The 128,922-nt window shown below is 50.9% G+C and overlaps 3 protein-coding genes and 1 long non-coding RNA gene across 7 annotated transcripts; 1 reads left to right on the top strand and 3 right to left on the bottom strand.

Moving 5' to 3' along the window:
* Window positions 1-976: 976 nt before the first annotated feature.
* LOC135968640 (large ribosomal subunit protein eL21-like) lies at window positions 977-1,623 on the bottom strand. Its single transcript, XM_065536266.2, has one exon. It carries the CDS (start codon window positions 1,580-1,582, stop codon window positions 1,100-1,102), a length of 483 nt encoding a protein of 160 aa, XP_065392338.1. The 5' UTR covers window positions 1,583-1,623; the 3' UTR covers window positions 977-1,099.
* A 581-nt stretch (window positions 1,624-2,204) lies between these two features.
* On the bottom strand, window positions 2,205-3,132 carry LOC141409203 (uncharacterized). Its single transcript, XR_012428348.1, has 2 exons — window positions 2,981-3,132; window positions 2,205-2,796 (listed from the first exon to the last, which is right to left on the bottom strand). It is a non-coding gene; the product is annotated as an uncharacterized lncRNA (long non-coding RNA).
* A 314-nt stretch (window positions 3,133-3,446) lies between these two features.
* PIN1 (peptidylprolyl cis/trans isomerase, NIMA-interacting 1) lies at window positions 3,447-18,205 on the top strand. The gene is made up of 4 exons (XM_045380855.3): window positions 3,447-3,519; window positions 6,989-7,201; window positions 16,554-16,664; window positions 17,612-18,205. The coding sequence occupies exons 1-4, from the start codon at window positions 3,462-3,464 to the stop codon at window positions 17,719-17,721; spliced, it is 492 nt and encodes a 163-aa protein (XP_045236790.1). The 5' UTR covers window positions 3,447-3,461; the 3' UTR covers window positions 17,722-18,205.
* A 4,009-nt stretch (window positions 18,206-22,214) lies between these two features.
* Window positions 22,215-107,106, bottom strand: OLFM2 (olfactomedin 2). 4 transcript variants are annotated; one of them, XM_074025816.1, is made up of 6 exons: window positions 106,895-107,106; window positions 28,940-29,089; window positions 26,186-26,326; window positions 25,734-25,953; window positions 25,279-25,385; window positions 22,215-23,355 (listed from the first exon to the last, which is right to left on the bottom strand). In XM_074025816.1, the coding sequence occupies exons 1-6, from the start codon at window positions 106,955-106,957 to the stop codon at window positions 22,678-22,680; spliced, it is 1,359 nt and encodes a 452-aa protein (XP_073881917.1). In that variant the 5' UTR covers window positions 106,958-107,106; the 3' UTR covers window positions 22,215-22,677. The 4 variants fall into 4 exon arrangements, with proteins under 4 accessions (XP_073881917.1, XP_005587974.1, XP_015296135.1 ...); XM_005587917.4 differs by having other exon boundaries at window positions 26,186-26,332; XM_015440649.4 differs by lacking the exon at window positions 106,895-107,106 and adding an exon at window positions 85,862-86,211.
* Window positions 107,107-128,922: the final 21,816 nt, after the last annotated feature.

A 128,922-nucleotide genomic window follows, 5' to 3' on the forward strand; every position in this document is an offset into this window, starting at 1 on the left:
GCACTCCAGCCTGGGCAACAGGAGCAAAACTCCGTCTCAAAAAAAAGTGTATTTTTATTATGCTAATACATGCTTGTAAAAAATGTTCTATTAAAACTTACGCTTTTTTTTTTTTGAGACGGAGTCTCGCTCTGTCACCCAGGTTGGAGTGCAGTGGTGCGATCTCGGCTCACTGCAAGCTCCACCTCCTGGGTTCATGTCTTTCTCCTACCTCGGCCTCCCGAGTAGCTGGAATTACAGGCTCCCTCCACCATGCTCAGCTAATTTTTGTATTTTTTGTAGAGACAGGGTTTTACCATGTTGGCCAGGCTGGTCTTGAACTCCTGACCTCAGGTGATCCTCCCGCCTTGGCCTCCCAAAGTGCTGGTGTGAGCCACCACGCCCAGCCTAAAACTTAAATTCTTAATTTCTTCCTTCACCTGCATCTCCAGTGATAGTCATTAACATATTGGAAAGAATCCAGAAGTTTTTAGTGATATAAATCTATAGTTTTTATATAATTGTGATAATTACATATTACTTATTTTTATTTATTTATTTATTTATTTATTTAATTTTTGAGATAGAGTCTCGCTCTGTCGCCCAGGCTGGAGTGCAATGGCATGATCTTAGCTCACTGCAACCTCTGCCTCCCGGGTTAAAGCGATTCTGCCTCAGCCTCCCAAGCAGCTGATGGGACTACAGGCACATGCCACCGCACAGGGCTAATTTTTTGTATTTTTAGTAGAGACGGGGTTTCACCATGTTAGCTAAGATGGTCTCGGTTTCCTGACCTTGTGATCTGCCTGCCTCGGCCTCCCAAAGTGCTGGGATTACAGGCGTGAGCCACTGTGCCTGGCATATTATTTATTTTTTAACAGGTAATTGATAATTATATATAATTTAATACTCATACTGTTCAGCAGCTTGCTTTTTATGCTTTATATCTTTGATATCTTTCTATAAGTGATCTCTTCATAAATTTCCTTTGCTTTGGTTTTGTTGTTCTTTCTTTTTTTTTTTTTCTTTTCTTTTTTTTTTCTTTTTTCTTTTTTTTTTTCTTTTTTTCTTTTTTTTCAGCCCAGAGGTCTTTTATTTATTTATTTTTTTTTAACACCTATTATGCCATGAATTCATAGGGAATAGGTTCCAGCAGCTCAGGCTCCTTCCCATTGGTTCTCACAAAGTGTGCTTCTCTGGGTGGAGCAGGCTGGCGCTTCAGTTGAACCCAGGTACCTTTCTCTTTGGCTTCTTTCTTTTTCTGATCATTTTCCTTCACGCGTTTCAGGAAGCTATCTCTGCTCTTAGAATGCTTAATGTGCTCAATACGTACATTAATTCTCTTGGCAAGAATCTTGCCCTTAACTTGTTTGTTTACAACAATGCCAACAGCATGCTGGGTAACGTTGTAGACTCTCCCAGTTTTGCCATGGTAACACTTGTGGGGCATTCCTTTTTGAACGGTACCCATTCCCTTGATGTCTACGATATCACCTTTCTTATAGATTTGCATATACGTGGCCAAAGGAACAACTCCATGTTTTCTAAAAGGCCTAGAGAACATATATCGGGTGCCTCTCCTCTTTCCCTTTGTGTTCGTCATTTTGGCAAATTACTGGAAGATGGCGGTTCCGGCCGAAAGGCTGTTCTTTCATACATACTATAATTGCTGTACCATATTATGACTTGCTTTTTCACCCGGCAGACAATACCAGTTAACACTACATATCCTAGGTATGGGCCAGGCACTGTTTTTTGTTTTTGGAGGTGGGTTTTTTTTTTTTTCTACATGGGGTCTTGCTCTGTCAACCAGACTGGAGTGCAGTGGCATAATCACAGCCTCACTGCACCCTCGACCTCTGAGGCTCAAGCTATCCTCCCACTTGAGCCTCCTGAGTAGCTGAGATTACAGGTGTGCCACCACACTCGCCTTTTTTTTTTTGAGATGAAATCTCGCTCTGTTGCCCAGGTTGGAGTGCAGTGGCACAATCACGGCTCACTGCAACCTCTGCCTCCCAGGTTCAAGTAATTCTTCTGTCTCAATCTCCCGAGTAGCTGGGATTAAAGGTGCCCGCTACCACGCCTGGCTAATTTTTGCATTTTTAGTAAAGACAGGGTTTCACCATGTTAGCAGGCTGGTCTTGAATTCGACTTCAGGTTGTCTGCCCGCCTCGGCCTCCCAAAATGCTGGGATTACGGGTGTGAGCCACCGAGCCTGGCTTGAGTGCTTTATGTGGATTAATTTATTTAATCTTCACATCAAACAGAAGGATGTATTATTGCTTATTCCCACTTTGCACATTGGGAAACCAAAGTACAGAGTAACATTAAGTAATCAGTTCAAGGTCACATAGCAAGTGGCAGTGCCAGGCTTTAAACCCAAGTCTGGCTCTAGACTTCTCTTAGCCTTCTACTGCATCCTGCATCTAATTTGTTGTGGGCAGTTTTCCCTGAGTTCACTTCACTCAGCCTCATTCTTTTTAGCGTTCACATAGGGTTCTATGCTAGGTGAACTATAGTTGAACTGTTTGCTGTCAGTGTCTTCAACTCCCATATCTACCCACAGTTCCCGAACCCTGGGTCCCAAATACCTCCTCTGTCCCACGGGCTCTGCAGACTCTATTTTAAGTTGGCTAAAACTGAGCTCATCTCCTCCCACCTGCACCTCCTCCATGTTCTTATATGAATGTCAATGTCGGCACCCACTGGTCACCCAGGATGGAGGAAGGAGCCAGACTGCGAAGGAATAAGGGAAGTAAGCAGGTTCCAAAAGACGTGGAAGGCGTTTGGGTCCAGAGCCTAGGGAAAAGTTTGGCCCTGCAAAAAATAAAAGAGGCTGGGTTAGCTTTGGACATCTGGGGAAACAGGTGGAATGAGGGAGGATGGAGGAGCCAAATTTAAGCATCGGGCACTTAGGTGCTCATCTCCAAGGCAACTGCATTGCTATGGCAACAGCAGAGGCAGCACCGCCCCGCCCAAGTACCACCTCGACCGCCGTTACCTCCGCAGCAGCCAGACGCTTCCGCATGAGAGGGCTGGGGGCTTGCGGACCTTCGGGAACGGCTCAGGAAGGCGGGAGTTGCTGCTGCATTAGCCAATCCATAAGCTCTGTCCCGCCTGGGTGGGCTCTGCGGCGAGGCGCGCCAAGAAGGGGTCGGGAGTTTTTTGGCGCTCGCTAAAGGGCGTTGAGAAGGGCGGGGCCGCGTCGCTTCGGACCACTCAGGAGCCGAGGAGAGCGAGTGGGCGGAGCCAGGCTGAGGCTGGCCGGGGGCGGGGCAAAGGGATAACGTGGGAGGGTCCGCCCAACCTCTCTTCTACCCAATAGAAGGCCAGAAAGCCAATCCGGACGGTTGGGGCGTCCAATGGGCGTTGCCGCGAGGCCCCGTTGCAGAGCGCGTCTAGCCAATAGGCAGCGGCGGCGGGCGGGCGCGGGCGACCGGCGGCGCGGCTGAGGCGGAGCAGGCGCTGCGGCAGGAGGGAAGATGGCGGACGAGGAGAAGCTGCCGCCCGGCTGGGAGAAGCGCATGAGCCGCAGCTCAGGTGCCGCGGGGGTCGGGGCTGGGGCGGGACCGCGCGGGCCCGCGTAAGCAGGGCTCGAGCTCACCTCTTGGGCGCGGCGGCAGCGGTGCCTCCCTCCTGTGGGGTCCTGGCTCCTCCGCGTCGTACCCGGGGTAACGGCCCCGGCCCGCCCTGTTGTGGGGACTGCGAGGCTCAGGAGCCGCCGGGAAGCCAAAGGAAGCTGAGGCAGGGGGCTGGGCGGGTGAGGGTCCGGGAAGTCCGGGGCGATGGCCCTGGCCCTGCCGGCCCGGCTGATACCTCTCGGCCTAATGCACCTGACGCCCCCGGGGGACGTCTCTGCACCTTGCTGGGCCCGGGGGCACCCCTGGGAAGGGGACACTCCAGTACCCTGCAAAGGGCATAGGGTGTTGCCCGACCTCGGGTCCACAACCTACCCCTGCTAACACCCCTACCGTGTACACCTAATGCTGAGTCTGCGACACCGCCGGTAACATTCTGCCAGACGATGGCCCCTGTGCTTAGGCCCGATTTAACGGTTAGCCACAATGATAATATTGCCAGTAACAGGGCACGTTTGTCTCTGTGTCAAGCGCTTTAAGTTCTCTCTGAATTGCCACAACTCTGGGAGCCAGATAGTTATTACTTCCTTTCTTACCAGCAAGGAAACTGAGGCCAGAAAACTGAAGGAACTCGTCCAAGATCATTCCAGGGGCTGGGGGTTGGATTAGGACCTAGGCAGTTTGCCTCCAGATCCCCCCGCCGGTGTCACAGCAAACTCCTGAGTAGCAGGCCCAGCATCTGTGGGCAGGTCGCGAGTCACTCTGCTGCCTCCAGAGCCCATAGCAATCGCATTTGCAGTAATAATTCTCCTTGGTTGAGTGCCAGGTTCTGGTGAACGCTTTGGATACATGGACTCTCCTCATTAACCCCGTGAGGTTTGATCTCCTTATTCTCTAGTCCCCATTTTTCAGATGAGAAAACTGAGGTGCAGAGAGATAGAGCCCATTGCCAAGGTTTTAGAGTGAGTCCGTAGCTCAGCTGCATTTGCCCCTGGAGCCCGTGCTCTGGCCCATTCTGCTCTAGCCCTGGCCTGTGGCTGGGACCTCCAGCATAAACCGGATGCTCTGCCCAGCCCTGGGCCCATTTCTGCTGTGTCTGCTCGGTTCAACCCTGATGACTTCCTTTATGGGCGACACTCCATGTCACCCAGGCGAACTGTCAGCCTTTGGAGTGGCACCCAGTAGGGTCTTTACTTCCAGCTTCTTGTTCACAGTATTCACTCCTTCATACCCCTCACTCCCTGGGTAACATCTGGCCACCAGTAATGCTGGTTCCTAGCTCTGCAACACTGTGCACGGTGTAGTAGCTAAGAGCAGAGCTTTCAGGTGTGAAGTACCTGAGTACAGTTCCTCCCTCCCCCTTTATGTGCCTGGAACAGAGTAATGTTACTCATTGCTGCCATTCCCAGAGATGCAGAAGGTGAGGCCTCCATTTTGTCGTCTATACAATGGAGATAATAAAGGCTATCCCACTCTTAATGTGTGCCAGTTTCTGTCCTAGGCATTTTGCAGATGTGTAAGCTTATTTGGTGCTTTCTTCTTCTTTTTTCTGGAGATGGTCTCACTGTGTGGCTCCGGCTGCAGTGCAGCCTCTGCCTCCCAGGCTTAAGCAGTCCTCCCACCTCAGCCTTTCAAGTAGCTGAGACCACAGGCATGTACCACCACCCATGGCTAATTTTTTATTTTTTATTTATTTACTTCTATTTATTTATTTATTTTGAGACAGAGTCTCACTCTGTCGCCCAGGCTGGAGTGCAGTGGCATGATCTTGGCTCACTGAAGCCTCCGCCTCCCGGGTTCAAGTGATTCTCCTGCCTCAGCCTGCTGAGTAGCTGGCATTACAGGTGCCTGCCACCACATCTGCCTAATTTTTGTATTTTTAGTAGAGACGAGGTTTCACCATGTTGGCCAGACTGGTCTTGAACTCCTGACCTCAGGTGATCCACCTGCCTCAGCCTCCCAAAGTACTGAGATTATAGGCCTGAGCCACTGAGCCCAGCCAGCCTGTTTTTTGGTTTGTTTTTGTTTTTTCTGAGACAAGAGTCTCACTCTTGCACCCAGGCTGGAGTGCAGTGGCATGATCTTGGCTCACTGTAGCCTCCGCCTTCCAGATTTAAACAATTCTCCTGCCTTAGCCTCCCGAGTAGCTGGGATTACAGATATATACCACCACACCCGGCTAATGTTTGTTTGTTTGTTTGTTTGAGGTGGAGTTTCGCTTTTGTTGCCCAGGCTGGAGTGCAGTGGCACAATCTCAGCTCACTGCAACCTCCACCTCCCAGATTCAAGTGATTCTCCTGCTTCAGCCTCCCCAGTAGCTGGGATTACAGGTGCCCGCCACCATGCCCGGCTCATTTTTTATATTTTTAGTAGAGATGGGGTTTCACTGTGTTGGCCAGGCTGGTCTCGAACTCCTGACCTCAGGTGATCCTCCCGCCTCAGCCTCCCAAAGTGCTGGTGCAGGCATGAGCCACTGTGCCTGGCCAATGTTTGTTTTTGTTTGTTTGTTTGAGATGGAGTCTTGCTCTGTCGCCTAGGCTGGAGTGCAGTGGCGCGATGTCAGCTCACTGCAACCTCTGCCTCCCGGGTTCAAGCGATTCTCCTGCCTCAGCCTCCCGAGTAGCTGGGACTACAGGTGTGTGCCTCTATGCCTGGCTAGTTTTTTTTATTTTTAGTAGAGATGGGGTTTCACTGTGTTAGCCAGGATGGTCTCGATCTCCTAACCTCATGATCCACCCGCCTCAGCCTCCCAAAGTGCTGGGATTACAAGTGTGAGCCACAGCACCTGGTCCAATGTTTGTATTTTTAGTAGAGATGGGGTTACACCATGTTGACCAGGCTGGTCTCAACCTCCTGACCTCAGGTGATCCACCCCACCTTGGCCTCCCAAAGTGCTGGGATTACAGGAGAGAGCTACGACGCTTAGCCCTTTTTAAATTTTTAAAAAATTATTATTTAGTCCTTTCAATGACCCTAAGGTAGGAACTGTTATCTCCATTTTACAGGTGAGAACGCTGAGGCCCAGGGAAGGTAGATCACATTTGAACGCAGATTCAGATTTGAATTCAGGTGGTCTGCCTGCTGAGTGCATGCTTCGAGTCAACTTCCTGTCCCCCAGCTTCCTCTCTTCCATCACCCTGGGTTATTTTCCTCCTTGAAGTTATCGGGGATTGATGTTATCCTGTGTTTTGTTTGCTTGTTTAGCACCTGTCTGTTCTCACCTAGAATGTTAGCTCTCTAAGGGTAGGGACTGTATCCTGCCACATTGGCTCATGTCTGGAGAGCCTGTGGCACATGGTGAACACGCCATGGATTTGTTGAATGAAGGCACCCCCTGCAAGCCAGGCCCTTACCCTGGCTTCTGGCTGTGGGCTCAGGTGGTGTCATGGGAGCACAACCCTAGCTGAATTCCCACCTGCCCTCCCCTCCAGGCCGAGTATACTACTTCAACCACATCACTAACGCCAGCCAGTGGGAGCGGCCCAGCGGCAACAGCAGCAGTGGTGGCAAAAACGGGCAGGGGGAGCCCGCCAGGGTCCGCTGCTCACACCTGCTGGTGAAGCACAGCCAGTCAAGGCGGCCCTCGTCCTGGCGGCAGGAGAAGATCACCCGGACCAAGGAGGAGGCCCTGGAGCTGATCAACGGTGAGCAGGGCAAGGGCAAAGGCTTGGGAGGGGATCTTCTCCCAGGTGGGCCTTTGTAGAAGTCACACCAGACCCTTCACCCCAGCTTGCTCAGCTACCAGGCGTTGGTGTTGGCCAACACCAAAACACCAGTGCATGACATGACCCTGACCTTCACAGCAGCCATTCTCTTTCCTTTCCATCTGGCATTTCAGGGTGAGCCAGGTAGGGGCAGAGGACCCAGCCCGGGGACTGGCAGACCTGGGTTCAGGTAGTACTGTGCCTCTGTGAACTCTGTGACCTCTGAGAGGGGACTCATGTCACCTCCCCTAGACTCAGCTTTCTCTGTAAAATGGGCATCCTCTGAGGACCATTGTGAAAGTTCAAGGGAATAAGGCAATGCATTTTGCCCAGTGGGCCCTCAGTCTGTGGGAACTGTTGTCAATAGTAATATCATCCAGTAGGGGCCCGAGTCACAAACATAGGTGGGTCCAGAGAGAGTGGTCAGAAAGGTAGTGAGTGCGTGCAGGGTGCGGTGGCTCACACCTGTAATCCCGGCACTTTGGGAGGCCTTGGAGGGCAGATCACCTGAGGTCAGGAGTTCGAGATTAGCCTGGGAAGTATGGTGAAACTTTGTCTCTACTAAAAATACAAAGATTAGGCAGATGTGGTGGTGCGTGCCTGTAATCCCAGCTACTCGGGAGGCTGAGGCAGGAGAATTGCTTGAACCCGGGAGGCGGAGGTTGTAGTGAGCCGAGATCGCACCACTCCACTCCAGCCTGGGCAGCAAAGCAAGGCTCCATCTCAAAAAAAAAAACGAAAGAAAGAAAGGTAGTGAGTGCCAGCAGAGCTAGTGAGTTAATTCTGACCTAAGGGAGGAAGCTATTCCCTGCTCTGTTCTGTGTTTCCTCTGCAGTCTGGCACTGGGGTGGCAAACTTTAAAGGCCAGATGGTAAATATTTTAGGTTTCGTGGGCCATGCAGTCTCCGTCAGCTCTGCTTTGTAACTGGATGGCAGTCATAACCAATATGTAAGCAAGCACATGGTCATGGCTGTGTGCCAAGAAAACTTTATTATTTACAAAATCAGGGAGGATTTGGCCTGCAGGCCATCATTTGCAGAGCCCTGTGTAAAGCTGTCCAGTTTGGCTGCCACTCACCAGATGTACTATTTCCATGTAAATTAATTAAAATTACCATTCAGATGCAGTGGCTTACACCTCTGATCCCAACACTTTGGGAGGCCAAGGCGGGAGGATCACTTAAGCCCGGGAGTTTGAGACCAGCTTGTGCAACATAGCAAAACCCTGTCTCTACAAAAAATACAAAAATTAGCTGGACGTGGTGGTATATGCCTATAGTGCCAGTTACTCAGAGAACTGAGGTGGGAGGATCCATTGAGCCCAGGAGGCAGAGGTTGTAATGAGCCGAGATCATGCTACCGCACTCCAGCCTGGGTGACAGAGCGAGACCCTGTCTCAAAAATAAATAAATAAGATAATATCAAAAATTGGTTTCTCAGTTGCACTGGTCATACTTTAGCTGGTGGCTGCCATCTTCGACAGCGGGAATATAAAACACATTTCCATTCTTGGCCGGGCATGGTGGCTCACACCTGTAATCCCAGCACTTTGGGAGGCCGAGGTGGGTGGATCACGAGGTCAGGAGATTGAGACCATCCTGGCTAACATGGTGAAACCCCGTTTCTACTGAAAATACAAAAAAATTAGCTGGACGTGGTGGCAGACACCTCTAGTCCCAGCTACTTGAGAGGCTGAGGCAGGAGAATGGCATGAACCTGGGAGGTGGAGCTTGCAGTGAGCTGAGATCGCACCACTGCACTCCAGCCTAGGCAACAGAGCGAGACTCCATTTCAAAAAAAAAAGACAATTTCCATTCTTGCAGGAAGTTGTGTCTGACAGCCTTTCTCAGAGTCCCCAGAACCTCTTGGGCTATCCCTACTCCAAACAACCCATCCCTCAACCATGCCCAGACAGCCTGGGTTGCTATGCAGCTCTGCTGCGTCCTGGCTGTGTGATCTTGAGCAAGTTACTTAACATCTCTGGGCCTCAATCTTTTTCTCCTTCTTCTTTTGAGACAGGATCTTGCTGTGTCATAGCTCACTGCAGCCTCAACCTCCTTGGGATCAGGTGATCCTTCCACCTCAGCCTCCCAAGTAGCTGGGACCGCAGGCTCATAACACCACACCTGGCTGATTTTTGTATTTTTAGTAGAGAGAGGACTTCACCATGTTGCCCAGGATGGTCGCAAACTCCTGGGCTTACGTGATCCTTCCACCTCAGCCTCCCAAAGTGCTGGGATGACAAGCATGAACCACCGCTCCCGGTCGTCAAGTCTTTTTCATTTATAAAGTTAGTATTAGAATAATAGGACCCACCTCCCAGGGTAGTTGTGAGGACTCCTGGCTAGTACAGTAAAGTGGGAGTAACAGCTCCTGGCATTGGTAAACGTTCTGTTATTGTTAGTGGCCACTGTCATTGCAGTTGTTGGTTGTGGTAACACAGGGCCCAGCACAGAGTGCACACTCGGTCAGTATTGGCTGTTGTTTTACTCTCTCATCACTTGGTCCAGTACTGGCCTGTAGGATGTTATTACACATGCACACCCCCAACATAACATCTAGCACAGTAAGTGCCCCCGTTAGCCTTATATGTAAGCATGGTAGAGAGAAGCCAAGCTCTTGCACGGAATCTTGAAGGCTGATTAAAGAGCCAGCCTCCTGACCTCTGAGGGCAGGGACTGGATCTCTCTCTTTCCCCTGTATTCCCATCCTGCCACACAAAGCCTGGCCCGGAGTCAGCCCTCACAGCCTTGTTTCATGAGCCAGTAGGAAGCAAGAAGGATTCCTGGCACAGGAACGGGCAGAAGTAAAGGCCTAGGGCTAGGATGTAGCCAGGACTCTGGGGAAGGCTTTGCAGGGAGCTGGGGGGTGGTGAGACCTCTCACGGGCAGGTCCCAGCCAGGTTGAGGATGGTCCTTGTCAGGTGAGGAGTTTGGGTTCTTTCCTGGAGGCAGCAGGACATAATGTGGCCATGTGGGATGAGGAGAGCAACCCAGCAGTGCTCTGCTTTCAGCAAAGATCTGGGAAGCTAGAATGTCAAGGACCAGGGAAACTGGAAGGCGCAGAACCTTCAGAGGTTCTGGTTGCCCCAGAGCAAGAGGAAGAAGTGGAAGGAGAAGCCAGGAGAGAATCACGAGATGACCCCTCGGGTCCTCCCAGCTCTAGTGGTCACTGTTCTGAGGCTTCCGGACCCCATAAGAGTGAGTAGGAGGGCTCAGGCATTTGGGGATGGAGCGGCATGAGGTGGGCTCCTGGGGGTCAGCAGAGCGGCCAGGCGCAGGACAGAGCTGCTTCAGGTGGTCCTGATGAGAGCTGGCAGAAGGCTGAGGCCGATGGGACAGTGAGGAGGGCATGGGCCTGGGTGTGGTGGGCGAGGGTGTTTCCCCCATCTCTGGGTTGGACAGGTGCACCTGGTAAGTAGCCAGGCCTTGGGGCCTCGCCGTAGGTACCTGCAGATTCGGGAATGTCAGCAGGAGCCCCGCCTGCCCACATGATGGAAGCTGTGGGAGGAACTGCAGCGAGAGACAGTGTGACTTGAACTTGGGGGCTGGAAGTGGAGGAAGAAGTGAAAGGGAGCAGACCTGAGAGAGATTCAAGAGGCAGGATAGAAAGGACTGGGTGATGGATTAGGTGGGCAGGGGTGGGATGTCTGGGGGAGGGTCAGGGCAGAATAGCATGGCCCACCCTGGGCTCGTACAGGGCTGAGTTTCAGTGCCGGCTGTGTGGTCTTCATTCCCTGGGCCTCAGTTGCCTCATCTGTAGAATGGGGAGAGGGTGGCTATGAGGATCCAGGAGCGATGGGCTCTGTGGCTGGTGCGTTCTGCATGGTGGAGCCTCAGCCCCAGTCATTCGGGTGTGGACAGTGGGGGAGCTGAGGTCAAGTCAAGGTCTCTGCTCACGGGCAGCCCCTGCTGCCACCCCACAGCCCATAGAAAGAGTTCTGGGTAGGACCACAGGAGGCCTGGTGGGCTCAGCACACAGATGATGACCTTGGCCCACGACCTCCCTCTCCTGGTATACTGCCTGAGACGGTGCTGGGGCAGATCCCCTCAGAGGTCAGTAGGAGGCTGCAGTGAGGTGGCCCTGGCCAGGGTACACTCGGTAACATCCTCATGTGCAGTGTCGGTGTGGGCATTGGGCACCTGGGCCTCATTTTCTCTTCCATGAAGTGGATGTTCTCCCCTCGAGGGTTCATGCCTGGTGATCAGGAGATCATGATTTGGGCAGCTCACTCCCCAGCTGGCGGCGGGCTGAATCTCATCAGTGCCCATTTAGATCTGGTGCTCCGCCCTTGCCCCGAAGGGACAGGCTGCCTGCAGAGAGAGTCGGGGCCTCCACGTTTTCTGCTGAGGCTCCTTTTCCCAGCATTGGCTCCTCTGCAGCTGCTGGGCTGCAGCCAGAGGCTGTCAGGGATCCGAGGGAGTCATTGCCGGTGTCCTTGTCTAAGGAGGATGGGCCGTGGAGAAGCCCTCCCTGCCTACTCTCCACCCCCGGCCCCTCACATGCCCAGGGCCTGGAGGGTCCCAGGGAGGCTGAGACTATGAGCAGCCATCCTATCCACATACCCATCCCAGCATCCAGGTCAGCCCCTTTGCCCCAAGGTCCCCAAGGTCACTGGCACCCTTCCAGCTTGCTGGCCTCGGGCCGGCCTCTAGCCTCTCCTTCTGGATCTTAGTCTTCTCAGACCTGACCCTGTCACCTCTTTCCCCAACCGGGCCCCTTCCCCTCTGGTGCCTGCAGCCTCAAGGAAGTATGCTGGAAGCAGCGTAATGATCCGGCAAGGCAGAGGAGAGAGCACATCTCAAAACCTTTTTGGGGTCAAGGACTACCCCGTTTGTTCCCTCACTCCCACCTAGGTCACTGAGGTGCATTAGCTTGGACTGTTGTAACAAAATACCACAGACTGTGGCTTAAACAACAGTCACCACTTTCCACAGTTCTGGAGGCCAGAAGTCCATGATCCAGGTTCCCTCAGATTCTGTTTCTGGCGAGAACCCATTTCCTGGCTTGTAGATGGCTGCCCTCTCACTGTGTACTCACATGGTATTCCCTAGTCGCATGTGCACGGAGTGAAGGAGCACAAGCTCTCTGGTGTCTCTTCTTATAAGGACACTAATCCTGGCCAGATGCAGTGGCTCATGCGTGTAATCCCAGACCTTTGGGAGACTGAGGCAGGCAAATCACTTGAGGTCAGGAATTCAAGACCCAGCCTGGCCAACATGGTGAATCTCCATCTCTACTAAAAATACTAAAAAAAAAAAGTAATTGGATGTAGTGGCACATGTGTGTGATCCCAGCTACTCAGGAGGCTGAGGCAGGAGGATCGCTTGAACCTTGTAGGCAGAGGTCACAGTGAGCTGAGATCACACCACTGAACTCCAGCCTGGGTGACACAGCCAGACTCTGCCTCAAAAAAAAAAAAAAACCAAAAACAAAAAGGGGACACTAATCCTGTTGGATCAGGGCCCCACCCTTATGACCACATTTAACCCTAGTTACTTCCCTGAAGTCCCCATCTCCAAATGCAGCCACACTGGGGGTTAGGGCTTTAACACATGAATTTGGGGTGACACAAACATTGAGTCCATAACAGATGGATGGGCAGCTTGGATCTGTCAGGGGCCTGCTCTGCAACAGCCGCTGCTTAAGCGGTCACTGATTCACTCCTTGGAGCAGCCTCCAACGTGGGAACAGCTGTTACCCCATTTTACAGGCTAGTTGAGTGAGGCTCCAAGAGGTAAGGTCACCTGCCAGACTCGCATTGTTCAGGAGCAGCAGAGGTAGGATCTGAACCTGATGTAGTCCAGAGTCAGCACCCATAACGTGTCCTCTTGGGCCTTGGGGATATGCTGTGAGCAGGCTGGCTGGGGTCTGCCAGCACAGACAGGTGCCATTCTGTTTTGCATACAATTTCAGGGGGTCCTGAACACCTTGAAGCAGGTGGAGGCCCCTGCTCCAGACTGGGAGCTCCTGGAGAGGCCACCCTGCATCTGTGTGGTTCTAAGCTGGAGCCACATCGAATCAGGATGGGGCTCCAGCACCTGACAGCCCCCATCAAATTTCATGGGTTTGGTGCCATCGAGGCTGACATGTTGTCTTGGAGGAGGCCCAGGAAGTCTGGCCTTAGGATCACAGCCTGAGTTTCAGGTAGACAGGGCATGAGATTCCAGCATTTCTGCTTCAAGCCCCGTGGTAGGTCCCTGTCTGCCTCCTTCCCCATGGCCTATTTCTGTCTCATTTATTCATGAACTTCTTGAACATTCATGAACACCTGTTTTGTGCACAGTGCTGGGTTCTGAGGGTGTAGCAATGAACAAGGCCAACCCAGCAGCCTTCGTTCCCACACTGTGAGGCAGGGAAGCAACCTGCCAATAGGATGGCGGTAAATGCAGCACCCAGGGGGAGGCACCTCACACAGTGGGGGATTAGGGGAGGCTTCTGGGGGAGACCAGAGGATAGCTGGTAAGTTTCAGGCAGGACGAAAGGCTTAAACCAAGGTCTTCGAGGCAGGGGAGCAGGGCGGGAGTAGGAGGATTTCATTGTCGGGGGGTCGGGTGCAGGCTGAGCTAACAAGACACACAGAACCAAACCCCTCAAGGTCAGCCTCACAGAGCAGGAACTCAGGAAGAAAGTGTTTGGTTTTTTCTTTTTGAGATGGAATTTCGCTCTTGTTGCCCGTGCTGGAGTGCAGTGGCACGATCCCAGTTCACTGCACCTTCCACCTCCCAGGTTCAGGAGAAAGCACTTTTTAAAAAAAAATCATTCCAGCTACTTGGGAGGCTGAGGCAAGAGGATTGCTGCAGCCCAGGGGTTCAAGGCCAGCCGGAGAAATATGATGAGACCCCATCTCTACAAACGGAAAACAAAACAGTCGTTGCTGGCTTTCATCAAAGCAGAAGGTTTTCCAAGAGAGCTGGCAGGTCAGAGGCAGATCTGGGTGATATGAGCTATGGGGGCGCCAAAGTGTGGCTTTTATTTGTTTTTAAGTGGTATGGCTTGCCACTGTGTGTGTGAGAGGACAACTTGGACGGGCTGTCCAATTTCAGGGATCCCTGTGGCTGTGCCCCCAGCCCTGGCCGCTGGGGGCTGCAGCAGGATGATGCTTGTTCAGGGCCTGGGGCTGGACCTGGCTCCTCAGAGGCTCAGTGCCTGCAGGCAGTCCTGCTTCCCCAAAGCAGGTGGGTACCCTGGCTGGCTTAGTGGTCCAGACAGAAGCGGGGACAGGGGACTCCAGTGCTCTGTGCCTAAGGCCAAGGAGATACCTAGAAGTTCAGGGAGAGGAAGGGTGGGAGGGGGTCCTAGCAACATCTAATTTAAGTCGGAGTCACTGGTGGATGTGTCTGGCACAGAGGGGGACCCTGTGGCAGCCCTGGAAGCGGGGTGTTCTGATCAAACCAGGGCATCATGGGCAGAAGCCTCTGTAATATGCCATCCCAACAGAAGCTGGGGCCCTGTATGGCATTGATGTCCCTGTCGGACAGGCACCACGCAATGCCCCAGAGTGATGGCCAGATCTGACCAGGACAAGTGGGCCGGGAGGGCCAAGGATGGGGCAGCAGAGCAGTAGAGGCTGCGTCATCCCTGGGATGCAGTCCACACGGAGGGGAAGAATGATGAAAGCAAGGGACATTGGTCAGGGTCCTGCTCGGTGCCGGGCACTGTGCCGCATGTCACAGCCACTGGCACAAGACCGTCAGGTGGAGGGGCAAAGGGATGTCAGGGCAGCAGGTCCTGTTGACATCCAGCTCAGATACCAGGACACTGGTGGCTGCCATGACGTGCAGCCCAACAGGGAGCTATGGCTGTGCTGTCATGGTGGTACCATTTCCATCGTGGTCCCAAGCAGGTCAGAGTGTGAGGCCGAGGAGCCTTGGGGACACTTGGATCAGTTCACTGTGTTCAGCAGGTGCCATGGTTGGGTGTCCAGGCCTCCTAGCACTGGCTAGGTCACCCAGCAGTGTCCCCATGGCTCTCTGACAGGCTGTAGGCGGGTGCGTCAGCTATGTGTGTCCTTGGCAGGTTGGCCGGCAGTCGTGTCATGGCCTCATTTAGGTCAGAAGGAGCAATGGGTAGAAGTGTCAGGGTGACGTTAGGAAACCCCCTACTGAGTGTGTCAGGGTGACCCTCACGTTGGAGAGAAGAACTGGTGTCCCTGGAGCGTGGCTGCTAGGCCATAGGGTACATGGGGTGGGTGCAGTTCACCCAGAGGCCTGCCCTGGCTTGCTGGGGCTGTCACATCACTGGCCTAGGGAGGACACTGGAAGGGACACCCGTTGGTGTCAGAGCAAGAGGAGGATTGGGGTAGAGCAGACTTTGGCTCATGGGCACCTTCCTGGGGGCGGCCTGGACTCAGGAAGGCGGTAAGCCATTCCTTCCCACCTGGCATGTGCACAAGAGTGCATACACAGACTTGCTCACACACATTCACACAACACACACCACGTGCACACACACGCAACCCTCCCCACTTGGCTCCCGAAACATGAGTCACTCAGATGCTACTCTGCTGCTATCCTGCCCCCCTCTGCCAGCAGCCCTGTTCCTCCTTCCTCCAGCAGCCCTGGCCTCCCCCGCCTCCTGGAGAGTCAGAGTCGATGGGCTGGTTTAGGCCACACAGGGTGGGGCCGCCCTAACTTCTGCCAGCATGCAGACCGTAGGTGGGGAGCCAGGAGAAGAGCTGTGTCGCCTGCCTCTGGGACCCTGGGGCTACAGTCCACGAGTGTCCCTTGCAAAGCCCACCGGGGTGCCTTGGAGACCCTTCCCAGTGCCAGGCTGTTCTTCCCAGATGGGACAGCTGAGGCCATCGGCTGCCGTGGCAATGCTGGGCCCTCTCTGGACAGTTCTCCCACCTCTGCCCAGGGGGCCCTGGGGGCCCAGCTCCCTGCCTGGGTCAGCGTCTCCCTGCTTCCTGCACTCCTCTGATCTGTCCAGCTTGGATGTAGATTTTCCCTCAAATGTGTGTGTGTGTGTGCATGTGTGTGTGCTGGAGAGAGTGACAGCGGGAGCAGGGATGTGAGACCCGCAGGGTTGCAGGGCTCATGGGTGACTGGCGGGGTGCACCGAGTGCTCATGCACGTGAAAGTCGCCTCTTCTTGGGTGTGGGTGAGGACAGGTGTGACTGCACCTGCAGGTGTGTGTGAGGAGAGGGGTATGGGGAGCATGTGTGCCTGTAGGGGGAGGCTTTCCGAGTGAAGTGCTGCCTCCCCCGCCGGCCAGCTCTGGAGCCCTCCGTCCTGTCTGGTCAGGTCCCGCCGCCCTGACCTGGCACTCCCATTCCGTTCCATGTCCGCAGGCTACATCCAGAAGATCAAGTCGGGAGAGGAGGACTTTGAGTCTCTGGCCTCACAGTTCAGCGACTGCAGCTCAGCCAAGGCCAGGGGAGACCTGGGTGCCTTCAGCAGAGGTGCGCAAGGAATGGGCCCCACCAGGTCGGGGGACCCCCACTACCCTGAGGGATAGAGGCCGGGAGGGTCTGGGCACTGGGCTCCCGGGTGCCACACCGGCCTTTGGGGTCCAGCAGGTGGCAGCACAGCCCCTTCCTCAGGCTTCAGAGGCTGCTCTGCTGGGCAGGGCCAGGGCCACACAGGGAGGGGGCTGCAGCGCTTTCTTCCTGGAATCATCTCTACCCGGGGGTGGGGGCGCGGCCTCTGTGTGTCTGTGCGCAGATGTCCTCGTCCCAGGCCCACCAAGGCAGGTACGTCCTGTCCTCTGCCTCTTCCTTTTTGTGGTTTAAGGCTGGGGGCCCTGAGAGTCCCAGGGCATGTCCCGCAGAATCCCTCTCAAAGGTGGGGAAACCAGGGGTGAGAGGAGGTGGCCCTGAGTTTAGGCCTGTCTGGCCAGGAGAGTGGAAATCAGGGACAGAGGGGACCAAGCAGCCTCCTCTTCCTCCTCTTCAGTCCTCATGATCTGCAGAACATCAGGGAAAGGCCAGGATGGGTTGCAGGGTATGGTGTGCAGGTGTCTTAGTGGGGCGGGGCGGCAGCATGGGGCAGGAGCTGCCCACCTGCTCCGAGAAGGCTGGCGGGACAGATGACATGGCAGGGCTGGGAACCAGGCCCAGGGAGACGAGTTCACCACCGAAGTGGCCCCTAAACGTGCAGCGGCAGCCGCAGCCCTGCCTGCCATCCTTCATGCTGTCCTCCGGCTTCCCAGGGCCTCCTTAATGGCCCTGCCGCCCCTAGCTGGGCCACCGCTCAGCACCAGCAATAAACGTGGTGACGGATGAATGTGGACGAGTGTGAGGCTCAGCGCAGGCAGGAGCCCCATCTGTCGTGGCTGCTGCCCGCCCTGCCTCATCCTGTCCTCTGCCAGCCCAGCCTTGACGCCCCCACCGCCTCTCCTGGCTCCCAGGTCAGATGCAGAAGCCATTTGAAGACGCCTCGTTTGCGCTGCGGACGGGGGAGATGAGCGGGCCTGTGTTCACGGATTCCGGCATCCACATCATCCTCCGCACTGAGTGAGGGTGGGGAGCCCAGGCCTGGCCTCGGGGCGGGGCAGGGCAGCTGGGCCCGTCAGCTCCCCTCTTGCCCACCAGCCAGTAGCCGAATCCCCCACTCCCTGCTACCGTCACACAGTATTTATTGTTCCCAAAATGGCTGGGAGGGGGCCCTTCCAGATTAGGGGCCCTGGGGTCCCCACTCCCTGTCCATCCCCAGTTGGGGCTGCGACTGCCAGATTCTCCCTTAAGGAATTGACTTCAGCAGGGGTGGGAGGCTCCCAGACCCAGGGCAGTGTGGTGGGAGGGGTGTTCCAAAGAGAAGACCTGGTCAGCAGAGCTGCCCCGTGTTCCCCCAGGTCCTGGAGGTAGACTTGAGGACCGAGTTATTTCTAGTTAGGCCACGCTCCTCTGTTCAGTCGCAAAAGCAAACACTCGTGCGGCCCAGCCATGGGCCCTCTGAGCAACTGTGCAGCACCCTTTCACCCCCAATTAAACCCGGAACCACTGCTCCGCTCTCCTGTGTCTCATTTCTCCCCGGGGACGCATAGGGGGGACGATGTCACGGGGAGGGGATCACAGCTACCCCATCCTAAGAGTCCCAGCTGCACGTTCTTCCCTAAGACTCCCCCTTGCCCTGGGTCGGCACCCTGAGACCTGCACCCTGAGACTTGCTTCCCTGCCATCTCAGGTGCTTCCGGAAGGTTCATGGGTCCAACCCAGCACCTGGCCCAGCACCCACTGCAGTTGCGGTTACCATGACAACAGGGCCCTCCTGGACTGGAGGGGGCTTCTGTGGGGAGGGGGACGGGAGCAGACACGGCTTCTAGTGCTCAATTGAAGGTGCAGAAGAGGGGATCCTGGGGCAGGTGGCGGGGAGATGGGGTCCCCCGCCAGTGTGGGGGCTATGGATGTGGCCTGCCTGACCCCCATCCCCTGTTCAGTTGGGGGGCTGTGGGTCTGATGGAGAAGTGGTTATGCCTGCACGCCCTATTCCCCTTCCACTTGATGGGGACCAGCCCAGATTGTGGGGGTGCCTGGCTGGCAGAGCTTAGGGACCAGAGCAACTAAAGCCTGGCCCCAGGGGACCTCCCCTCCCGCAAGCGCTGAGTTTCTAATAAAGGCCAAGCCTCATAAACAATCACCTGTGCCTGCTCCCATCTGGCTGGCTTCGGGAGCAATCGCTCACTCGCCTGCTGCCTGCCTGCCGGAGCGTTTGTCATTAGGAAGGTTTAATGGGTTTCCTCTCAGCTCCAGAGGGCTGGGGAGAGCCGGCTGCATGGCTACACCGCCAGGCAGAATGTTCTCCCGTCGCCTGGTGGAAGGGGGTTGGGAGTGAGGCAGCCGCGCCACCATTCACACCAGCAGTTGGATGTGGGGTTGGGGAAGTGACCACCCCTCCTGGAACAGTGGAGGCCCTGGTTCTGGAAGGATAGGAAATTAGTGGCTGGGGCCCAGAGGGTTTGCCGAGTTCCACTCCAAGGTGAAGAATGAGTTTTGTGTTCTGTCAGCAGCAGGGCCCAGGGAAGCATGTGCATCATTCTGTGTGGGAGACGCTGCCCCCAACCCGTGTGTGTGTGTGTGTGTGTGTGTGTGTGTGTGTGTGTGTGTGTGTGTATGTGTCTGCATTTGCCCAGTAATGTGTGGGGCCATGTGATTGGTTGTCTCTGTGTCCTGTGCATTTCGGGAGTCCCCTCGTCTAGGTGTGACCACCTGCCCCTCCAGGCACCCCCTTCCCTTGTCTGTCTGTGCAGTGGCCAAAACCCAAATGAGAATGTCGCTGTTAGGTAACCATGCCTCCAGAGCCCACTTCGGGGCCGTGATTCATTATTAAGCAGCTGTGCATTCCCTTACCTCCCACTCACCCCCTCCTGCCTAGAAACGGCATAAATCCCAGGCCTTTAGGATGGTGACAGTGTAGTCTTCCCTAGTGCCACTTTACAGGCACCTCCCAGGCCAGACCTGCCCCAGGGGGTCAATCTCCACATGCCCCTGGCTTCTGTGGCCGTAGGGCAGGGCTGGAGCAGGTCACCTTGGGGTAAACGGGATTACTGCCCCAGGATTGGAGTTGGCTTCGCGGTGCCCATGTCCATGATGAGAGGGGAAATCAGTGAGTTAGCAGTGGACAGCCGAAGACGCACACATGCACACAGATTGATCCTGGCCTGGGAAGTGTTAAGTCTGCCTGCCTATCCTTGTTTGTAACAAAAACCACAAACTCAAAAGCTCTGAGCCTGCGTGTGTGTGTGTGTGTGTGTGTGATCTCTCTCTGAGGACCTGGTACAGATGTGATGGACACACCCACACCCAGCCCCAATCGCGGTTTGAGAATGTGGCTCCCCAGCACTCAGCGTATTGTGGACAAAGATTGTGGACCTCAGCATCCTCAATTCTGCACCTTACTTTGGGAGAATCCAGTGTCTAAGGGCAATAAACTACCCTGTCCTCTCACTGTGGAGACTCTCTGCCTCCAAATAAATGTAAATTGGGGTGGGAGTTGGGGGGATACAGATGTTCTAGGTGTCCCGGCTTTGTGCTGCTTTTCGTTTCATTTTTTCAGCCGGTACAGAGTAAGGTGCCTCTCCCCGTGCTAATCCGGGAATGAATCCTTTTTCCAATGTCAAACATATTTGCTTAAATGGAAATTAATTGCTTTTCTTGAGGATTTCTCTAAAAATTGGTTTTAAATGAGTACATTAGGCAGTCCCATTTATTATTCATTGGTTTCATTCCCAATATGGCCCCAGTATCCGAGTTCCCGGAGATGCCAGCACAGAGCGGAGATGATTTAATCAGGGAAACCATTAATTAGAGATGGGGAGAGCCTCCCCCGGGGGAGTGGGGAGCACCCACTCTGTGGCCTCAGCGGGGTGGGGATCTGGGCCACTGGGGCTCTTTAAATGATGTTTCTGCTCTGGATTCAATAGGGACCAACCACTGGGGTCAACATGGGGCAGGATCACCTGGGCAGCTTCCCCTACCTTCATTCTTGGCCCCTCAGCCCCAAGGGTGACGCTCCTCATCGTTCTTGTACCCCTTCCAACTAGCCTGGCTGCACCCCTTACATCCACCTCACGCAGGCCTTCAGACAGGCCTGGCTCGTATAAAGCCTTCATCTGGTTCTTCCCCGTCTGTGACTTCCCCTCCCCTGCCTTTAGCCAGATCTCTAAGGCTGCTGAGGACTTAGCTTCTCCTTTTTTATTTTTAAAATTGAGACAAGGTCTCACTCTGTGGCCCCGCTGCAATGCAGTGGCGCTCATGGTTCATGGCAGCCTCGAACTCCTGGATTCAAGAGATCCTCCCACCTCAGCCTCCCGAGTAGCTGGGACTGTAGGCGCACACCACCACGCCTGGCTAGTTTTCTCAATTTTTTTTAGAGATGCGGTCTTGTTAGGTTGCCCAGGCTGGTCTTGAACTCCTGGGCTCAAGCGATCCTTCCACCTCAGTTTCCCAAAGTGCTGGGATTACAGGCATAAGCTGCTGTATCCGGCCTTCTCATAGTTCAGTCCCTTCCTGTCTCCCTCATAGTCTTCTTTCCTGCCTCCAGAACGTCTTGTCTTTTCCTCTTCTTCCCCTCCAAGAGTTCTGGTTCCCCATCAAGGGCTATCCCTGCCCAATCCCTCTTCCAGGCAAACAGGCTCCATGTGTGGGGGGTGAGTGTGTTCAGCTGAAGGCACCTGAGTGCCCCTTTAGGCTGTTTCTAGCTTTTTTTGTGATTAGCTAACTCGGCACAAATGTGACTCGTTTAAAAACGATTTTTGAAATTACAAAGCAACAAGAGAAAAAAGAAAAAGGAAAAATTCAGCTGGGCCCTACTCTTTCATACCCAGCTTGTCAGAAACCAGCTCGATTGTTAAAAACCCATTTAAAAAATTGCCAGACTGGCCGGGCTCAGTGGCTCACGCCTGTAATCCCAGCACTTTGGGAGGCCGAGGGGGGCGGATCACTTGAGCCCAGGAGTTCAAGATCACCCTGGACAACATGTCGAAACCCCCATCTCTACTAAAAATACAAAAATTAGCCTGGCGTGGTGGTGCGTGCCTGTAATCCCAGCTACTCGGGAGGCTGAGGCACGCGAATCGTTTGAACCCGGGAGGCGGAGGTTGCAGTGTGCTGAGATCATGCCACTGCACACCAGCCTGGGTGACAGGGCAAGACTGTCTCAAAAAAAATTTTTTTTTTCCAGACCACTTAGTAATGCATCAAGAGTGATCAGAGAGTGGCAATCCAGTGACGGGAGAATACTCATTTGAGACCAGTTTTCATTGTTGTGCTAGAATTCTCGGTTGTTTTGATCAAACTGCTTTTAAATGAATTGCTTTCCATCAAAACAGCTTGGGATTGGGTCTCCTCACCCATCTCTCCAAAGGGCTGGCCCTGGGGAACCCCTTCCCCTCAGTTTGCTTAAGCTCAAGTCATGGAATAAGGGGAACCTCACTGGAGATGGGTCTCCAGGCTTGGACTCTGGGGCCACCTCCACCTCTGCCCCTGTTGGACACACAGAGTCATCAAAGCATCAAATGTCAAAGGTCCCGTTTATTCCGGCAAACCGGAAAGAAAAAGTGTAAATAAAAAAAGAAACAGATCCATGCACTCAACTCCTGGGGGTGGGGGTGGGAGTGAGGGATGAGGAATGGGTGGGAAGCAAGGAGGGAGGGGTGGAAGGACAGAGAGAGTGAGAGAGACAGAGAGAGGCAGAGACAGGGAAAGAACTGGAGAACCAGAGCCATAAAAAGAAAAAGACATCCATAAAAAGGCAGAAAGAAAGAAGTGTATTAAAAGCAGGGATCAATAAAGGAGAAGAGGGGAAATTGAGAAAATAGACAGAAATACACAGGCAGAGAACAAAAGCCCAGCAAAAAGGCGGGGAGAAAGGGCATGACAGAGACAGAGAGATCACCCTTGAGGGACACAGGCAGAATGAAAAGGGCCCCCAGCCCCCGGAGGCCCCCCAGGCAGCAGCCTGAGCCACAGTATTGGCTCAGGGGTCCCCAGAGGTGCTGATGACGTGAAACAGGGTGACATTGTAGAGCACCTGGTGACCGTTGTTCCAGGTATAGAGGGCGCGCTCCCGGGGGTTGTAATCCAGCATCGAGATGTGGGAATACTGGTTGTGGAAGGGCACGTCCGTGTACTCGTAACTGGACGTGTTGGTGAAATAGGCAAAGTAGACCTTGGCCCCAGCCAGGTGGGAGTTGGTCACGTAGAGCACACCGCAGATCATGAAGGCCTCGCCGGCGCTGCGCTTGGGGTAGCCGGTGTCCCAGGACCGCATGACCTCGAGGGTGTGCGGGTCCAGCCGGCTGACCACGATGTTGCCCGCGTTCTGGTTGGTGGTGTACACAGCCCAGAGCCCGCTCTCGTCCACCATGAAGTCCATGTCGGAGAAACCGCCCCAGGAGTAGGGGAAGGTGTTGTTGTAACCGGCGCCCGGGAGGCTCCTCTGCACCAGCACGGAGCGCGAGCGGAAGTGGTATTTGACCACCACGTTGCTCTGGTACTTGTTATAGAACAGGGAGCCGTTGTACACCACGTGGCCCGTGCCCGCCCACGGCTGGGGTAGCAGGTGCTGGATAAAGTTCTGGCCTTTGATGAAATCTCCCAGGGTACGGAACTCCAGGACCCGGCGGCCCTTGTAATAGCCATCCATGTACCAGACCTACGGGAACAGCCGCTGGTCACTGGGTGGGGGACCACCACCAATGACCCAAGGGTCCCAGCACCAGTTACAGCCATTAGAGATCAACGGTCACTAAGTGGTCATTAGTCATGGGAATTCTGTTGACCGTTCATTACCAATTATGGCCCTAGTGTGACCATGATCGTCTCGTGGTGACAGCATTAACCATGGGCAGTGAATTCAAGTGATGTCTTATCACTCAGTGGCTGTCCAGTGACCACTAACCACCCAATATCCAATAATCAGGGAATTCCTGGGCCCAGTGAGTCCCCAGGGGCTGCAGTTTCTTGGGGAACTGCATGGCCCCAGTGGGACCACGATCCCAGTGAGTGCTATTGGTCTTTTTTTTTTTTTTTTTTTTTTTTTTGAGATGGAGTCTCGCTCTGTCGCCCAGGCTGGAGTGCAGTGGCGTGATCTCAGCTCACTGCAACCTCCCGGGTTCAAGCAATTCTCCTGCCTCAGCCTCCCGAGTAGCTGGGATTACAGGTGCGTATCACCATGCCCGGCTAATTTTTGCATTTTTAGTAGAGATGGGGTTTCGCAATGTTGGTCAGGCTGGTCTCAAACTCCCGTCCTTGTGATCCACTGTCTCGGCCTCCCAAAGTGCTGGGATTACAGGCATGAGCCACCATGCCTGGCCTTTTTTTTTTCCTTTTGAAACAAGGTCTCACCATTCTTCCCAGGCTGGAGTGCAGTGGCACAATCACAGCTCACTGCAGCCTTGACCTCCCAGGCTCAAGCGATCCTCCCACCTCAGCCCCCCGGATAGCTGGGACTACAAGCACAAGTCACCATGCCCGGCTAATTTATTGTATCTTTAGTAGAGACAAGGTCTCACAATGTTGCCCAGGCTAGTCTCAAACTGCTGAACTCAAGTGATCTGCCTGCCTTGGCCTCCTAAAGTGCTGGGATTACAGGCGTGAGCCACCGCACCCAGCTGCTATTGATCTTAAAACAGACCTGAAGTGGACAATGCTTCATCCCAAAGGACCCGGGGAACTGCAGCCCCTGGGGACTCACTGGGTCCAAGAATTCCCTGGTCATTGGATACTGGGTGGTTAGTGGTCACTGGACAGCTACTGAATGATAAGACATCACCTGAATTCATTGCCATGGTTAACTAACCCCTGTCACCACGAGGTGACTAGGTGTGTCATTGACATTATCGCTGTCATCATGTTAACTAGCATTTGTTGTTTTTGTTTTGTTTTTAAGACAGAGTTTCATTCTTGTTGCCCAGGCTGGAGTGCAATGATGCAATCTTGGCTCACTGCAACCTCCACCTCCCGGGTTCAAGCGATTCTCTTCCTCAGCCTCCTGAGTAGCTGGGATTATAGGCATGTACCACCATGCGCGGCTAATTTTGTATTTCTAGTAGAGACGGGGTTTCTCCATGTTGGTCAGGCTGGTCTCGAACTCCCAGCCTCAGGTGATCCACCCACCTCGGCCTCCCAAAGTGCTGGGATTACAGGCGTGAGCCACCATGCCTGGCCTCATGGATGGTTCTTGTGTGTCTAAGTGATAGGCAGTCATGACCATGGAAGCTACTAGAAGTCCAAAGGTCACTGAGCAGTGCTTGGTGGAGGAGGTCTCTTGTCCTTGGGAAGGCATTGGTCATTGGGTAGTTACTTGGACGTCAGTAGTCCCTGAGAACTGGTCGGTAGAACTCAGTAACCACTAGCCACTATACAGACACTGGAGGTCAACAGACTGGGATTCACAGGGCTGCAAAGCCCTTGGTCACTTGGGGGTTACTGGACAGGGAGGTCCAATGACCCTGGGGGATCCAGGACACTTTGGGCTACAAGACAGTCACCAGTGTGAACTCCCGGGGCACGTATGGGCAGTCAGAGGCTCTGTCCCTCCCAGGCCCTGACCCCAGGGGTGGGCGCAGTCACTCACCCGGCTATCCGCACTGGGGGCCATCGTGTCAGTCATCCAGGAGCCGAAGCGGGACCCCATGGCCCGAACGGTGATGGGGTTACTGACCCCGGTCAGCTTCCCACAGCCTGGGAGGCAGGAAAGGGGGAATAAGGATGGGGAAGGGAACAGCCCAAGAGAGGCAGGGCAAAGATGAAGTGCTATGATCAAGTTGGGAAAGTTGGGACCAGGGATGAGGGAAGACTCAAAAATCTGGTCCCAATATGTTGTTCAGTTGTGAGTGAGGGGTTAGAAGCCAAGGATCAGGTCCATTTCCAGCTTCTAGACTCAGGTGTAGCCTTAGGTAGGAAGGTCAAGGGTTGAGGTTTAGAAGTTAGAGGTCAAAACTGTGCCCAGCTTCTAGGCACAAACAGGTGATATTGGAGTTGGGTGTGGCAGTCAGAGATCAGGGGTCAGGGTCAAGGGCCAAGGCATACCCAGTTTCTGGGCGCAGGCGTGGAGCCGGGCCTCCAGGGCCATCACCCGCTGCTGCAGATCCTCGTACCCGTAGGCACCCATCTCCTCCTGGATGGTTGCCAGACTGCCGGAGAGATTCCTCACATCCTCCCGCAGGCGTACAATGGTCCGTGTGTCTGCCTTGTACTGCTCCAGGACCGAGCTCAGGGGCAACAGTTCTGTCATCCTGTCCTTCAGCTCCTGTGCATCAAGATGGAACCATGGCCAAGCCTGACCTCTGGCCTTTGACCCAGACATGACCTCAACCTCTGACTCATAACTTCACTCTTTGTCTTTGATGCACACCTGGCCCTTGGCATTTGGCTCAGACTGGACCCTAGATTCTTCCCAGACATGACTCCACTGTAGGAACTAATGGATACCAAATCCCAATCATTCGTTTGACCTCTGGTCTGGACCCAGGAGGACCCACCTGGAAGCTCTTGGCCGAGAGGGACCCATCAGCCGCCCGGAGCCGCGCATCCAGGCTCCGCATGAGGGTCTCCATGCCGCGTACATACTGGAGGTCGCGATACGTCCGCAGCTCAAGGACCTCCATGGACTGGGAGACATTCTGGACCTAGGAATGGGGACAACTGAAGGGACCAGACCTCCTTCCCCAAATCCCAACCCAGAGATGCCACAGACAAGAGCTGGCAGGGCCAGAGGCTGCGCAAACACCAGATCGACAAGGCCACCTTCTCCTCCCCTGAGCTTACCAGCAGCCTCCCAGTCGTGTGCCCAATCCATCCATCCATCCCTCTCTCCCTCCTACCCACTGGCTCCCATCTGGTCCACCCACCACCACCTCTCACCTCCTCCCTAGTCTCCCAGTTCCACCTTCATCCCCTGTAGTCAATTCGCTACACAGCAGACAGAAGGAACTTTCAAAACAGAGATTAAATCACCTTCCTCCTCCACAGATCCTGCGCTGGCTGGTCCTGCCCCGCCCCCCACCCCACCCACTTCCTCTCTCTTTGTTCTCACAGACTCTAAGCTCCTTCCCTCCGCAGGGTCTTTGCACTTGCTGGTCTCTCTACCTGGAGTGCTGTTCCCCCCACATTCCCATGGCTGGCTCCTTCTCATCCTTCAGGGTTCAGCTCCAGCATCCCCCACTCAAAGCATCCTTCCCTGACCACTCTGTCCCAGGTAGCCGCTCACTCACTCTCCTCTTGCCTGGTCATTTCTTTCCCAGCTGTGACTATGTAGAACATTCTTATCCATCTGCCTCCTTCAGGTGGGACCCTCAGAGACAGAGGCTGCGTCTAGCTTGTCCACAGCTTAACCTCCCGTGCCCAGCACTGGCCTGGAGTAGAGGCTCAGTGAGTACTTTTTGGCTGAATGAGTTAAATAAACTTCCCTTGCCCTGGCCTCTCCTGACCCAACCTGAGAGCCCCCCGCTCCCACCTCCACCTGGCTACGGTGAACTCCACCTGGGTAAGTTGAACTCCTCCTGGCTAAGGTAGACTCCCACCTGACTAAGGTGAACATCTGGCTAAGGTAGCCACCTTGTTAAGGTGAACTCCATCTCTGGCTTAAGTAGACTCTCACCTGGCTAAGGTAGACTCCACCTGGCTAAGATGAACACCTGGCTAAGGTAGACCCTCACCTGGCTAAGGCAGACCCTCACCTGGCTAAGGCAGACCCTCACCTGGCTAAGGCAGACCCTCACCTGGCTAAGGTAGATTCCTACCAGCTTCACCTGACTAAAGTGGACTCCTCCTGGCTAAGGTAAACTCAGAGTCACCACTGGATGCTTGTTGAAATACAGACTTTCCTGTACAATTATTCACATGACACTTGGAAATTCTCAGAAACCCAGCAGCCTAATACCCACCCTGAACGCCACAAAACATTTTTTTTTTTTTTTTTTTTTTGAGACGGAGTCTCGCTCTGTCACCCAGGCTGGAGTGCAGTGGCCGGATCTCAGCTCACTGCAAGCTCCGCCTCCCGGGTTCACGCCATTCTCCTGCCTCAGCCTCCCGAGTAGCTGGGACTACAGGCGCCTGCCACCTCGCCCGGCTAAGTTTTTGTATTTTTAGTAGAGACGGGGTTTCACTGTGTTAGCCAGGATGGTCTCGATCTCCTGACCTCGTGATCCGCCCGTCTCGGCCTCCCAAAGTGCTGGGATTACAGGCTTGAGCCACCTCGCCCGGCCCACAGAACATTTTTACAGCACTCTTCCCTTCTCCACATTTTCACATTTCAGCTGCCTGAGGCCAACCGCAGTCCGAAAATATTAAGTGGGAAATTCCAGACATCAGCAATTTATAAGTTTTATTTATTTATTTATTTATATTTATTTATTTGAGATGGAGACTCGCTCTGTTGCCCAGGCTGGAGTGCAGTGGCGCCATCTCAGCTCACTGCAACCTCCATCTCCCAGGTTCAAGCAATTCTCCTGCCTCAGCCTCCCAAGTAGCTGGGACTACAGGCACACGCCACCACGCCCAGCTAATTTTTGTATTTTTAGTAGAGGCTGATCTCAAACCCCTGACCTCAAGTGGTCCACGTGCCTCGGCCTCCCAAAGTGCTGCGATTACAGGTGTGAGCTACCATGCCCGGCCCAGGGGACTATTTTCTATTGACCATGATCAGAGATAGAAGGAAACTTTTATAGGAGCCTCTTGGGGTGGAGGGTGAGACCCTCCCCAATGGGCACAGAACTCTGTCTCAAAAAAAAGAAAAGAAAAGAAAAAAAAAAAGCATTGAACAGATAGTGGATAAAGTAGCCATCTGGGCATGGTGGCTCACCCCTGTAATCCAAACACTTTGGGAGGTCGAGGCAGGAGGATCACTTGAGCCCAGGAGATTGAGACCAGCCTGTGCAACATAGGGAGACCCCATCTCTACAAAAAATATAAAAATTAGCAGGGCATGGTGGTGCATGCCTGTAATCCCAGCTACTCGGAGGCTGAGGAGTGGGGATTGCTTGAACTCAGGAGTTTGAGGCCGCAGTGAGCTGATCATGTCCCTGCATTCCAGCCTGGGTAACAGAGTGAGACCCTGTGTCAAAAGGGGAAAAAAAAAAAAAAGGACCTGCCTGGAGAGGAGCTGGATTATCAGCCAGCTCTGAATAATTTGCATAGCTGGATATGGCCACTGGCTGACCTGGATGGGGCTGGAGGGCGGGGTGAGAACTGGGAGATTTTCCCAGCTGCCCCCAGGGCACCTGGAAGGTTCTCACCTTCTCCATCAGTTGCCGCAGCTCCCGACTCCTGCCATCTCGAGAGCAGGTACTCTGCGCTGGGATCACAGCCGTGCAGATGCATTTCCCGTCAGGGGCCTGGGCTGAGGTGTACAGCTGCCAGCCCTCTTCTGGGCTCTGGAAGAGAGTCTGCAAAGAGATGGGCGTCAGAGACTGGGATCCCAGTGAGGGTCTCGCCTCGCCCTCGCTGGGACAGGAAGGGGGCCCGAGGAAACCACAGATGCCCTTTGCTGGGTTCCAGGTATATGCCAGTGCCTGTTGTGTGTGATCTCAGGCCCTCCTTAAGGAGCCTCATTTCACAGATGGCAAGACTGAGGTGCGGAGGGGTTGAGGAACACGGCAAGGAATTGGAGGACTCAACTGTTCTCCAAGACCAGAATTCATTCTCTCACACAGATTCATGCACACACACAACACTGTCTCCGTAACTGCCATTAGAACAGAGATCTGCCGGGCGCAGTGGCTCATGCCTGTAATCCCAGTACTTTGGGAGGCCGAGGCGGGCGGATCACGATGTCAGGAGATCGAGACCATCCTGGCTAACACAGTGAAACCCCGTCTCTACTAAAAAATACAAAAAAATTAGCTGGGCGTGGTGGTCGGCACCTATAGGCCCAGCTACTCAGGAGGCTGACGCAGGAGAATGGCGTGAACCCGGGAGGCAGAGCTTTCAGTGAGCTGAGATCGCGCCACTGCACTCCAGCCTGGGCGACAGAGCGAGACTCCATCTCAAAAAAAAAAAAAAAAAAAGACCCACTCAACCCCCAAACCTGGGCCTCCTCTCTGCTTCCCCAGGCCACAGTGACATATCGGCTCTGGAGCTATCTCAGGACCACTTCATGGTTTGTTTTTTGTTTGTTTTTCGGTTTTTGGTGTTTTTTTCTTGTTGTTGTTGTTGTTGTTTGAGACGGAGTCTCGCTCTGTCGCCCAGGCTGGAGTGCAGTGGCCGGATCTCAGCTCACTGCAAGCTCCGCCTCCCGGGTTTACGCCATTCTCCTGCCTCAGCCTCCCCAGTAGCTGGGACTACAGGCGCCTGCCACCTCGCCCGGCTAGTTTTTTTTGTATTTTTTAGTGGAGACGGGGTAGTTTTTTTTGTATTTTTTAGTGGAGACGGGGTTTCACCATGTTAGCCAGGATGGTGTCAATCTCCTGACCTCATGATCCGCCCGTCTCGGCCTCCCAAAGTGCTGGGATTACAGGCTTGAGCCACCGCGCCCGGCCTGTTGTTTGTTTTTGAGACACAGTCTTGCCCTGTCGCCCAGGCTGGAGTGCAGTGGCGCAGTCTGGGCTCACTGCAACCTCTGCCTCCCGGGTTCAAGGGATTCTCCTGCCACAGCCTCCTGAGTAGCTGGGATTACAGGTGCACGCCTCCATGCTCGGCTAATTTTTGTATTTTTAGCAGAGATGCGGTTTCATCATGTTGGCCAGGCTTATCTCCAACACCTGGCCTCCACTCCAGCCTGGGTAACAGAGTGAGATCCTGTCTCAAAAGGAAAAAAAAAAAGGATCTGACCTCAGGTGATCCACCCGCCTCAGTGCTGCCATTACAGGCGTGAGCCACTGTGCCCAGCCATCAGGGCCACTAAATGTTAAGTGCAACCCTGCTGTGCCCCACCCTACCTGGAGCCGCTCAGGCAAGGTAATGGCAGACAAAATGCTCAGATAATCCAGCGATCAATTATGGCTTTGTTTCCCAAGCCATGCTCCTTGCAACACTGGTAATCTTACCAGGTGTGCTGGGAAAAGGATGCTCTGTGGTCAAATAAATGTGTGTCTTACTGGGAGAAACAAGTTTTGTTACTGTGGGACTTATCAGAGCCTTAGAAATGCTAATAAGTACCAGGGAACTCTAGGCACAAGACAGTCATAAACTTCCAAACTGACTAGAAGATACCCATGAGGCAGGTGGATCACCTGAGGTCAGGAGTTCGAGACCAGCCTGGCCAACATGGTGAAACCCTGTCTCTACTAAAAATACAAAAATTAGCCAGGCGTGGTGGCAGGCGCCTGTAATCCCAGCTACATGGGAGGCTGAGGCAGGAGAATCACTTGAACTTGGGAGGTGGAGGTTGCAGTGAGCCGAGATAGACCACTGCACTCCAGCCTAGGCGACAGAGCAAGACTCCATCTCAAAAAAAAAAGAAGATATCCATGAGAGTCTCTTCTGTCCCAGGCATAGGGTCTGGGATAGGATCAAGGAAGAGAAGGAATGAAGAAAACATCTGATGGTTGTCCATGGAGCTACTAGGAGAGACGGACATCTATCACTTAATGCCATTGATGCTTCTGGAACCACATGCTGCAGTGAGTGCTTTGAAGAGATAGTGCAGGGAGTAACAGGGGGTCTTCCCTCAGGCTGAGGGTCTCTGAGGAGGTGTCCAAGAGAATGGGCTCTTGAGATGAACTTGAGGGACGAGTGAGACAGAGGAAAAGGAGAAAGCAGGGGGCATTTCTGTCATTACAAATCCTGATCAATATCTGGAGGGGCCCGGGAATGTTGGCTCACGCCTGTAATCCCAGAATTTCGGGAGGCTGAAGTGGGCGGATCACTGAAGGCCAGAAGTTTAAGACCACCCTGAGCAATATAACAAGACCTCATCTATACTAAAAATTAAAAAAAAAAAAAAAAAACTAGCTGGATGTAGTGGCATGCACCTGTGGTCCCAGCTACTCAGAAGGCTGAAGCAGAAGGACTGCTTGAGCCCAGGAGATCGAGGCTGCAGTGAGCTATGGTTGTGCCACTGCACTTCAGCCTAGGCAACATGGCAAAACTCTGTTTCTACAAAAAATACAAAAATTAACCAGGCATGATGGCACACACCTGTGGTCCCAGCTACTCACATGGCTGAGGCGGGAGGATCGCTTGGGTGCAGGAAGTCGAGGCTGCAATGAGCTATGGCTGTGCCACTGCACTCCAGCCTCGGTGACAGAATGAGACCCCATCTCTTAAAAAAAATAAAGAGGCCGGGCGCAGTGGCTCACACCTGTAATCCTAGCACTTTGGAAAGCTGAGGTAGGTGGATCACCTGAGGTCAGGAGTTCGAGACCAGCTTAGCCAACCTGGTAAAACCCTGTCTCTACTAAAAATACAAAAATTAGCCGGGCGTGGTGGTGGGCGCCTGTAATCCCAGCTGCTTGGGAGGCTGAGGCAGGAGAATCGCTTGAACCCGGGGGGGTGGGGACGGCAAGCCGAGGTTCCAATGAGCTGAGATCACACCACTTTACTCCAGCCTGGGCAAAAGAGCAAAACTCTATCGCAAAAAAAAAAAAAAAAAAAAAAAAAAAAAAAGGATGTGGGGGAACGTGAGGGTTGTGGGGTAACTGGCTTGGGCTCGCACATGTTCAAAACCTGAAGTCTTTGCTTAAGGCCTGAAGGAAGTGAGGGAGGAGCCATCTGGATGTCTGGGGAAGGGGTTCCAGGCAGAGAGAACAGCAAGTGGAAAGGCTCTGAGGCAGGACCACGCCTGGTGTGTTTGTGAAACAAGGAGGAGGCCCACGTGGCTGGAGCAGATTGAGTAAGGGGTAAGTGGAGGCAGATGAGGGAAGGGAGGTGATGGGGCAAGGCCTTGTGGGAAGCAGTGACGGCTTCGGGTTCAGCTCTGAGGAAGGTGGGAGCCATGGAGGGCTCTGTGCAGAGGCGGAACGTGACCTTACTCGTGTTCACAGTGACCTCTGCCTGCTCTAGAGGATGAGGGAGGGAGGCCAGGGCAGGGGTGACTGCACGGATCCAGGCAGGCGATGATGGGTGGTGGCCATAGAGGCGGTAAATGGAAGATTCTGGTCCTATTCCAGGATGCATTCTGACAGGCATGGAAGAAATTCTGATTAAAAAAACCCCCAGTGTTTTACAGAGAAACAAAGCACCACAATCATTGATCGTTTGCACAGCCGTTACTAGATCTCCCAGCAGAATCGGTGCCGTGAGCTGCAGCACAGAGAAACCAAGCTGTGAATTATGAGCAATCCCAGGGACTCCAACTATTAGCCCACCTTTTTCTCTCCCACTCAATCAAGTCTTTTTTTTTAAGCCTTATTGGAATATGAGCAAATGATATAATTGTACAAATTGTACAGATGAGCTTGACTCCCCCACTAATCTATAAGGAAAACAAACCATTCATAAATGCCAGCTGAAACTATTTTAGTCATTCTTTGAGCCTTTGTACACCCTTCCTAAATGGGGATAACCCCTTTGTAAGTTGCACATCCTCAGCCCCTGCAGAGAAGCACAGTAACTCACTTTCTCCGCCTTCCTTGTATTCAGGTAGGAGCTGGGTGGAGCTAACATTCACTGCAAGTGTGCCCAGGATTGGCCACAGCCAAGAGCTTTCTCTGGTGGTCAGACTCCACCCTGCCCTTGCATGGGGCCAGCAGAAAATACACCCAGCAATCCTCAAAGATGACCCACAGGCATTAGTGATTAATACCACTCCTCTTGCCTCTCCAGTGGGAAAGAACTCGAAGGTGTATGTTCCATGAAATCTCCCAGAGGAACCCATTAAATTTGCACCTCAGTTGTCCACAGCAGCAACCTGCTTCTTACTTCTCTTTTATTTATTCACTTATTTTATTATTTTTTATTTTTGAGACAGACTCTCGCTGTGTTGCCCAGGCTGGAGGGCAGTGGTGCGATCTTGGCTCACTGCAACCTCCACCTCCTGGGTTCAAGCGATTTTCATGCCTCAGCCTCCCGAGTAGCTGGGATTACAGGTACCTGCCTCCATGCTTGGCTAAGTTTTGTATTTTTAGTAGAGATAGGGTTTCACCATGTTGGCCAGGCTGGTCTCGAACTCCTAGCCTCAAGCTATCTGCCCACCTTGGCCTCCCAAAGTGCTGGGATTGCAGGCGAGAGCCATTGCGCCTGGCACATTTATTTATTTTTTTAAGATAAAAAAATAAGACCCAGGACTGAGTCTTGCTGTCGCCCAGCACTGGGTCTTGCTGTCACCCACCACTGGAATGCAATGGTGCAATCCTAACTTACTGCAGCCTCAAACTCCTGGGTTTAAGCCATCCCCTCCCACCTCTGCCTCCTGAGTAGCTGGGCCTACAGGCAGGTACCAACACACCCAGCATTTTCTTTTTTTTTTTTTTCCTTTTGTAGAGACAGAGTCCCACTTTGCTGCCCAGGCTGGTCTTGAACTCCTGGGCTCAAGCGATCCATCTGCCTCGGCCTCCCAAAGTGCTGGGATTACAGGTGTGAGCTGATGCGCCTGGGGTACTCATTAACTCTCCCTGCATGGGTTTCATTCACTTCCTCTCTCACTTCACTGCTCCCCTACTGGTTCTTCCTGGCGTCTCTTAGGTGGATATTTGCACTTACATCCTCCCTGAAGAAGCCTGACCTAAGACAGCAAGGATGGCCCAGTACAAGAGGAATACCCCATGAAAGCTTGTGCCTTTGGTTCTGGGAGGATCCAGAACTACTCTCCCCCACCTCCCTTCTTCTTCTTCTCTTTTTTTTTTTTTTTTGGAGATGGAGTCTCACTTGGTCACCCAGGCTGGTGTGCAGTGGCACTATCATGGCTTACGGCAGCCTCACCCTCCTGGGCTTAAGTGATTCCTCCCTCTTCAGCCTCCCGAGTAGCCGAGACTAAAGGCCTTTAGTCTCACCATCACACCTACTACTTTTTAACTTTTTTTGTAGAGATGAGAGTCTTGCTATATTGTCCAGTATGGTCTCAAACTCCTGGGCTCAAGCGATCCTCCTGCCTCAGCCTCCCAAAGCACTGGGATTACAAGGCATGAGCCACTGTTCCCTTTCTGGTTATTTTTGCTTTTTTGTTTTATTTTGAGAGGGAGTCTCGCTCTGTCACCCAGGCTGGAGTACAATGGTGGGATCTCGGCTCACTGTAGCCTCCACCTCCCAGGTTCAAGCAATTCTCCTGCCTCAGCCTCCCAAGTAGCTGGGATTACAGGCATGCGCCACCAAACCTGGCTAATTTTTGTATTTTTAGTAGAAACAGGGTTTCACCATGTTGGCCAGGCTGGTCTCGAACTCCTGACCTCAAATGATCCACCTGCCTCAGCCTCCCAAAGTGCTGGGATTACAGGCATGAGCCACCTCCTCCGGCCCTCCCTTCTTGATAAATCCAGTCCAATTCTTTAAAACAAAAAAACAAACAAAAAAACAAAGAAAAACATCAAACAGGAGCCCAAGCATCCCTGCCCCTCCTCCCCTGGCTCTGGTCCCCAAGCAATTTGGATAGAACCCCCCAAGGAATATCTTTTGTGCAGAGACAAAGCCGCCGGTTCAACGTAATTAACATCTTCCTACATTTCCTAGTGTGTCCTTTGAAGCAAACAAGCCATTTTCTCTCGACAGAGGAAATATTGAATTGTAAAAGAGAAGCAAGATTTAAGTGGTGCAGAGAGAAGGCCTCCATGGTTTTCCTAAAATAATTGTCTGCGTTGGACGCATCTCACCGGAGTGTTCTCTGCAGCAGTGTAATTAAATGCCTGGGTTTTGGCTGCCAGATCTCAGCACGCAGAGGTCCTCTGTTTTGCCCATTGGGTTTAAGTTCAGATATGCAGTCAATGCATGTCCCTAGGAACCACTGGAATGTTCTGGAAGGTTCCATGTGCTAGCTCTCCCATACTGGGTCTAGCTTGGAAACAAAGTCAAGAGCTCTTGGCAGTCAGAACACTAGGGAGGAACAGAGAGTGTCCTACTCTAGGGGAAATGCTTATAACAGCAGGTGCAAGAACACAGGCTTTCTCCAGCATAGAAATCTGTGGTCTAGCAGCCTGTCTCACCTTGGATGTGGCAGATGTACTAAAGAAGCCAATGCACTTTTTTTTTTTCTTTTTTTGAGACAGGGTCTTGCTCTGTTGCCCAGGCTGGAGTGCAGTGGCATGATCTAGGCTTACTGCAGCCTCAACTTCCCTGACTCAAGCAATCCTCTTGCCTCAGCCTCCCCAGCAGCTGGGACTACAGGCGTGCACCACCAGGACTGGCTATTTTTTTTTTTGGTACAGATGCGGATCTCACTACGTTTCCTAGGGCTGATCTTGAACTCCTGGGCTAAAGCGATCCACCCACCTTGGCCTCCCAAAGTGCTGGGATTATAGGCATGAGCTACCGCGATAGCCCTGCCAACCACTCTCTCTTTGCTGAGCCGTTGGTTCAGGGTTTAATATTCTTGTTAATGGGCTTTAAGACAGTGAAGCTATGCACTCAAGTAGCTGTTCCTCAAATGTCTTTTCTGGCCGAAATCTTTCAAACACTGTTGCTGAGGCTGCCCCAATTAAACATCAGCCTCTAAAACAGGTCCAGGATTAACTGAGTAGGACACAGGTAGGAAAAGTTTTTCTTGCTGTCGGGCCAGGGATCATCGTCTCTTACTATTCTACCACTTATATCTTGGTTCAAAAACAATTCCTGGTGGCCAGGCGCGGTGGCTCACGCCTGTAATCCCAGCACTTTTGGAGGTTGACGCTGGCGGATCACAAGGTCAGGAGATCGAGACCATCCTGGCTAACATGGTGAAACCCAGTCTCTACTAAAAAATACAAAAAAAATTAGCTGGGCGTGGTGGTGGGCGCCTGTAGTCCCAGCTACTCAGGAGACTGAGGCAGGAGAATGGTGTGAACCCGGGAGGCGGAGCTTGCAGTGAGCTGAGATTGCTCCACTGCACTCCAGCCTGGGCAACAGAGTGAGACTCCATCTCAAAAAAAAAAAAAAGAATAAAAAGAAAAAAAAATTCCCTGGTGGCCGGACGCGGTGGCTTACGCCTGTAATCCCAATACTTTGGGAGGCGAAGGTGGGCGGATCACCCGAGGTCAGGAGTTCGAGACCAATCTGGCCAACATGGTGAAACCCCATCTCTACTAAAAATACAAAAAATTAGCCAGGCATGGTGGTGGGTGCCTGTAATCCCAGCTACTCAGGAGGCTGAGTCAGGAGAATCGCTTGAACCCAGGAGGCGGAGGTTGCAGTGAGCCAAGATCGTGCCACTGCAATCCAGTCTGGGCAACAGATTGAGACTCCGTCTCAAAAAGCAACAACAACAACAACAACAAAAAACAATTCCTGGTGCTTCCCTGGGGACGGAGGCATTGCTACAGGGTCCTGGGGACAGGAGGAGTATTGGCTATCAGGAAGTAGCCAACGGGAAGACAGCAAGCGCCTACCTCTTAATAAAATGAGGCTATTATTGTGTTTGAGGCTGGATAATTTAATCAGGAAGCCAAGGCAGCTTGGGGCTTACACATTTATTTGTGCCCTGCCTTGTTCCAGAGAGGACTCTAAGTGGTTTACAAGGATATGTAAAATACCGTAAGATAGCGCCAATTAAATATGAGAGCGGGGATTAGATATTTTTGGAGGACAGACTGCCAGTCCGCAGCCAAGCCATTAAGGTTTCTGCAATTTGCATTTTATTCGGCCAATCCAAAGCTAAGAATTCAGCCCATGGAAACTTTGTGGACAAGCATCTGATTGCTATAAGGGAGGTTCATTAAGCATTGTTTAAAATTGGACAACTAGAAATTATTTTGATCAAAAGCTATTACACATGCTAGAAAAAAATTTTTTTTTGGAGACAGGGTCTTGCTCTGTCACCCAGGCTGGAGTACAGCAGTGTGATCATAGCTCACCATGGCCTCAATGTCCCACGGCTCAAGCGATCTTCCCACCTCTGTCTCCTGAGTAGCTGGGACTACAGGTGTGAGCCACTACACCAGGCTAGTTTTTTTTTTTTTTTTTTTTTTTTGAGATGGAGTCTTGCTCTGTTGCCCAGGCTGGAGTGCAATGGCATGATCTTGGCTCACTGCAACCTCCGCCTCCAGGGTTCAAGTGATTCTCCTGCTTCAGTCTCTGGAGTAGCTGGGATTACAGGCATCTGCTACTATGCCCAGCTACTTTTTGTTTTGTTTTTTTTTTTTTTTGAGACAGAGTCTCGCTCTGTCGCCCGGGCTGGAGTGCAGTGGCCAGATCTCAGCTCACTGCAAGCTCCGCCTCCCGGGTTCACGCCATTCTCCTGCCTCAGCCTCCCGAGTAGCTGGGACTACAGGCGCCCACCACCGCGCCCGGCTAATTTTTTGTATTTTTTAGTAGAGACGGGGTTTCACCGTGTTAACCAGGATGGTCTCGATCTCCTGACCTCGTGATCCGCCCGTCTCCGCCTCCCAAAGTGCTGGGATTACAGGCTTGAGCCACCGCGCCCGGCCACCAGCTACTTTTTGTATTTTTGTAGAGATGGGGTTTCACCATGTTGGCCAGGCTGGTCTTGAACTCCTGACCTCAGGTGATCTGCCCGCCTTGCCCTCCCAAAGTGTTGGGATTACAGGTGTGAGCCACCACGCCTGGCCCAGGTTAATTTTTTTTTTTGTTTTGTTTTGTTTTGTTTTTTGAGACGGAGTCTCGCTCTGTCGCCCAGGCTGGAGTGCAGTGGCGCGATCTCGGCTCACTGCAAGCTCCGCCTCCTGGGTTTACGCCATTCTCCTGCCTCAGCCTCCTGAGTAGCTGGGACTACAGGCGCCCGCCACCGCGCCTGGCTAATTTTTGTATTTTTAGTAGAGACGGGGTTTCACCGTGGTCTCGATCTCCTGACCTTGTGATCCGCCCGCCTCGGCCTCCCAAAGTGTTGGGATGACAGGTGTGAGCCACCACGCCTGGCCCAGGTTAATTTTTTAAAATTTCTTTGTAGAGACAGGGTCTAGCTATGTTGCCCAGCCTGGTCTCAAATTCCTGGGCTCAAGCAATTCTCCCGCCTCAGCCTCCCAAAGTATTGGGATTACATGCGTGAGGCACTGTATCCAACCAATTTACAAATTTAAGATGCATCTACAGAATGAGATACTATGCAGTCATTAAAAATTAGGGATTAATGGAGATTTTTTTTTTTTTTTTTTTTTGAGACGGAGTCTCGCTCTGTCGCCCAGGCTGAAGTGCAGTGGCGCGATCTCGGCTCACTGCAAGCTCCGCCTCCCGGGTTTACACCATTCTCCTGCCTCAGCCTCCCGAGTAGCTGGGACTACAGGCGCCCGCCACCTCGCCCGGCTAGTTTTTTGTATTTTTTAGTAGAGATGGGGTTTCACCGTGTTAGCCAGGATGGTCTCGATCTCCTGACCTCGTGATCCGCCCGTCTCGGCCTCCCAAAGTGCTGGGATTACAGGCTTGAGCCACCGCGCCCGGCCGGATTAATGGAGATTTTAATCACCATCTTTAAATTTATCTTATTTTCCAAATTTTCTACAGTGAACATATATCATTCTTTTTTTTTTTGAAACAGAGTCTCGCTCTGTCGCCCAGGCTGGAGTGCAGTGGCTGGATCTCAGCTCACTGCAAGCTCTGCCTCCCGGGTTTATGCCATTCTCCTGCCTCAGCCTCCCAAGTAGCTGGGACTACAGGCGCCCGCCACCTCACCTGGCTAGGTTTTTATATTTTTTAGTAGAGACGGGGTTTCACCATGTTAGCCAGGATGGTCTCGATCTCCTGACCTCGTGATCCACCCGTCTCGGCCTCCTAAAGTGCTGGGATTACAGGCTTGAGCCACCGCGCCCGGCCTATATCGTTCTTATAAAGATTTTTAGGCCGGGTGCAGTGGCTCATGCCTGTAATCCCAACACTTTGGGAAGCCAAGGCAGGAGAATCACTTGACCCCAGGAGTTTGAGACCAGCCTGGGCAACATAGTAAAACCCCATCTCTACAAAAAATTTAAAAATTAGCTGAGCATGGTGGCACATGGCCTCCAGTCCCAGCTACTCGGGAAGCTGAAGTAGGAGGATCACTTGAGTCCGGGAGTTCAAGGCTGCAGTGAGCTATGAAGGCGCCACTACATTCCAGCCTGAGTGACAAAGTGAGACCCTGTCTCAAAAGAAAAAAAAAAAAAATTCTAAAAAGTCCCTTAAAATTTTTTTTTTTTTTTTTTTTTTGGCAAGGGAGAAAAAGAAGAAAAACAAAACCAGGGACATAAGACAGAGCCAGAAACGAGGCTAAGAAAAACTCATCCCTTAAAAACCTGAACAATCAGCATATGGCCGGGCCATAAGTTTGGCTCCAAGCTCCTTAGCAGCCAACTCAAAAAGGGAAAGCTGGTCATTTATGCGGTTCTCAGTGTCCTGAAACAAAAGTACACCAGATGCTCAGGAGAAAGCTCAATTATTTTTGGCAGGGATTTCTCCCACAGTCCTCCCAAAAAGGATTCCACGTGATGTCACCAGCATCTCTCCGGGCAATATCCTTACGATAGAAGTGACTAGCTTCCTCTAGATGTTTCTTATTCCTCCTGGGATGGTAGAGTAGGGCCAACTGGTAAGAGCAGGGTCCTGGAGTCAGGATGTCTGGGTTTAAGTTCTGGCTTCGCCATTCGCTTGCTGTGTGACCTCAGCGAGTGGCTTAACCTCTCTGTGTCTTTCTTAGTTTTTTCATTCGTACAATGGACATGATGACTACCTACTTCTCAGGGTTGCTAGGAGGATCAAATGAGTTCATAATATATATAAGAACAATTCGAACAGTCATCAGCATGTAGTAAGAGCTACACAAGTGTCTGCCAATACTGTTATTTTTATTTTTCAAGAGATAGGGTGTCACTCTATCGTCCATGCTGGAGTGCAGTGGCACAATCATGGCTCACTTCAGCCTTGAACTCCTGACCTCAAGCGATTCTCTGGCCATCAGCTTCCTGAGCAGCTGGGACTACAGGCATGTGCCACTATGCCCAGCTAATTTTTTATTTTTTGTAGAGATGGGAGTCTTGCTATATTGCCCAAGCTGGTTTTGAACTCGTGGCCTCAGACAGTTCCTCCAGCCTCAGCTTTCCAAAATGCTGGGATTACAGACATGTACCACTGTACCTGGTTAATTTTTAAAAATATTTTTGTAGAGACAGGATCTTACTGTGTTGCCCAGACTGCTCTTGAACTCCTGGCCTCAAGCAATCCTCCAGCCTCAGCCTCCCAAAGTGCTAGGATTACAGGCGTGTATCACTGCACCTGGTTAATTAAAAAAATTTTTTTTGTATAGGTGGGGTCTCACTATGTTGCCCAGGCTGGTGCAGCAGCATGATCATGGCTCACTGCAGCCTTGGATTCCTGGCCTCAAGAGATCTTCCCATCTCAGCCTCCCAAAGTACTGGGATTACTGGTCTGAGTCATCACACCCGGCCCTGCTATTGTTATTATCTTCATAACACTCAAAAGGCCAATTTGGTAACTTCCTGAGGTCAAACGGTGTGAGTCTTGACACAATAAAAAGGATCTGGCAAAAGTCTCATGGAGTTGGGGTTGAGGCTGTGGGATCATGAGGTAAAGAAAGTCCAGGCCGGGCGCGGTGGCTCAAGCCTGTAATCCCAGCACTTTGGGAGGCTGAGGCGGGCGGATCACGAGGTCAGGAGATCGAGACCATCCTGGCTAACATGGTGAAACCCCGTCCCTACTAAAAAACACAAAAAACTAGCCAGGCGTGGTGGCGGGCGCCTGTAGTCCCAGCTACTCGGGAGGCTGAGGCAGGAGAATGGCATAAACCCGGGAGGCGGAGCTTGCAGTGAGCCGAGATCGCGCCACTGCACTTCAGCCTGGGCGACAGAGCGAGACTCCGTCTCAAAAAAAAAAAAAAAAAAAAAGAAAGTCCAACAAGGGAGAGAGGAGAGTGAGGGATGAGAGGGGACACTTGCTCCATCCTAGTCCCCACGCTGCCCAGCTGGCTTCCTGTTCCAGAACATCTCCTTGCTATAACCTGGCAGCAGGGGAGCCATGGTCCTGCATTCTTACAGGCAATGAACCAGGATGTAGGTGCACACTGCCGTGTTCTCTCTGGCCCATCCTCTCTAACTGTCTTTCCGTTCCCAGGTAACAAGATGCTTATTCTCATCTCCAGGCCTTTGCACGGGCCAGGCCCTCTGCCAATCCCCGCACTCTCCCCTTCTCAGGGCCAGGCTAACTCTTCCCCATGCCCGGGGTTCAAGCATCTAGGTCTCTTCCAAAAGCAGTCTTGGCTGTCCCTGCCACACGTTACCCTCCTCTCAAGTCATCCTCTGCATTTTCCCTAACGCTTCTGTTTCTTTCTTTTCTTTTCTTTCTTTCAGAGACAAGGTCTCAACTCTGTCACCCAGGCTAGAGTGCAGTGGCGCAATCTCGGCTCACTGCAGCCTTAACCTCCTGGGCTTAAGTTGTCCTCCCGCCTCAGCCTCCTGAGTATCTGGAACCACAGACATGCATCCCCACACCCGGCTATTTATTTATTTATTTATTTATTTATTTTTGAGACAAAGTTTTGCTCTTGTTGCCCAGGCTGGAGTGCAATGGTACAATCTCAGCTCACTGCAACCTCTGCCTCCCAGGTTCAAGTGATTCTCCTGCCTCAGCCTCCCGAGTAGCTGGGATTACAGGCATGCACCATCACACCCAGCTAACTTTGTATTTTAGTAGAGACGAGGTTTCTCCATATTGGTCAGGCTGGTCCTGAACTCCCGACCTCAGGTGATCCACCTGCCTTGGCCTCCCAAAGTGCTGGGATTACAGGTGTGAGCCACTGTGTCCTTACTCCTCATAGAGCAAGGCTAGGAGGAAGGTACTGTCATTATCTCCTTTTAACAGGTGGAGAAACTAGGGAAGAGCGGTCAGGGCTCTTTGCCAGGTGCAGAGGCTCATGCCTGTAATCCCAGCACTTTGGGAAGCCATGTCAGGCAGATCACTCTAGGTCAGCAGTTCAGCCTGGCCCACATGGTGAAACCTCATCTCTACTAAAAATACAAAAAATTAGCTGGGCATGGTGGAGAGCGCCTGTGATCCCCGCCACTTGGGAGGCTAAGGCAAGAGAATCACTCCAATCTGGGAGGCAGAGGTTGCAGTGAGCTGAGATGGTGCCACTGCACTCAAGCCTGGGCAACAGAGCGAGATCCTGTCTAAAAAAAAAAAAAAAAAAAAAAAAAAAAAGCCGTGTGCTCTGGCTCACGCCTGTAACTCCAGCACTTCCGGAAGCCAAGGCAGGTGGATCACAAAGTCAGGAGTTCGAGTCCAGCCTGACCAACATGGTGAAACTCTGTCTCTACTAAAAATACAAAAAAATTAGCCAGGTGTGGTGGCGCTGTACTATAATCCCAGCTACTCAGGAGGCTAAGGCAGGAGGATCACTTGAACCCTGGAGGCGGAGGTTGCAGTGAGCCAAGATCCTGCCACTGCACTCCAGCCTGGGCGACAGAGCAAGAGTCCATCTCAAAAAAAAAAAAGGCTCTTTGCCAAAGTATCACTGCCTGTAAGTGGTGTAGCTGAAATTCGAACACAGGCCATCTGGTTCCACAGTCTACATTGGCTAGTGGCACCTCTCCTGTCCTTCTCCTCAAAGCCCCGATCACAGTTGCCATTAGGAGGGCCTCACTGCTGGGAACGCTGGCTCCAGGCCTGCCTCTACCCTGGGACAGGAAATGACAGGGAGGTGGGGAGTTTTGTTTGCTTTGCAAACAATTCATCCGTGATCCTCAGAACCTGGCACGAGGTATGTTTGTTGAATGAGGATGCTGATGGACCAGTGGGACAGAGAGCAAACACTTTCACAGGTCTACCGTCAATTTCTCCCTTCTGCCACGGAGCTGGCTTCTGTTGTTCATCCTGGGGAAGGATAACCTGAGATTAGGCTGCAGACAGGTGCCCAGTAGGCTAAGCAGAGGCTGTGGCTTCTCTCTGACTGTGGGGATGGCAGGAGGACCGTGATGAATGATGGAGAATGTGCCTGTCTGCTACGTCTGAGCTGTGACAGGGGGCCATGTCCCTTTGGAAAGCTTGAGATAATAGCAGCCTGCTCTTGTCAAACCTTGAGGTGTTGGGCAAATCTCCCCTGAGTGATAAGCTTGACAGTCCTTAAAGAAGATAGCAGCCAGGCACTGTGGCTCATGCCATCATTCCCAGCACCTTGGGAGGCCAAGGCAGGTGGATGGCTTGAGCTTAGGAGTTTGAGACCAACCAGCCTGGGCAACATGGTGAGACCCTATCTCTACCAAAAATACAAAATAATTTAGCCAGGCGTGGTAGCATGAGCCTGTGGTCCCAGCTACTCGGAAGGTTGAGGTGGGAGGATCACCTGAGCCTGGGAAGTAGAGGTTGCAGTGAGCCGAGATCACGACACTGCACTCCAACCTGGGTGACAGAGTGAGACCCTGCCTAAAAAAAAAAAAAAAAAAAAAAGATATCAGCTCGCCCATGCCATGCTGGAAGCTTGGGAACTGCCAGGGGCCTCCCTCAGCCTGAGAAACTGGGGTTCTGCCTGGAAGAGCCTTGTGGCTCGGGGAGGGGTCAGGATAGAAAGTGATTGTGAGTCCACACATTCATTCATCCATCCATCCGTTCACCTTTCCACCCATTCATCCATCTATCCATTCATTCATACAACCAACCATCTATCCATCTATCCATCCATTCATTCTTCTGTTCATCCATTTATCTATTTAGCATTCATTCATTCATCCATCCAACCATCCATTCACTCATATTCATTCATCCAACCATCCATTTATCCATCCATCCATCTATTCATTCACCTGTCCATCCATCCCCAAGCTCTACTCCCATTCTGAATTTCATATTTTACTTAACACTTATAGAGCTCACTCTTCTAAGTTGCTTTACAAAATATTACCAACATTCAATCCTTAGAGCCCTATATCATGGTAGGTACTAACACCAGCTCCATTCTACAGATGGGAAAACTGAGATACAGAGAAAGGTCAAGTTGTCCAAACTCACAGAGCTGGGATTTGGATGCCAGCCTATCAGACTCTCAGCCACTATGCTGGGAGGATAAGAGTCATTTCCTTCAGGGTCTCACTCTGTCGTGCAGGCTGGAGTGCAGTGGTGCAATCACGGTGTGATCCCTGTTCACTGCAACCTCCACCTCCCAGACTCAAGCCATCCTCTCATTTCAGCTCCCTGAGTAGCTAGGACTACAGGTGCACACCACCACGCCAGGCTAATTTTTGTATTTTTTGTAGAGACGGGGTTTCACCATGTTGCCCAGGTTGGTCTTGAACTCCTGGGTTCAAGGGCTCCACCTGCCTCAGCCTCCCAGAGTATTGTGTTTACAGACGTGAGCCATCACACCTAGCTGACATTTTTGGTTTCTTAAGAGACAGGGTCTCAAGCAGTTGCCCAAGCTGGAGTGCAGAGGCATGATCATAGCTCACTGCATCTTCAGCCTGCTAGGCTCGAGCAATTCTCTTGCTTCAGCCTCCTGAGTAGCTGGGACCACAGGTGTGTGCCACCACACCCTGATACTTTATTTTTATTTTTATTTTTGTTTTGAGACAGGGTCTTACTCTGTCCCCTGACATTGGTGTGATTGTGGCTCACTGCAGCCTCAACCTTCCAGACTCAAGCAATCCTCCCAAGTAGCTGGGACTACCGATGTACACTATCGTGCCTGGCTAATTTTTTTTTTTTTTTTGTACAGACAGGATCTCGCTATGTTTCCCAAGCTAGTCTCGAACTCCTGGCCTCAAGCGATTCTCCCATCTCTGTCTCCCAAATCGCTGAAATTACAGGTGTGAGTCACCATGCCTGCCTAATCAACTTTCACTTCTGGATTTATTTTAGATTTACAGGAAAGTTACAAAGATAATACAGAGAGCTCCTGTCTACCCCTCATCCTGCCTTTCCTGTTATTACATATCTTACATAACCAGGGTACACTTGTCACAACTAAGAAATCAACATCGGTGCATTCATTACTATTAACTAAACTCCAGACTTTATTCAAATTCCCCAGTTTTCCCACTTGAGTCCTTTTTCTGGTCCAGAATCTAATGCAGGATCCCACGTTGCATTGAGTCATCACATGTACTTAGACTCCTCTGGTCTATGAGTTTCTCTGTCTTGTTTTTTCTGACCTTGACAGTTTTGAGGATTACTGGCCAGGGAGTTTTGGAGAATGCTCCACTGGCCTTTTTTTTTTTTTTTTTTTTTTAAAAAAAGAGAGATGGGGTCTCATATATTGCGCAGGCTGGACTCAAACTCCTGACCTTAAGTGACCCTCCCACCTAAGCCTCCCAAAGTGGTGGCATTACAGCTATGAGCCATCATGCCCAGCCACCACTGGCTTTTATTTATTTATTTATTTTTGAGACAGAGTCTCGCTCTGTTGCCCACCCTGGGGTGCAGTGGCACCATCTCAGCTCACTGCAACCTCTACCTCCCGGGTTCGAGCGATTCTCCTGCCTCAGCCTCCCAAGTAGCTGGGACTACAGGTGTGCACCGCCATGCCTGGCTAATTTTTCTATTTTTAGTAGAGACGGGGTTTCACCATGTTGGCCGGGCTGGTCTCGAACTGCTGACCTCAAGTGATGACCCACCTTGGCCTCCCAAAGTGCTGGGATTACAGGCGTGAGCCACCGCACACAGCCTTTTATTTTACTTTTTAGAGACAGGGTCTTGCTGTGTTGCCCAGACTGGTCTTGAACTGCTGAGCTCAAGTGATCCTCCTGCCTCAGTCTCCCAAAGAACAGGGATTACAGGCATGAGCCACTGCACCCGTCCCCTACTGGCTTGAGGGCAGGAACTAGGGCCTCACTTTGTTGGCCGTATCCCCAGCCTGTAACCCAATGCAATAGCTGCTTCAGACACTTCCTAAATGAACAAATATTGAATGGCCATCACTGAGAGCTTTATCTTCCTGTCCTCCCTGTTCCGCAGGCATCCCAGCCAGAGGCTAGATCTAGAAGAGTTCACGGCGAAATAAAAGCTTTTCTCCTTTCAGAAAGATTCGTTTTTGATCCTTTCTTTGTAGACATCAAGGATTCATTTCTTTAATATTTAAGGGCTTTTGTACCAAAGAGAAGCAGCTGCATTTGCATCAGTCTCATTTTTTCAAGGCAGGCGAGAGAGATCTTTCTAGCAAGATGGGGTTTCTTCCTTCACGGAGCTGTCACTTGATTTATCTGCTTCTCCTTCCCCAGCCTTCATGCCTCTGGCAGGGGGCAGGGAGGAGCGAGGGTTCTGGAATGATCCACAGACTCTGATGTCCTCTCTGCCACAGCCCAAGGAAGCTTAATTAGAACCTCGCCAATTTGCAGGGACTGAGGTGGCCTTAGGAGCTGGTGCAAGGGCCTGGCCAGGGAGGAAGATGAATTAGCAGCTTTTTTTTTTTTTGAGACAGTGGCACGATCACGACTCACTGCAGTTTCGACTTCCCTGGCTCAGGTGATCCTCCCACCTCAGCCTCCCGGGTAGCTGGGACCACAGGCACTCACCACCATATCTGGTTTTTTTTTGTTGTTGTTGTTTGTTTGTTTTTCCCACAGAGACAGGGTATCGCCATGTTGCCTATGTTGGTCTCGAACTGCTAAACTCAAGCAATCCTCCCACCTCAGCCTCCCCAAGGTGCTAGGATTACAGGTATGAGCCACTGCACCTGGCCCGAATTAGCAGTTTTATTTCCTGTCCCTCTCAATATCTCAATAGCTACCACAGGGACCAAAAGCCTGGCTTGGGTACTCAGAGCATGTCCCTTTTCTAACATTAGCTGGTCAGAAGTGGGAATCCCTTTAGCCACGCAGGCCTGCAGGTCTCACTGCTTTTTATTTCTGAGCCCCGGGAGGCCAAGCTGAAGGCAGAGAATCTAAAGAAACTGTCCTCAGCGAGGTCATCTCCCCGCCACCGAGGTCCCTACTGCTGGGAGACACTGGCCTCGATTTAATCTCTTGCCTGAAGTTTTTCAGACGTAAAAATGAGTCTGGGTGAGCTTTTCAGATAGTTCCTTCAACTTACAGGAATTCAATTTCTGGCCTGGATATAAATTTGCAGCCATCAGCGCCCGCGGTAGGGGCTGGGACCAGGCGCGTTGGTCGGGGATGGATTTCTAAAATCAATCCGTCAGCGCGTGGAAAAGGTCGTCATGGGGGACATTTATCTTCTATGGCTGGCTGAGGCATTTCCTACCAATAGCCAGGGACATCCCTGTACAAAATGGAGGTGTTTACTGCGAGGCCCCCAGGTGGTGGCTGGAGGGAGCCCTCAAAGGCTGGACAGCACAGCCAGGAGGGGATATTGATCAACCTGCCTAATAACAGACAGTCAGGTACGGGGACTCCTGAAAACCCACCTCCAAGGGCTCCTTCCTGCTAGGTTCCCCGTGTGCCCCTGGGGGTGGCAAGTCCACTCTGGGCCCAAACCCTTTATCCCTTGGCTACACCTGCAACACAGATTCCAGGGGTTTCAAAGAAATGAGTCTCAAAGGCATTCAATTCCCCCAGTGGAGGTGGGAGGACGTGGTCATTAAGGGTCTTAGGAGACCTCAAGCCTCAGGTCTGCTGTGTGACCTTGGGCTAGTGACTTAACCATCCTGTGCCTCCGTTCCCCCAGTTAGAATATACAGCTAAGAATAGTACTGATGTCATGAGGTGGTGGTTAATATATCAGAATGGCTTAACATAATGTTATGGTTTGAATGTGTCCCCACAAAATGCATGTGTTGGAAATGTAATCCATTTTATTTATTTAAAGTGAAAGCAAGTTTATTAGAGAAGCAAAGAAACAGAAGAACAGCTGGGTGCGGTGGCTCATGCCTGTAATCCCAACACTTTGGGAGGTCAAGGAGGGGGCAGATCAGTTAAGGCCAGGAGTTCGAGACCTGCCTGGCCAACATGGCGAAATCCTGCCTCTTGTAAAAATATAAAATTTAACTGGGCATGATGGCGGGCACCTGTAATCACTTGAACCAGGTAAGTGAAGGTTGCAATGAGCCGAGATTGTGCCACTGCACTCCAGCCTTGGCGACAGAGCGAGACTCCAGCTCAAAAAATAAAAATAAAAAATACGGCCTGGCGCAGTGGCTCATGCCTGTAATCCCAGCACTTTGGGAGGCTGAGGTGGGCGGATCACCTGAGGTCCGGAGTTTGAGACCAGCCTGACCAACATGGAGAAACCCTGTCTCTACTAAAAATACAAAATTAGCCGGGCGTGGTGGCACATGCCTGTAATCCCAGCTACTCGGGGGGCTGAGGCAGGAGAATGGCTTGAACCCAGGAGGCAGAGGTTGCTGTGAGCCGAGATTGCGCCACTGCACTCCAGCCTGGGCAACGAGAGAGAAACTCTGTCTCAAAAAAATAAAATAAAATAAAAATAAAAAAAGTAAGTATTGAGAGGTAGCACCTTTAGAGATGAAGTTAGGATGAATTAATGCCATTATCAGGGAAGTGGGTTAGTTATCATCGGTGTGGGCTATTGACAAAAAGAATGATTTTGGCCCAATTTCCTCTCTCTGTGTCACTTTTGCCTTCAGCCCTTTGGCCATGGGATGACCTGTGCCAGAGGCTGGCACCATGCCCTTGGACTTCCCAGTCTCCAGAACTGGAGAAATAAATTTCTTTTCTTTTCTTATTTAAAGAAAGATTAATTAATTGATTGATTATTTTACAGATGAGGTCTGGCATTGTTGCCCAGGATGGAGTGCAATGATGCGATCCTGACTCATTGCAATCTCAACACTCCGGGCTCAATCGATCCCCCTGCCTTAGCCTCCTGAGTAGCTGGGACTACGCATGTGCCACCACATCTGGCTAATTTAAAAAATCTGTGTAGACATGGGGTCTGGCCACATTGCCCAGGCAGGTCTTGAACTCCTGGGCTCAAGCAACACTCCCACCTTGGCTGTCTAAGTGCTGAGATTACAGGCGTGAGCCACCACACCCAGCCCTTTATAAATTACCCAATCTGTGGTAGTCTGTTATAGTAATAGCAAACAGGCTGGGACACATACGCAATGTGATATTCAAGGGAGTGTGACAGAATTGCTTATGGAGTAAAAATAAGCAAATCGGTACTGACTGGGAACACAGAAAGGTGGGCTGGACCATCTGAGCTTCAATCTTGGCTCTGTGTTACCCTGGGCAAGTGACTCTCTCTGAGCCTCAGTTTCCTTACTCTTTTTTTTTTTTTTTTGAGACGGAATTTCATTCTTGTCACCCAGGCTGGAGTGAATGGCACAATCTCAGCTCACTGCAGCCTCCACATCCCGGGTTCAAACAATTCTCCTGTCTCAGCCTCCTGAGTAGCTGGGATTACAGACATGAGCCACTGCACCTGGCATCAGTTTCATTTCGCAAACAGGGAAACTGGCAGTAGGTGATGAGATGACCCTGTCGGCATTTTGAGGATCCAGCGAGCGAATACACCGAAAGTGCTTCAAGCACTGGTCTAGAGAGAGTGCTCAGGAAATACCAACCGCTGTTTTCCTTGCAAAGGCAGATAGGACAGCACCCTCCACAGCTTCCCCACATTCACAAATAAGCAAGGAAGAAAGAAAAGGAAAGAGGCAATTATAACAGGGTGTGACAAGTGCAGCGATGCGGGGAAGCACAGAATGCTGGAAGAGCAGAGCTGGGCTCCAGAGCCTGCGTTTTTTGTTTGCTTATTTATTTGAGAATTGGTAGCCCAGGCTGGAGCACAGTGGCGCAAATCATGGCTCACTGCAGCGTCAACCTCCTGGGCTCAGGCGATCCTCCCACCTCAGCCTCCTGAGTAGCTGGGTGAGAGGGTTTGGATTTGTGTCCCGTCCAAATCTCATGTCAAATTGTAATCCCCAGTGCTGGAAGAGGGGCCTGGTGGGAGGTGACTGGATCATGGGGCTAGGTTCCCCCTTGCTGTTCTCGTGATAAGGAGTGAGTTCTTATGAGCTCTCGCTGTCTGTTTGTTTATTTATTTATTTTGAGACAGAGTTTCACTCTTGTTGCCCAGGCTGGAGTGCAGTAGCGCAATCTTGGCTCATCGCAACCTCCGCCTCCCGGGTTCAAGTGATTCTCCTGCCTCAGCCTCCCGAGTAGCTGGGATTCCAGGCATACACCACCACGCCCAGCTAATTTTGTATTTTTAATAGAGATGGGGTTTCTCCATGATGGTCAGGCTGGTCACAAACGCCCAACCTCAGGTGATCTGCCCACCTCAGCCTCCCAGAGTGCTGGGATTACAAGCGTGAGCCGCCATGCCCAGCCAACATCTCATTGTTTAAAAGTGTATAGCACCTCCCCCAATCTCTCTCTTGCTCCTGCTCTGGCTGTGTAAAACCTGCCTGCTTCCCTTTCGCCCTCTGCCATGAATGTCAGTTTCCTGAGACCTCCCCAGCTATGGTTCCTGTACAGCCTGTGGAACTGTGAGCCAATTAAACCTCTTTTATTCATAAATTACCCAGTGTCAGGTATTTCTTTAGAGCAGTATGAGAATGAACTAATACACTGGGACTCCAGGTGTGCGCCACCACGCCTGGCTAAGTTTTTTAATTTAAAAAAATTAAATTTAAATGTTAAGAGCCTGGGCTACGTTGCCCAGGCTGGTCTTGAACTCTGTTTTTTGTTTTTTGAGGTGGAGTCTCGCTCTGTCGCCCAGGCTAGAGTGCAGAGGCAAGATCTCAGCTCACTGCAACCTCCGCCTCCTGGGTTCAAGTGATTCTCCTGGCTCAGCCTCCTGAGTAGCTGGGACTACAGGTGAACGCCACTATGCCTGGCTAATTTTTGTATTTTTAGTAGAGACAAGGTTTCATCATGTTGGCCAGGCTGTTCTTGAACTCCTGACTTCAGGTGATACACCTACCTGGGCCTCCCAAAGTGCTGGGGTTACAGGCATAAGTCACTGGGCCGGGTCTGGTCTTATTTTTTTCTTTTTTTTGAGATGGAGTCTCGCTCTGTCGCCCAGGCTGGAGTGCAGTGGCCTGGTCTTATTTTTTTCTTTTTTTTGAGATGGAGTCTCGCTCTGTCACCCAGGCTGGAGTGCAGTGGCCGGATCTTGCAGTGGAGTGCAAGCTCTGCCTCCCAGGTTTACGCCATTCTCCTGCCTCAGCCTCCCGAGTAGCTGGGATTACAGGCGCCTGCCACCTCACCTGGCTAGTTTTTTATATTTTTTAGTAGAGACGGGGTTTCACCGTGTTAGCCAGGATGGTCTCAATCTCCTGACCTCGTGATCCGCCCGTCTCGGCCTCCCAAAGTGCTGGGATTACAGGCTTGAGCCGCCGCGCCCAGCCTAGTCTTAAACTCTTGAGGTCAAGTGATCCTCCCACCTCAGCCTCCCAAAGTGCCAGGATTACAGATGGGAGCCACTGTGCCTGGCCCAGAGCCTGGTTTTGAGGGTGTAGCAACAACCTTCTGGAAGAAGCAATAGCTAAGCTTACGGATGTAGGAGCGAGAGTCGGCATGGGCAAAGGCAGGGAGGGCACAGTATCTGTTCATCCCAGAAATATTTACTGAACACCCACTATGTGCCAGTCACTGTTCTAGGTACTGGGGTCACTACTGTCCAGGAGACGGGCAGACATCCCCACCCTCATAAAGCTTCTGCTCTAGTAGGAAGAGGCATGGCAAATGGAGGGACCTGAAAGTTGTTCAATGAGGAGCTGGGGCCAGGTGTGATGAGGCGCACCTGTAATCCCAGCACTTTAGGAGGCTGAGGTGGGAGGATCACTTGTGACCAGGCGTTTGAGTCTGCAGTGAGCTGTGATCACACCACCGCACTCCAGCCTGAGCAACAGAGCGAGACCCCATCTCTAAAAATAAATAAATAATACAAATAAATAAAAGAGGCGATGAAGACACAGACACACATAGGAAAAGACCATGTGAAGATACAATAAAATGTGGCCACCTGCAAGCCAATGAGAGCAGCCTCGAAAGAAGCCAATGCTGCCCACGATTTGATTTCAGGCTTCAAGCCTCTAGGATTGTGAGAAATTAAATTTCCATTGTTTAAGCCACCTAGCCCGAAGCACTTCACGACAGCAGACCTAGCAAACAAACACACGTTTCTGCAGCTTTGGTGCTCTCTCTGTGGCCTGGGGGTAGCAATAGTTCCTCTCAGCTGCAGACCCCAGGGATTTTCTGAGACAGTCTTGCTTTGTCACCCAGGCTGGAGTGCAGTGACGCGATGTCGGTTCACTGCAGCCTCTGCCTCCCAGGTTCAAGCAATTCTTCTGCCTCAGCCTCCCAAGCAGCTGAATTTACAGGCATCCCGCTACCGCATCCCGCTAATTTTTGTATTTTTAGTAGAGACGGGATTTCGCCATGTTGGCCAGGCTGGCCTCAAACTCTTGACCTCAAGTGATCTGCCCGCCTCGGCCTCCCAAAGTGCTGGGATTACAGGCATGAGCCACTGCACCCAGCAACCCCAGGGATTTTCAACATCCCTTTGTTCCTTCTGTTAACCCTGCCCACATCTCTGAAAATAGTCATTTCATTCCAGAGAATTCTCCTCTGGAATCCCTTTTGAAGGAACTATGCTTTTTCCTGGGACCCTGCCCGATACAGTGATGTTATGCAGGAGCCTGGCCAGGCAGGGCTACTGAGAGATGGACTCTGAGATGACTCAAGGGTAGGAAACTTCCAACGGCGTGCATGTGAATTTGACTGCGTATCCCAGGCTGGGCAGCATAAGCAACAAAAATGCATTGTCTCACAGTTCTGGAGGCTGGAAGTCAGAGGTCAAGGTGTCAGCAGGGTTGGTTCCTTCAAGGCTCACTGTAGCCTCAACCTCTTGGATTCAAGGGATCCTCTCAGCTCAGCCTCCCGAGTAGCTGGAACTATGTGTACATGCCACCATGTCCTGCTAATTTTTAATTTTTTCTTTTTTCTTTTCTTTTCTTTTTTTTTTTTTACAGTTGGGGGTCTTGCTGTGTGGCCCAGGCTGGTCTCGAACTCCTGATGTCAAGCGATCCTCCCACCTCAGCCTCCCAAAGTGCTGGGATGACAGGTGTGAGCTACTGCACCCAGACCTAATCTCCTTTTCTTATACAGACATGAGTCATGTTGGAGTAGGGCCCATTCCAAAGACCTCATTTTAATTTAATCACCCCTTTAAAAAACCCCACCTCCAAATACAGTCACATTCATTGTGAGGTACTGGGTGTTAAGAATTAAACATATGGGCTGGGCGTGGTGGCTCACGCCTATAATCTCAACACTGTGGGAGGAGGCCGAGGCGGGTGGATGGCTTGAGCCCAGGCAATTGCTTGAGACCAGCCTGGGCAACATGGCAAAACCTCATCTCTACAAAAAATACAAAAATTAGCCAGGTGTGGTGGCTTGCAGCAGTAGTCTCAGTTACTCGGGAGGCTGAGGAGGGAGGATCACGAGGTCAGGAGATCGAGACCATCCCATCCTTGTTCACACAGTGAAACCCCGTCTCTACTAAAAATACAAAAAACTAGCCGGGCGCGGTGGCGGGCGCCTGTAGTCCCAGCTACTCAGGAGGCTAAGGCAGGAAAATGGCGTGAACTCGTGAGGTGGAGCTTGCAGTGAGCCGAGATTGCGCCACTGCACTCCAGCCTGGGCAACAGAGCGAGACTCCGTCTCAAAAAAAAAAAAGAATTAAACACATGAATTTTTGGAGGATGGAAACACACAATTCAGCCCATAGCCGTGTGTGAGTCGGGTAAGAATGTGGTCAGGGGCTGGACGGTGGCTCACACTCGTAATCCCAGCACTTTGGGAGGCTGAGGTGGGTGGATCACTTGACCTCAGGAGTTTGAGACCAGCCTGGGCAATGTAGTGAGACGCCGTCTCTACAAAATATTAAAAAATTAGCTGGGCATGGTGGTGCATGCCTGTGGTCTCACCGACTCGGGAGGCTGAGGTGGGAGGATGTTTTGAGCTCAGGAGTGAGCTATGATTGCGCAACTGCATTCCAGCCTGGAAAACAGAGCAAGACCCTATTAAAAAAACAAAACAAAACAAAAGTCTGGGCGCAGTGGCTCACGCCTGTAATCCCAGCACTTTGGGAGGCCAAAGTGGGTGGATCACGAGGTCAGGAGATCGAGACCATCCTGGCTAACATGGTGAAACCCCGTCTCTACTAAAAATACAAAAAATTGGCCAGGCGCGGTGGCTCATGCCTATAATCCCAGCACTTTGGGAGGCTGAGGCGGGTGGATCACAAGGTCAGATCAAGACTATCCTGGCTAACATGGTGAAACCCCGTCTCTACTAAAAGTACAAAAAATTAGCCGGGCATGGTGGCGGGTGCCTGCTACTTGGGAGGCTGAGGCAGGAGAATGGCGTGAACCCGGGAGGCGGAGCGTGCAGTGAGCTGAGATAGCGCCACTGCACTCCAGCCTGGGCGACAGAGTGAGATTCCATCTCGGCGGTGGGGGCGGAGGGGGAAGCCAGGTGCGGTAGCTCATACCTATAATCCCAGCACTTTGGGAGGCCAAGGTGGGTGGATCACATGAGGTTAGGAGGTCGAGACCAGCCTGGCCAGCATGGTGAAACCCTGTCTCTACTAAAAAAAAAAAATACAAAAAAAGTTAGCCGGGAGTGGTGGCAAGTGCCTGCAGTCCTAGGTACTTGGGAGGCTGAGGCAGGAGAATCACTTGAATCTGGGGGTGGAGGTTGCAGTGAGCCAAGATCCCACCACTGAACTCCAGCCTGGGTGACAGAGCGAGACTCCATCTCAACAACAACAAAAAAAAGAATGTGGCCAAGAAGGAGATCATGAAAGGTGAACTGGCCAGGGCAAAACACAGGCAGAAATCCAGCAAATTCCAGGTAAGCATATCCAGGCTGACTCAGCCCATCCCTCTGAATAATTCTAAGACTTCCAAAGGAATCAATCTCAGAGGCAGTAAACAGCTCCAGCCTGGAGGCAGGCACGTCCTCTGCTTGGAGGGGAGGGGGCAGTGGCGGCCACCTGGGTCACCCGAGACCTTTGTTAGCGAGAATGGGCCGCTTAAAGAGAAATCAATCCTGGCTTACACTGAGCAGCTGCTCCCAGTCAAAGCTGCTGGAGAGAGGCCCTTGGCCCCTCAGCTTCTCCAGGGCTGGGAGTGGAGCCAGAGGAGGCTGAAGACTGCTCTGCCAGGTGGCAGGACTCAGAGGGCCTTCAATCAGCCTGCATTGTACCCACCAGCGCCTGTATTCATCCCCGGCTGAGCACGCACTTCAGTATCACCTCTAGCCACGGCATTCACCAAAGTAATCCAGCATCCAGCAAGTAATAACATCTTCACCAGCCTAGTCAAGCACTGCCTGTGTGCCAGGCATTCCACATGCACGATGTGTGCACGGGGGACCTCATCGCACCACCTTCTAGCCATGACCTCAAACAAGTGACTTGAGCCTCATGGTGCGCCAGTTTCCCCATCTGTAAAACGAGGTGAACGGCAGCATCCACCTCTTAGGGCGGTTGCGGAGGTTGAATGAATGCCTACGCTCACAGAGCTTAAAATCATAGTAGTCTTGGCTGGGCATGGTGGCTCACGCACTTTGGGAGGCTGGGGTGAAAGGATGGTTTGAGCCCAGGACTTCGAGACCAGCCTGGGTAACATAGTGAGACCTCCGTCTCTACCAAATATACATAGATTAGCCAGGCATGGTGGTGCGCACCTGTAGTCCCAGTTACTTGGGAGGCTAATGGGGGAGGATCACCTGAGCCCAGGGAGGTTGAGGCTGCAATGAGCTGTGATCACACCACTGCACTCCAGCCTGGGTGACAGAGTGAGACCCTGTCTCAAAAATTTAAAAAAAGACAAAAACAACAAAACAAAACAAAACCCAGGCACAGTAGCTCAGGACTGTAATCCCAGCACTTTGGGAGGCCAAGGCAGGCAGATCACAAGGTCAGGAGTTCGAAACCTAGCCTGGCCAACATGGTGAAATCCCATCTCTACCAAAAATATTTAAAAGTAGCCGGGTGCGGTGGCAGGCGCCTGTAGTCCCAGCTACTCAGGAGGCTGATGCAGGAGAATCACTTGAATCCAGGAGGTGGAGGTTGCACTGAGCCGAGATTGTGCCACTGCACTCCAGCCCCAGGTCTATGGGATTGTAGAGATGTTGGTGTTTCTACAGCTAGGACTCCCCAATTCTAGGCATTCTTCAGGGCTCACAGCAAACATCACCACCTCCAAGAAGCCTTCTCCATCCTCTAAGATAGGTCTGGGTTCCTTCCTGTGTACCATCTCCACAGCTCCCTGCCCCTTCCCTCCACAAGGTTCCTATATTTTATTCTTTTCCTTGCATGGTAGGTGTCTGCATGCCCCATTAGGATGTGAGCTCCAAAAGGGCAGGGCTGAGTCTTTCTGCTATGGTCCCGACACCAGCAGATGCTGGAGAGAATGAACAGGCATCGAGACATGAATGAATGAATGAATGAATGAATGAATGCTTCCTGTACACTCCAAGTTTTCCATGTGGCCTCTTCCTCCCCGACACACTCTGTCTGCTCTCTTCCTCCTTCCTCTCCCATCACAGGGTGGATACAGGGGCTCTGGGTTTTGAAGGGGTCATGGGGTCAAAGGTTGTTGAGTGTAGCTCTGAAGCACATGGACCCTGGAGGCTGACAACTTGAAATTCAAAACCCAGCTTCTCTTTCTAGCCGTGTGACCGTGGACAAGTGACTTAACCTCTCTGTGCCTCACTTTCCCCACCTGCCAAATGGGAGTGATAGTAGGTGCCTTAGTGTTGAGTGAGTGATTCTGACCCATTTAGAGGCCGCGTCTCTTCCTTTGGGTCCCTTCTGCAATTCCCAGACTGGGAGGCAGAGGGCTGAGTCTCCGGCAGTTAATGAATCCGGAAAAAATCTCAGCTGTGTCAGAGGAGCCCCAGTGCCAAGCTGGCCTGGTTTTTATCCCGAGAGAGCTGAGAACAGGGTCTGGTGTCAGACATCCACGCTGCGATTGGCGTAAATGCCTGGTGCTCCTATGACCCCCCTCGTTAGGGCTGGGGGAGTGTGGGAGATGCTCCTGGGGCTCTGCCCGGAGCTCCTGACTGCCTAGATGTACCCGCCCTGCAGCTGCTGAGCATGGCGGCTCATTGCTAGCAGCTGTGAACTTCTCTGGAGACCTGCCCATGGCTTTTGGGGGCCACTACACCTTGGAGATGCTTGGGAGGTGTCACCTACCCCCAAAGGCAGCTAATGACTGATGCAGGGGTAAGAAGCCCACCCGTTTTCTCATGGTGGGATAACTCCACAGTGCCCCCCACCCTTGTGGATCAAGCCAAACACGGACTTTACCTAGGATCTCATCTTTGCTCAATCTATTCTCTTCCAGGTCCTGCTCCCCTCACCCCTGCCCCGACTTTCAATTATGTGCTCCACGGTTGGGCACGGTGGCTCACGCCTGTAATCCCAGTACTTTGGGAGGCCGAGGCAGGAGGATCATTGAGCCCAGGAGTTTAAGACCAGGCTGGGCAACACAGCAAGACCCTGTCTGTCTCTACAAAAGATTAAAAAACTAACCAGGTGTGGTGGCGCACACCTGTATTCCCAGCTACATGGGAGGCTGAGGTGGGAGGATCGCTTGAGCCCAGAAGGTTGAGGCTGCAGTGAGCCATGACTGCACCCCTGCACTCCAGCCTGGGCAACGGAGTAAGACCCTGTCGCAAAAAAAAAAAAAAAAAAAAAATTCACATGCTGGAAACCTACGTCTCTAGTTCTGCTTCTTAGGAACCCAACCTAACATGGGGGAAATGATGAATGTTCAACCTAAGAGGGTTATTATTATTATTATTATTTTTTGAGACGGAGTTTTGCTCTCGTTGCCCAGGCTGGAGTGCAATGGAGTGATCTCAGCTCACTGCAACCTCTGCCTTCCAGGTTCAAGGGATTTTCCTGCCTCAGCCTCCCGAATAGCTGGGATTACAGGCGCATGCCACCACGCCCAGGTAATTTTTTGTATTTTTAGTAGAAATGGGGTTTCACCATGTTAGCTATGCTGGTCTCGAACTCCTGACCTCAGGTGATCTGCCCACCTCAGCCTCCCAAAGTGTTGGGATTACTGCACCCGGACCTAAGAGGGTATTTATGTCAGTGTCCCATCAGGCTCACATTCACACCGCGGCACTGAGCTCTGTCATTTCCACCTGAATAAGCAATCCATCCTGCACAACCCTGAGAGCAGCCCGCGCTTCGAAATGCATCCCGGATTCTGCCCAATCTGCCTCGTTTACATGTGCAGACCCCGTCATGCTCCAGGGCCAGCCCTGATGCATTTTTCTGCATAGGTCTGACTATGTTCCCCACCCCACCTTACATTCATCTTGGTTTTTTTTCTTTCTTTCTTTTTTTAAATCTTGGCTCACTGCAAACTCTGCCTCCTGGGTCCAAGCGATTCTCCTGCCTCAGCCTCCCAAGTAGCTGGGATCACAGGCATGTGTCACCACGCCTGGCTAATTTTGTATTTTTAGTAAAGATGAGGTTTCACCATGTTGGCCAGGCTGGTCTCAAACTCCTGACCTCAAGTGATCCACTTGTCTCGGCCTCCCAAAGTGTTGGGATTACAGGTGTGAACCACTGCACCCGGCCTACCCTCTCTTTCTCTTATACCAATGCATCAGCCTTACCTTTAGAATCTACCCATTGCCCTACCCTCTTGACGGCCATTGCCGTGATCAAGCCCCTGGCATTGCTCACCTGACCCAGCACAGTTCATCCCTTCTGTGGTCTCCCAGTTCCCCCTACTTGCCCCCACAGTCTGCTTCCCCCACAGCAGGCAGAGAGCGCCTGTGAACACCTGAATCACGTTGAGTCTCTCCTGTGCTGACAGCCCTCCATGGCTCCCATCTCCCTTGGGGTCAAAAGCCCAAATCCTTAGCCAAGCGTGGTGGCTCACACCTGTAATCCCAGTATTTTGAGAAGCAGAGGCGAGAGGATCACTTGAGCCCAGGAGTTGAGACCTGCCTAGGCAACATAGTGAGACCCCATCTCTACAAAAAATTTAAAAATTAGCCAGACGTGGTGGCATGTGTCTGTCATCCCGGCTACACAGGAGGCTGAAGTGGGAGGATCGCTTGAGCCTGGGAGGTCGAGGCTGTGGTGAGCCATAATCTCTCCTTGTCTCAAAAAAGAAAAAGAAGAAAAAGCTTTTTCTTCCTTTTCTTTAGTAGAGTTCTCCCCAAGGCACGTAAGTCCTGCACAATCTGTTCCATCACCTCCCTGCCCTCACTTCCTTCCACTCTCCCTCTCGCTCACTCTGTTCCAGCCACACGGTTCCTGCAAAACCCCAAACATGTTTCTTCTAGATCACCTCTTTGCACTGGCTGTACCCTCCGCCTGGAATGTCCTTCCACCTCCTTCAGATCCTTACCGAAATGTCATTGTTTCAAAAGACCTTCCCTGCTGGCCGGGCGCGGTGGCTCACGTCTGTAATCCCAGAACTTTGGGAGGCAGAGGCGGGTGGATCATTTGAGGTCAGGAGTTCGAGACCAGCCTGGCTAACATGGTGAAACCCCGTCTCTACTAAAAATACACAAATTAGCCAGGTGTGGTGGTGCACGCCTGTAATCCCAGCTACTCGGGAGGCTGAGGCGGGAGAATTGCTTGAGTCTGGGGGGCGGAGGTTGCGGTGAGCTGAGATTGTGCGACTATACTCCAGTCTGGACAACAGTGAGACCCTATCTCAAAAAAAGAAAAAAAAAAACCTTCGTGATCTCCCCTGGCCAGAACTACAAGTGCCCAAGCACCCCCCATCCACTTCCCTACTCCATCTGCTTCCGCCACATCATTTATGCATTAATTTTGCAAATTATCTTTCTTCCCCTCCAGAATGTCAGGCAGGAGTTTTTACCTGTTTTTGTTCACCGCTGTGTTGTTAGCACTTAAAATAGATCATCTTGCACACAACAGGCACCTGGTATCCATTTGTTATTTTTAAAACTGCACAACAACCATATGAGGTAGGAACTCTCGGTGTGCCCCTTATGTGGGTGGCGAAACTGAGGCCCAGAGAGCGGAGGGGCTGTGCTTGGGTCATGGGTCAGGGAGTCAGTTGTGGCCATGTGTCTCTCTATGGTGTGTATGTGTGCAACTGTGTTTTTTGTATTTTATTTTTTGTTTTTGAGATAGGCTCTTGCTCTGTTGCCCAGGCTAGAGTGCAGTGGCGCGATCACAGCTCACACAGCCTCGATATCCCAGGCTCAAGCAATCCTCCCACCTCAGTTGGCCAAGTAGCTGAGACTACAGGTGCATGCCACCATGCCTAGCAAGTGTTTGTCTTTTTTTGTAGAGATGGGGTCTCACTATGTTGCCCAGGCTGGTCTCGAACTCCTGGGCTCAAGCCATCCTCCTGCCTTGGCCTCTCAAAGTGTTGGAATTACAGGCATGAGCCACCATGCCCAGCCCAACTGCGTGTTTTGTGCAGATGCAGCGTGAGTGACTGGCTGCATCAGCCCAAATGTGGACAGAGGAGGATGCATTTAGGCTCACTTTGCATCGGGGTGTCTGTGAGTGGAAGGGAGGCAGTGGGCCAGACCCAGGCAGGTGTGAACACGTGTCTGGGTGTTCGGCTGGGTATGAATGCGTGTGTGTGCCAATGCACTGGCGGATGGGAAATTGTGCATCCACAGTGAAGCTGTGTGTATGTGTGTGTGAAGGGGAGGCTCTGTGAGCCTCGGATGGGGCTGGAGCTGCAGTTGAAGCAATGTTGTGGGTGAGGGAAGAACCCCACCAGCCACAGGCCTGTTATTTATAGACGAATCCTGGTTCATAAATTCCAATTTTTTTTTTTTATCTCCCTTACTGCCAGGCCCCTATAAATATTCATGAGTTTCCTGCCTTGGAATATTTGAGTAGTCAGAAGGAGGAGTGGGGAGGAGAGGGGAAGATGAAGGGTCCCCGGTGGCGCTGGGAGATCATGCGGGTCAGGAGGACAGGGGTCTCTCTGGTTTTGCCTTCTCTTCCCTGTGGGCTCCCCTCTTCCAAGCTGCAGCTGGCAAGGTGAGGAAGGCGCTCGGCTGATAGAGAGATCTACCAGCACCTATTATTATTCTTCCCCAGTGTCTGTGGAAAAATACCACCCACTCTGGGGGCAGAAAAGGTGTCTGCACTGTTTTCTCAGCTCCGGCTCTAGCTGCGGCTCAGAAACTCATTACCCCTGGGACCCCCAGCTCAGCAGAGACGGGGAGATCCCTCTGATGTATCTGAAGCTAAGGGAAGACTCTTGGGGGAGGGGGTGGCCACTGTGGCCTCCTGCCCTGCCTCAAGGAAGGAAACAGGTCATGAGAATGAGTGCCCGTGAGAAGGAATAAAGTGTGTGCATGTGGACGTATCTATGGGAGTAACTGTTGAAACATGTAAGAGGCTGCAGCAGTCAATAGAACTGTTGACAAATTTTCTAGTTCTTTTCTCTTAGGCATATGATGGGGCTGTAGGACTGCCCCAGTGTGGCCACGTGACTTCCTTTAGCCAATGCTGTTTAAGTGCAGTGACTTCCGGGTGAATACTTTAAGAGCCAGTGTGGACCAGGTGTGGTGGCTCACACCTATAATCCCAGCACTTTGGGAGGCCAAGGCAGAAGAATTGCTTGAGGCCAGGAGTTTGAGACCAGCCTGGGCAACATAGCAAGACCCCCTATTCTACAAAATATTTAAAAAATTAATTGGGCGTGGAGGGGCACACCTGTATTCCCAGCTACTCAGGAGGCTAAGGCAGCAGGATTGTTTAAGCCCAGGAGTTGGAGGCTGCAGTGAGCTGTCATCACACCACTGCACTCCAGCCTGGGCACAGAGCAAGACCCTGTCTCTGAAACAAAGAAGAAAAAAAAAGCTAAGTCAGTGTGCAATGCCACAGTCTTCCCTCAGCAACTGCAGAAGGGCATGTTGGGCTGGGTGCTGTGGCTTACGCTTGTAATCCCAGCACTTTGGGAGGCCAAGGTGGGTAAATCACTAGAGGTCAGGAGCTCGAGACCAGCCTGGCCAACATGGTGAAACACAGTCTCTACTAAAAATACAAAAATTAGCTAGGCCTGGTGGCAGGTGCCTGTAATCCTAGCTACTTGGGAGGCTGAGGCAGGAGAATCACTTGAACCCGGAGGCAGAGGCTGCAGTGAGCCAAGATCGTGCCATTGCACTGCAGCCTAGGCAACAGAGTGAGACTCCATCTCAAAAAAAAAAAAAAAAAAAAAAAAAAAAAAAAGCGCATGTTGGGGCCAGGCATGGTGGCTCACGCCTGTAATCCCAGCACTTTGGGAGGCCAAGGTGGGTAAATCACTTGAGGTCAGGAGCTCGAGACCAGCCTGGCCAACATGGTGAAACTCCATCTCTACTAAAAATATAAAAATTAGCCATGTGTGGTGGCACGTGCCTGTAGTCCCAGCTACTTGGGAGGCTGAGGCAGGAGAATTGCTTGAACTGGGAGGCAGAAGTTGCAGTGAGCTGAGATGGTGCCACTGCACTCCAGCCTGGGCAACAGAGAAGACTCTGTCTGAAAAAAAAAAAAAAAAGAAAGAAAAGAAAAAAGAAAAAGTACATGTTGGTATGAAGGCTCCATCACTGGGGTCCCTGAATGGCCAGACTAGACAGAGACCCTGCCAACCCTCATGTATCATGCTCATTTGGTTGTAGTAACCCTCTGAGACTTGGGGGCTGTTTTGTTACACAGCAAAACCTAGCCTATGCTGACTGGCACAGAGCCAGTGAGTGTGTGAGACGGAGGTGTGGTACATCTGTGTCTACGTGACCAAGAACACACATGAGCATGTAGCCATATATAGGCTTACATGTGTGAGCATCAGCAAGTGTATAAAACTATGCATATGAATGTATAAAATAGGATGGTGTCAGATGATATATAAGTGAGAAAACTTCAGGGACACTGTTCTCCGAGAACACCACGACCCTGGAGTTGGGTACTATCGCAGATGTGAAATTGGTGTGGTGAGGAGGGCTATGTGTGAGTGTGCCAGTTGGCTGTGTTTGTAAGACCGTGATGTGGTCTGTACATGTGTGTGCCAGGGTTTGGGGTGTCAGTGTGCATGTCTGTGCCACATGTGTTGCTGTGTATCTGAGGCACGTGCATGGGTTGGTGTGACTGTGTGTCTGCACGTGCATATATGCTGCTATGTGGATATGGGATACGCTGGGTGTGACAGCTTATGTGGAGTGGGGGCATCACTCAAGTCTGTATCAGAGTACACACAGTCAACACCAGAGGGAGGGACAGCCACCCTGGGCATCCCTAGTGCTGTTGGCTCATGGGCCTGAGCTGGCTCAGCCTTGGATCCTAGGATGACCTGGCATTGGGAAATAAAATTCTGGCTGGGCGCGGTGGTTCATGTCTGTAATCCCAGCAATTTGGGAGGCCGAGGTGGGTGAATCACTTGAGGCCAGGAATTCAAGACTAGCCTGGCCAATATGACAAAACCCTGTCTCTACTAAAAATACAAAAATTAGCCGGGCATTGTTGCGGGCACCAGTAGTAGTTCCAGCTACTCAGGAGGCTGAGGTGGGAGAATCGCTTGAACCCAGGAGGCAGAGGTTGTAGTGAACCAAGATGGCGCCACTGCATTCCAGCCAGGGCGACAGAGTGAGACTCTGTGTCAAATAAAATCAAATAAAAATAAAATTCTCTTTCCTTCATGAGTCCTGGGACATTCCAAGTCATCTGCAATGGCCATTCATCCCAGAGGCACTCAACAGTTTGGGTGATGCGGTTCAACAAGGAGAGTAAACCTATTCTCCCACAACTTCAAGTTAAGCTTATTTCCAAGATAAGCCCATTTTCTGGTTCTATCCTCACAAGGTTCTGACCTGATCTGTCTCAGGATGTGGGTGCCGCCCTGGTCTATCTCAGGATTCAAGTTAAACTCCGGTCTATCTCAGTACCTGGGTTTAGCCTTGTCTGTCTCAAGTCCACAGCGTAGCCCTGTTCTACCCAGGACTCGGATTTGGTCCTGGCCTCCTTCATCTCCTAGAACCAGGTTTCTCTTTGGTCTCTCCCAGTTTAGCCATTGTCTCGTTGTCTGTCCTGAGCTTGAGCTTGACTCTAGTTTGTCACAGAGTCAAACCACGAGGCATCTTTTTTTTTTTTTTTGAGACAGAGTCTCGCTCTGTTGCCCAGGCTAGAGTACAGTGGCACAATTGCGGCTCACTGCAGCCTCCACCTCCCAGGTTCAAGCAATTCTCCTGCCTCAGCCTCCCAAGTAGCTTGGATTATAGGTGCCCACCACCACGCCCAGCTAATTTTTGTATTTTTAGTAGAGACTGGGTTTCACCATGTTAGCCAGGGTGGTCTCAAACTCCTGACCTCAGGTGATCCACCCACCTCCACCTCCCAAAGTGCTGGGATTACAGGCATGAGCTACCGTGCCCGGCCAACCATGGAGTATCTTAACACCTTGAGGATGTATCCCTGTTCTGTTCCAGGACTTGAATGAACCCCCCGTCTTGGAACCTGAACTGAGCCTGGTCTATCTCAGTACCTGGGCACAACTTGCCCTAGTAGAACGTTCACAATCAGGTGAGAATTTCGTGGCAGAAGTTTCCCCCTCCTGGGCACCTTCTCACGTGTGGAGCACTTCTCTTAAAGTGCTTGGGGCCTCTTGGGTGAACGTCTACTGCAAATGATTGCTGTGTCTCAGGATTAATGAGGGTAAGGGGATTTCATTTCTCCAACACCATCATGTAAAATTCATTAAAGCGGAGTTCGCAGGTCTATTTCAAGGATTATTACCAGGGTTTCTTGATGAGCTATTACACACAGCATAAATCTTCAAGAGGTTTCAAGACTTTACAAGAACCATCCTGAGGCTCACCTCATAGATACTAGAGTTGAACGTCCCTCTATCTGAGCTCTCCCCAGCCTCAGACACCAAACCTCAGGTCAGGCATTCAAGATGGTTTTCTCGGTCAGGCACTATGGCTCACCCCTGTAATCCCAGCAACTTTGGGAGGCCGAGGCGGGCGGATCACTTGAAGCCCGGAGTTTGAGACCTGGCCAACACGGTAAAACCCCATATCAACTAAAAATACAAAAATTAGCCGGGTGTGGTGCTGCATGCCTGTAATCCCAGCTATCAGGAGGCTGAGGCAGGAGAATCGCTTGAACCTGGGAGGTGGAGGTTGCAGTGAGCCGAGATCATGGCAACATGCGCTAAACAGGAAGGCTCAAAACCTACGGTCACCTGAGCCCAGGTAGGTCGAGGCTCAGTGAAACCAGGATGGTGTCACTGCACTCCAGCCTGGGCAACATAGTGAGACTCTCTCTTGAAAATAATAATAATAAAAATAAAATAAATAAAATAAAGCCGGGTGCGGTGGCTCATGCCTGTAATCCCAGCACTTTGGGAGGCCGAGACGGGTGGATCACGAGGTCAGGAGATCGAGATCATCCTGGCTAACACAATGAAACCCCGTCTCTACTAAAAATACAAAAATAATTAGCCGGGTGTGGTGGTGGGCGCTTGTAGTCCCAGCTACTCGGGAGGCTGAGGCAGGAGAATGGCGTGAACCCGGGAAGTGGAGCTTGCAGTGAGCCAAGATTGCACCACTGCACTCCAGCCTGGGTGACAGAGCGAGACTCCGTCTCAAAAAAAAAAAAAAAAAAAAAAAAATACAAAATTAGCCAGGCATGGTGGCGCATGCCTGTAATCTCAGCTACTCAGGAGGCTGAGGCAGAAGAATCGCTTGAACCCGGGAGGTGGAGGTTGCGGTGAGCCAAGATTGAGCCATTACACTCCAGCCTGGGCAACAAGAGTGAAACTCCAATCAAATAAATAAATAAATAAAATAACTTTCTGCTCCCCGGTTGAGAACCACAGCTCTAGACTTAGCCTTGCATTTTCTCTTTACCTTTGTCTTTCTCTAAGGAGTCTTACCCTTACCAAAGCGTCCATCAACACCTGCCTGTATATATGTCCTCAGAGCTCCGATGCATATATGCATCATCTGACTCCTTGACCGCTCCTCCTGCCCCGGATATCTCTAAGGCATCTCAAGCCCAACATGTTCAAACTGAAATGCACAGCCTTCCCTCCCAAACCAGTTCTTATCCAATATTCCTCATGTCACCATCTCCATCCTCCCCACCCCTGGGTCAGTGGGTTAGACACCCAGGCATTATCCTCACCCTCATTTTACTCCCTCACTAAATCCTACTGACATTAACTCCTAGATCGCTTTAGAATTCACGCATCATTCTTCATCTCTATCACCATGCAATGATCTAAGCCACTTTCACAATTCAGCAAGTCTAGGCTGTGCGCGGTGGCTCACGCCTGTAATCCCAGCACTTTGGGAGGCCGAGGTGGGAGGACTGCTTGATCCCAGGAGTTTGAGACAAGCCTGGGCAACATATTAGGACCCCAACTCTACTCTAAAAAAAAATTTTTTTTTTTGAGATGGAGTCCTGCTCTGTCGCCCAGGCTGGAGTGCAGTGGCCGGATCTCAGCTCACTGCAAGCTCCGCCTCCCTGGGTTCACGCCATTCTCCTGCCTCAGCCTCCTGAGTAGCTGGGACTACAGGCGCCCGCCACCTCGCCCGGCTAGTTTTTTGTATTTTTTAATAGAGACGGGGTTTCACTGTGTTAGCCAGGATGGTCTCAATCTCCTGACCTTGTGATCCGCACATCTTGGCCTCCCAAAGTGCTGGGATTACAGGCTTGAGCCACCACGCCTGGCCAAAAAAATTTTTTTTAAATTAGCTGGGTGTGGTGGCACATGCCTGTAGTCCCAGCTACTCAGGAGGCTGAGGCGGGGGGATCACTCAAGCCTGAGAAGTCAAAGCTGCAATGAGCCGTGATCACACCACTACACTCCAGCCTGGGTGACACAGTGAGACCCTGTCTCAAAAATAAATAAATAAATAGTTGTAAAATATGACAAAATTTTTAAATAAAAATAAAGAAAGTCTACTTGGTCTACTTCAATCTACCTTTTTTCTTGCTAGTAACTCTATACATGGGAGCTTCCAGGAAACTTTATTTATTTTTATTACTTATTTATTTTTTTAGACGGAGCCTTGCTCTGTCATCCAGGCTGGAGTGCAGTGGCAGGATCTCAGTTCACTGCAAACTTCGCCTCCTGGGTTCAAGTGATTCTCCTGCCCCAGCCTCCCAAGTAGCTGGGATTACAGGCGCACACCACCATACCTGGCTAATTTTTGTATTTTTAGTAGTGACAGTGTTTCGCCATGTTGGCCAGGCTGGTCTCAAACTCCTGACCTCAGGTGATTTACCCGCCTTGGCCTCTGAAAGCCGGGAAACTTGACGATGCAGGTGTGATCACATTATCCTCCCAGCCAAATCCACATTGGTGGATTCCTTTAATTCTTAGGATAGAGACAAAACTCCTTAACATCGCCACAAGAGCCTGTGGGTCTGCACTTTACTTACTTATCTGCTCTCATCTGGTCTCCTCGCTCCCAGGCCTTCCTTACTTTATTTTAATTTTTTTCAGAGACAGAGTCTTGTTCTGTTACCCAGGCTGGAGTGCAGTGGTGCAATCATAGCTTACTGCAGCCTGGAACTCCTGGCTCAAGCCATCCTCCCACCTCGGCCTCCCAAAGTGCTGGGATTATAGGTGTGTGCCACCTCATCTGGCTTTGCAAGGCCTTCTTTAGTCCATCACGTTTTCCATCCTTCCTCTCACCCCAGGGCCTTGGCATAAGCAATTCCCTCTGCCCAGAGCATCCTTTCCTCTCTGCCTCAGATCTCAGCTCTTGCTTCCTCCAACTTCCAAATTACATCAAATCTCCTTATTAGAAGCTCCTAGAGCACCAAGAATCTTTCCCTCAAAGCTGTTATCACAGCTGCCAATTATATTTATTTACAAGTACATAATCATCACCTACCTCCCTGTTTTGCGGGAGGTGCCACACATCCACGTCTGTTTGATTGAATTTAATTTCTCCGTTAAAAGCACATAAGAAGTCCTCAAAAATACTTATTGAGGGTGCAGTGGCTCACACCTATAATCCCAGCAGTTTGAGAGGCTGAGATGGGTGGATCGCTTGAGCACAGGAGTTCAAGACCAGCCTGGGCAACATAGCGAGACCTTGTCTCTACAAAAAAATTAGATGATGTGGGCTAGGCATGGAGGCTCACGCCTGTAATCCCAGCACTTTGGGAGGCCAAGGTGGGCAGATCACCTGAGGTCAGGAGCTCAAGACCAGCCTGGCCAACATGGTGAAACCCCATCTTTACTAAAAATATGAAAATCAGCCTGGCGTGGTGGCAAGTGCCTGTAATCCCAGCTACTTGGGAGGCTGAGGCAGGAGAATCACTTGAACCCAGAGGTGGAGGTTGCAGTGAGCCAAGGTCCCACCACTACACTCCAGCCTGGTCCGTGTGAGACTCTGTCTCAAAAAAATAAATTAGAAGGCATGGTGGTGTGAGCCTGTAGTCCCAGCTACTCAGGAGGCTGAGGTGGGAGGATGAGCCTAGGGAGGTCGAGGCTGCAGTGAGCTGGGATGGTGCCACTGCAATCCAGCCTGGATGACAGAATGAGACCCTGTCTCAAAAATAAAATCAAATAAAAACAAAATACTTGTCGAATAAATAAATACACGGATGGATAAATGGCTCCGCTGTTTTCAGGATCTAGTCTGAGTGACTTGGCCTGGCATTTGAGGCTCTCCATGACCTCAGGGGCTGAGCTCCCTCCTGGTCTCAGTAAAGGTCAGAGCAAAAACCCAAGGGCACGAGATGCCAGGTGGGGAATAATAATTCAGCAGAAGCAGGAAGTCAGAAGCACAGTGACCAAGACAATTCAGGCCCCTCCACAGAGTCACAGAAATGTTGAGGGAAACACTGACTTTCTTTTCATGGAGTATGGAAGGGGGTTCGGATCATTGTTACTTCCTGGCTATTAACAGGCAGAGTGACCTGTCTGATGTCTGTTCTGCCTTGATTCTCCTTGTCTTTTATTTTATTTTTACTTTTAGACAGGGTCTCGCTCTGTTACCCAGGCTGGAGTACGGTGGCATGATCATAGCTCACTGCAACCTCGACCTCCTGGGCTCAAGCAATCCTCTCACACCTCAGCCTTCCAAGTAGCTGGGACTATAGATGCTTGCTACTGCGCCCACCTATTTTTTTTTTTTTTTTTTTTTGAGACAGAGGCGGGGTTTCACCATGTTGGTCAGGGTGGTCTCGAACTCCTGACCTCAGGTGATACACCCACCTCAGCCTCCCAAAGTGCTGGGATTACAGGCATGAGCCATGGCGCCCAGCCCCAGCTAATTTAAAAAAAAATTTTGTGTGTGTGCTAGGAGTGGTGGCTCACGCCTGTAATCTCAGCACTTTGGGAGGCCAAGGCAGGCAGATCACCCGAGGTCAGGAGTTCGAGACCAGCCTGGCCAATATGGTGAAACCTCTTCTCTACTAAAAATACAAATATTAGCTGGGTGTGGTGGCAGGCGCCCGTAATCCCAGCTACTTAGGAGGCTGAAGCAGGAGAATTGCTTGAACCCAGGAGATAGAGGTTGCAGTGAACTGAGATCATGCCATTGCACTCCAGCCTGGGCAACAGTGAGACTTCGTGTCAAAAAAAAGAAAAAAAAAAAGCGTGTGTGGAGACTGGGTCTTGCTATGTTGCCCAGAGCAGTCTCAAGTTCCGGGGCTCATGCGATCCTCCCGCCTCAACCTCCCAAAGTTCTGGGATTACAGGCATGAGCCACTGTGCCTGGCCCCCTCCTTATCTTTAAGAAATTCTCCCTGGACCTTAGAAGTCTCTTTAGTCACCACGCTGTTTCTGTGTTCCTCTCTTTCCCCATTTCATCACATCTGATCCATCAGCAAGTGCTGACGGCTCTGCTTCTGAGATGTACCAATCTGCCCACTGCTCACCATTCCAGCTGCCACTGTTCTGGTTCAGACAACACTAGGCTTGCTTGGTCCTTCTGCTTCTACTCTCACTCCATTACCCAACCCACCAGCTAGAGAGATCTTTAAATAATGTGAATCAGATCAAGTCCCTCCACCCTACTGCAAATCGTCCAGCAGCTTCTCACTGCATTTAGAATAAAAGCCAACAACTTTGAGAGGCCGAGGTGGGTGGATCACTGGAGGTCAGGAGTTCAAGACCAACCCAGCCAACATGGCAAAACCCCGCCTCTACTAAAAATACAAAAATTAGCCGGGCGTGGTGGCAGCCACCTGTAATCCCAGTTACTTGGGAGACTGAGGCAGGAGAATCACTTGAACCCGGGAGGTGGAGGTTGCACTAAGCCAAGATTGTACCACTGCACTCCAGCCTGGGTGACAGAATGATATTCCATCTCAAGAAAAAAAAAAAAAAAAGAATAAAAGCCAACAGTTCACTGTGGCTGGAAGCCTCGAATGCAGTGTTCCTTGCCAACCTCTACAACTCCATTCTCTCTCCCTCTCCAGCCTTCTCTTTCCAGAGTGCACCACACTTGTTTCAACCTCAGGGCCTCTGCATGTGCAATACTCTCTCCCATAACGCCCATCTCCCTGGTTCCTTCTCAATCAGCTCCCCAAAGAGCTTACCCCAGTGACCCGACATAATGGGGCTCACCCACTCAACTCTCTCCCACCTGTTGTGTTCTTCTCTTTTCTTTTTTGAGACAGAGTTTTGCTCTGTCACCCAGACTGGAGTACAGTGGTGTAACAATGGCTCACTGCAGCCTCGACCTCCTGGGCTCCAGCGATCCTCCCATTTCAGCCTCCCAAGTAGCTGAGACTACAGGTGCATGCCACCATGCCTGGCTAATTTTTGTATTTTTTTGTAGAGATAGGGTCTCACTACATTGCCCAGGCTTGTCTTGAACTCCTGGGATCAAGCAATCCTCCCACCTCGGCTTCCAAACGTGCTGGGGTTACATACTTATGGTGAGCCACCGCACCTGCCCCCCCGCCGCCAGATACTGTTTAACCCTCTGTATTGCGCTTATGACCAGATGATAATTTCTTGTTTATTTGTTTGTTACTGATCTCCTCCCACCACAATGTCAGTTTCACAAGAGCAAGTGGCTTGTCTCACGTGTACCCCTGGCACATAGTAGGTGCTTAATAAATATCTGTTGACTGAATTGACAAAGGAGCGAATAATGGCTTTCTGAGTCCCTGGAGCCCCAGCTATTGGGTTTTGGCAGATTCCCTGCATTCCTTACATAAAGCTTCTATTTCCCTGGGCTGGTTAGGAGGCTTTCAATTCCAAACAGACTCTCTGACTCCCCCCCACCCCCTGGCCGACAGGAGGCAAATGAAAATGAAGAGGGGTGTCAGGGAAGAGCTAACTGCCGAGAGAGGAAACCTGGGAAGGGGAGGAGGGGGATGACTTGAAAGGATGGACCTTCTCCGGCTGGAGCAGGGAAGGAGAGAAACTGGTGGAGCTGCATCAGTGGAGAACAGAGCAACATCACGGGGAATGCAAGCACACGCAGAAGCTGTGAGAAAAGGCTGGAATATTAGACAGAAAAGGGCCGGAATCTCTCTGCACTGCACTGGTGGAGAATATTCATGATAGTAATCATGATTCAACTCAATAAAAACCATGGCCTCGGCCAGGCGCGGTGGCTCACGCCTGTAATCCCAGCACTTTGGGAAGCCGAGACGGGCGGATCATGAGGTCAGGAGATTAAGACCATCCTGGCTAACACAGTGAAACCCTGTCTCTACTAAAAATACAAAAAATTAGTTGGACGCAGTGGCGGGCACCTGTAGTCCCAGCTACATGGGAGGCTGAGGCAGGAGAATGGTGTGAACCCAGGAGGCGGAGCTTGTAGTGAGTCGAGATCGCACCACTGCACTCCAGCCTGGGCTTACAGAGCGAGACTCTGTCTCAAAAAACAAAAACAAAAACAAAAACAAAAACAAAAAAACCCACCACGGTCTCTACCATGCATTGCACCCTTCCTTGTGCCGGGCATCTTTCTGTGCATTGGCCCCCATACTTAGCTCTGATGGGGGAAAGGTGTGACACGTGACAGGGGGTGGGGTGGGGGGGAATCCCAGCTAAGAAGGGCTGGTGAAGCACTTTGGGTGGCTGAGGCAGGAGGATCGCTTGAACCTAGGAGTTTGAGATCAGCTTGGACAACATCGTAAAACCCTGTCTCTACAAAAAAATTAAAAATTAGCAGAGCATGGTGATGCATGCCTGTAGTCCCAACTACTCAGGAGGCTGAAGTGGGAGGATGACTTGAGCCCAGGAGGCTGAGGCTGCAGTGAGCTATGATTGCAGCACTGCACTCCAGCCTGAGTGACAGAGCAAGGCCTTGTTTCAAGAGAGGAGAGGGGAGGGAAGGGGAGGGAAGGGGAAGGGGAGGGAAGGGGAGGGAGGGAAGGAAGGAAGGAAGGAAGGAAGGAAGGAAGGAAGGAAGGAAGGAAGGAAGGAAGGAAGGAAGGAAGGGAGGGAGGAAAGAAAGAAAAAAGAAAGAAAGGGAGAAAGGAAAGAAAGAAAGAGAAAGAAAGAAAAAGAAAGAATGAGAAAGAAAGAAAGGAAGGAAGGAAAGAAAGAGAAGAAAAGAAAGGAGAGAAGGAAAGAAGGAAAGAGGAGGGAAAGAAAGAAAGGAGAAAAACAAAAAAAGGAAGGAAAGAAGAAAGAAAGGAAGGGAGGGAGAGAAGGAAGGAAGGAAGCTGGATACAGTGGCCTGTGCCTGTAATTCCAGCTACTTGGGAGGCTGAGGAATTAGACTTGCTTGAGCCTAGAAGGCAGAGGTTGCAGAGAGCTGAGATCACGTCACTGCAGTCCAGCCTGGGTGACAGATTGAGACTCTGTCTCAAAAAATAAATAAATAAATAATAATAATGAAAGAAACGGTGTGGTTAGCAGGGCTGTGCTCAGGGCTCCGTATTCCTGGCTCACTATCCAGGATGGCCGAGTACCCAGACACCCACCTGACTCTAAACTTCCCTCTAAGCTCCTTTCAAAAGAGCCTGAGGGCACTTCTGAGGCCACCTTTGTTAGCTTTGAGATCTTGCTTTACCAGGAGTTCAGAGAATTTCTGGAGATTTGGTTATTTGTGTTCCAAAAGAGGAGCATGTAGGCATTGGAGCGCATGGGGATTCTGACGCCTGTGTTTATCCACAGGCACATGTGAATTCCCACTTTCAGGGCACATGTAGGGTATCTGGACATGCCTGTGACTAGCCACGCACACATGTGCACATCAGTGAAAATCCAGGGAAATGCCATTGTGCATTGGAGGATATGTATGTCTGTGTGCTGTGGCTGATGGCAATTAACATTCCTTTTGTTCACACATGTTCACAAACATTCTATTTCCATAGATTCTGTGTACAAATCGTGAGCCCACAAGTCAACCTGTGTAATGACTTTACATACTGACTCTATATTGATATCGTGGACACTGGATATATCTGTGTTTACTTGCCTTCATCTATTTTTTTTTTGAGATGGAGTCTTGCTCTGTCGCCCAGGCTGGAGGGCAATGGCGCGATCTCGGTTCACTGCAACCTCCGCCTTCTGGGTTCAAGCGATTCTCCTGCCTCAGCCTGACGAGTAGCTGGGATTACAGGAACCCACCACTGTGCCTGGCTAATTTTTATATTTTGTATTTAGTAGAGATGGGGTGTCACCATGTTGGCCAGGCTGGTCTTGAACTCCTGACCTCAAGTGATCTGCCTGCCTCGGCCTCCCAAAGTGGTGGGATTACAGGTGAGAGCCCCGGAGTTCAAGACCAGGTGTGAGGATCACCCAGCCTTTTTTGGTTTCTTTTTAGAGACAAGATCTCACTATGTCACCCAGGCTGGAGTGCTGGTGCGATCATAGCTCACTGGAGCCTCGACTTCCCGAGTAGCTGGGATTACAGGCATGTACCACCATACCTGGCTAATTTTTTATACTTTTTGTTGTAGAGACAGGATCTCCCTATGTTGCCCAGCCTCATCTTGAACTCCTGAGCTCAAGTGATCCTCCTGCCTTGGCCTCCCAAGTAGCGGAGACGACAGGCGGGTACCACCACACCCAGCTAATTTTTGTACTTTTCGTACAGACAGCCTCGATTTCCCGAGTAGCTGGGATTACAGGCGTGCACCACCATGCTTGGCTAATTTTTACATATTTTGTTGTAGAGACAGGATCTCACGATGTTGCCCAGACTGGTTTTGAACTCCTGGGCTCAAGCGATCCTCCCACTTCAGCCTCTCAAAGTGCTGAGATAACAGGTATAAGCCACTGCACCTGGCCGTTGCTTTTACCCTTCATAATTCTGCAGCCATGGACAGAAGTGCACATACCCATACTCACAAATAGCTCTGTAACATGTGCCAGTGTGTGAGCCCATCACACTGGTGAACACCTCCCTATGAACACCCATGGCCCTCTGTGTGTTCTCCTGAACAGCCAGGTACACACGTGTATGCCCACCAGGAGCCAAAAACATGTTACTCACTAACATATTATCCACACAGAAGGCACACACTTGCGTCCATTCAAGGAACAACTGTGCCCTTCCGTGATTAACTCTCCACACCCATTTGTGTCCAGCTGCCTCTATCCACGAACATTCCTACACTCCTTTCAGGAGGAACTGGCATCTGTATATATCTTTCGGCTGCCATCTTAGGTCTCCCAACGAACTCATTAGCATTGCGGTGAGACCTGAAATATTCCTGCAGAACTTCTGCTATACTAATAAGCCTGATGTCCTGCTGAGGTCACATGGCACTTACAAGGGCTAATGGAGCCAGCCTTGGCCAGCAGAGTTAGGAAACCCTGGACTCCTGGAAGAGCCAGAGAATGTCTGGCTATTTACTCCCAAGAATAAACAAATTTCCTTTCCTTCTCACTGCACCAAGTGCCCCAGCCAGCATCTATCTGCAGAACCAAAGTCATATTTCAAGATACATTTTTGGCCCCAATACTATCCTGGCATCACACTAACGGCTACATCTACTTGTTATTCTACTGAAGGTTGCATTACTCTGATGGGCACTACACTGGGAGCTGCATCACCAGATTTGTCATTATACTGAAGGCCACATCACTATCATGGGCACTACACTGAAGGCTGCATCACCAGACTTGTCATTATACTGAAGGCCACATCACTATCATGGGCACTACACTGAGGGCTGCATCACCAGACTTGTCATTATACTGAAGGCCACATCACTATCATGGGCACTACACTGAGGGCTGCATCACCAGACTTGTCATTATACTGAAGGCTGCATTACCTGGTTGGGCATTACACTGAGGGTTGGATCATCAGACCTGTCTGAACCATCCTGTTAGTCTTGCCCTTAGGTCTCCAATCCCAGGCTGAGTATTTGTGTGTGTGTGCGTGTGTGTGTGTGTTTTGAGACAGAGTCTCACTCTGTCACCTAGGCTGGAGCTCGGTGGCAGGATCTCGGTGCTCAATGCAACCTCCGCCTCCCAGGTTCAAGTGATTCTCCTGCCTCAGCCTTCCATGTAGCTGGGATTATAGGCATGTACCACCATACCCAGATAATTTTTGTATTTTTAGTAGAGATGGGGTTTCACCACGTTGGCCAGGCTGGTCTCAAACCCCTGACCTCAGGTGATCCACCCACATCTACCTCCCAAAGTGTTGGGATAACAGGCATAAGCCCAGTCCAGTCTGAGTATTCTGAGTATTAAACTGAGGGCTTCATAACTAGAAAGGTAAACTTAAGAGGCAACACTTTCCCTCAGCACTGGTAGCTCCTCTGTGTGGGGTGTGAAGGGGCAAGCAGAAGTGGGGTTGAGAAGTGATTCTGAGGTGCCTGGTAGGACTAGAGAGATGAGGAAAATTGGGGATCCTGAAGCCACACACTGGGGGTGGGATGCCAGAATACAGAAAAGCACCTATTACATCAAGAGTTGGAATTCTGGCCAGGCGTGGTGGCTCACACCTGTAATCCCAACACTTTGGGAGGCCAAGGTGAGAGGATCACTTGAGGACAGGAGTTTGAGACAAGCCTAGGCCACATAGTGAGCTCCGTCTCTACATAAAATGCAAAAATTAGCCAGGTGTGGTGGTACACACCATAGTCCCAGCTATTTGGGAGGCTCAGGCAGGAGGATCGCTTGAGCACAGGATGTCGAGGCTACAGTGAGCTGTGATCATGCCAATGCACTCCAGTCTAGGTGACAGAGTGAGACCCTGTCTTGGGAGAAAAAAAATATGTTAGGGCCGGGCACAGTAGCTCATGCCTGTAATCCCAGCACTTTGGGAGGCTGAGGTGGGTAGATAGCCTGAGTTCAGGAGTTCAAGACCAGCCTGGCCAATATGTTGAAACCCCGTCTCTACTAAAAATACCAAAAAAAAAGGCCGGGCACAGTGGCTCATGCTTGTAATCCCAGCACTTTGGGAGGTCGAGGCAGGCAGATCACGAGGTCAGGAGATTGAGACCATCCTGGCTAACACGGTAAAACTCCATCTCTACGAAAAATACAAAAAATTAGCTGGGCGTGACGGCGGGCGCCTGTAGTCCCAGCTACTCGGGAGACTGAGGCAGGAGAATGGCGTGAACCCGGGAGGCGGAGCTTGCAGTGAGCCGAGATCGCGCCACTGCACTCCAGCCTGGGCAACAGCGTGAGACTCCGTCTCAAAAAAAAAAAAAAAAAAAAATTATCCAGGCATGGTGGCAGATGCCTGTAGTCCCGGCTACTCAGGAGGCTGAGGCAGGAGACTCACTTGAACCCGGGAGGCAGAGGTTGCACCACTGCACTCCAGCATGGGCGACAGAGTGAGATTCCGTTTCAAAAAAAAAAAAAAAGTTGGAATTCAACCTTCCTAAGCCACTAGTGCTGAAGGGGCTGGAAAGATTGAGATTGGTTCATCTCGGAGGCTGTGGATCCTTGTCCTGTCTCTGCTGTTCCTACCAGGAGCCTCTGCCAAAAACCTACCTTGCCATGCCCTTGAGAAGAGATGCTTTACCTACAGGTACAGGCCTTGGCAGCCTGGCACAGGAGCTATACCCTGAGCAGTCTCAACATGTGCCACATCCTCAGATGTGCTCCACATGCCCCATCGCACCTCAACACAGTCAGGCATGCCTTTGTCACGCTCAGACATTCTGCACGCAAGACACGCTCTCATCCACTCCAACGCATCCCTTGGGTTCAGACACAACTGATGGCCATCAGATTGCCCTTACATGAAGGGGTGTGCTTGCCATGAAGACACGCTCAAACATGCTATGACATGCTCTGATACGCAGGGGGCACGCACACACCCAAGCATGCTTTCGCAGGGGCCAGGCAGGTCTGCAGCCTCTGCCAGAGTCTACGCGCCCGTGGCCACCTTGCCCTTCTGGATGGATTGATGGGGCGGCGGGGAGAAGGCTGTTATAAATTAAACATTGAGACGCTGTCTGAGCACCAGGCTCTGCCATCCACTCATTGGCTGGTTCCCTCCCAGGAGGCTGCAGGTACGCAAGGTGGGGGAGAGGGCAGGGGAAGTGGCTCGCTTAATTAATTAGTCCTAATTGAGATATCTTTGCAAATATCCCTTTATTGAAGGACACCATTCCATCCGTTTCCTGGGAATTTGTCGCCTCTATTTGTCTCTGGCCCCTGAGTATCGCAGAAATGACAAGACAAGAAAGAGCACTCCCAAGAGCTGCTCGAACCTTAGCTGTGTTTCTCATCATGACAGCAGCACTGAGGGACAGGCGGGAAGGCTCAGAGATTCACAGAGATCCAGGCGGAGGGGCAGAGAGATTAGGCAAGGGGAGATGCGAAAACTCAAATACAAACCGAACTGCAGAGCCAGAGATACGGACTCTGAAATACAGGAAGAGAGAGACGCAGGCAGAGAAAACTTTGCAACTGGGAGGACCAGAGTGGGGACAGATGGACGCGCGGCTGGGCAGACAAACCTCCCCTCTGCCTTTTCCCGCCTGGCTTGGCCTCCCCCACCTCCTGGGCAATCCGCTCTCTGCAGCAGCAGCGGTAACAATCAGGCCTGATTCCTTTTGGCCCTAGCTACCCTCCCCTTCCCTCTCCCTCCCCCAGTCACTCCTGCAATCATCTCCCTTGTTCAAAATGAGCTTCTGCAGCTGCAGCCCAGACAGCTGTTCCATCTTGGAGCCAGTACTGGGCCTGGTGGCTGGGTCCTAGAGGGACGCCCTCCCGAGCGGCAGCAGGGGAGGGGAAATGGTGCTGGGGGGCAGAGGGGGCAAGGGGTCACCTGGAGCTTGGGAGCCCACCTCCATCTCCAGTCAACGCTTGGCCCCATCACCAGCGTACCCAGGGGGTCCAGACACTCCCAACGCCTCTCTTTGGGACCCTCAAGAGAGGTGGCCTGGAGCTGGGTGTGGTGGCTCACGCCTGTAATCCCAGCACTTTGGGTAGCTGAGGTGGGTGGATCACTTAAGGTCAGGAGTTTGAGACCAGCCTGGCCAACATGCTGAAACCTCATCTCTACTAAAAATACAAAAATTAGCTGGGTGTGGTAGCGCACTCCTGTAGTGCCAGCTACTCAGGAGGCCGAGGCATGAGAATCGCTTGAACCCAGGAGGTGATTGAGGGAGGTTGCAGTGGGCCAACATGGTGCCACTGCACTCCAGCCTGGATGAGGCGAGATTCCATCTCAAAATAAATGAATAAACAAACAAACAAATAAATAAGAGAGGTGGTCTGGGTCATCCTGCCCTCTGTCACCAAATCCTCCCTAACATCCAACACAGGTCCTAGCCCTAGAAGCCTCTCTCGCTCAAGAATTCTAGTCTGTTTCCCAGGGTCCTCGTCAGGGTCCTATGGTGAGATGGAGACAGAATCCCAGAGATAGAGACAGACGGACACAGAGGGACATGGAGAGACAGACATGAATGAGATAAAGAGACAGATATAGGCCGGGCATGGTGGCTTACGCCTGTAATCCCAACACTTTGGGAGGCCGAGGTGGGTGGATCACTTGAGGTCAGGAGTTCGAGACGAGCCTGGCCAACATGGCAAAACGCCGTCTCTACTAAAAATACAAAAAATTAGCTGGGCTTGGTGGTGCACGTGTCTGTAATCCCAGCTACTTGGGAGGCTGAGGCAGGAGAATCACTTGAACCCAGGAGGCGGAGGTTGTAGTGAGCAAAGATTGTGCCACTGCACTCCAGTTTGGGTCACAGAGTGACAATCCATCTCAAAAAAATAAAATAAAATTTAAAAATTTGAAAAATCTAAAATCCCTGAAAAACCCCCCTCCCCACAACATGATATGGCTCCCATCACCTCCCTTCCCTCACCTCCTCTCCCTCTTCCCCTCACTCACTATGCTCCAGACATGGGCCTCCTCCCTGTTCCCCCAACACGCCAGGCAAGGTCTTGCCTCATGCTCTTTGCAGGGGCTGTTCCCTCTACTTATAACTCTCTGCCTCCTGAAATCCTCCCTCTTCCCCCCTTTACATCCTTCCGATCTCTGCATATATGTTACCTCCTCAGAGAGACCACTCAATCTAAAATAATTCCTCCCTTATTCTTCTCTTATTTTTTGTTGTTGTTGAGACGGTTTCACTCTGTCACCCAGGCTGGAGTGCAGTGGTGTGGTCATAGCTCACTGTAGCCTCCAACTCCTGGGCTCAAGCAATCCTCATGCTTCAGCCCCCTGAGTAGCTGGGACGACAAGTGTGCACCACCATGCCCAGCTAATTCTTTTTATTTTTCTTTTATTTCTTTTTTTTTTCTTTTCCTAGATGGAGTTTTGCTCTTGTCGCCCAAGCTGGAGTGCAATGGTGTGATCTCGGCTCACTGCAACCTCTGCCTCCTGTCCTGCCTCAGCCTCCTAAGTAGCTGGGGTTACAGGCGCCCGCCATCACACCTGGGTAATTTTTTTTTTTTTGGAGACAGAGTCTTACTCTGTTGCCCAGGCTGGAGTGCAGTGGCGCAATCTCGGCTCACTGCAAGCTCCGCCTCCCGGGTTCACGCCATTCTCCTGTCTCAGCCTCCTGAGTAGCTGGGACTGCAGGCACCTGCCACCATGCCCAGCTAATTATTGTATTTTTCGTAAAGACGGGGTTTCACCGTGTTAGTCAGGATGGTCTCGATCTCCTGACCTCATGATCTGCCCGCCTCGGCCTCCCAAAGCACTGAGATTACAGGCATAAACCACCGGGTTTCACCATGTTGGCCAGGCTGGTCTTGAACTCCTGACTTCAGGTGATCCACCCACCTTGGCCTCCCAAAGTGCTGGGATTACAGGTGTGAACCACCGTGCCTGGCTAAAAATGTATTTTCTTTCTGTGTAGAGATGGGGTCTTGCTATGTTATCCAGGCTGATCTCGAACTCCTGCCCTCAAGCAATCTTCCCACCTTGACCTCCCAAAGGGCTGAGATTACACATATGAGCCACTGTGGTCAGCCTATTTTAATTTTTTGTAGAGACAGGATCTTGCTGTGTTGCCCAGGATGGTACTGAACTCTTAGCCTCAAGCAATCTTCCCACCCCTGCCTTCCAAAGCTTGAGAATTACAGGCATGAGCCACAGTGCCACTCTAAGAGCCTTTTGCTGAGAGCTGCTCAGCCCCTCCTTATTCTTCCCATAAAGCAAAGGGTCCCCCTCAAACAGCATACCCCTTCTCCATCTCCCCTTCTTTCTCTCCAGCCCCCCAGGAGGAGGGGATGGTTAAGGGTATAACATACAAGATTCAGGTATTTCACTTCAGGCCTTGAAATGATGGCCGCAGCTGGCAATACAGCTGACAGCTCTTAGTCTGGTCCTGGATTTATGATCCCCAGGTGAGGAGCCATTCTGCCGAAGGCTCCCATCCCACAGGGATGGTTTATGGCTGGGAGTTGGCCAAAGGTAGTAGCAGCAGCTTCCTCCCCACGTCTTCCCAGAGATGGTCTGTAACCACAGGAATGCTAAGCTGCTTCTGCAATTCAGGAGGAGGAAGCCAGAGAAGCAGGACCCCTGATGCTCTAGGCTCACCGCCACCACACCTCTGAGTTCCTTTTTAAAGCCAAACACCAGCATCCAACCTTCCGCCTCCTGACTTTGGGAATCCATACTGCTTCGTTTCCTGAACCCCTCAGCCTCCCCAACGCTGGGACGGTACACCTTCCAACATCTCCTCCTAACTGAGCACCTACTATGTGCCTGGTCACTTTCCATTTGTTATCCCCAGTCCTGAGGAAGGTGAAATGATTTAGACACTTGAGAAATATTTATTCCAGGCTCGGCTAGAAGGGTAAACAAAACAACCCCTCCTTACTAAACACCTACTATGCGCCCGTTATTTATCTGTTTTTGTTTGAAGGAAGAATCCACAAATCCTTATGAAGGTGTGGTTGTGGATTCAGCCATCTGACAAATACTTATTGTAGTCCTACTACGCGTCATACCTTAGGGTTCACTAGTGAGCAAAACACAGATGTCTTCAAGGATCTTACAGTCTCATGAAGACTCTAAATTCCCCCTGACTAATAAGGAAATCAAATCCCAACTTCTCAGGAGGTTAAGACGGAGGAATGACTTGGGCCTAGGAGTTCCAGGTGTCAGTGAGCTATGATGGCACCACTGCACTCCAGCCTGGGTGACAGAGTGAGACTCTTTCTCTAAAAATAATAATATTAATAATAATAACAATAAGAAAATTGTGGCTTAGAGAAATTAAATAATTTTCCCCCAAAGTCACACAGCTAGTAAATTACAGGGCCAGAATTCAAACCCAGATATGTCTGACTCGAAAGTCTTATCACTAACTGAGCATCTGCTATCTTAGGCACTGATCTGGGGGTTTTCAAACGTAAAAGTTCTTGACATAGAAGAGGCACTTGATAGTCTTGCGGAATAGGCTGGGTGCTGGTGGCTCATGCCTGTAATCCCAGCATTTTGGGAGGCCGAGGCGGGAGGATCCCTTGAGCCCAGGAGTTCAAGACCAGCTTGGGCAACATGGTGAGACACTCCATCTCCTAAAAAAAAAAGTTGTGTGGAATAAATACAATGGATGGAAGGATAGATGAATGGATGGAGAGGCAGATGGATGGTAGAAGGATGGATGCATAGAGGATAGAAAAAGAGATAGTTGGATGATGGATAATGGATGGATGGAGGGATTAGTGAATGCAAGTATACAGAGATGGATGGATAGAAGAATGGATCCATGAAAGGACAGAGAGACAAATGACGAATCATGGATAGATGAAAAGAGATGGGTGGAAGGATAAAGAGATGGATGTGTGAAAGGATGGAGGTACAGATGGATGGACAGATGGAATAATGGGTGGGTGTATGAGTGAATGGATGGATAGAAAAATGGATGGGTAGATGAAATAATGGATGGATAGATGGATGGACTGATGGAATAATAGGTGGATGGATGAATGAATGGAGAGATGGATAGCAAGACAGATGGAAGGATGGACGTAAAAATAGATGGATAGGCTATCTATTTTTGGCTAACACTGTGAAACCCTATCTCTATTAAAAATACAAAAAATTAGCCGGGCGTGGTGGCGGGCACCTGTAGTCCCAGCTACTCGGGAGGCTGAGGCAGGAGAATGGCGTGAACCTGGGAGGTGGAGCTTGCAGTGAGCCGAGATTGCACCACTGCACTCCAGCCTGGGCAACAGAGCGAGACTCCGTCTCAAAAAAAAAAAAAAAAGGCTGGACACGGTGGCTCACGCCTGTAATCCCAGCACTTTGGGAGGCCGAGGCGGGTGGATCACGAGGTCAGGAGATCGAGACCATCCTGGCTAACATGGTGAAACCCCATCTCTGCTAAAAATACAAAAAATTAGCCAGGTGAGGTGGCGGGCGCCTGTAGTCCCAGCTACTCGGGAGGCCGAGACAGGAGAATGGCGTGAACCCGGGAGGCAGAGCTTGCAGTGAGCCGAGATCGCACCATTGCACTCCAGCCTGGGCGATGAGCAAGACTCCATCTCAAAAAAAAAAAAAAAAGATGGATAGATGGATGGAAGCAGGGATGGATGGATGTACGAAGAGATATATGGAAGGGTGTAAGGTTGGTAATTTGAATAGCAGATCTCTGTTACAAATTTTCTGTGAGGTAAGACATCATTCCGATTTTATAGATGAGAAAACAATAGCTTGGAGTGACAAAGGCAGTGGCCAGAGTCATAGAGCAAGTTGGGGACAAAATCTAGATTCCAACATAGGTCTATCAGACTCCCAAGATGGACACCCTCATGTCACAGTGCCCTCCCAGCCCTCACCCTGAGTACCTTAACATCTCACTTCTCAGATCCCTTTTGACAAAGTATAATGAGACTGAGGGATGGGGTGGTGCCAGGGATGGGAGGGCCATTGGCTTTCAGCAGGTGAATTCATGGAAGCATTGGATGAAGGTGCTGTTAGCTACGAATGGGCCAGAGTGGAGATCAGGTCTGTTTGGGCACACACACACACACACACTTACAGAAAACACACAGCACACAGGGCATCCTACTCATATGCGTACAAGGCAGGCACACACGCACACTTTCATAAATACACACTTGCACTTATATGCACACATTTATAAAGACATAACTGTCCACACATATGCACACAAAGATACTTGCACACATGTCTGCACAGATACGTATGCATACACAAAATCATAACTCATAGACATGCTCTTGCATACTTATGTATGCATTCTACAGACACACCATATACACACATTTACACACACCTGCACAGAACACATGCACACAGACTCACATGCTTTCGATGGTGGTGGAGGGAAATTTGGCTTCTGATTTCAATGAGATACCATCTCTCTCCCTTCTCAGACGGCAACGGCAAGAAGCCTGTCATACTCATGTATAACAAACTCATATGCACACACGCAATCTTGTAACACACGCAAACCCATAGTCGGGGACAGGCAATTGCAGATATGTCCACATCCAAGCACAGTCACTCAGGGACACACCCACACTCATTCTGGGATGCACCCTCACACACAGGAAGACACACCCAGACCCCATGTCAGCAGTATACATAAACTTTCTCCACTCCCATTCCCCCCATATACACACGGAAACACACACATATAGACACACCAGGACATACCCAAGTAATAAGCACTTGATGTGACAGACACACAGAAACACACCGTCTCACACATTGGCTGCCAAGTCTAATCTAGCCTGAAAGCTCTTACCTGTGTCAAGCCCAATACTACCCCCACCAGGGGCTGGATAAAGCCTTCTCAGGTGTCCCCACCACCACCACACACACACTTGCCTTCGACCCTAGGGAGCAAATCTTCTTTGCCCCCAGCAAGGAGAAAGAAGCTGCATGATGACCATTTGGGGCTAAGCAAGGGAGGGTTGGTGAAGAGTTGGGGCTAAAGAAAGGGAGCCCCAGGCATCGCAGCCTGGGTTTGGGGGACGATTTAGGAGAAGCCCCCAAACAGATGGAACAGGTGTGGGGCTACCAGAGGTAGAGGAATAGGAGGGGAGGGGCATATCTGGAGGAGGCCCAGGGAAGTTTGCAATGAAGGAAGCCCCTCCCCTCTCTCCCCAGGACACCACTATGAACCCCACTGAGTTCTCTCCTTCCCCGATCCAGGGAAGCTCTGTAGCGATCCAGGGAAGCTCTGTAGCAGGGAAGCTGGAGGATAAAGCCACAAAGGGGGATGGGATGGGAAGGCGCAATCCCGGAGTTCCTGGAGGCAGTGTCAGCTCCGGCCCCAGTCTGCGCCTTTTCTACCTCCCAGGGAGGGTGAGTTATGGGGATAAATATTCAGCACATGGCGAGGCAAGAATGGAGGAAGGGGTGCAGGGGAGAGAAAAAGAGACAAAAAGAGACACAAACTCTCAGACAGTGCCACAGAGCCAGAGACAGAGACAGGGAGAGACAGAAATATTAATAGAAAGAGACCCAGAGACGCAAAGCAGGGGAAATAGACCCAGACAGAACTACTCAGAGACGCCAAGACGGAACCAGGCAGAGACCTTGAAGGTGGAGACACTCGGAAACCCCTGGATCCTCCCCTCTTTCAGAGACAGGGTTTTTCTAAACCCCCGAGTCTCACCGTCCTCCCGCTGCACCCCACTCAGCCCGGACTCCGCTCAATTCCGCAGCCCTTGTCGCCTCCGCCCTGGGGCTGGAGCGAGCCCGGTACACTGTTGGCGCTCAGACATTGCTCACTAATAATAATAATCAATAATAACAACAAGAACCATGCCAAATGGCGCGGAGATGGCTGCGGGTCCCGGGGCTCCTTCTGCCTCCACGTCCGACCCTGGAACCCCGAGAGGGCGTCCCCTACCCAGGCGCGCCGGGCAGGGTCGTGGGGAGCATGGGGGTAGGGGGGTACAGGTGGGGGCCCCCGGGGGCTGCGGCGGCGGTAGTGGCGGTGGCGCGGGCACCACGCCCCCCGGGAGCGCCCCCCGCGCGGCAGCCACTCACGATTTTCTCGGAGGCGCCCGCACGGGACACGGTGCCGTTGAGCCCCACGAGCGAGGGCAGCGTCTGCGACATCCAGTTGGTGACCATGGCCATGGTGCTCAGCACAGCCCCGATCTTGAGCAGCGGCACCGACATCGCGCCCCCGCCTCATGCCCCGCGGCCGCCCGCCGCGCTTCCCTTCTCTGGCCCACCGCGGGGCGCTCTGTCCCTCGACACCCAGGCGCCCCGGGGGGCGTGGGGGAGGGGGCACGAGCGCAAGCTGCGGGTGGGGGGGTTCCGGGCTGGGGTGAGGGGGGGCTCGGGGACGCGGGCTGCGGCTCGGCGCGCCTGGCGGGCTCCTCTTATAAAGCGCCGGCTCGGCCCCCCGCCCCCTCCAGCGCCTCCGCGCCGGGCACTTCCAGCCGCCGTGACGTCACGGCTCCGGCCCGGAGCCCGGCGGGGGGCGGGGGGCGCCCAGACTGCCCTCACCTCCCCATCCAACAGCCTCGCCCGCCCCCCGCCGGGGACCGCTCCATGGGGCGGGGGATCTCCCCCTGGTGGCATTCCCCAAGCGCCCCACCCCCACCGCGGTGTCATTCCCCAGCCCCGCCCCCCAGCGGTATTCCCCCCCACGCCGCTCCCCCTAGGCGGTGTTCCCGGACCGCCTCCCGCGCGCAGCCCCTCTCCGAGCCCCAGCCGCGGGACCCCGCGCGTAAAGGCGCACTCGGCCCACCCCGGCCACCCGAAGAGGGCAGGGGGCCGGAGTCGCAAGTCCCCACCCACTTACTGTTGAGACACCCACCCTGGCTCCCTAAAACCTTGGAGAGCGGGCATTGGGGGGCGTGGGGGGCGACACGCTCGTGCGCTCCCATGAATCGGGTCACCAAGAATCTCCTTTAGCTGCGGGAAGGGGCTTCCTTCCCGGGCACTGAGACCACTCTAGGGATCCCTCGGTCATTTCGTGCCCCAAGGGTGGCGTGATCCAGGGCCAGCAGACGCAATTGCTTGGGTGCAGGTGCGGTGCTGGGGTCACTTCGGCCACGGGAGGAGTTCCTACGACAACCAAGGGCAGCATCCTACCCAGGGACCGCGGAGACCCAGTACGCAGCTTTTAGGAGGCGAGTCTCGGGCAGGTGTAGACTCGCAACTTTAACTTGGGGTGGGGGCGGGGCACTCACGCTTCGGACCTTTCTCGCGGCCCCGGGGACCTGCTCCCGGCCCGCCCCCTCGGGGGAGCTGGAAGCGCAGTGCCCTCGCCGCCCACCCGTCCGCCCACGCACCAGCCGGCGGCGGCGGCCGCGGGGCCGCGAAGAGGAGCGCCGGGCTGGTTTTAATTTCCTCTGTTTTGCCTGCACTCACGCCCCCTCCTGGCGTCCCCGCGTCACCTCGCGCCGCCGCCGCCGTCGCCCTCAGCCCGCGGCCGCCGCCGTCTGGAGGCGGCGATGACTCAGGCCTTTCCAGGCGACGGCCCGGGGCTGAGGGCTCGGGCTGGGGAGAAGCGCTAAGGATGAGGGGGGAGTGGGGCTGGGGGTATTGAACAGTCTTTTTTTCTGAGCTGGACAACACCGAGATGGAAGTATGACCTGCGGGGATGACTGTTTCTCTCTGCCTCAGTTTCCCCATTTGCCAAGTGGGTGGTGGAGACCTAACACGTGTAAAGGGCTTGGTCATCCTGAGAATCAGGTAATTTACTGAGCATCTACTATGTCCCAAGTACTGTGAACAACAGACAAAAATGTCTGCCTGTATGAAATTGAATATTCTTTTCTCTCTCTCTCTCTTTTTTTTTTTTTTTTTGGTAGAGATGGGCATCTCTCTATGTTGCCCGGGCTGGTCTCGAAACCCTGGCCTCAATCGATCCTCCTACCCTGGCCTCCCAAAGTGTTGGGATTCCAGGAGTGAGCCTCCAGGTTGGATGTGAAGATGAATATTCTATGGGGTGAGACAGTCAAGAAATAGGGGAAAAAGTAAAGTACGTAAGATATTAAGAGGAAGGGGAAGTAAACTTTAAACAGGGTGATTGGAGAAAGGGACGTTTAAGCAGAGACCTGAAGAAAGTGAGGAAAGGGGGGCTGGCCCGGTGGCTCACATCTGTAATCCCAGCACTTTGGGAGGCCAAGGCGGGCGGATCACGAGGTCAGAAGATAGAGACCATCCTGGCTAATGCAGTGAAACCCTGTCTTTACTAAAAATACAAAAAATTAGCCGGGCGTGGTGGCGGGCACCTGTAGTCCCAGCTACTCAGGAGGCTGAGGCAGGAGAATGGCGTGAACCCAGGAGGCAGAGGTTGCAGTGAGCTGAGATCGTGCCACTGCACTCCAGCCTGGGCGACAGAGCGAGACTCCATCTCAAAAAAAAAAAAAAAAAAAAAGAAAGTGAGGAAGGGAACCATTTGGATATCTGGGGGAAGAGAGTTCCAGGCAACAGGAACAGCAAGTGCAAAGGCCCTGGGGCAGGAGTGTTCCAGGACCAGGAAGGAGGCCAGCATAGTTGGAGTGAGACAGGGGGAGAATAAGGGATGATGATGTTTGTAAAATACTTTACAAGTGTCTGGGACATGGTAAGTTTTTCAAATAGTAGCTACCATTGTTGTTATTATTTGAGGCCGGGCACAGTGGCTCATGCCTGTAATCCCAGAACTTTGGGAGGCCGAGGCGGATGGATCACTTGAGGCCAGGAGTTCAAGACCAGCCTGGTCAACATGGTAAAACTCTGTCTCTACTAAAAACACAAAAATTAGCCGGCTATGGTGGCGCACGCCTGTAACCCAGCTACTTAGGAGGTTGAGGCGGGAGAATTGCTTGAACCCGGGAGGCGGAGGTTGCAGTGAGCGGAGATCGAGCCACTGCACTCCAGCCTTCCAGCCTGGGCGACAGACAGAGTGAGACCCTGTCTAAAAAAAAAGAAAAAAGAGTTCTTACCAGCTTGTTCTAAAGCTTTCATTGATGAGTGCTAAACACTTTGCAGATGCATTGTTAACAGTTGCTGCAACATCCATGAACAGTACAGCGACACTCCTATTTCCAGGTAAGGAAACTGAGCTCAGAAAGGAGAGGGACCCAGATCAGGGGAACCCAGCATGGAAGTGGGGGCCCAGGTTTTGAAACCAGGTCTGTCTGATTTCAGATCCTAAGACCAACTGGGCTCCAGGCCTCCTGGCTTAGACAATTTGGAACCCAACCCAACTTTCTCACTCTCTGGCCATGGGTGCTGTGGGAAACTGCCTTAGTTCAGCGCATCCAAGCTTCTTCAAGGAGTGGTCTGTGCTCAAGTTTGCACTTCTTGCATTTAATTCCTCGCCTCCCACCTCCCCAGCATTTCCAAAACTCCTCTTACCGAAGGTGCCAATTTGCCAGGTCCGTACCCTCATGCCAGTCCTCCTTAGGTCATTCTCACAGTCAGTCAGTCTCCATGCACCATCACCTTCTTGAAACTCCTTTTTCCCTTGACTTCAGAGACACGGTATCACTTCCTAGTTCTGCGCCCACCTCTCTGGCTGTGCCGTCGCTGTCTCCTGCTACTCCCAAAAACTCTGTATCTTTCAGGGCTTTGTCTGGGTTCCCTGCCACTCTCATTCTGCCTGGACCATCACACCCACTCTCAAAGTTTTGGCTGCATCTGGGACACTGCTACCTCAGGACCTTTGAACTTCCTGTTCCCTCTACACAAAACACTGTTACCAACGATGCCCCACATGACTTGTTCCTTTACTTAATTAATGTATTTTTTAGAGGCAGGGTCTTGCTCTGTCACCCAGGCTGGAGTGCAGTGGTTCAATCATAGCTCACTGCAGCCTCTAACTCCTAGGCTTAAGCTATCTTCCCGCCTCAGCCTCCCAAGTAGCTGGGACTATGGATGCGAGCCACCATTCCCAGTCCTTTATTTAATTTATATCTCTGCTCTGTCATTGTGTGGGTCAGAGCCATGCCCTGCCCTTCCCCCAAGAAAACTACATTTCCCAGATTCCATTGCATACTGGCTTCCTGTTCGGTTTATCCAATGGGAGGCACTGGAGGGAGATGGGAGCTTGGAGAGGAAGGGAGAAGCCAACGTGTTTCTCTCCTGTGTCCGCTTGGGGTGAACGGTGTTTTCCAGCAGTGGCTACGCCTCCTCCATAGTCCCAGTTCCTACCCAAGGGTCCCTTCCTCATCACATCCCCTCTGTGCCATGTCCCTCCAGTAGTGTTCTGCTGTAGCTTATTCCGGATTTCCTCATCATCCCATGTGGCTTCTCAACTCTTTCTTCTCCCACTTAACCAATTCCCTGTATTAAATTCCCCCTCTCTGAAACACACAGAGTGGTTTGTTTCCCTAACAAGACCCTCAGTGATATGGTGATCTTCTCCAAAGGACCTTCCCTGGCCACCTCATCTACAATCTGAGCCCCCCACCACTCTCTGCCACTTACCCTACTTTAGTTCTTTTTTGTTTTGTTTTGTTTTGAGACGGAGTCTCACTCTGTTGCTCAGGTTGGAATGCAATGGCGAAATCTCTGCTCACTGCAACCTCCATCTCCCGGGTTCAAGTAATTCTCGTGCCTCAGCCTCCCGAGTAGCTGGGTTTACAGGTGCATGCCACCATGCCCGGCTAATTTTTCTATTTTTAGTAGAGATGGGGTTTCACCATGTTGGCCAGGCTGGTTTTGAACTCCTGACCTCTAGAGAGCCACCCGCCTCGGCCTCCCAAAGTGCTGGGATTACAGGCATGAGCCACCACACCCATCCACTGTGGTTCTTTTATCTTTTTTTTTTTTTTTTGAGACGGAGTCTCGCTCTGTCGCCCAGGCTGGAGTGCAGTGACCGGATCTCAGCTCACTGCAAGCTCTGCCTCCCGGGTTCACGCCATTCTCCTGCCTCAGCCTCCTGAGTAGCTGGGACTACAGGCGCCCGCCATCTCGCCCGGCTAGTTTTTTGTATTTTTTAGTAGAGACGGGGTTTCACCGTGTAGGCCAGGATAGTCTCGATCTCCTGACCTCGTGATCCACCCGTCTCAGCCTCCCAAAGTGCTGGGATTACAGGCTTGAGCCACCGCGCCCAGCCTATTTTTTTTTTTTTTTTAAGGCGAGGGTCTGGGCACTCTGTTGCCCAGGCTGGAGTGCAGTGGTGCAATCATAGTTCACTGTAACCTCAAATTCCTGGGCTCAAGTGATCCTCCCACCTCTGCCTCCTGAATAGGTGAGACTACAGAGGCACACCACCGTGCCCAGCTAATTTTTTAAGTTTTCTGTAGAGATAGGGTCTCACTATGTTGCCTGGGCTGGTCTCAAACTCTTGGGCTCAGGCAATCCACCTGCCTCAACCTCCCAAAATGCTGGGATCATAGGTGTGAGCCACCACACCAGACCCTAGAAGTCTTTTTAAAGACCCAACAATTCCATCTACCCAAGAGAAACCAAAGCATATGTCCATGAAAAGACCTACACATGAATATTCATAGCAGCATTGGTTATAATGAGTGAAACAATCCAAATACCCATCAACTGGTGAGGAAATAAACAAATTGCGGTACATCCATACAACGGAATGCCATTCCGCCATAAAAAGGAACACGCTCCTGATATATGTTACAATGTGGATGATCCTCAAAAACATTTTGCTAAGTAAAAGGAGACAGAGGCAAAAGGCCACATAGTTTATGATTCTATTTATACAAAATGTCCAGGGAGAGCAAATCAATACAGACAGAAAGTAGACGAGAGATTGCCTGGAACTGGGGGTGGCAGTGGAGATGGAATGCAAATGGGCACGGGGGCTGTTTTGGGGGTGATGAAAATGTCCTATAATTGGATCAGGGTGATGGCTGCACAATTCTGTAAAATTTACGAAAAGTCATTGAATTGCGTACTTACACAGGTGAATTTTACACCTGTCTGTAAATTACACCTCCATAAAACTGCTGAAAAGGGAAGATCCACCAGGCGCCGTGGCTCACGCCTGTAATCCCAGCACCTTGGGAGGCTGAAGCGGGAGAATTGTTTGAAGCCAGGAGTTGGAGACCAGCCTGGGCAATGTAGTGAGACCTCGTTTCTTCCTATTTATTTATTTTTTTGAGACAGAGTCTCACTCTGTCGCTCAGGCTGGAGTGCAGTGGCCCGATCTGGGCTCACTGCAACCTTCCCCTCCCGGTTCAAGTGATTCCCTTGCCTCAGCCTCCCGAGTGGCTGGGATTATAGATGTGCGCCATGACACCTGGCCAATTTTTGTATTTTTAGTAGATGTTGCCATGCTGGTCTATGTTGGCCAGGCTGGTCTCAAACTCCTGATCTCAGGTGATTCTCATGCCTTGGCCTCCCAAAGTGCTGGGATTACAGGCATGAGCCACCACACCTGGCCCCCTGCCAATTTTTTTTTTTTTTTTTTTTGAGACGAAGTCTTGCTCTATCACCCAGGCTGGAGTGCAGTGGCGAGATCTTGGCTCACCGCAACCTCTGCGTCCAGGTTTCAAGTGATTCTCCTGCCTCAGCCTCCTGAGTAGCTGGGATCACAGGGGCATGCCACCATGCCCAGCTAATTTTTGTATTTTTGTTTTTTTAGTAGAGATGGGGTTTCACCATGTTGGCCAGCTGGTCTCGAACTCCTGACCTCAGGTGGTCTGCCCACCTCAGCCTCCCAAAGTGCTAGGATTACAGACGTAAGCCACACCACCTGGCCCCTCCTCCCCGCAAAAAAATTTTAAGTAGCTGGGCATGTCCCTGTAGTACCAGCTACTTGGGAGGCTGAGGTGGGAGGATCACTTAAGCCCAAGTTTTTGAGGCTGCAGTGAGCTATGATGGCACCTCTGCACTGCAGACTGGGCAACACAGCAAGACCCCGCCTATACAAAAGGGGGAGGCATTTTTAAACTTTGCCTGCAAGCTCCCTCTTTGAGGTGCCCTGCACTGTACTAACATGAGAATAAGTGTCTCCTTAAATTTTGAGCCCAAGCTTCCTTGCTTGCATCACCCTGGTCCTGGCAATGATGTACCCATGGTCAGAAAGGAGAGACTGTTTACTTTTTACCCCTCCTTCTCCATCCCTCCTCCTCTATCCAAACCAGCACCACAGCCAGCTAATCCTGATGCAGAAATATCTCAAGAAAGTGTCAACTCTTCCCCATCATCATCACTGTGAATATCATGCTGGTGAGCCACTGAAAAAAATATTTCTTCTGGGGCCAGGCTCATGCAATAATCCCAGCACTTTGGAAGGCTGAGGTGGGCAGATCATTTGAGGTCAGAAGTTCGAGACCAGCCTGACCAACATGGCGAAACTCCATCTCTACTAAAAATACAAAAAAAAAAAAAAAAAAAAATTAGTTGGGCATGGTGGCACAGACCTGCAATCCCAGCTACTTGGGGGGCTGAAGCAGGAAAGTTATTTGAACCTGGGAGGCAGAGGTTGCTATGAGCAGAGATCACACTACTGTACTCCAGCCTGGGCAACAGAGTGAGACTCTGTCTCAAAAAAAAAAAAAAAAAAAAAGTTTTTTTCCCTTGAAATTTCTGGGTAAAAAATTAATATCAATATTAATAAAAATATCAATAATTGCTGAGGTTTACTTAGTACTATCATGTTCCAGACACCATTTGCAGCAAAGTACCTGTAATAACTCATTTAACCCTCAGAATACCCCTATGCAACAGACAGAATTATAATTTCCTTTTGTTGTTGTTGTTTTGAAACACGATTTTGCCTGCCCTGTCACCCAGGCTGGAGTGCAGTCACGTCATCACACTTCACTGCAGCCTCGACCTCCCTGACTCAAACGATCCTCCTACCTCAAACTTCCGAATAGCTGGGACTACAGTTACATGCCACCATGCTTGGTTATTTTTTTTATTATTATTTTTGGTAGAGACGGGGTCTTGCCTAGGCTGGTCTCAAACTCCTGGCTCAAGCGATCCCCTTGCCTCAGCTTTTCAAAATGCTGGGATGACAGGCATGAGCCACTGCACCCAGCTAGGCAAAGATTTTTAAAATAGAACACTAACAAGCACTAGCCATGAAAGAAAAAAAGATTTGAACTACATTAAGATTAAGAAATCCTGGCTGAGTGCAGTGGTTCACACCTGTAATAGCACTTTGGGAGGCCAGGGCGGGAGGATGGCTTGAGCCCAGGAATTTGAGACCAGCCTGGGCAACATGGTGAAACTCCATCTCTACAAAAACTACAAAAATTAGCTGGGTGTGGTGGTGTGCACCTGTAGCTCCAGCAACTCGGCAGGCTGAGGTGGGAGGATGACTTGAGCCCAGGAGATCGAGGCTGCAGTGAGCCATAATTCCACCACTGCACTCCAGCCTGGGCAACAGAGCGAGACCCTGTCTCAAAAAAAAAAAAAAAAAAAAAAAGAGAGAGAAATGAAATGAAATTAAGGACTTCTATTGATTAAAAGACACCACTAAGAGAATGAAAAGAAAAGCTACAGAGGAGAAGATATTTGCAATCATTATGTCCAACAAAAATCTCATATCCTGATTTTACACTTATGTAAAATATGTATATGTATCTATGTAAAATCTGGGTACACTCACACACACACACACACACACACACACACACATATTCCTACAAATCAGTAAGAAAAGCCAGACATCTGAACAGAGAAGTGGGCAAAAGACTTAGACATTTCACGAAAGTGGATATCCAAGTTGTCAATAAACATATGGAAAGGCACTTAATTCATCAGCAGGCACATCATTCATCATCAGGAAATGTAAATTAAACCCACAATGTTCCCAGCACTTTGGGAAGCGGAGGTGGGAGGATCACTTGAGCCCAGGAGTTGGAGACCTGCCTAGGCAACATAACCAGACCCTGACTCAAAAAAACAAAAATAAATTTATAAATAAACCCACAATGCAATACTATCTGGCACCCATCAGAATGTCTAAAATTAAAAAAAGTTCAGGCACAGTGGCTCATACCTGTAATCCCAGTACTTTGGGAGCCCAAGGTGGGTGGATTACTTGAGCTCAGGGGTTCCAGATTAGCCTGGGCAACAGGGCAAAACCCCATCTCTACAAAAAAATTAGCCAGGCGTGGTGGTGCATGCTTGTGGTTCTAGCTACTTGGGAGGCTGAGGTGGGAGGATTGCTTGAGTCTAGGAGGTTGAGGCTGCAGTGAGCAGAGACTGTGCCACTGCACTCCAGCCTGGGTGACAGAGTGAGACCCTGTCTCAAAAAAAAAAAAAAAGAAAGAAAAGAAAAAAAAAAAGAGGGTGGGCATGGTGGCTCACGCCTGTAATCCCAGCACTTTGGGAGGCCAAGGCGGGCGGATCAAGAGGTCAGGAGATCGAGACCATCCTGGCTAACACGGTGAAACCCCGTCTCTACTAAAAAAATTTTAAAAAACTAGCTGGGCGTGGTGGTGGGCGCCTGCAGTCCCAGCTACTGTGGAGGCTGAGGCAGGAGAATGGTGTGAACCCGGGAGGTGGAGCTTGCAGTGAGCCGAGATCGCACCACTGCACTCCAGCCTGGGCGAGACTCCATCTCAAAAAAAAAAACAAAAAGACAATACCAAGTGTTGGGGAAGATATGGAGCAACTGGAACACTTCATACACTACTGGTGGAAGAGTATGTTGTTGACTTTTTGGAAGAGTCTCTGCAACTTTGGAAGACTGTACAGCAGTTTCTCCCCATGGCTCAGCAATTCCACTCCTACGTATATACAGTTGAGCTTCATGATTCAAAAATTCCAGATAGGCAAATTCGCCTACTTGTTGCAATTTGTTTATACTCTAAGATCAATACTCGCTGGGGCATTTGTAGTCATTTGTGGACATGCACAGTGATAATATTATTTTTCTTATTTAGAAACAGGGTGGAGTAGCCGGGTGCGGCGGCTCACGCCTGTAATCCCAGCATTTTGGGAGGCTGAGGCCGGCAGATCACTTGAGGTCAGGAGTTTGATACCAGCCTGGCCAACATGGTGAAATCCTGTCTCTACTAAAAATACAAAAATTAGCCAGGTATGGTGGGTGCACACCTGTAATCCCAGATGCTTGGGAAGCTGATGCACAAGAATTGCTTGAACCCAGGAGGCAGAGGTTGCTGTGAGCCAAGATCATTGCCACTGCACTCCAGCCTGGGCGACAGAGTGAGACTGTCTCAGGAAAAAAAGAAAGAAAAGAAAGAAAGAGAGAAAGAAAGAAAAACAAAGAAAGGAAGAAAGAAAGCGAGAAAGGGAGAGAGAAAGAGAGAGAGAGAGAGAGACTGGGCACGGTAACTCACGCCTATAATCCCAGCACTTTGGGAGGCTGAGGCAGGTGGATCACTTTGTCAGGAGATCAAGACTATCCTGGCTAACACAGTGAAACCCTGTCTCTACTAAAAATACAAAAAAATTAGCTGGGCGTGTTGGCGGGTGTCTGTAGTCCCAGCTGCTGGGGAGGCTGAGGCAGGAGAATGGCGTGAACCCAGGAGGCAGAGCTTGCAGTGAGCCAAGATCGCGCCGCTGCACTCCAGCCTGGGTGACAGAGTGAGACTCTGTCTGAAAGAAAGAAAGAAAGAGAAGGAAGGAAGGAAGAAAGGAAGGAAGGAAGGAAGGAAGGAAGGAAGGAAGGAAGGAAGGAAGGAAGGAAGGAAGGAAGGAAGGAAAGGTGGGAGGGAAGGAAGGAAGGAAGGAAAGAAAGGAAAGAGAGAAGAAAGAAAGAGAGAAGAAAGAAAAAAAGAAAAGAAAGAAAGGAAGGAAAAGAAAGAGGAAAGAAAGAAAGGAAAGAAAGAGAGAAAGAAAGCAAGAAAGAAAGAGAAAAAGAAGGAAGGAGAGAGAAGAGAGAGAAAGAAAGAAGAAGGAAGGAAGGAAGGAAGGAAGGAAGGAAGGAAGGAAGGAAGGAAGGAAGGAAGGAAGGAAGGGGAGTTCAGTGGTGGGATCATAGCTCACTGTGACCTTTACCTCCTGGGGTCAAGCAGTCCTGCCAAGTAGCTGGGACTTCAGGCATGCAGCACCACGCTTAGCTAATTAAAAAAATTTTTTTTGCAGAGCCGGGCATGGTGCCTCACGTCTGTAATTCCAGCACTTTAGGAGGCCGAGGCAGGTGGATCACCTGAGGTCAGGAGTTCGAGACCAACCTGGCCAACATGTCAAAATCCCATCTCTACTAAAAATACAGAAATTAGCCAGGTTTGGTGGTGTGTGCCTGTAATCCCAGCTACTCGGGAGGCTGAGGCACAAGAATCACTTGAACCCAGGAGGTGGAGGTTGCAGTGAGCCGAGATCGCGCCACTGTATTTCAGCCTGGGCAACAGAGCGACAGCCCCGTCTCTACAAAAATAAATAAATAAATAAATAAATAAATAAATAAATAAATAATTTTTTTTTTTGAAACGGAGGTTTCACTCTGTTGCCTAGGCTGGTCTTGAACTGCTGGGCTGAAGCCATCCTTCCGCCTTGGCCACCCAAAGCACTGGGATTATAGGCGTGAGCCATTGCTCCTGGCCTGACAACATACTCAGTCACCCAACCCTGTTGAGGTTCTAATAAGGAGACACACTGCTTTCTTCCTCCAGTTCTGATACTACATGCAAGTGTCTTTTTTATGATCCATTTAGTGCTAAGCTTTTCATATTTTTGTGCTGTTTGTTGGTGACTTCGCTATCTTCAGTGGCCCCCACGCACCGTGCTGAAGTGTAGCCTAGTGTTTCTGAGTGCAAGAAGGCTGTGATGTGTCTCACGGAGAAAAGACATGTGTTAGAGAAGCTTCATTCAGGCATCAGATGTAGTGCTATTGGCCGGGAGTTCAATGCTAATGAATCAAAAAATACATATATATGTGATATATATATGTGTGTGTGTATATATATATCTGATATATATATATGATATTCTAAAACAGAAACACACATAAAACAAAATTATGGCTGGGGGCTGGGCGCGGTGGCTCAAGCCTGTAATCCCAGCACTTTGGGAGGCCGAGACGGGCGGATCACGAGGTCAGGAGATCGAGACCATCCTGGCTAACACGGTGAAACCCCGTCTCTACTAAAAATTACAAAAAAACTAGCCGGGCGAGGTGGCGGGTGCCTGTAGTCCCAGCTACTCGGGAGGCTGAGGCAGGAGAATGGCGTGAACCCGGGAGGCAGAGCTTGCAGTGAGCCGAGATCTGGCCACTGCACTCCAGCCTGGGTGACAGAGCAAGACTCCGTCTCAAAAAAAAAAAAAAAAATTATGGCTGGGTGCCATGGCTCATGCCTGTAATCCCAGCACTTTGGGAAGCTGAGGCAGGCAGATCATTTGAGCCCAGGAGTTGGAGACCAGCCTGGGCAACATGGTGAAATCCCAGCTCTACAAAAAAATCAGCCAGGCATGGCGGTGCATAATCCCAGCTACAGAGGTGTTGGGAGGCTGAGGCGGGAGAATGGCCTGAGTCCGGAAGGCGGAGGCTGCAGTGAGCCGAGATCACACCACTGCACTCTAGCCAAGGGGACAGAGTGAGACCCTGTCTAAGCAAAACACAACAAAAGAAAAAAGTTATATATTGTTCAGTTGACAAAAATAATGTGGTCAGAGGCTTTCGACAAAAACAACAAGTGTTAGCGAGGAAGTGGAAAAATAAGAACCCTTTGTGGGAACATAAAATGGTGCAGCCGCCGTAGAAAACATTATTGTAGTTCTTCAAAAACTTAAAACGTAGTTACCCTTTGACCCAGCAATACCTTTTTTTTTTTGAGACAGGATCTTACCCTGTCACCCAGGCAGTGGTACAATCATGGCTCACTGCAGCCTTGACCTCCCGGGCTCAAGTGATCCTCCCACCTCAGCCTCCCGAGTAGCTGGGACCACAGGCACAGCTAATTTTTGTATTTGTGGTAGAGACAGTGTTTTACCATGTTGTTGAGGTTGGTCTCAAACTCCTGGGCTCAAGCAATCCACCCACCTCAGCCTCCCAATTGCTGGGATCACAGGTGTGAGCTGCTGTGCCTGGCCCAGCCACGCCACTGCTGAGTACGTACACAAAAGAATTGAACTCAGTGTCTCAAAGAGATATTGGTACACCCATGATCACAGCAGTATTAATCCCAGCACCTTGGGAGGCTGAGGCAAGAGGATCACTTGAGGCCAAGAGTTCAAGACCAGCCTGGACAACATAGTGAGACCCCCACCTCTACAAAAAAAAAAAGAAAAAGAAAAATTAACTGGATGTAGTGGTACACACCTGTAGTCCTAGCTATTTGAGAGGCTAAGGTAGGAGGATCACTCGGGCCAAGGAGGTTGAGGCAACAGTGGGCTGTCATCACACCACTCCAGTCTAGCCTGGTCAACAGAGCAAGACCCTGCCTCTTAAAAAAAAAACAAAAACAAAATAAAATTTAAAAAGAACCTGGCTCACCATGTGCTCAACATGTATTTTTCTTGGGATTCACCAGGACTCTCACAGCCTAAAAAGTGAGAAGCTATTTACCATTTCATTTGATGGCTGAACCGGCTCTGCCTTTTGGTTTTTTTTCTTCTTGTGCAATGACACCTGTCTTCTCGTCTATTAAGCAAGGCTAGGTACTAGCTGCCCAGGATTGTTGGAACTACATATAAAGTAAGAGTAAACAGGGACCAAGAGTCTACTGGGTCCCCAGGAGCAATAAGAACAACCTTTTCCAGGCTGGACGTGGTGGCTCATGCCTGTAATCCCAGCACTTAGGGAGGCCAAGGTGGGTGGATCACTTGAGGCCAGGAGTTCAAGACCAGCCTGGGCAACATGGCAAAACACTGTCTCTATTAAAAATATAAAAACTGGCCAGGCGTGGTGGTGCACACTTATAGTCCCAGCTACTTGGGTGGCTGAGGCATGAGAATTGCTTGAACCCAAGAGGTGGAGGTTGCAGTGAGATGAGATCGTGCCACTGCACTCCGGACTGGGCGATAGAGTGAGACTCTGTCTAAAAAAAAAAAAAGAGAGAGAGAGAGAGAAAGATAGTAAACTTTTGTATATAGTCTTCATGGAATCTCCTCTCCCTACTCTCTGCTCTTTCCTGGTTACTTCTTGGTTTGTGGCTACGCTCTAGATGGATGAAGTCGCAAGACACACTGAGGTGGTGTGCACCTGTAATCCCAACTACTTGGGAGGCTGAGGCAGGAGAATTGCTTAAGCCCAGGAATTCGAGGCCGCCCTGGGCACCATGGCAAGACCCCATCTCAAAAAGAGAAAAAGAGACAGAATGGGCTTCCACCTTGGCAGTGAAGACATGTTAATATTCTCAGACAAGAGTTCCCTAGATGTGGGAATAAAGTGTTCCTGTTATGACAACTTTTTCCCAACACAGCCAGGCTCAACTCCTCCAGAAGTTAAATCTTCTACTCCACTCCTTGAGAGCACAAACTACCACCTAGTGCTTACTGCATAGTATAATGCTTGAGATACAGAAGGCTGTCAATGAATGCCCTCTAAATCAATACATGGGCCGGGCACGGTGGCTCACGCCTGTAATCCCAGCACTTTGGAAGGCTGAGGCAGGTGGATCACCTGAGGTCAGGAGTTTGAGACCAGCCTGAACAATATAGTGAAACCCTGTCTCTACTAAAAATACAAAAATTAGCTGGGCATGGTGGCGTGCACCTGTGGTCCCAGCTACTCGGGAGGCTGAGGTGGGAGAACAGCTTGAACTCGGGAGGCGGAGGTTGCAGTGAGCCGAGATTGCGCCACTTCACTCCAGCCTGAGCAACAGAGTGAGACCCCGTCTCAAAATAAAATAAAAAAATAAAATAAATGAATACATGAGTGTAGGAACAAATGAAAACAGCACATTACTGCCTCCCAGGCACTGACACTGAATCCTGGGGCTAAAAAGTCATTGCCCACACCAGCCACTGGGCTCATCAGAAACCCACACATACTAGGCCAGGCGCGGTGGCTCACGCCTGTAATTCCAGCATTTCGGGAGGCCGAGGCGGGCAGATCACCTGAGGTCAGGAGTTCGAGACCAGCCTGACCAACATGGAGAAATCCCCGTCTCTACTAAAAATACAAAATTAGCCAGATGTGGTGGCACATGCCTGTAATCCCAGCTACTTGGGAGGCTGAGGCAGGAGAATCGCTTGAACCAGGGAGGGAGGCTGAGGCAGGAGAATCGCTTGAACCCAGGAGGCGGAGTTTGCGGTGAGCCGAGATTGCGCCATTGCACTCCAGCCTGGGCAACAGAGTGAAACTCCATCTCAAAAAAAAAAAGAAAGAAAAAAAGAAATCCACACAAAACATATGGTTGGCCTACAAGGATGCAGTCACTGGTGTGATGATGATACAAGCATGTCCCTGTGCTCATGGTCCCTGAACCTGCACACAACCACCAAACATATACATACATGCATGACACCACAGACACCTGCCTACGGGGCCAAAATTAGAGTGAGGTAAGTTATGCAAGTGCAGAGGTGGAGCCCATAGTTAATTAAAAATTTGTTTTTGTTCATCGTAGATTTTTCTTGCATTAATTTAGATTTTCTTAAAATGTTCCATTAAAATATCATTTATCTTGGTTACTGGTTTTTATTTTTTTAGGGCCATCCCCTTAAATTTTGCACTATAGCTGAACACTATACCATGTACCTGTCACCCTAGCTACTCAGGAGGCTGAGGCAGAAGGATCACTTGGGCCCAGGAGTTAGAGGCTTCAGTGAGCTATGACTGCACCACTGTACTCCAGCATGGGTGACAGAACAAGACTCCGTCTTAGCAATAGGCCCAGCACTGTGGCTCACGCCTGTAATCACAGCACTTTGGGAGGCCAAGCCGGGCGGATCGTCTGAGGTCTGGAGCTCGAGACCAGTGTGGGCAATGTGGTGAAACTCTGTCTCTACTAAAAATACAAAAAAAAAAAAAATTAGGTGGGTGTGGTGATGCGCGCCTGTAATCCCAGCTACTCAAGAGGCTGAGCAGGAGAATCGCTTGAACCCGGAAGACGGAGGTTGCAGTGAGCCGAAATCGCGCCATTGCACTCCAGTCTGGCCAACACAGCAAGACTCCGTCTCAAATCATCATCATCATCATCATCAACAACTTTTTAAAATGTTTGCACCTGCGGCGAGTATCTCACCTGTTTTACCCTGACCTGGGCACCTCCATCCCACATACGCACATGCACAGGCACAGGTGTAAAATCACACACATTCACCCACCAGTCACACAGACGCACACAGTCTCTGCACAAACCTCATTCAACCACTAGATGTCGCCCAAGCTCCATAATCTTAAATCCAGCCCCAAAGGGGCGCTTCCCTACACTAACTCAAGAGTCTTTCAATTTCCTTTTACTTCCCTCCACTGGGACATTTACATACTCTAAAGGAGCCCCAGGAGAACATCGTCCTACCCCTAAATAGCAGTGCCCTATCAGGGTGGAATTTCAGGCACAGGTAAAGAAGATGGGTGTTCTTTCTTTCTTTTTTGTGGAAACAGGGTCAATCTGTCGCCCAAGCTGGAGTGCAGTGGTGCAATAATAGCTCACTGCAGCCTTGAACTCCCGGGCTGAAGTGATCCTCACACCCTGGCCCCTAAGTAGAACTACAAGCCTGGCCAATTTTTTAAAAAGTTACTGAAAAGGCCAGGCACGGTGGCTCACGCCTGTTATCCCAGCAGATTGGGAGGCCGAGGCAGACAAATCAAGAGGTCAGGAATTTGAGACCAGCCTGGCCAACATGGTGAAACCCCATCTCTACTAAAAATACAAAAATTAACTGGGCATGGTGGCACACCCCTGTGGTCCCAGCTATTCGGGAGGCTGAGGCACAAGAATCTCTTGAGCCTGGGAGGCAGAGGTTGCACGGAGCTGAGATCATCACACCACTGTACTCCAGCCTGGGTGACAGAACAAGACTCCATCTCAAAAATAAAAAAAAGAAAAAGTTATTGTAGAGATGGGATCTTGCTGTATTGCCCAGGCTGGTCTCAAATTCCTGGCCTCAAGAGACCCTCTGGCTTTGGTCTCCCAAAATGCTGGGATCACAGGTGTCAGCCATCACACCTGGCCCAAAGAATGGGTTTCTCGGTGCCTTTCATCCAGGAGCGAGTGTTCCCCTGACACTCTCTTGATACAAGAATCCTGTGTCTTGAGAAAGAAAGACACTCTGTGTGTGTGAGGGGGTCCATCCATCCATCCACCCAGCAGATACTTCTGAGCACCTACTGTGTGTCAGGCTCTGTTCTAGACACTGGAGAAACAACAAAGCTGGCTGAACCCTGATAAACTGCCGCTGTAGTGGGGAAATAGACAATGAATGAATAGAAGAATCATAGAAATGTGGAAACAAGAGCTGTAAAGGAAAACATGGCCGGGCTCACATCTATAATCCCAGCACTTTGGATGGCAGATCACCTAAGGTCAGGAGTTCAAGACCAGCTTGGCCAACATGGTGAAACCCTGTCTCTACTAAAAATACAAAGAAAACTGGCCGGGCATCAGGTGGCATGTGCCTGTAGTCCCAGCTACTCGGGAGGTTGAGGCACAAGAATCACTTGAACCCGTGAGGCAAAGGTTGCAGTGAGCCGAGATCGCGCCACTGCACTTCAGCCCAGGCAACAGAGCAAGACTCAATCTCAAAAAAAAATAAATAAATAAATAAATAGAAAAAGAACACGGAGTAAGCACTCAGAGAGTGGCAGCAGGGGGCTATTTCACCTAGCTGTTCAGGGTGGGCCTCTTGGAGGAGGTGACATTTAAGCAGACATCAGAGATAAATAGCTACCAGGGGGAACAGTGTCACAGGGAGATGGAGCGGCAAGTGTGAAGTCCCTGAGGCATGTGATCTAAACTGAATTATTCCTTCTCCCCATCCTCTGGAAGCCCCAGAAAAGAGTTGGTCCCAAACCCAGACAGTGCCAACGATGTAGCTAGATCTTAGGGAGGGATCAGGGATCAGCAAGGCATCTTTTCCACAGGGAAAATAGTGGAGCTCAGAACTATCAAGCTCTCTGGTAGTCACTCCCAGGCCAGAACCCAGAACATTGTGGATAGATCCTGAATGAATGGACAATGCCTCTGAAAGGCTCTGCTTTCCTGTTCTCCTGCTCTCTGGGTCAAATCCAAACTTCCGCCCACAGTTTACAAGTTCCTAAGTGGTCTGGCTTCCCTGGCCTCATCTCCCCACCAACGTCCCCATTACTCACTCCTCTCCAGCCACACCAGTGTCCACACTGCTTCTGAAACTCACCAAGCTTGTTCTTACCCCAGGGCTTTTGCACCTTCTGTTCCTCCCACCTTGAATGCTCTTCCCCCAGACACCCACAAGGCTCCTTCTCTCACCTTCTTCAGATGTCACCTGAAATGCCACCTATTTAGAGACACCTTCCCTCACCACACTGGCTCAAATAGCCTCCACCCTGTAATCTTTTTCTGTTTTTTTTTTTTTTTTTTTTTTTTTTTTGCTTTGAGACAGAGTCTTGTTCTGTTGCCCAGGCTGGAGTGCAGTGACATGACCTTGGCTCACTGCAACCTCCGCCTCCCAGGTTCAAGCAATTCTCCTGCCTCAGCCTCCCGAGTAGCTGGGATTACAGGTGCCCGCCACCACGCCCAGCTAATTTTTTATATTTTTAGTAGAGACAGGGTTTCACTATGTTGGCCAGGCTGGTCTCGAACTCCTGACCTCAGGCGATCCACTTGCCTCAGCCTCTCAAAGTGCTGGGATTACAGGTGTGAGCCACTGCACCCAGCTCCACTCTAATCTTCTATACTTTATCTGTTATTCTTCATGCTACTTGCATTGTATCATATGTATATTTAGTTGCCGACACTGTATTACATGGGTTACTCGGTTCTTTTCTGTCTCCTCTACTAGGTCAACTCCAGGAGAGCAGGGATTTGATGACTCAGTTGGTGGCTGTATCCCCAGTGCATAATCTGTTCGCGGAATGGATTAACCAATGATTTCTAGGAAGGACCCCGGGTCCATCAGGAACAGGGAAGAAGTCTTCGCAAAGTGATGGAGGGAGCTAGGAGCAGGTAGAGCATCCTCTCTGCAGACCCCTCCCTTCCCTGGGTTGCCAGGCTGGGTGAGCCAACGCCAAGGGGGTGTACTGGCCGCCTAGACTGTTTTACGACTATGTAGTTCCCGCAGTGGCCGCCTGGAGGCACTGCAGCCTACGGCAGGATTCCACCAGCCCCGCCCTAACAGATTACCTCATTTGGCCACGCCTCCATTGTCCTTTAGCCCCGCCTCCACTGACCTCGTTAGTCCCGCCCCCAAAGCAACTCCCTCCCAGCCCCGGGGGCTGTAGGATTCACCCTCCAATTGCAACTCTGGCAGCAAACTCTGGCACCCTAGCCAATCTTGGTGAGAAGACAGAAAATCTAGGGTCCCCCTAGCAGGGGGTGGAGGAGAAGCCACAGGGGGTGGCTCCAAGGATAATTCAACTTGATTCCTGGTTCATTTTTTTTCCAGCAGTTTCTCAAGTGTGTGCCTCTTTTGGTCTTTTATCTCTCCCAGGTGTGTCTCTTTGCTTCTCTCCGGCTCACACATCCATTGAGTACCTACTGTGTGTGGCCTGATGCCTGGCGCTGGGCACAATCCCTATTCCACCCAGCGCGTGGGTGCTTAGATGCGTGGGGAAATGGAGGAGCGAGGGAGGGGACCCCACAACCTCTCCTCGTGGCCTAGAAATCCTTCTATCTGGAGTCTAACCTCCATTCCTCCCAACACCCCCCTCGGGGTGAGTACAAGGGTCTGATTCTTTTCTTGATGAGGAAGGGGAAGGTGCCCAGATTGTTTCTCCCCTGCCTATCTACCTAAAAACCTCCCCCTAGCAATGTCTTCACGGACGCTGTCCACACCCATGGAGCGGATTATTTAACAAGAGGGTAATCGTGTGGGCTCAGGAGCCAGACTGCCTCGGCTCAGTCCCACCTCTGTCACTCTCGAGCTTGAGCAAGTGATTTAACTTTTCTGTGCCTCAGTTTCCCCATCTATAAAATGAAGGTAACAATACCATGCCCTAGTAGACAAGAGGCAGAGGGGGTTAAATGCCTTAGTCTGTGCTGTGTGATTGAAACAGCACCCCTCAAATTAGCACGTAATGAATGCTCACTGTTATTATAATGACTACTTTATTATTTTTGATCCCAGCTTCCCTGTGAACTCCTACAGAGCTGAGAACTTGGGGGTGCTCTCACCACCAAGATGGAGGAGAAGGGGGCTTTCCAATAGCAAAAGAGAGCGTGGACGCCCCACATTCTGCAAGGCTCCCTGAGCCTGCCCAAGAGAAGGGTGCCAGGGGGAGGGAGATGCTTCTATAAGGGCATGAATGGCGTGTGCGGTTGTGAGCAAGGCACCAAGACACACACACGTGCATGGATGGACACGTTTGCACACACAGCGCTTGCGCGCGCGCGCGCGCGCACACACACACACACCCTTTTAGAATGATTTACCCAAAGGTACAGAATAGCACACGCTGACTCCAAGGCTCTCACACGGCCACACACCTGGCCACACACGTATTGTACAACACCCAGTCATCCGGAGCCAGTAATGAGGACACGGTCACACACAGACTCTCTCACATACCGATCACACCCCAACTCAGGCACTACTTGGACAAGCCCCCCAACCGCCACACACACAAACTCCCCCCGGTCACACCCAACAACGACACAAAGACACACACGTTTACCCTGCACCCCCAAAGCATTTCACACGCGTCCCCGTCAGTCACTCTCACGTGAGTCCCGCCCCCTGCCCCACACTGGGGGCTGCAGGCGAGGAGTGGGGGGCTTCAGAAACTGGGCATCTCGGCCCCGAAGAGGAAGTCAAGGGTAAGCAACCATCCCCGTCCAAAGCCCCCTGAAGTTTCCCTCCCAACCCCACTCAGCTCCCGCGAGATGGCGGGGTGGGGGCTCGAGGCCGTGGAGGGGTTGAGAACCCCAAAGATGCCACCCCCAAACCAGCCCAACCTGAGGCTGGATTTGAAGCCCCCCTTGTCCTCTCCCAAGCCAGAGAGTGCACGTCCTGGCCCCTCCCCCGCTGTGCGACCCCCGTCCCTCGCCGCCCTGCAGCTGGGGGGGCTTGTGGAGCCTCCCAACACCGTTTCTGCAAGAACCTTCCGTGCCCCCCTCCTCTCCCGGAGCCACCCGCGCCCGCACCTGCCCGCCGGGCCCCTACCTGTCCGGCCAGGCCTGAGCACAGCAGCAGCAGCAGCGGCGGCGGGACCGTGAGCGGCCACATGACGCGCCCCCAGCCCGGCGTCCCGACCCCCGCCCGCCCTAGCGGCGTCTCGGCGCGGGGACCGCCACCAGGCGCGACCCCGCCCGCCCGGCCGGGGCGACCCTGCGCCGCCGCCTCCCCCGCCTCGCCGGCGGCCGGGATTCCGCCCCACCCCCGCCCCCTCGCTTGCTCCGAGTCTTTGTTGCGGGCTCCGCCCCCCGCCCCGCCCCCAGCTCGTCTTCGGGCGCAGCTCGAGCAGGGTCGGGTGGGGGGGTGGGGGGCGGGGAAGTGGGGGAGCCAGCACCAGCGAGGGGACCTGAGGACAGGACTTGGCAGCGCCCCCCAACCCCCAGGCCATTCCCGGAGCGGGTCGCGGAGGTGGGGGAGGGGTGCCCGTCACGTGTTTGTAAATTTCACCCTCCAGGGGACATTTCCCACTTTGCAGGTGGGAGGGGGATGAATGGTTGAGGGAGAGGAGTAGGAGGAAGGCCTGGTAGCAGAGAAGAGAAATGATGAATGCTCCCTCCCTAAAAACTCAAGAGTCAACAGGGAAACTGAGGCAGAGTCTGAAATTGGAAGTTGGAGGAGGGGTCAGTGCCAGGACAAGACGGGTGGGGCATAGATGGAGACGGGGAATAAGAGGGAAAAAATTGGGGTTGGGGGGGACAGGAGACCGAGAAACAGGCAAGAGGCCAATGGAAATGGCCACGTGGGTGAGCCTGGCCTCCAAAAGGGGCGTCTCGTTTTCACTCTCCCCGGGCGCCCCATTTCCCCACCAGTCCTCCCGCTGGAAGCCTCCCCGCCTCCGCCACACCTGGAAGAGTTTCTCCTCGCTCCTGTTTCAATAGCCCAAGATGAAAGACCACATCCCCCGAGAGAATCAAAATATTAACACCGCCTCCACGCGAAGCCATTTGCATATGAAGGGCGTCCTTGTCTAGCCTCTCTTTCGGGAGGCTTTCCAGCCTTTCTCTGCCTCTCACTCCTCCAAAAGTGTTCCTAGGCCGGGCGCGGTGGCTCACGCCTGTAATCCCAGCACTTTGGGAGGCTGAAGAGGGCGGATCATATGAGGTCAGGAGTTCAAGACCAGCCTGGCCAACATGGCAAAACCCCATCTCAACTAAAAAATACAAAAATTAACCGGGCGTGGTGGTGCATGCCTGGAATCCCAGCTACTCGGGAGGCTGAGACAGGAGAATCGCTTGAACCCACGAGGCAGAGGTTGCAGTGAGGGAGATCGTGCCATTGCACTCCAGCCTGGGCAACAGGAGGAAAACTCGTCTAAAAAAAAAAAAAAAAAAGTGTCCCTAGTCGTCTTCCCTCCCCACCCCTCCAGGGATTTAGATGTATGTAGGGAGAGGTGGAGGAGGAGGGCGGGTAAGTAAGTCAGATTAGAAAGAAATTGGGCATAAAATATGGGAGGCTAGGAAGCCTGGCATTTTTGTGACCCTGATACTGATGGGCTAGGAGAGATCTCCCCAGACGCTGGTGGGGCATCCAGGCTCTTAACACTGTTGCAGGAATGAATTCAAGGAGGAATCATAAAATAATGAAAAGTTCAGAGATTTTTTGTTAAAGGAAAAGTTCACACTTGAGAAAAGGGAGTGGGTGTACTCAAGAGAGAATAATGGGCAAGGTGGTTTGGGACTGCTACCTTTATGTGTCTCTTTTTTTTTTTTTTTTTTTTTTTTTGGTACAAAGTCTCACTGTGTCACCCAGGCTGGAGTGCAGTGGTGTGATCTTGGCTCACTGCAACCTCCGCCTCCCGGGTTCAAGTGATTCTCCTGCCTCAGCCTCCTGAGTAGCTGGGACTACAGGTGTGCGCCATCGCAGCTGGCTAATTTTTTGTATTTTTAGTAGAAACGGGGTTTCACCATATTGGCCAGGCTGGTCTCAAACTCCTGACCTCATGATCCACCCGCCTTGGCCTCCCAAAGTGCTGAGATTACAGGCGTGAGCCACCACACCCGGCTACTATGTGTCTGTTTAACCGAGGGATGGAATATTCTTGAAAACTGGAAAAAGGTGGACTGTGGTGCCACCCATTTTTACACCAAATTTGAGTGTCCCTAGAACTGTCACAGGAGCTGGTGGGTGGGTAATTTTAGTATTTTAATGAGTGCAAAATGAGATCCCAGGTGAAACCTAGGTAGAATCCAACACCATGTTGGGTCCAGTAGGTCTTAGCCAGCTTGGTCCACACCCTGGTTTTCAGGGTATTATCAGTCCATAGCCTCTAGTCATGTGAAGCAGCTGCCTGTGACCACCATGTATCATTCCTATCTCAACCCTACTGGGGATAAAACATGTTAATGATGGATTTGTCAGGTTAATGAGAAAGAGCTTGGTGACCCACAGACCTGGGTTCAACCCTGGTGCTGCTACTTCTTGGCCATGTGACCTTAGGGAAAAAGCTTTCCATCTATTAGAAGACCTGTTTTTTGCAGAGTTATTGGGAGACATCTGTGACTCTAAGCAAAGAGAGCACCTAGCTAGCGCTCACTCTCTGCACACATTTCAACAACCAACCATGCACTGGGTTGAGGACACTCGTCATGGGATGTGGACACAAAATAGAGTCTGAGCCTAGGAAGACATCCCATTTATTCTTCTCTCTCTCTCTCTCTCTCTCTCTTTTTTTTTTTTTTTTTTTGAGATGGATTCTCACTCTGTCACACCCAGGCTGGAGTGAAGTGGCTCGATCTCAGCTTGCAACCTCTGCCTTCTGGGTTCAAGGGATTCTCCCGCCTCGGCCTTCCAAGTAGCTGGGATTACAGGTGCCTGCCACCACGCCCATCTAATTTTTCATATTTTTAGTAGAGATGGGGTTTCACCATATTGGCCAGGCTGGTCACGAACTCCCGACCTCAGGTGATCTGCCTGCCTCAGCCTTCCAAAGTGCTGGGATAACAGGCGTGAGCCACCACATCCAGTGTATTCTATCTCCTTTTCCCAAATGGGAGACAGTCCTTTGTGGGCCCTTCAGGCCAAGCCTGCAGTTGGCATTGCATAAAAGGAGGACATTGGTTGGTAGGACCCACAAGCTCTTGGCCAAGAATGGGTCTCATGATCAAGAGTCAGCACTCTTGACTCATGAATGCTGCATTTCAGAACCATGAACAGTGTCCTCCTTGGGCTTTGGTCACTGAGATGATCACAGTTACAACTAAGCTACAGCCTGTGTTGTATAGTTGGAATTTGGTCAATATGCACTTAGATCTGTTCCCCACTTTTCCCCTGCATCCCTCTGTATCAGGGCAATGGCTTCTGCAAATTATCTTTCTCAGGTTCTCTACAAACTACATTTCCCAGGCTTCCTTGCATCTGGTTAGGCTCAGCCAATGGGAGGTCTAGAGGGAGATTGGAAGGTGCCAAGAAAAGAGAAGCCAGAGAATTGCCCCCCTCCACTTCGAGTGTCTCTAGCCATGGCTGCTGTGCACCCTCTGTGGTCGCAGTCCCATCAGGTATTCCCCACCATGGTGGGGGTGGGGGCAGGTGACTGGCCAGGTGACTGCAGCTCCTGGATTCAGGTAACTACCACCTCCTTTTGTTGTTTCAGTCCTTGCAAAGATGATAGGTAGCAACTAGAGTTGATTCACCTTCTCCAGTTTGCTCTTAAAACCTACCTAATAGGGACAGGCGCGGTGGCTCATGCCTGTAATCCCAGTATTTTGGGAGGCCAAAGCAGGTGGATCACCTGAGGTCAGGTGTTTGAGACCAGCCTGCCCAACATGGTAAAACCCTGTCTCTACTAAAAATACAAAAAATTAGCCAGGCATGGTAGCGGGTGTCTGTAATCCCAGCTACTGAGGAGGCTGAGGTAGGAGAATCGCTTGAACCCAGGAGGTAGAGGTTGCAGTGAGCTGAGATCGCACCACTGCACTCCAGCCTGGGCAACAAGAGCAAAACTCCGTCTCAAAAAAGAAAACAAAACAAAACTTACCTATCGGCTGGGTGCCATGGCTAACACTTCTAATCCCAACACTTTGGGAGGCTGGGGCAGGTGGATTGTTCAGCCAAGGAGTTCAAGACCAGCCTGGCTAACATGGTGAAGCTGCATCTCTACCAAAAATACAAAAATGAGCCAGGCATGGTGGTGCACACCTGTAGTCTCAGCTACTCAGGAGGCTGAGGTGGGAGGATCACCTGAGCCTGGGAAGGTCGAGACTGCAGTGAGCTATGATTACTCCACTGCACTCCAGCCTGGGCAACAGAGTGAGACCCTGTCTCAGAAAAACTCCACAAAAACAAACAAACAAACAAACAAACAAACAGACCTACCTACTACCTCTGTGTATGGCTAATTAAAGTCCTTGTATTAAATTCTTTATATTGAATTTCCTGGGATGGGCTGTTGTTCTGACTGGACCTTAGCCAATGCATTCAATGCCATTGGTCATTGACTGGTATGGTTAGTGTCCCTCTGGGTGTCCTGATGGTGCTGTGGTTTGTGTCCTGTCGAACTGGGATCTGTGCTGCTGTCAACATCATGGTTCTGCCAGGGTCAGCATTGTGGTCAGCGTTGTGGTCACTCCTGGTCATTCTTGGTTGTGTTGTGGTCAGTGTGGTGATTAGTACTACAGTCAGTTTCCTGGTGACACTGTGCTCTGTCCTAGTGCTATGGTCCTTGACCTGAGCTCGCTTTGGATAGTGACCTGGCCGAGCTATGGTCAAAATTATGATTGAGTCATACTGCGGTCAAAGTCACACTCGGCATCCTGGTTGCACTGATACCAGTTTCAAGGTCAGCACTGGGGTTAATGTTAAGAAGAGTGCAGTGAGCCGGGCCCAGTGGCTCATGCCTGTAATCCCAGAACTTTGGGAGGCCGAGGTGGGCGAATCACCAGGTCAGGAGATCGAGACCATCCTAGCTAACACGGTGAAACCCCATCTCTATTAAAAGTACAAAAAATTAGCCGGGCGTGGTGGGGGCGCCTGTAGTCCCAGCTACTCAGGAGGCTGAGGCAGGAAAATGGCGTGAACCCTGGAGGCGAAGCTTGCAGTGAGCCAAGATCGTGCCACTGCACTCCAGCCTGGGCGACAGAGCGAGACGCTGTCAAACAAACAAACAAACAAAAACCATGCAGTATCTATGGTGTAGTGGTCAGAATGGTGGGCCATCATTGAAGAGACATCAGGATCCGCTTCTCAAGGATCTATTGTGGCAAAATGGATGAACTGGGGACTCAGGGTCTGGCACTGGGCACAGGTCATTCTCCACGACACGTAGGAAGCAGGGAGGCAGGGCGTTGGATCTTGCCATCTGACCATTGGGTTTTTCTAATTGGCACTTGGACAGTCATGGGTTCCTGTCACCCTCTCATGTTTCCAGCCAGAGAGGGACACAGCCCACATCTGTTTCCTCACACCCTGCACCACCCCCTTCATAGAGAAAATGATCATGAAGTGAATGCCTGTCAACACATGCCTTTGCTCTTGCTAATCCCTAAGTATATTATTTAGAGGTACTTTGGTAGAAATTAGCAGAAACTGAACTTGAACTGGATTAAGAAAAAAAAATCTATTGGCTCATATAACTTAAACAAAAATGAGGGTAGTGGAATTCAGGCATGGCTGGATCCAGGGGTTCTGTTATCTCATCAGGATTCGGTCTCCATTCCTCATCTCTCATTTCTCATTCCATGCTGTCTTCTGGGAAGGATTCACTGTTAGCCAAGAGATGACAAAGATGGTTTCCAGAAGCTTCTTTCTTCCAAGCTCAGCAGCATCAGCAAAAAGAGAGCTTGCAAAATAATATCTCTTATTATGCATCCCAAGTTGTGTGCCCATCCTGAACCAATTATGTGTTCAGAGGAATTCGTTATTTGGCTTGGCTTGGTCTGGCTCATAGATCACTCCCACGGAGCCAGAGAGTGCAGTTAGCCTTATTCAACCTACATTGGATAGGAAATGGGAGGTAGAGGGGGATATAGAATGTTGACCACTAAAAGAGAGAAAGGATACTGTACAAGCAAAACAAAATATATGGTGGGGGGGGGTTCTTGGCACCATTTCAACCCTCTAGTATACATTCCTTATTATAGAACCTGCAAAGCGAAAATATTTCCAGACTCCCTTGCAGCTAAATTTCTGTATGCCAATTAGGTTTCATCCATTAGAAGCATGAGAAGTGGGTGGTGGAAGAAGGTAGAATTAATCTTTCTGTTATGCTGGTAGAGGCAGCTGCTAAGCACAATTGGAAGACACTGGATTTTCCTGCAGGAATGTTCCTATTTCCAACTGTCAGAACCACCCGTTTTTGTTAAGAATCCATTACAGTAACAACGATGACTGCCTACATATCTCTAAATTGCAACTTTGCTGGTGTTTTCACTGTTTTGTTGTTCCTGTTGCCATTGTTGTTGTTGTTGTTGTTTTTGAGATAGAGTCTCACTGTGTTACCAAGGCTGGAGTGAAGTGATGGGATCTTGGCTCACTGCAACCTCCACCTCCCAGACTCAAGCAATCCTTCCACCTCCATTCATCCCAGTAAGTGGGACTATAGTTGCATACCACCACACCTTGCCAAGTTTCTGTATTTTCTGTAGAGATGGAGTCTCTCCATTTGCCTAGGCTTGTCTCAAACTCCTGGGCTCAAGGGATCCACCCACATTGGCCTCCCAAAGTGCTAGGATTACAGGTGTGAGTCACCGCACCCAGCCATGTTGTTCCTTTTTATGGCTCAATAATATTCCATTGTGTGGCTATCCCACATTTTGTTCATTAATTATGGTGATGTAGTCTTAAAGTCAAAAATCCCCACCTTCCTGCTAATAATAGAGGTGGAAGCTCCTGCACGGGTGAGTTGGGAGGTGACGGTTTTTTTTTTTTTTTTTTTTTTTTTTTTAAGATGTAGCGTCGCTCTGTTGCCAAGGCTGGAGTGCGAGTGCAGTGGTACAATCTCTGCTCAACGCAACCTCAACCTCCTGGATTCAAGCAATTCTGCTTCAGCCTCCAGAGTAACTGGGATTACAGGTGCATGCCATCACGCCCAGCTAGTTTTTTGTATTTTTAGTAGAGACGGGGTTTCACTATGTTGGCCAGGCTGGTCTTGAACTCCTGACCTCAAGTCATCTGCCTGCCTTGGCCTCCCAAAGGGATAGGATTACAGGGGTGAGCCATTGCACCTGGCCGGGAGGTGGTGTTTTGTAGCAAGTCGTTCTATCGGCTTTCCCTCAATCACTATTCTCCAGCCTTAGTTCTGTAAGCACCAAGTTCCCTGGTTTCAGTTCTCATTTCCTACAACTAAATGTGATTGATATGTGCTTGGAAGGTTCATTCCCTTTATCTTCCTGAAGAGAACCTCATAATTCACAAAGCCCTAATACTTCAAGCTATTCATGACCTACCTACTCAGTACTCCCTCCTGGACTATGCTGGAAACATCTCTTTAACAGGACCTTCCTGAGTCACTGAGCCCCAGTGAAGCACTCAACACTGGGATACATCCTCTGCATACACTAATTCCTTGAGTTCTTACAACAACCCTATAGGGTAGGCACTATCATCCCCCATTTAAAAATGCAGGGCAGGTGCAGCGGCTCATACCTGTAATCCCAGCACTTTGGGAGGCGGAGGAGTGCAGATCACTTGAGTCCAGGAGTTTGAGACTAGCCTGGCAACATGGCAAAACCCCATCTCTACAACAAATACAAAAAGTAGCCAGGCATGGTGGCTTGTGCCTGTAGTACCAGCTACCTGGGAGGCTGAGGGGGGAAGATTGTTTGAGCCCAGGAGATTGAGGCTGCAGTGAGCTGCGATTACACCACTGCACTCCAGCCTGGGTGACAGAGCAAGACCCTGTCTCTAGTAAATAAACAAATGAAAAGTTTGAGGCTCAGAGAAGTTAAGTAATTTGCCTGAGGTCACTCAGCTATAAAGGGCAGACACAGGATTCAGACTCAGTTCCATCTGACTCAAAGCCAACCTACTGGCTGGGTGCAGTGGCTTGCACCTGTATTCTCAGCACTTTAGGAGGCCAAGGTGGGAGGATTGCTTGAGCCCAGGAGTTCTAGGCTACAGTGACCTGTGATGGTGCCACGGTACTCCAGCCTGGGTGATAGAGTAAGACCTTGTCTCTTTTCTTTTTTTCAAAAGAAGAAAAAAAGGAAGGGCCGGGCGTGGTGGCTCAAGCCTGTAATCCCAGCACTTTGGGAGGCCGAGACGGGCGGATCACGAGGTCAGGAGATCGAGACCATCCTGGCTGACACGGTGAAACCCCGTCTCTACTAAAAAATACAAAAAAAAAACCTAGCCGGGCGAGGTGGCGGGCGCCTGTAGTCCCAGCTACTCAGGAGGCTGAGGCAGGAGAATGGCGTGAACCCGGGAGGCAGAGCTTGCAGTGAGCCGAGATCTGGCCACTGCACTCCAGCCTGGGCGGCAGAGCGAGACTCCGTCTCAAAAAAAAAAAAAAAAGGAAAAAAAGGAAGTAGTTGGGGTCTCACCCAGGTAATTATTTTAATTAACGACAGCCCATCTCTACTAAAAATAAAAAGTTATATGAGCATACCTGTAGTCTCACCTACTTTGAAGGCTGAAGCAGGAGGATTGCTCGAGCCAGAGAGGTTGAGGCTGTAATGAGCTGATTACACCACTGTACTCCAGCCTGGGCAACAGAGCAAGACCTTGTCTCAAAAACGAAAGAAAGAAAGAAAGGGGCCGGGCACTGTGGTTCACAACTGTAATCCCAGCACTTTGGGAGGCCGAGGTGGGTGGATTACGTGAGGTCAGAAGTTTGAGAGACTAGCCAGGCCAACATGGTGAAACCCCGTCTCTACTAAAAATACAAAAATTAGCCGGGCATAGTGGTGCACGCCTATAATCTCAGCTACTCGGGAGGCTGAGGCAGGAGAATTGCTTGAACCTGAGAGGTGGAGGGTGCAGTAAGCTGAGATCACTGCACTCCAGCCTGGGTGGCAGAACAAGATGAGAGAAAGAAAGAAAGAAAGAAAAAGAGAGAGAGAGGAAAGAAAGAAAGAGAGAGAGAGAGAGAAAGGAAGGAAGGAAGGAAGGAAGGAAGGAAGGAAGGAAGGAAGGAAAGAAAGAAAGAAAGAAAGAAAGAAAGAAAGAAAGAAAGAAAGAAAGAAAGAAAGAAAGAAAGAAAGAAAGAAAGAAAGAAAGAAAGAAAAGAAAGAAAGAGAAAAGAAAGAAGAGGCCGGGTGCGATGGCTCAAGCCTGTAATCCCAGCACTTTGGGAGGCCAAGGCGGGTGGATCATGAGGTCAGAAGATCGAGACCATCCTGGCAAACATGGTGAAACCCCATCTCTACTAAAAATACAAAAAACTAGCCGGGCGAGGTGGCGGGCGCCTGTAGTCCCAGCTACTCGGGAGGCTGAGGCAGGAGAATGGCGTAAACCCGGGAGGCGGAGCTTGCAGTGAGCTGAGATCCGGCCACTGCACTCCAGCCTGGGCGACAGAGAGAGACTCTGTCTCAAAAAAAAAAAAAAGAAAAAAGAAAGAAGAAAGAAGGAGAGAAAGAAAGAGGAAGGAATGAAGGGAGGGAGGGAAAGAAGGAAGGAAGGAAGGAAGGAAAGAAGGAAAGAAGGAAGGAAGGAGAGAGGAACGAAGGCAGGCAAGGAAGGAGAGAGAGAGAGAGAGAAAGAAAATACACACATACACACACAACTCCACAAAACCCACAATTCAGACACACAGCTCACACACAGGTCTCCAGCATAGACATGTTTATACATCCATTTACTCAATCACCCACAATACAATCACACAACACAGGCAGACAGTTCACATGCCAATACACTCTTGCACAGACACGCAAACAGAAGCACGGAATTTGTACAGAGCACGCTCACAGTGTCTGATCCATAACTCAGACATGGAGTCACGCCCACAAAGGCACAGTAGAGGCAGAGTTCACACACAAACAGACCCGTCAGGACCCACGACACAGCCCTCTGACACGCGGACGCCAGGCCAGGGCAGCGTGGGAATGAGGCTGCAAGGAGGGAGTGAGGTGGAGGGGATGACTCAGGAGGCCTCTCTGGGGGAGGAGGAGGAGGGAAGGAGGGAGGAGGGCAGGCATCCAGCGCATGTGGTTCCTATTAGGGGCCTGGGAATTGAGGCATGAGCTGGCGGGACAAGGAGACCCAGGAACGCTTCCCAGCCCTACCAAAGCAGGAAGGAGTAAGGCCCTGATCTGAGGCTCTGCGGCCGGAACTTGGCTCAGAACCGCAGCTGTTCCTAAAGCAGAGTGGTCTGCCCCAAGCCAGGCCCAGCGGGGGACTCATTTCAACCCCTGCGATAGTCCTGGAGAAGGTTTCTTTTTCTTTCTTTTTTTTTTTTCTGAGACAGAGTTTTGTTCTTGTTGCCCAGGCTGGAGTGCAGTGGTGCAATCTCAGCTCGCTGCAACCTCCTCCTCCAGGGTTCAAGCGATTCTCCTGCCTCTGCCTCCCGAGTAGCTGGGATTACAGGCTCCTGCCACCAGGCCTGGCTAATTTTTGTATTTTTAGTAGAGACAGGGTTTCACCATGTTGGTCAGGCTAGTCTCGAACTCCTGACCTCAGGTGATATGCCCGCCTTGGCCTCTCAAAATGCTAGGATTACAGGCATGAGCCACCCTGCCCGGCCTCCTGGCAAGGGTTTCTTTCTCTTTCTTTCTTTCTCTTTCTTTCTTTCTTTCTTTCTTTCTTTCTTTCTTTCTTTCTTTCTTTCTTTCTTTCTTTCTTTCTTTCTTCCTTCCTTCCTTCCTTCCTTTCTTTCTTCCTTTCCTTTCTTTCCTTCCTTCCTTCCTTCCTTCCTTCCTTCCTTCCTTCCTTCCTTCCTTCCTTCCTTCCTTCCTTCCTCTCTCCCTCCCTCCCTCTTTCTTTCCTTTTTCTTCCTTCCTTCCTACCTTTTCTTTTCTTTTCTTTTTTGAGATGGAGTCTTACTCTGTCGCCCAGGCTGGAGTGCAGTGGCGAAATCTCAGCACACTGCAACCTCTGCCTCCTGGGTTCAAGCGATTCTCCTGCCTCGGCCTCCTGAGTAGCTGGGATTACAGGCACGCACCACCACGCCTGGCTAATTTTTATATTTTTAATAGAGACAGGGTTTCTCCACGTTGGCCAGGCTAGTCTCAAACTCCTGACCTCAATTGATCTGCCCACCTCAGGCCTCCCAAAGTACTGGGATTACAGCCACCAAGCCCGGTCCCTTTCTTTCTTTTTCTGAGACGGGGTCTCACTCTGTCACCCAGGCTGGAGTGCAGTAGCACAATCACAGCTCATTGTAGCCTCAACCTCCCCAGGCTCAGGTGATCCTTCTACCTCAGCCTCCCAAGTGGCTGGTACTACAAGTGCGCACCAACACCATGCCCAGCTAATTTTTGTATTTTTTTTGTAGAGATGGGGTTTTACCATGTTGCCCAGGCTGGTCTGGTCTTGAACTCCTGGGCTCAAGTGATCAACTTGCCTTGGCCTCCCAAAGGGTTGGGATTACAGGTATGAGTCACCAGGCCGGGTCTTTTTTTTTTTTTGGTGGGGGGGGACAGAATCTTGCTCTGTCGCCCAGGCTGGAGTGCAGTGGTACGATCATGGCTTACTGCAGCCTCGACCTCCTGGCCTCAGGCAATCATCCTTGGAAGGATTTCACAGGGGAGGAAAGTGACATTCAGAAAGGTGAAGCAACTTGCCTGAGGTCACACAGCAAGGAGGCGGAGGAGCTAGGATTCAGGCCCATGTCTCTGTGCAGCCTCCTTTCCCATCTTGTAGTAGAGGCCTGGACCCCTCCATTTAAGCTGCAAGGAGAGATGAAGCACTGATGCCTGGCCCAGGCGGCACTGGATTTGCGGCTCTGAAAAAGCCAGCTGTGGCCAGGTATGGTGGCTCTTGCATGTGATCCCAGCATTTTGGGAGGCCAAGGCATATGGATCACTGGAGGCCAGGAGTGTTAAACGAGCCTGACCAACATGACGAAACCCTGTCTTTACTAAAAATACAAAAAAAGTTAGTCGAGCGTGGTGGTGTGTGCCTGTAGTCCCAGCTACTCGGGAGACTGGGGCAGGAGAATCACTTGAATCCAGGGACAGAGGTTGCAGTGAGCCGAGATCATGCCACTGCACTCCAGCCTGGGGAGCAGAGTGAGACTCTGGGTTGAGTCCAGGAGTTCCAAACCAGCCTGGGCAACAGGGCAAGACTGCCTTTCTGTAAAATAATAATAATAATAATAATAACAATAATAATAATAAAACTAGCTGGGCATGGTGATTTGCGCCTTCTACTTGGGAGGATGAGGTGGGAGAATCACTTGAGCCCAGGAGTTGAAGGCTGCAGTGAGCTATGATGGCACCGCTGCACCCCAGCCTGGGCAACAGAGCAAGACCCTGTTTCGTAAAAAAACAAAGAGACGCCGGGCGCGGTGGCTCAAGCCTGTAATCCCAGCACTTTGGGAGGCTGAGATGGGTGGACCACGAGGTCAGGAGATCGAGACCATCCTGGCTAACACGGTGAAACCCCGTCTCTACTAAAAAATACAAAAAAAAAAAAAAAAAACACTAGCCAGGCGAGGTGGTGGGCGCCTGTAGTCCCAGCTACTTGGGAAGCTGAGGCAGGAGAATGGCGTAAACCCGGGAGGCGGAGCTTGCAGTGAGCCGAGATCTGGCCACTGCACTCCAGCCTGGGCGACAGAGCGAGACTCCGTCTCAAAAAAAAAAAAAAAGAGAGAAAGAGAGAGAGATACTTGTATCTACAATGAGAGGCAAAGCCTCCAGTTGAGCTAACAAAGCAAGTTGCAAAAGAACATGTTCAACATTGAACCAGCTAGAGATGATTTAAAAATCTGCCAAATCATGTGTGTCATCCATGGATACGGCAGTCCATACGCAGTACATTCGGAAAAGCATTCTGGGAACAGCCATTCCCACACTCAGAGGGGTGGGACAATGGGGAATGAGTGTTTCATGGGGACAGTAGTTCAGTCTGGGAAGATGAGCACGTTCTGGAGATGAGTGGTGGTGATGGTTGCACAATAATGCGAACATACTCAAGCCCCTGGACTATACACTTAAAAATAATTACAATGGAAAAATGTTATGTACATATGTGTGTGTATATTATATATGTGTGTGTATATATACACACATATATACACATATATAATACATATATACACATATATACATATATATATATATTTCTTTTAATGGAGTCTCCCTTTGTCACCAGGCTGGAGTGCAGTGGCACCATCTCAGCTCACTACAACCTCCACCTCCCGGGTTCAAGCAATTCTCCTGCCTCAGCCTCCCGAGTAGCTGGGACTACAGGTGCACACCACCATGTCCAGCTAATTTTTGTTTTTTTGGTAGAGACAGGGCTTTACCATGTTGGCCAGGATGGTCTCAATCTTTTGACCTCGTGATCTGCCCGCCTCGGCCTCCCAACGTGCTGGGCGTGAGCCACCGAGCCCGGCCCTATGTTATGTACATTTAACATACACATTTGGATACAGTTGGTAAGGGAAAGAAAGAGATGCAGTCGGATAAATGTATACAAGGGGCATCAGTTATGTGCAAAGCGTTATTTCTCAGGTGGGTGTGTGAATAGGTGAGAGTTCATGATAAGAATTCTCTCTATTATTTTCTATTTATGTATTAATTAATTATTTTTTTGAGACGGAGTCTCACTCTGTCACCCAGGGTGGAGTGCAGTGGCACGATCTCAGCTCACTGAGGCCTCCACCTCCCAGGTTCAAGCGATTCTCCTGCCTCAGCCTCCTGAGTAGCTAGGATTGCAGGTGCACACCGCCATGCGCAACTAATTTTTGTATTTTTAGTAGAGACGGGTTTTCACCATGTTGGCCAGGCTGGTCTCAAACTCCTGACCTCAGATGATCTGGCCTCCTTGACTTCCCAAAGTGCTGGGATTACAGGCATGAGCCACCGTGCCTGGCCAGTTATTGTAAATAGTTCTGCTATGCACTTGGGAATTACAAATATGTCTTTGACAGGGTCTCATTCTATCATCCAGGCTGGAGTGCAGTGGCACAGTCATGGCTCACTGCAGCCTCGCCCTCCTGGGCTCAAGCAATACTGTTGCCTCAGCCTCTCTAGTAGCTGGGACTACAGGCACACAACATTATGCCTGGCTAACGTTTTAAGTTGCTATAGAAACAGGGTCTCACTATGTTGCCAGGACTGATCTCGAACTCCGGGCCTCAAGCGATCCTCCCGCCTTGGCCTCCCAAAGCACTAGGATTACAGGCTTGAGCCACCGCCCCTGGACTCCCCTAGCTTTGCTTCACAGCACCGCCTATATATATATATATATAAAATTTATATAAACATTTATATATTATTTATTTTTATATAAATTTATATATATAATTTATATATATATATTTGCTTACTGCCTGTCAACCATCCTAAAGTGTTAACTCCAGCAGGGCAAAGATCTTTGTTTCATGGCTGTCTCCCCAGAGCCTATGCCATTGCACTCTAGTGCCTGGAGCATAGTAGGTGCTGAATAAATATTTGTTAAATGTTATGTGTGCTGGGATGGGACCTCTGATATGTCTACAAGCCAGTTTTTTGGGGGGTTTTTTGTTGTCATTTTTGAGATGGAGTCTCACTCCGTTGCCCAGGCTGGAGTGCAGTGGTGCAACCTCGGCTCGCTGCAACTTCCACCTCCTGGGTTCAAGCGATTCTCCTGCCTCAGCTTCCCGAGTAGCTGGGATTATAGGTGTGCGCACCACCATACCTCACTAATTTTTGTATTTTTAGTAGAGATGGGGTTTCAGCATGTCCACCAGGCTGGTCTCGAACTCCTGACCTCAGGTGATCTGCCGGCCTCAGCTCCCCAAAGTGCTGGGATTACAAGCGTGAGCCACCGCGCCTGGCCTACAAGCCAGTTTAACCAGGCTCTTTTTTTTTTTTTTTTTTTTTTTTTTGAGACGGAGTCTTGCTCTGTCGCCCAGGCTGGAGTGCAGTGGCGCAATCTCGGCTCACTGCAAGCTCCGCCTCCCGGGTTCACGCCATTCTCCTGCCTCAGCCTCCCGAGTAGCTGGGACTACAGGAGCCCGCCACTGCGCCCGGCTAATTTTTTCTATTTTTAGTAGAGACGGGGTTTCACCATGGTCTCGATCTCCTGACCTTGTGATCCGTCCGCCTCGGCCTCCCAAACTGCTGGGATTACAGGCGTGAGCCACCGCGCCCGGCCTAACCAGGCTCTTGTATGTAGCTTCATGTGTCAATGGCATGTCTTCATGTGAGGCTGCAGTTTTCCAGGTCTAACATGTGCCAGCCAGGCCTCATGATGCAGTAGTTTTGTGTATGACAACGACAGTCTCTCTCTCCAGGTGTGGCTTGTCTCTGCAAATGGATTTCTGAACACCAGTGTGTGTGTGAAGGGGACTCTGGGTGTGTGTTGTAAACGAATAAGTAACAGAGGCAGATCTCAAGCAATTTAGAGGTTGATTTCGCCAAGGTTAAGGACACGCCTGGGAAAAAGAAACACAAGTTACAGTAGGATCTGCGGCCTGTGCTTTGTCCGAAGAGAGTTTTGAGGACTTCACTATTTAAAGGGGACTGGATGCAGTGGTTCATGCCTGCAATCCCAGTGCTTTGGGAGGCGGAGGTGGAAGGATCACTTGAGCCTGGGAGTTCAAGGCTGTAGTGAGCTCTGATGGCACCATTGCACTTCAGCCTGGGCAACACAGCGAGACCCTATCTCCAAAAAGACATTTTTTTAAGAAAAAAAATTAGGGTGGGCACAATGGCTCACACCTGTAATCCCAGCACTTTGGGAGGTCAAGGCAGGCAGATCACTTGAGGCCAGGAATTCAAGACCAGCCTGGCCAACATGGTGAAACCCCATCTCTACTAAAAATACAAAAAATTAGCCGGTCGTGGCAGCATGTGCCGGTAATCCCAGCTACTTGAGAGGCTCAGGTATGAGAATCGCTTGAACTCGGGAGGCGGAGGTTGCAGCGAACTGAGATCACATCATTGCACTCCAGCCTGGGTGACAGAGCGAGAGTCCATCTCAAAGGAAAGAAAAAAATGAAAACAATTTTAAGGGGAAAAAGCAAAAAGGAGGAAGGAGGAAGGGAAAAACAGCAGGGGCGAGAGTAGGCGATGAGGCAAGTGTTTTCATTCTCGTGAGGCTTTGATTACCGCTTAGTGAATCTGCCTTTTACATATGAAAAGAGGGGGGTAGAGGAAACGTTGATTATGCAATCAGCTCCAGCTCAGTACATCTACATTTTACGTAAGACAAAGTAAGCAAGTGAAATTACAGCTATCTGCTTGGGAACAAAAGGAAAGCAGTTTTCGCCTGACTCAGTTCCCAAGCTTCACTTTTCCCTTTTGCCACGGTTGAGTTTGCAGCCCCAAGATGAAATTTTCCTTTCACAGCTGGGTGTGTGTGACGGTGTGTGTGTGCCCTGCTATTGGTGCCAGTGTGTCTGAACCTGGCTGAGGATGTGTGTGTATGGGGGTTTGGTACATGACCTGCAGCTGTGGCAGGGGTGACAAGAGAGAAGTCTAACTTTGAGAGTCCTTGGTTCTGATATGTAATTGTGTGTGAGTGTCCCCATCAAAGTTGTGGCCAGGCATGGTGGCTCATGCCTATAATACCAGCACTTTGAGAGGTCAAGGTGGGCGGATTGTCTGAGGTCAGGAGTTTGAGACTAGCCTGGCCAACATTGCAAAACCCCGTCTCTAATAGAAATACAAAAAAAAAAAAAAAAAAAAGCCAGGTGTGGTGGCACACACCTGTAGTCCCTGCTACTCAGGAGGCTGACTCAGGGGAATTGCTTGAACCCGGGAGGCAGAGGTTGCAGTGAGCCAACATTGTGCCACTGCACTCCAGCCTGGGCAACACAGCGAGACTTCATCTCAAACAAAACAAAAAAGCTATGAGTATGCATGTGTAAAATTCCCTGCTAGGCCCAGCCCCCTGGCTCACACTTGAGCACTTTGAGAGGCTGAGGCAGGAAAATTGCTTGAGCTCAGGAGTTCCAGACCAGCCTGGGCAACATAGTGAGCCTTTGTCTCTATAAAAGATCTAAAAATTAGGTAGGTGTGGTGGCATGAGCCTGTGGTCCCAGCTGCTCAGGAGGCTGAGATATGAGGATCTCTTGAGCCTGGGATGTTGAGGCTCTACTCCAGCCTGGGCAACAGAATGAGACCCTGTCTCAAAAACAACAACAACAGCAACAACAACAACAACGAAAGAATTAGCCGGGCATGGTAGTGCGCACCTGTAGTCCCAGCTATTAGGGAGGCTGAGGCAGGAGGATTGCTTAAAGCCAGGAATTTGAGGCTGCAGTAAGCTATGATCTAGCCACTGAACTTCAGCTTGGGTGACAGAACAGGACCCTGTCTCTAAAAAAAAAATTAAAAACAATTAGTTAGGAGTTGGGGGATGTACCTATGGTCCCAGCTACTCTGGAGGCTGAGACAGGAGGATCACTTGAGCAGGGGAGGTTGAAGCTGCAGTGAGCCATGATCGCACCACTGCGTTCCAGCTTGGTGACAGAGCAAGACCCCAACTCCTAAACAAATAAACTCCCCTACCATATCCGCCCTCTCCTCCACCCCCAAACCACAACCATCTCTGTATAAAGCCACAGACAGCCCCCACTCTGGCCACCCCACTCTGCCCCTAGCTGGAACACTGTGTGTCAGTAATTGCTCAGGGAGCACTAGCAGTGTGACTAATTATGGCTGCTAAATATGCAAATCAGCTGGGGGTTTTCCGGGCAGCCGCCGGGGTGCTGGCACTGATGCTGAATAAACACAAGGAGCTTAGCAAGGCCCAGAATTCCCTTCTCACACCTTTGTCAATTAACCTTTCATTTACAGGGTCGGGTTTCTCATTCATTAACGAGCTTTGGGCTCATTAAAGAGTCCTCATTAAACTCTATAAATTGTCCCTCCCTTCCAAAATGCCTGCACCAGAATGGAAATGGAGTTGCAAAACTGAGACAGGCCGACCTGCATTCAAATGCCTGGCTGTGTACTGTGGGCAGACACCTCCCCTCTCTGAACCTGTTTCCTTCCTGTAAAATGCAAACAAACAGACATGGGGCCGTGGGGGCAAGTCCCCATGGCTCATACTTATAATCTCAACACTTTGGGAGGCCAAGGTGGGAGGATTGCCTGAGGACAGGAGTTTGAGACAAGCCTGGGCAACAGAGCAAGACCCTTTCTCTACAAAAAAATTTGAAAATTAGCTGAGCATGGTGAAGCACACCTGTAGTCTCAGCTACTCAGGAGGCTGAGTCAAGAGGGTTGGTTGAGCCTAGGTGTTGGAGGCTGCAGTGAGCTATGATCATGCCACTGCACTCCAGCCTGGGCAACAGAGCAAGACCCTGTTTCAAAAAAATAAAATGCAGAGGTCAGGAGTTTGAGAACAGCCTGGCCAACACAGCAAAACTCCCATCTCTACTAAAGATACAAAAGTTAGCCGGGTGTGGTGTCACGTGCCTGTAGTCCCAGTTGCAGGAGAATTGCTTGAACCCGGGAGGCAAAGGCTGCAGTGAGCTGAAATCATGCCACTGCACTCCAGCCTGGGCAACAGAGCAAGACTCTGTCTCAAAAAATAAATAAAATAAAATAAAATAAAATAAAATAAAATAAAATAAAATAGGCCGAGCGCAGTGGCTCACACCTGTAATCCCAGCACTTTGGGAGGCTGAGGCGAGCGGATGACCTGAGGTCAGGAGTTCGAGATCAGCCTGACCAACATGATGAAACCCCTCTCTACTAAAAATACAAAAATTAGCTGGGCATGGTGGCACACACCCGTAATCCCAGCTACACAGAAGGCTGAGGCAGGAGAATCACTTGAACCCGGGAGGCGGAGAGTGCAGTGAGCCGAGATCGCGCCATTCCACTCCAGCCTGGGCAACAAGAGGGAAATTCCATCTCATAAAATAAAATAAAATAAATAAAATCATAGGCCAGGAGCGGTGGCTCACGCTTGTAATCCCAGCACTTTGGGAGGCTGAAGTGGAGGATCACAGGGCCAAGAGATCGAGACCATCCTGGCCAACATGGTGAAACCCCATCTCTACTAAAAATACAAAAAAATTAGCTGGGCATGATGGCACGTGCCTGTAGTCTCGGCTACTTGGGAGGCTGAAGCAGGAGAATCGCTTGAGCCCCAGAGGCGGAGGTTGCAGTGAACCGAGATTGCACCACTGTACTCAAGCCTGGGCAACAAGAGCGAAACTCTAGCTCAAAAAAAAAAAATAATAGTTGGCCGGGCGCAGTGGCTCACACCTGTAATCCCAGCACTTTAGGAGGCCAAGGCGGGTGGATCATCTGAGGTCAGGAATTCGAGACCAGCCTAACCAACATGGTGAAACCCCGTCTCTACTAAAAATACAATATTGGTCAGGTGTGGTGGTACATGCCTCTAATCCCAGCTACTTGGGAGGCTGAGGCAGGGGAATCGCTTGATCCCGGGAGACAGAGGTTGCAGTGAGCCGAGATTGCCCCATTGCACTCCAGACTGGGTGACAGAGCAAAACTCCATCTCAAAATAATAATAATAACAATAATAAATAAAATAAAATAATAATAATAATAGTAAATATATATTAAAAGGAATGGGAGATATTAAAGTGGACTGTGATAAAGAAAGAGAATACATAGGCCGGGTGCGGTGGCTCACACCTGTAATCCCAGCATTTTGGGAGGCCAAGGTGGGTGAATCACGAGGTCAGGAGATCGAGACCATCCTGGCTAATATGGTAAAATCCCATCTCTACTAAAAATACAAAAAATTAGCCAGGTGTGGTGGTGGGTGCCTGTAGTCCCAGCTACTTGGGAGGCTGAGGCAGGAGAACGGCGTGAACCCGGGAGGCGGAGCTTGAAGTGAGCCGAGATTGTGCCACTGCACTCCAGCCTGGGCAACAGAGTGAGACTCCGTCTCAAAAAGCAGAAAGAAAACAAAGAAAAGAAAAGAAAAGAAAAGAGAAAAGAAAAGACATGTAAAGTGCTGAGCCCAGGGATGTAGTTTTGAAAAACAGCAATGGCCAAAATTCCCTTAAGAGAGAGGACTTTGTTTAGCAAAATGTTTTTTTGCGTTTTTTTTTTTTTTTTTTTTTTTTTTTTAAAGAGATAGGATCTTGCTATGTTGCCCATGTGGACTTGAACTCCTGGGCTCAAACTCACTCCAGATCTCTCGCCTTAGGCTCCTAAATAGCTGGGGTTACAGGTGCATGTCACCATGCCCAGCTCTGTTTAGCAAAATCTGTTGATGGTCTTCATCACTCTCTAGTTCTAGACTTTGGATAAATTATTCCACCTTTCTGTGTTCCTCAGTTTCCTTATCTGCACCATGGAGATAATAGTAGTACATCCCTCAAAGTTTATTATGTGGAATAATTAAATTAATCGAGGTAAAACATTTGATGAACAGTGTCTGGCATATGGGTAATAAATGGCAACTATGATTATGTTAGTTGAGGCCGGGCATGGTGTCTCACGCCTGTAATCCCAGCACTTTGGGAAGCTGAGGCTGAATGATCCCTTGAGCCCAGGAGCTTGAGACCAGCCTGGGCAACACAGTGAGACTTTGTCTTTTTTTTTTTTTTTGAGACAGAGTCTTGCTCTGTCACCCAGGCTGGAGGGCAGCGGCTCAGTCTTGGCTCAATCTTGGCTCACTGCAACCTCTGCCTCCCCGGTTCAAGCGATTTTCATGGCTCAGCCTCCAGAGCAGCTGGGACTACAGGCACATGCCACCATGCCCAGCTAATTTTTGTATTTTTAGGTGGAGACAGGGTTTCACCATATTGGCCAGGCTGGTCTCAAACTCCTGACTTCGTGAACCACCCGCCTCGGCCTCCCAAACTGCTGGGATTACAGGTCTGAGCCACAGTGCCCAGCCGAGACCCTGTCTCTTAAAAAAAGTTTGAAAATTGGCCGGGTACGGTGGCTCATGCCTGTAATCCCAGGACTTTGGGAGGCCGAGACAAGTGGATCACGAGGTCAGGAGATCAAGACCATCCTGGACAACATGGTGAAACCCCATCTCTAGTAAAATACAAAAAAATTAGCCAGGCATGATGGAGCATGCCTGTAGTCCCAGCTACTAGGGAGACTGAGGCAGGGAAGTTGCTTGAACATGGGAGGCAGAGGTTGCAGTGAGCCGAGATGGCACCACTGCACTCCAGCCTGGCGACAGAGCAAGACTCCGTCTCAAAAAAAAAAAAAAAAAAAAAGTTTAAAAATTAGCTAGGCATGGTGGCACATGACTATAGTCCCAGCTATTTGAGAGGCTGAGGTGGGAGGACCAATTGAGGCCAGGAGTTGGAGACTGCAGTGACCCCAGATCACACCACTATACTCCAGCCTGGGCAACAGAGCAAGAAAAAAAATGCTCTAAAAAAACATGAATGAACGAATCACCAACCTCTGGGCACCAACAGTCTTCATGGAGTCAGGACTCTTAGCAACGTTGATTCAATGAATGAGGACCAGTATTCAGATGGCCTTAAGGGGCTGGTGGCAGGAGTAGTAGGGGGAGAGCCTTGGGTTTGAGGGAGAAAACTCACTCCAGTCTGAAGTTTCTACCCACCCAATCCCACCTGACCCAACTCAACTCACACCATTTCTCCATCACTCCTAACTAAACTCAATCCAACAGTGCCTATCAACTGATGAATGAATTAGCCAAAGGTGGGAGATGACTGAATATTACTTCGCAATAAAAAGGAATGAAATACTGATGCATGTACAAATAAACCTGGAAACCAGCCGGGCACTGTGGTTAATGTCTGCAATCCCAGCACTTTGGGAGGTCGAGGTGGGTGAATCACTTGAGGCCAGGAGTTCAAGACCAACCTGGCCAACATGGTGAAACCCCGTTTCTACTAAAAATACAAAAATTAGCCAGGGATGGTGGTGTGTGCCTGTAGTCCCAGCTACTTGGAAGGCTGAGACAGGAGAGCTGCTTGAACCCTGGAGGGGGAGGTTGCAGTAAGCCGAGATCATGCTACTACACTCCAGCCTGGGTGACAGAGCGAGACCCTGCCCCCAAAACAAAAA

This window comes from Macaca fascicularis, chromosome 19, assembly GCF_037993035.2.
Source record: "Macaca fascicularis isolate 582-1 chromosome 19, T2T-MFA8v1.1".
Classification (NCBI taxonomy): domain Eukaryota; kingdom Metazoa; phylum Chordata; class Mammalia; order Primates; family Cercopithecidae; genus Macaca; species Macaca fascicularis.

Excerpts from the sequence above, each read along its gene's own strand:
- LOC135968640 (XM_065536266.2), bottom strand. The coding sequence starts at position 1,582 with ATGACGAACACAAAGGGAAAGAGGAGAGGCACCCGATATATGTTCTCT.
- PIN1 (XM_045380855.3), top strand. The coding sequence starts at position 3,462 with ATGGCGGACGAGGAGAAGCTGCCGCCCGGCTGGGAGAAGCGCATGAGC. Across the intron at positions 7,202-16,553 it reads GGCCCTGGAGCTGATCAACG|GCTACATCCAGAAGATCAAG; the intron begins GTGAGCAGGGCA and ends CCATGTCCGCAG. Across the intron at positions 16,665-17,611 it reads CCTGGGTGCCTTCAGCAGAG|GTCAGATGCAGAAGCCATTT; the intron begins GTGCGCAAGGAA and ends CCTGGCTCCCAG.
- OLFM2 (XM_005587916.5), bottom strand. The coding sequence starts at position 85,996 with ATGTCGGTGCCGCTGCTCAAGATCGGGGCTGTGCTGAGCACCATGGCC. Across the intron at positions 29,090-85,861 it reads CGGGCGCCTCCGAGAAAATC|ACTCTCTTCCAGAGCCCAGA; the intron begins GTGAGTGGCTGC and ends ATCTCTTTGCAG. Across the intron at positions 25,954-26,185 it reads TCTCGGCCAAGAGCTTCCAG|GAGCTGAAGGACAGGATGAC; the intron begins GTGGGTCCTCCT and ends CTTGATGCACAG.